Source organism: Diabrotica virgifera, chromosome 3 (genome assembly GCF_917563875.1).
Source record: "Diabrotica virgifera virgifera chromosome 3, PGI_DIABVI_V3a".
Taxonomy (NCBI): Eukaryota; Metazoa; Arthropoda; class Insecta; order Coleoptera; family Chrysomelidae; genus Diabrotica; species Diabrotica virgifera.
In genome coordinates, this window is record NC_065445.1 from 23,758,844 (window position 1) to 23,903,022 (window position 144,179).

The following is a 144,179-nucleotide window of genomic DNA, read 5'->3' on the forward strand; positions in this document are numbered from 1 at the left end:
CCTGACGCTTAATTTTACGAGATATTTGTGCACCAATTTTTATTTCTCTCTTGAGGCCAATATCTCTTAGGTTAGGCTATTGACTATAAATCGCTGACATTGCACACGCACATCATCAAAGGCTTTTCGAAATAGACAAAAGAGAATCCTTTGCTCACCAAAGCCTTAGTACCTGAAGACCGAAAAGAGATTATACCACCTCGAAATCTAAACTGTTTTGTCCTTCCTGTCTCACCTCGTGGAGCATAGGGCTGCCATGCTTCTTTTAACTTCTCAACTAGTGTCCTCTCCTGCACCTCTCATCCATGTATTAAGCAGTCACCCGACTATTCTCTTCCCGGGCATGTCAAAATTCAGAGCTTGTCTCTCTCTCTCTCTCTGATATGTTCTTTTTTGGTTTTCTGAGCTTGTGGTTGTCTTTTCATGATAGTTTCAATAAGTTTGTACCTAATTACTAATCTTGTTTCGTCAGACGATGTTGTAGATTGTAGATAATCGTAGTAATTTTACTGTTATAGATCTGTTTAACTTCATTTTGCTCTTTCGGCAAAAGGCCTTTATCACATTGATATAATGTTTTCGGTAGTTCGTATTAAAAGTGTTTGGCAAATAAAACTAAATATTTTTTAAGAGTATCAATTTTATTTTTCAAAATCATTAACAATTAGAAATCGAAAGTAAACTATATATCTTCATTTGTAATTGTAAAATATATACAAATATACAAGGTAGTATAACAAAAAAGAGTACTCTAGAAGTGTTTGTTTCAAAACCTCCTTACAAATTTAGACAAATCCAAAATGGATACTTTAAAATTTGTCAACACAACTCTAGGTATAGAAAATAGTTTTACAATGATTTTTAATATATATTTTCCACCCTGTACGTATAATTTTCAAATGTATATATAATATGCAAGTATATAAATATATATACCTATTATGATCACACAATTTGAGTCAATTTTTTTCTTTTAGAGATCACAGAAGTGGAGCTGGAAAATTCAGCTACTTTATTTGTTTTACATTTATAAAAGTTAAAACTAAGGCAATAGCCACAATTATTGGAATGTGGTTTTATTTTTACACATTTTAAAGCCCCAAGCCAGTTCGTGGACGTGGCATGTTCGTTATCATATATTTTTTTAGGTTAGATATTTCTTTGAGATTGATTCATGGTTCATAAACATTTTTTCTGTGGGTACTTTCACATTAATTTGTTGTGGGATCGTCGTTCCCATCATAAAATTATGATAACTCCTCGGACACCTGTTTCTAGGTCTACCCGTCATCAGAGAGGCTCGTAAGAAGACTGAACTGAATTAAAACACGCCGATTGGTTGGCAATTATACCTATTAAAATAATAGTAGAGGAGCCTTGGATGCTAAATTTGCAGTTACTAAAGCGTCATGGGGACCTGCTGGATTGCGAAGATTAGGTTATAAAACCAAAAAGAGTCAAGTTGTATTTTCCATTTTAGTAATGATTTCCAATTTTTAATTTAATTTTCCATTTCCAAAAATCGTTGTTTCCGATTATGGCGACATCTACCCATAATTAGAAAAAATGTCTCGAATAAAAATTCCTTATTTTTACATAAGGAATGCAAATCTGCAAATAAAAAATGGGCGTTCCCATTTAAGACTTTTAATCCCCCACCCCACCTACGTGGGGGTCAGGGGTGTCATTCGACAGATTTTTGAAAAATATTGAACACGTATTATTCAATTTTTTGATCTGATGTTCATTTCGCGAAATATTCGCTTTTTTCCTTTACACTGTTCCTCTTGTACTTAACTGAACTTTTCTTATCTGACGTTTTCGAGTTTTTCTAATATTTTTTTACGGGCTGCCCCCAACGCACGCCCCTGCATTGAAGAGTCCATATTTTATATGGTAGGGGTACATTTACAGGGTACAAGATTTCTTCCCATGTGATTTTCTGACGCTCTCGAGTAACTCGCAAAATCCCCCTTGGGGCCCCCTGCCATAATATATACCAACATGCATTTCCTCTAACGAGGAAAGATGAAGTGAGTGTCGATAGAAATTAAGGTAAACTAGGTTATGCTTGTTTTCATTAGGATTTTTCAGTGCGTCACAAATGATAGAAAAAAGGTAAGTCCGTGATAATATACATTTATAACATTTATTCTAACATGACATTTTAGTTAAATCTGACAGTTGTCACATTTTATTTGCAATTTGGCACAAAAACAAATCAATTGTGTTTATTGCATTTATAAAATAGTATTTTCCACCGACCTCTACCGAAAGTATACTTTTCCGGACCTGATTGTAGGGAGCAAAGTTGTACTTTTCCTCCCTAGGGAGGAAAAGTAAAAGTGACGTCATGGTATTTCATTCATGAAATATAACTTATTGACGTCCTGTACAATATCTATTTTCTATTACGTAAGTATCTATACATTTTAACGGTTATTTATAAAACACCCTGTATTTTGCAGAATGGTAAAAAATAGTAAATTGATATTTTGATTTAACAATGTTTACATTAATAATTTGACTTATATTTGACAGTTGACAGTTATATTGTACCTACTTGTTAGTTTTAGTTTTAATACATTTTGTTGGTTAGTTACATAAATAAAGTAAAAATAAAAAAATGACTTGTTATTTGAGGAAGGTGGAAAAACCATATGTATAACATGGGAGTAGTAAAGTGCCTTTTCCTCCCTTGAATGATTTCCTCGGGAGGAAAAGTAGCACTTTCCTCCCTTGTTATACAAATAGCTATTTCTTTGATTTGTATAGCCTTATAAATTGTACAGATTATATTCGTAGATATATTATATAATTCGTAAATATTTTTTTTTCGATTATAGCGCCATCTATTGATAACTAGAATAAATGTTATAAATGTTACCGACGAAATGTAATCACCGACGTGCGTTTTTTTTTCTGTCACATACAATTTAATGCGTTAGAAAAGAAATCGAAAAACTGTGACGCACTGAAAGGTGCTCATAAGAAAAAGAATAAAGATGTCTTCTGAGTGGTAATTTCTGAGGAAGCCACACTTTGGCTAAATATGTTATTCGTAAGTCAATATAACTCCGAATGAGACAACTGAGGCTCTGTTATGAATCAAAACGTAGAAACACTAGAACAATGGACTAAAAGTTACTGTAAGGGGTAAAAATGAACTAGAATAACTAATAAAATCTCAAACAATGCTACAAAATTGGAATACAAACGCCAATAGGTCGTTAACAAAAAAAAACCGACTAAGAATTAAGAATAAACCTTTAAACTATAGTAATACATACAGTTTTTAGGTTATGTTAGGTTAAAAATAGCTGTAGCGTTAATTATTGTTCAAAAAATAAAGTTTTCGTTATGGAGCGTAAGACACTACATACATTATGTAACATGAATCAATCTCAACAACCAGAATCCGAAATTTAACCACTATATTTTTGATTTTTTTAAACATATGCTTTGTGTTGTACATAACAGTGAACACTTCTATAAAAACCCGTCCACAAACTACCATACAAAATCAGTGATAACAATTTGAGACATTCCAGTCATATACCTTAAATTTGTACGATTTTTAAATTCCGAAAATATTGTCAACAATTATCACTTTATATTTCCTAGAATGGAAAAATTAAAGCTGCCCTTTTCTGGTGACTGAGGCACTGGTAGACTTAAACTCTAAGAAAAAAACAAAATGGACTACAAAAGTTACATGGTTGGATGGAGATATCAACATTTCCAAACAAATGAATTTCATACCAACAGATTTTATTGCAACGTTAATGTTAAATTTGTATAGTTTACACTAGTTTAGTTATTTCTTATCAAATTGAAGGTGAAAATAAATTTTATTCCTTTGTTCATCGGTTCTTGAAGTTTTGAGGAATATAATGGTTTGAAGCCAAAAACAGGAAACAGAAAATAATTATCTAAAATGTACGAAGAAAGAAAGAAAACTACTTTTTAAAAGAAATAGAGAATGGAAGGAGCGTTAGGTTGGATTATGTATTGTTCTCAACTTATTTAAAACATATTCACAATAAATGCTACAGAAAATAACAGAAGGATAAACGATGAATCTAACAGGACTCGGTCCACCCATCAAAACTATTTGACTGGACGTGGACCATTAAGTCCAGACCTAAAACTACTATGAAACTTAGCAAAACAGCTAGAAGATACAGAAGAAATCCACAGAAAAATACTGGGAACAATCTGTAAAATACTGGGAACAATCTGTAAGGGTAGTGTGACAAATATAAAGGGTAGTGGGACGAATAGGAAAAGAAGAAACTGCTGAATACTATTAAATATAGACAACTATAATATATGAGACATGTCATGAGAGACGAAGGCTTTAAATTGGTTTAAATAATAATGTATGGACAAATTCAGGGAAGCAGAAGTAACTTTTAAACAATTTGAAGACCTGGTATGAACATATTTTTTTACATTCTAGTTTACATTATTTAATATCTATTTAAACTGAAATATAATCTCAGTGTAGTATTTTTTTAATAGATGTCTTAATATGATCGACAAATTACTGAACTAGAAATTAAAAAAATGATTTTTACTTCAACAAAAAAAATTGCATGCCATTGTTTTAGCTTATCCTATTTATCCTTTTTTCTGTGCTTTAAATCATTTCTTAGAATTCTGAGACATTCGATTTGAATGATTGTAGGTAGAAAGTATGTTCAGAAATATTTTAAACACTACATTCTTATATAACATGTTAGTATGTAGTCCATTTAGCAATCCTGAATAATGAATCACAAAAGCGGTTACATTTAGAATAGTCATCAATTAAGTCATAGATTAATAAATACAATATTTATCACACTGTAGATAATTACATATTAACAAAAGGAAAGATAAAACATAAAATACATTGTCGTTAACACAAATCTTTGTCTAAATATTGCACATTCAAAGGTAAAAAGGTTAACAATAAAATTAGTGAGTTTGTTCAAAGATTATTCAAATTGTCACATGGCATTTGATTATGTAACGAAATACGTATTAGAAACATTGCCTGGTTATAAGATAGTATTCAATTCTACTCAGTCACCAAAATAATTGTAATAAAATAAAAAAAAATGTAGACATATTTCTCAGCGTAAAACATAAGTTTTCGATTAATAAAAATATCCATCTATCAACAAAGTAAAATTTCTTGTGTCCAAAGAAAATAAATTATACTTTTGGCACATATGTCGCTGTAATTAACACGAGGACTCTTAACCAACGGATCAGCTTGCTGATCCTCGTTGCGAAATCTCCGCTGAGGTGTAAGAGATCCTCCAAACAATACGAATTGCACTGCTCTACAAACTTAAGCTAAGATCTATTTACAGAGTAGAGTTCCAAAGATGAGGTAAGAAGTTCAAAGTTGATCTATTTAGCCCTAAACAATTGCATTTTGAGGTTAAGTTAGGTTAGGTTGCGTCTGAAAAGGCGCCAAAATTCAAAAGTACGTATAGAAGAAGGAATCTGATAGGACAGACTCCCCCTTAAAGATATAAATAACTTAAATAAAAGAAAAATAATTGTTTATTCTACTATTATCACTAAATTTGCAAATTATATTCAACAATTTGCTAAAAAATTAGGGTATGTCGTTCTAAGATATGTTTTATCCACATTACTTGTTAAAATACCGATTTCAACGAAGTAGAAGATTACAGTTTATAAGATAAAGAATTGAGGACAGTTTTTCCTCATGGAAATCTGTTTTTTTTTGTATAGTCACAACATGCTTCACTACATCGTGGCTTCGTCATAGGATGAGACACTAACTAAACCCTAAGATCTGAGAAAGCCTGTGCTAAAGCATGTTATGAATACTCGGAGAAAGAGATTTTATTAGTGAGGGATGGGGAAAAAATAAAACTACCTATTCTGTTAGTTTGTTCCGTCGCAAAGAAAATAAAACTAAGAATAATTCCGAACAATTAGGCCAGGAAAAAATGAGCTAAAAAACAAACAATCACAAGTCCCGCAATCTACATATATCTATAGTGCGCGCGTAAATTACGAAAACATAAAGATGACTGTTACATCCTGTATGATATAGTAACAAAATGTTGGGTATGTATATTAGATGGACTAGTGACTAGTGATTTAAAATGTTATTTTTTCTGGTCAAAAGATCATCCGCATTGGACGGTGGAAAACAAATCTATAATTTCGATCTTAACATATTTCTTATTTTCTCACAGTTTCAGCCCTCCAAAAACACCGCTCGGATTAGAAATTCTAGATTTTATACTCCCCGAAACTCTAAAAGCCGACCGAACAACCAAAAGGTTTTATTTACTCTACCCACAAAAGTTTAAAATATTGTAAAATATTCGGGTAGTCCCATTTAAAAATGCTCATATTATCCGTATATCTCGGAATTGTAAATTTGGCAACGTCGAAAATATATAATTTTAAATTGCTGGCCTACCTAATATACATAACCAACATTGTATTACTGCATCATACGGGGTGTCACAGATATCTTTTTCGTTCCATACTTTACGTGCACACTGTATAAGCAATGTACTCAAAAATGCAATTAATAAAGGCCACATTTTCCACTTTGAGACTCGTTACGCCATCTGTTTAACATAACTTAAACAGTATTTGCACATAATTATTGTAAGTCTTTTGTTATTGGCACCAGATATTTAGCTACGTAATGCACAGTTCTATTAAAAATTAAGTTAGTCGCTAGTGGTGAGGCCCCGAGAGGGGAGGGTCTGGCGAACACACTATATTGATATGTCTCGTATTACTACTGAGGTCTGTGGGACCGTCCATACTGAGATCCGTCGGTTTCTCGTCGTATTCCACAGGTCTCGATTGGGGTAGCTCCTGTTCGGAGATGTCCACGGGCTCTGATTTGATTATCGATGCAGAGAAGTCTTTCGTGGTCGTTAGTTGCGGGATTTGTGTGGCTTGAGGTGGTTTGGCTGGAGCGTTCGTTGGAGACATTTGCTGTCTAAGCAGGGATATGTTTTTGATGTTTTTCAGTTCGGTTGGGTTCCTAAGAAATCTGCAACAAAGAAAATAGCGTGCTATAGCGAATTAGTTCTACAATAAAACCTACAGAATAACACCAGCTTTTAGAACTGACAACAACTTAACACATTGGTGGACACGTCTTCATATGCAGATAGTAATTTCCCTTTGCAAGTGTCTGCATATGCAGTCGTGTCCGCGAATGGGTTAAGCAAATATATCAAGAAAAATAAGAGCCAAAAACCTTTGACAAACGTATAGCAGAAAAGGGCTTTCAACAATAGAAAGGCAGATTCTATGTACACACTTCACCTTCTAGATCATAATCATTAGACTAGGCAAATATGCAAATTGCATATTTTGCATATTTATAATGCATAAAAAATGCAAAAATTTGCAATTTTCCATATTTTTATATAAGTGTGCATAAAGTGCATATAATTTTAAATTTTGGTTGTAACTATACATATATTTTTTATATTACTGTAACAAGTAGCTTGGAAATCTCAATATTTAATTTTGTTTTATAATTCTTGGTACATATTCAAATTTTGGGTACCTGAATGTAGTAACTAATAAAAGAGTGGCTTATTATATGTACACAGTTTTGTCACGTTTTGGTTACAAAGGATCCAAAATCAGCCAGTTTATATCTCTAGGTAAAAATGCTTATTTTGACGGCCCATTTCGCTTTTGTTGTAAAATAAGCCGTGAACAGTCTTCGTAATTGTGAATAATTATAGTGCTTTGAAAATGCCGCAAATAGACAGTTCAGTGTCGTGGTGTCATTCATAAAATCAAACTATAGTTTTGTTCAGAAAACTATTACTCAATTAGAATCCTCCAAATAATTATCATTATTAGACAGTACATTTTAAATAAAATAATTTGAATCATTGTTTCAAAACGTTAAAAGTAATACATATTGGATGGGAAATTTTTCAAAAATTTAAAGCAACCATGGAAAAAAACAGTGGTTATTACCAGATTCTTTCTCAAGTGGTTCAAGTACTAGCTAGGACATTTTTCGAAGCACTTAATTTAGAACCAACTATTATCGTAAATTTGAACAATGCCCAATTACATCAGTTAGTATCGAAAGAAGTTTTTCTATGTAATCAGATAGAAGCCATAAGTATTTGTTAGAAAATTTTGAACAGGATTTGATAATTATTTATTGTTACCACAATTCGAAATAATATCAATTATTTATTTGTAAACATACTTAAATACTTAAATATTTAATTAATTAGCTTAGTAAAATATATACATGTTAATTAATACATCATGTGGAGATATTGTAAATATGTTTGTAAATAAAAAAATACTGTAAATATTCTTTTTAATTACATGCATATTTTCTAGATAAACGTGCATATTTTTGGGTAAAATACTGCATATTTAAGCGCATATTTCATACCTTTTTATTTGCATATTTGCCTAAGTCTAATAATTATTCTTTTAATGAAGAGTTTCAAATTATTCATTTTCAAAATAAAGGCCTTAAAACGTTCGGTGCCCTTCTTGAACAACCCCACTTGGCTGGTACCACATATTTAAACCGTTCATTTAGCAACACAGTATTACTGACGCCACTTATGATACCTCTACTATACATACGTCAACCTTGTCTTTAAAAGACATGACTTCTTCTTTTAAAGTTCCATCTCCTATCAGAGGTTGGGTATCATAATGGCTATGGTATGGTCACTTTGTTGGCTGCTGCTCTGAACAGTTGTAATGAACTACAGTTAAACCATTCTCTAAGGTTCCTCAGCCAGGGGATGCGTCTTCTTCCTATGCTTCTTCTTCCTTGGATCCTTCCTTGCATAATAATTCTCAGCAACTCATATAATGTAATTTTCGTGTGAAAGTCCTTTGTGCTCGTTCTTGATGTTTAACTTTTCTGGATACAAAAATAACCAACAGCAAATTGAAATTTTTTTAAACAGACAGACAAGGTTTTTTCCTACCAATAAAAACTACATAAGAAACAGAAGTATTTCATATCATAAATGGAACCCATCTCTCTTCATAGTGGTATTTTGACCTTTTTGACGTAAGTTAAACTTTGAATTCTAAGATCAATTATTCATTAGAGATCTTTTATTGTAGCATAGTTCCGAAATTGGCTTTATAAGCCGAAAGCGCTCAGCTAAGAATTATTAATTTTACTCACTTCAAAAGTACACTTCTCCCCCTTTTACCTGTTGTCATAAGTGTGTACAAAACTATTTCAGTCTTTACATTTTTAACTCATATTTTTCTCCTCCTTATGTGACCCAAATATTCCAGTTTTCTTGTTTTTATACTGTTCATAATTTCTAACTTCTTATTTAAACGTCGTAGCACTTTCACCTTGGTAATCCTTTGCACCCACTGCATTTTCAATATTCTTCTGTAACACCACATTTCGAACGCTTCTATTTTTCTTATGTGTTGTCTCTTCAATGTCCAAGCTTCCATTCCGTATAGTAATATAGAAAATATGTAGCATCTTAATAGCCCTCAATCTGAGAGGCAACTGAAGGTCTTTGTTTGTAAGCATGGTCTTAATTTTTATAAATGTTCGCCTTGCAGTTTCAATTAGGACTTTAATTTCTTTGCATTGTTCATTTTTTTTGGTCGTTTTCTATTTGGGTTTGCTCTATCATTAACCTTTAATTTCCATGTTGTGTTTTTGAGACAACCATAAATTTAGTTTTATCTTGTTTATTTTTAGTCCATTTCTAATGCAATAATCGTTAATTCTATTTACCAATTCTTGTAGCGACTCCCCAGGGTGTGTGCCATTATAACGGTGTCATCAGAGAACCTTATGTTATTTACTATTCTTCCGTTTATAGAGATTCTATCACTTAGTTCCGCTATCGCTTCCTGAAATATGGCTTCACTGTACATCATGTTAAACAGTATTGGTGACAGAACACAGCCCTGTCTTACTCCTCTCTTTATATCAATATTCTCGGACTCTTGTTCTTCTATCTTTATATTGGCCTTTTGATAAAGACAGACAGGAATTTATAAATGAAGGTAAAGAAAATGAAGACGCTGATGATAACACACTAATAAAAAATAGAACTAGAAATACTTACTGGTAACAATGCCTTTCTCCCTGGACTTTCCTTAAAATATTGACTCTATAATAATATCTTAAAGCTCTCGACATCTTGTCGTAGTTCATTGAAAGGTGGTTCTTCTGGATTCCCCACAATTTCGCAAGTCCCGAAGGATCCACGATTTTAAATACTCCCGTTTCCCGGTTCTTCCACGAGATATAACTGGTGTATCTTTGAGCTGGATCGTTTAAGAGTTGTTGGAGGAAATCCCAGAGAAGCCTTCCATCTGAAAAATAATGACAATGTTAGGATTGTGTGACTCAAATGGTAAAAAATTATTGATTTGTGATAATATATGTGAGTTAGGTTAGGATAATAACAGATAACATACCTATTGAAATAATTTGGGCCCTAGATCACGTTTAAGTGAATACAATACATCTAGCCCAGTCGGGATAGCATTTGACCTTGCATTACGAGCTGCCCCAAATTTTATTTTTCTAATCTTTAGGGGGGGGGGGTCAATAGTAGTATAAATTTAAAATCTCGAATGAATTTGACCGTTGCGTTAGCTGCCATCTTGATTTTAAACGAGAACCGTTTTTGTTCAATATCTCCCCCATTTTAAACTTTTCGACAAAAAGTGTAGAAACTGAAATTATTGAAAATGCGATTTTATATAGTTTTGTTCATTATAATTTTTTTCGTGCGGTCGATATTTTCCGAGTTATGAGGAAAAAATAGTGACAGTTAAAGCATAATTATTGATTTATTGAATTATCTCGTTTATTATTAGTTTTACAAAAAATTTGAACCTATACAAAAATGAAGAGCTTTTGCTCAATATCTCCGCCATTTTCAACATTTCAACAAAAAGTGATAGGACTAAAATTGTTGCAATTACGATTTACTACAATTTTTCGTGAGAACCAGTGGCGTGTCTACGAGGGGGGATGGGAAAATTCCCCCCAACAGGTTCCAAAATTTAAAAAAAAATGTTGAAATATTAAAATATGTTGATCCGCCAGTAAATAAAACTAAGTGAACTTAATGCATATAAGTTATTATTTATGTCTTTTATGTACTTAGTTTGGTTGGTGTTTCATTGGAAGTTTCAAAAATTGTATAAAATATAGTTCTCTTTATTTTTGTTTTTACGTATAATTATGACGTTAAGGTAATAATAAATAAGACAATTCAATAATTATGCTTCCCCTCCGCTTCCACTATTATTGATCGCAAAAAAAAAATTGTGAAAAATAAATTGTAGGAAATTGCGTCTCCAACAATTTTAGTTCCTATCATTTTTGTCGAAAAGTTGAAAATGGCGGAGATATTAAGCAACAACGGTTCTCCATTAAAATCAATATGGCGGCTAATGCAACGGCGGAATTCAGTCGAGATTTTAAATTTACACTACTATTGATCTCTCCTAAAGGACAGAATTATAAAATTTGGGGCAGCTCATAAACAATATTCAATTCAGTAATTATGTTCCCCCACCACTTTTTACTATTTTCCCACTTAACTCGGAAAATATCAACTGCATGAAAAAAATTGTTAAAAAGAAATTGTAGGAAATCATATTTGGAACAATTTTAGTTGAAAATGGCGTAGATATTGAACAAAAACAATTGCTACAAAATCAATCTGGTCTTACGCTCGCGCCATTATCGCATACATACTACCTTAAATATTAACTTTAGCAAAAAAATGAAAGACATTAAAATTGTGTAGAATTTAATTCTCTCTATTTTTGTATAAAGACATTTTTGTCGTAAAACTAATAATAAACGAGATAATTCAATAATGCTCTAACTGTCACTATTTTTAGCCATAACTCGGAAAATATCGACGGCACGAAAAAATTGTAAGAATAGAAATGATAGAAAATCACATTTTCACCAATTTTGGTTGATATACTTTTTGTTGAAAAGTTGAAAATGGCGGAGATAGTGAGCAAAAACGTTTCTCGTTTAATATCAAGATGACGGCTAACGCAACGGCGCAATTCAGTCTAGATTTTAAATTTACACTACTATTGACCCCCCTAAAGATTAGAAAACTAAAATTTGGGGCCCTAATGCAAGGTTATTCCTGTTATTCGTCTAACCTGACTGGACTAATCAAATTTATCAAAAAGTGTGGGAGACAGCTAAATGGCCTCAAGATTGGACAAAACTGTACAGAGGATAAAGGCCTTTTTATTTCCTGAAATTGCGGAGAAACAAGCAGGTTTCGTCCCCGTACGTGGTACTAGGGAACAAATTATAAATGTACGACAGATTATAGAAAAATTCAAAGAACTGAACATCGAACATATCTGTGTTTCCTAGATTATAGTATAGCTTTCGACCTAGTCAACTGGAGTAGAATGTGGCAGGTTTTGTCTGAAATGTGAGTCCCAAATCATATGATACTGCTAACTAAAAGACTATGCAACAACAATTATGCCAGAGTTAGACTAACTGGGGAACTAACCGAAAGTTTTAGGTTCACTAAAGATATGAGGCAAGGCTGCATACTAAGCCCAATTCTATTCAACCTATAGGTGAATGGTTAATGGAGAAAGCTACTGAAGCCTGATTTCTGAATGAGCAATATTTGCAACTAGAGATATCCTGATGGTACAACTATCCTCGCTAGTTCCGAGGTTAAACTGATTCATCTGCTACAACGGATTGAACAAGTTAGCTTAACGATGGGTCTTAAAATAAAATAAACAGAGACAAAAGCGAAAATAGATAAATTTGTGTATCTGGGCTCTTTAATATCTAACAGGGGGGCAATGTACTGAAAAAATAAAGCGCCGGTCAGCAATTGCAAAAAGCTCTACCTATAGCAAAATTAACAAAAATTTGGAAAATACTAGTTTTTCCAGATTTCACTTATGCATCGGAATGCCGAACCCGTATGGAGAAATATAAGAAGATTATAGATATATTTGAGATATAATGCTGGAGACGAATACTGACAATACCATGGGTGACCCGAAGAAAAAACGAATCTATACTCAACCAGTCAAACATAAAGAACATACTAAGAACACAAATATCAGAACAAATAATGGGTTATTTTGGACACGTCTTTCGAAGAAATGGTCTTGAAAAACTTACCATCCAGGGAAAGCTAGAAGGTAAGAGAAGTGGAGGTAGATCTGTGCTAGTAATGTAGAAGATAGAGAGAAATAGAGGAATATTTGAAAAATCAGCTAATAGCTTCATGATATCACCTACATCATGTTAACGACTAAGAAGAAGAAGAATATATGTAGGCATTTTGTATCGTTGATCTAAAGAAATAAATAACTTACTTGTGTTCGGTTCAGAAGGATCATTAGGGAAAAACTCCCTTCCAGTGTTCTTGAAGGCTGCCGGACTGGAGACAGGTTCCTTTGGACTCCTAGGAGGAAAATATGGCATCTGCGTCATGAAAGAATAAGCGTTAGGTGTATTAGGCGGGCTACCACTACCACTGTAACCCTTTTTATCTACACCATCTTCGTCGGAGTCTGAAGGATTCGAACCGCTTCCGTTACTCCCGTTTACATTAAATATTGAGTGACTGAATACTTGGTTATCCGCGTGCTGAGGACTACTGGCCTGACTATCTACTGAAGGAGCTGGACTAAGAGTTACTGAGTTGCTTTGTGCCATGAGATGGGCAGCCAAAGCTGCGTGAGATGAGTGCATTGATTCGTTGTTCTGTGATAAAATGTTCCAGTTGGGCGTTGGAGGATGTGAATGTGGAGATAAGGGATAAGGGTGTCTGGACGTAGGTGTTACTGGACTGCTGGGAAGGATCCTTTGAAGATTGTTGGCTTCTCTAACTAATATTTGTAGTACGTTGTGTAGGACATCGCCGGATCCAGGTGCTCTTTCTGATAGGTCGGTCCTTGTTAGAAGACACATAGCTTTACCATTCATTTGGAACATATCGTGATCTATAGGTTGGATGTCGAATTCTCTCTCGGCCCACTGCAGGAAAGTGGTGACGTCATCTCTGTTCCACACTCTCGGATCTGATGGTAAAGACGATGGTAACTGACTTTTGTAGTCCAACAAGGGGGAAGAAGGGGGGTTTTGGTGTGTGATAGATGGGAAGCCCAGTGGATATCTCCATAGAAGATCTGCGTTGAAAGGCAAGGGTAGTGGGAGACGCTCCATCGTCGTACTTGTTGGAATGGGGGGAAGGTGTCCAGGTACTAGCTTCATTGTTTGTTCTGAAATAAAAAACAGGATATCAATACTTGATTCTTTATGCTTGAAAAATTATTTTATGATTTCTCAAGATTAGTGTTCCGGTAAGTTATTATAATTCTATATAAATCACTTGAAAACCATTATTAGGATGTTTACTTTTATGTTTTACGTCACTACTATAGATTAGATAATACGTACAGGAAAGATAATAATTTTGGTTGCTAAAATAAATTTAATTATGGTTGCTTTTTAAAAGTATGAAAAAACAATGAACATAAAATAAATCTGCCGATATAGACATATACGAGAACCACCTCATCTAACATGTTATTATTATATAGAAAAGAACACCGCGTTATAAAAATAGAGTCATGATCAGCATTATCAGTGACACTCGTATTGAGCCAAAGCCTTGTTCAGAATAATCCACCATAATTGTTTTTGTTTTCTTTTCGTTGACCTTGACATCATAGCTTTCTCCTTCCAGTATGATTCTGTCCTGCAGAGTTTTTACATCTTGCTCGTTGTCAGCTATTTGTACCGTGTCATCGTCGTATCGGATATTGTTGATAATTTTTCCATTTACTTTTATACCCTCATGTGCGCCATGCCACGAAAGGCATTCGTAAAAATTTTCACTGAATATAAGTTAAATATAACAACAGAGGGTATAAAACGCAGCCCTGTCTAATTTCTCTTTGAATATTTATTATTTCTGTATCACCAGTCTCTGTTCTAACAAGGGCATATTGATTCCAATACAACAAAACATTATCCTATCTAAACGTTTTAATCTCAAATGAGTACATCTAAAGGACTTTAGATCGAGGTAAAAACAAAACCTCAAACAACGTGGTATCATCACCATCATCAATGGCGTTCGAACTCTTCGTGAGTATTTGCCGTGTTTACTACTGCCTTCCATGTTTGTCGGTCCTGTACCACTATTTTCCATTCTCTCACTGCCATTTTTTCTAGATCTTCTCTGACTGCATCTTTCCAGCTTTTTCTAGGCCTTCCTACAGACCTTCTATCATCTGGCCTTTCCCAAAACACATTGTTTATAAGACGATTGTCATACGTTCCCACACCAGCAATTTATTTACTTCTCTTTTTGTTAGTGTCCACGTTTCGCTTCCATACGCGACTGCTCGTCGTATTATGGTCTTATATATCTGGATTTTTCACCTCGTGAAAGAAGTTTTGACTTCATTAGATGTTGCACTGCAAAGAAAGATCTGTTTCCTGCCATTATTCGCGTTTCAACTTCTCGATCTATTTAAATGCTCCTGCTCCTAGATATTTAAATTCTTTAAACACTTCGAAGTTATATAATATGATCGTTTATGGTAATATTTTGCCTTATTCGCCGTCGTTCTTGTTTTAAGAGTACCATTTATTTTGTTTTGTGTTCATTTATTTTTAGACCGATATTTAATCCAGCTTCTTCAAAACTCGAAAAATTATCCCTAACTTCTTATTTGGTTCTGTCACTGCATCTACGTCATCGGCAAAGACGAGCACAATCTTTGCTCGCCGAGCAGCTATGTCTGGTTTGATTTTTGGATAAATTTTTCGCATGACATATTCTAAGCCCATGTTAAACAAGAATGGAGACAACGGATCTCTTTGTGGTTTGATGAACTAAAAATAACTGAGGAGGGAAACCAATATGAGAGGTAGCTAAGAAAGGAGCACTTTTTAAAATCAATCTGGTTATGGTAGACCAAGTATTCAAGAAAAATAAGAATTTTTTAAATAAATCTTGTTTGAAAATAGCTTCTGTTATCAAGGTCTCTTGAAATTTTTGTGAAATGTTTACAATCAAATACCGTGAAAAATATGTTTGGATATTTTTGACAAGTATACAGTGACTCAAAATCGTCTGATATTGATATTATAATTATATTATCATGATATAGAATTTTCAGCACATGTCGCTCATCCAGAAGAAAAGTGTCCCAACTCAAAAAACAACTTTTTTTCAGGGGAGACAAAAATAGATTTTTTAGATCTTAATATAACTGTAAGTTTTAAACGGTAATTGCTAAAATTTATAAATTAAAAACAAAGAACATGGATAAGTGAATGTTTTTAATTGTGTAAGAGGCAAAACCAAAAAACTATGATATCTGATTTAACCGGAAAATATCAAAATTTTGAGTTATGTCACTTTTCTTTTAAAATACTGGTCACTTTTTTTAAATTAACGAAAAATACCTAGGACACTTCTCGAAATATAAAGGTTTTTGTGATAACGATAAATTCACGTCAACTGTTAGAGCATAACACTGAAAAGTGTCATTGTTGCGGAATAAAAGCATTTTACCGCCAAAGGAATACTGACACTATCGTTATCTTTCGAATTTGGAAGTAAACATCTATGTGACATTTTTCCTGGTAAGGATATTTGGAGTCAATTTAACAAGATAACTCGATTTATGCTTTTTTAGAGTTGCTTTTCTTCCGGATGAGCGACATTCTATTTTTCAAAGCCGATACTCATTTACGATACGTTTTCGTATTCACATCGCGTTGGTCCATCAGAGTTCAAACAACATTTCCACTTCCAGGAACATAATTCATTCTCGTTGTTACCGGAAAAAACTATATGCAAACGAGTCTAAAACACTTACTTCACCTTGAAATAACACACTTCCGTGAGCGTCAAACCTACATAAACGCCAAGCCGGTGATTATCGTATTTTTTTTCTATAATTCGCACTGCATCATTGCTTCACTTCCTACTCGCTTCGCAAACGATTTCTTCATGTCATACTTATTTTAAATACATGTTTCGCCAGCTGTGGTTCGGCTATTGTCTTACATGTATGCGGAACCTTTATACCAGGTGATGTATTTCAAATTAATGCTGTAATCACAGTACATTAGTCAGAACGAGCGTTGTTTAAATTTGATTTAGACTGTGACTGACAGGAAAATGTAAATGGTATTTTTATTACCTGTTAGGTACATATATAGGGATGGCAACCATCAAGGATGACTCGATACATTAAGGGCCGGTTGTTCGAACGCTAATCAACAGTGATCACTATCAAATATTTAATTACTGTCACCAACTGTCAATGTCAACTTTGATTGGGTTGCTGAAAACATAATTGATTATAATTATGAGATTAGTTAATCAATTAACATAACAATTATTAACATAATTGATTAACTAATTTCATAATTGTAATCCATAATTATGTTTTCAGCAACCCAAACAAAGTTGATACATATTGACAATTGGTGACAGTAATTAAATACATATTTGATAATGATCATTTTTGATTAGCGTTCGAACAACCGGCCCTAGATATATCGACATATCTTCAAATTGAATCGATATTTTTTTTCGATTATTCGATTCGATTCTTCTTCGATTTTTCCGATTCAATATATCTCGCACACAACTCCACAAGAATACACCCACACAGGAAGAATATACCATATTATTGGCACGCATGTAATATAATTGAGAACATGATCCAAAAACCATGTGTGGTTGCATTTTAATAAACTAAGGGCCGGTTGTTCGAACACTAATCAAGAAGTTGATTATAATTAAGTCCCCTTAACAACCATCAAATAACAACATCCCTCATTCGTACGTCAATCAGTTGATTGTAATCAATTATGTTAATTATCATTATAATAATTAACATAATTGATTGATTAATTAATTAATAATTATTAATTAACATAACAATTATTAACATAATTGATTAATAAATCTCATAATTGTAATTAATTATGTTTTCAGCAACCCAAACAAAGTTGACATTGACAGTTGGTGACAGTAATTAAATATTTGATAATGATCAGTTGATTCCATTTTTGATTAGCGTTCCACAACCGGCCCTTAATAATGAATAATCTCGCTGCAATTACGCCTATCTCTATCATACCAACAATAGTGGATAAGAAAATGTGAGATACACGTTTTTAATCATACACAACACATATTATGCAACACACAATACACAAACACAATACGAAGACTCAGACACCAGACACACACAATCGCATGAAGCACATAGAAATAATAGGGCCAAGACTTTGACGGTTATGACACCGCTGGGAGACAAACATTGTATTTGTCTATATTTGTACCGCAGTTTTTAGTTGTAGAAGTACTTGAACAACTTCAGTTTTAAGCGTGAGTGAATAAATAAACATGAGTGAATATTTTCGGAAGTTGTTGGTAGACAATACAGAATTTTGCTACTAGGTACAAGCAAAAGATTGGCAAAATAAATAATATAGATCCATTTTCCCTCAAGCAGTGGATGCAGTTAACCTACAGTGGAGACGGTTTTCTAAGCGTAACTGACATGGACATAGTTATTTATTTAGCATTTTCATAGGACGTTTTATAGCGTTTAACCATAGTTTTCGTCTCTCAGATGATAACTCATTTAGTTCAGTTTTATAAATGTAGCACTGATGGTAACCAATCTTATTACTCCGCATTCTACACTTCAAAACAAAACAGGAATGAGATATATTAAGAAAATGTTAAATTAATCCTTGTATAAAACAAAATTATAAAGAAACGTAACTAAAATGATCTGAAACATATTAACAACTAGCAGAAAAACATTTACGTTTGCCTCCCAGCCGTCATATTTATTTAATTTCAACAGCATGTTGGAATGCCATATGCAGAAAGACATATACCTAATAATCAGAATTTGATGTGCCATAGGATACAAAACATCCACCCTCAGATCTTTTCAGTCAAAGCATGGTTGTTATTTTATATTATTCATATTAATATCATTTTATTTTATTATTTTATGTATCTAAACAGTTTCTATTGTCTGGTTTTTTTATATATAGTGGCCAATATGTATCACAGATTAAACCCCTTATTTATATAATTTGTAATTTCACATTAATCTTCATCAGAAACAAATAGTTGGAGTAATGTGGACACGTACAAAAAGGCCGTGGACAGAAATATAATTTCAAAACAGCACCTGGAATGGAAACCGGGAGCAAGAAAGAAACAGAATGAGCTGGAGGAGAAGAAGTGATACACATATGGTAAAAAACCAAGAGAAAGACTGAATTTGGCAAGTTTTGCATAAAAAAGTTCAAGGTATCAGTAGATTGTAGATTTCAATAGTTAAGGAGAAGGGCTTTTAACATTTTTGCTGTTTCAAGTTTTGTATAACAATGTTAAAAATACCAGTAGATTGTAGATTTCAATGCAGCTTGGCTATCTCACCCAATAAATAAGAGAAGCAGTAAGGTAAAAATAAAACCATTCAAAATTCGATCAAGCAATATTTCACGGGTTAATTCTCAAAAGCTAATAAATTCAAAGGAAGTTAAAATCAATTTTACTGATATGATTTTTGACACGGTAACAACGATTATTACAAAAATATCGATAAGATGCAATAAAAAATAATACAAATTTTCACGATTTGAACCATGTTTACTTTATTTTGAGCATACGCATTTAGAAATTTTATTATGTCAAGTTTAATTTTTTTATGCGGCTGGCGTCATAACGAGAAGTAAAGAATGTTTATTACATAGTACATTCATTTTCTTCTTTGAAATTCATAATGAAAGTAAAGATAATTCAGATTTGATTAGAGGACGGGGCCTCTACTATGTGCTTACATATACGTATTTCGGCTTGACCGTAGCCTCTTCGGAGCACCTGTGTAGAGGCACTGAACTGGAATCTAATAGTTTCATCTCTTCGGTGTAATTATTAAAATAATTGCCAAAGATGCTACTAATAGCACCATGTATGAATCATAAGTCAAATAAGTTGTTAGGGCAAACCACTTTGCCGGTAAAAATTTAAATTTAAACTTCAAAAACACACAGCTGACAGTTCTACGTAATGTACCGAAGAACTGTTATTTGCGCATATGCTAAAAGGAGACATTCGAAAAATGGCGAAGAACTGACATCGCACCGTCCGCTTATAACAAACTTTTCAAAAATTCAATCATCGGCGTGATATAAAATAGCGTAAAAGTTGCTGAGTTGGTGCAGTTAAGAGTGCAGAGTTGGCTGGGGCCCCCCAGGCACATAAACGAATAACACAACAAAAAACGTGAGTACTAGTACCCATTTTTGATATCAGTTGTGTGTTTAACGGAACATCATTTTATCTATTCATATTCAATTTGTATATTGAAAATATATGAAAATACATTAGCAGACCTAAAACTACAGTCCACGAAGGAAACGAAGGAAAGAAACAACAAGATCGGTTTAATAGATTTTGCAATCCAGCTTTCGCAAAAAAAAATCATTTTTTCAAAATGTTGCTGTACTGAAAATAAAGCAAACAGCAAGTTGAATTTTATTTTACATATAAAAGAATACTGTACCTTTCATTTGCAATTTGAAAAATTAAAATTGGTTAACTACCACGGGCGTCAGGACTTTTTTTAAATAAACATTAATTTTTGGTGCTACGCGCAGGACAGCGGATACGTTCGCTCTGATTGGGCATTCCCATGGCCTTCGATAATGATTGATAAATTTTAATTTTTTAGTACCTACATTTCGAAATAAATAAATAAATTTGTTTATTGCAAAATAAAAAACACATACTCTGTCCTTTGAAATAACACTTTTTTAGCAAAAATTTTCTTTGTTCATATTAGTTAGATTTTTGTGGAATTAAAATATGAACATACAACAAAACATAGAGTAAGAAAATAATATATTAGATAAAGATTGGAAGAAATTTTGGTGGAAATCAACTTGTGTGAATCGAACACCGCTGTCCTGCGCGTAGCACCAAAAATTAATGTTTATTTAAAAAAATTCCTGACACCGTGGTAGTTAACCTATTTTAATTTTGCAAATTGCAAATGAAAGGTACAGTATTCTTTGTAAAAAAATTTAACTTGCTATCTGCTTTATTTTCAGTCCTGCAACATTTTGAAAATTTTTTTTGCCAAAGCTGGATTGCAAAATTTATTTTGCAAAATCTATTGAACCGATCGTAACTTAATTTACAGTATTGTTTTATCATGTCATAAAGTTTTTCTATGTGAAATATGAAGGTCCTAAGTGTAGCAGAAATGGTTGAAAAACGTAAAATGCGAATACTTGTTTTTTATGTTTTTTTCGCAATTACCAATCTTATATTGTAGGAAATTTAATTACGAAACTTTTATTTTAGTGCAACTTTTCTCGGTGAATCAAGTGAATTATTTTAAAGTTATAATCAAAAAACGATGAAAAAATCGAATTTTTCCTTCATTTTTTGACATTTTGATTATTTAAACAATGTTCCGGACCTTTTTGAGTGGGAGGATAACTCGGTTATATGGGTTAATTCCAAGCAATTTCTGCAAAAAAATTAGAGTCTGCTCTCAACGTCCATCTCAAGACAGGTCCAACCTGGACTAGTATTATGTAACAGAGACCTTAAATTGGCATTGAGGATCCGCCTACTTCGCTGCTACGTCTTCTCGGTCTTACTTTACGGTGTCGAGTCCTGGACTGTGAATAAAATCGCCTTGAGGCTTTCGAAATGTGGTGCTATATAGAAGAATTTTAAAAGTTTCTTGGGTGGAGAAGATTTGAAACTCCACAATATTAGAACGTCTCAGCAAGACTACTGAGATAGGCAAACGCAGTTCAGAAGAACTTCGTGTTATGGTGGTATGGGGTATGGTGTTGATACAAGCATGCTATTTAGCATGGCAGAATAAAATTAATATAACTATGATGGTATTTAACCAACATTCTGAAAGGTCATGGTACATAAAGAGAAGAAGATCGGTACGTGTGTTGAATGGTACAGTATACATATTTTCAATATGAGTCACAAGATCACAAGGCCCGCACATCGCACAAATAATTCAATACTAGAAAAACTTGACATAAAAACGGGACTCACCACAACTTCCAACCAAAATATGTTAAAATATTTTGGGACCTATACATAACTAGAAAAAGGGAAGGGACGGAATGAATGCTAGTTGAGGCAACGCAGCGGGCAAAAGATCTAGAGGAAGATCTCCGGCACGTTGGTCGGACCGAATAAAGGACATGGCTGTTTACTTATTCTCTCAAGCAAAACAACATGCACAGGAGAGACATAATGGGACAGAAATAGTCAAACAAAATACATGACGCCACTACAAACATACGAAGGAGAAAAGATAGGGGAGGAGGGGTCACAAGATCTTAAATTTATAAAACTGATTGCAAAGTAAGCTACGTTAAGGTTTTGTGTAAATAAGAAAAATACATACCATTCCAACCAAACATAAGCGAAAATAAATCCATGATAGGAAGGTTTATTCAAAATTCTTGTTGAACCATTAAAACGCCAGATTAGTTCACTTTAACGTCACTACGAGTAATAATATCACATATTATGTAAAGTGGTATTAAATTATCTTCCTTAGATGAAATATCAATAGGTGATAACATGTGGAAGTGTGCAAAAAAAAGTAATTTAAAGTATTACTGCAAAGTGAGTATTTTATCATGGATATTTTAAAATTGAACTCATAAAAGTGATAAGGAGCATACACGTCCTTCATTGCTTAATTCGCAAACGAGGACATTGGTTTCATTATTTTGGGAAAATAAGCCGAGGCACCTGTGCTACTGTGAGTCTAAATAAGATAAGATTTTAATTGATAGATTCTGCGATGATATTTTGAAGAAGACGCCGCAGATTAATACTATTGGACAAAGTTAAAAATGAACGAATTAGAGAACTAATGAACGTAAAGGAAACACTAAATGACGAAATAGAAAACGAAAATTACTCTAGTATGGGCATATGAGAAAAATGAACGAGAAAAGGATATAGCTGAAAAGACGAAGAAAATGGTGATTGGGATACGATAAACAGCAAACAGAATAAGCTGCGTAAAGCCACGGATAAATAAGTAATATTAAGTAATAAAAATAGAAAAATAAGTTTCTTACACTTGTAGACTGATTGACTGTTGCAAGCTGCTTTTTCTGAGCTCTGCTCTCAATGTGACTCCGTCTTGCTCTTTTTAAAGAAACGAGACCGTTGCAATTCGTCGCCACACTAACATACTTTTTAAAATACACGGTATTTAAATTTTGTTGATAATAATCCAAAATTAGATCTATTTGTTTTTGAATACATTGTAACATATTGAATGTTTAAGCCCAGCCTAAATAAAAAACAAAAACTTCGGGATTAATTATTATTTTTGTGTAGAATTATTTTCGTTAAAAATATTTTTAATTGCTTTTCTGCACCTCCAGTGGTTGGTTTTGCGTGATGTTCTTAAGGAAATGGAAGTGTTGGTGATAAGATAATATTGTTTATTTTGACTAATGTAAGCCACGTGCTATGATTTTTTTTTAAATTGCAAATTTGCGTCAAGGAAAATCTGGAAAGGTTATTTCGCAAATTTCATGAAGTTATTGATTGTGACTTACGTAAAGCGAGAAAGCGGAGAAAGGTTTTAGTTCTGTATGTATATTGAAAAAGATAGAAAGAAATAGGCTCGACATAATAGAAAGAGGGGATTTGAGGTTGCTATTAACCAACATTGAGCCAGACATAAAGACATTACCTATGTGAGGGACGCCAAGCCCAAGGAAGTCATTATCAATTATTACCAACCATTTATCATTTTATGAAATGTAAAAATAAATAAATATTGTACTGATTAATTATTTGTTTTAATTTAATTAGGGGTGGGGGCGATTATAGTATTCGCAACTGGTGAAACCTGTCTAAGGGGGCGATCATGGGAAAAAAGTTTGGAACCACTGGTTTAATCCATGGAGAGTAACCATTGTTTCGGTATACGTCATATTTTTTGTTAAACAAGTCTAATATTATACGGTTTCAACATTTATACATCCTAAGCTTTCTACTGGGATTTGGCCTGGACATATTATTGCTTTGCCATTTTTGCTAGTCATTTGAGACGCTTCATTTAAACCTTTAAACAAGACCATTTTCTGAAGGTGACTCTGCCGAAGGTGTCAAAATCTCGACACTATAAAAAACGCTCTTTGAGGCCGAAAAATAAAAAAATTATTAGATATTTTGAAACCAAACCTTTGCACTTAGTTATATTGATTCCAAAAATTTCAACTTATTTTGGAACCATAAACTAACAAGTGAAGAAATAATATTGGTTTGATCATGAACATAGCAGCTGAGAGGATACAGGTACTTATTTGCATTTCTAAAACAATCAAATTTTATCAAATCTTATCAAATGAACGGATGAGATAAATAAATTCACACCTGAATTCAAATTAATATTTGAATACGAATTAAAAAAATATTTGTCTACTTGGCACAGTAAACGATGAGGCTGGCAGTTTTGACACGGATATATTTTAGAATACTTACAGGATAACAGTTGTTAACGGGTGAGTCAACGGAAACAAAATTATTGACTTCCAAAGGGCATTGGATCGTGTCAAGCATTCTATATTTATCGAAGTTCTAAGAGACATTGGCTTGGTAGACAATCGCATACTTGCCAATTTGTATTGAAACCAAACAAATCAATTTAGTAGACGATTTGGAATCACGGGCTCTTAATATTAATTGAGGAGTGCTGCAGAGATGCCTCTTGTCGCCCCTGCTGTTCAATGCTTACTCCGAAAGAATTTTCAGAAATTCACTTTCTGAAAAACAAGAAAGAATAATTGTGAACGGTGAAGTCATCAATAAATTGCGATATACGGACGACACTACTCCTAACTACTACTCAAGAATATCTGTAAACATTACTTGACAGTGTCGTTGAGAGCTATAAGGAAGCAGATCTGGACCTAAAGACACGGAAAACCAAAATACTCGTATTTAATAAGTAAACAACAGAATATAAATATATGTGAATAGTACCAAACTTGAGCAAGTTGATCGAATTGTTTACCTTGGATATCAGTTAAATTGTAACTCAGTCACTGTTAAACTGGATCCAGAATTAAGCAGGCAAGAGCCGGTTTTAGAAGGATGCCCAAGGTATTATGTAACAAAGATTTAAAATTAGCATTGAGGATCTCCGATGTGAGAACACGACGACGAGCATGCTGTGGATCAGACCATCTTTTACTACAAACCAAATTTAGATGCAGAGTTAACAGGGAAAGAAACGAAAGACAACAAAGAACAAACAAACTGGACCTGGAAAAACTGAAGATCCAGGAATGTAAAGAGAAGTTCGAACCAGAAGTCGTAAATGAGTTAAGGACGCTAGAACTGCACTCCATAGAGGGCAAATGGAAAAATAGCAGTACTGACAGCAGCAGCGTCCACCCTGGGAAACAAGAAAAAGGAGACAAGAGGAGCATGGTTTGATGACGAGTGCAGACAAGCAATAGAGGAAAGAAATAAAGCACACAAAATGTACATAACAAGAAGAACACGGGAAAGACGAACATTATTTGAAGTCGCAAGACGGAAAGCAGACAAGATATGTAGAAAGAAAAAGAGAGTCTATGAAAATAGACAAATAGAAAAAATGGAAGAAAATTTCAAAAACAACGAAATTAGAGGGGCATACGAATACCTAAAAAAGATAAGAAGTGGGTGTAAACCTCAAACAAGTCTATGTAAAGATGAAAGTGGGCAAATAATCAGTGACCAACAGAAAGTCACAGAAACCTGGAAGCATTATTTTCAGACCCTACTTGGAACACAAGTAGACATGGAAGATGAAATGGGTATGAACTACGTAGAAGAGAATGAAGTAGATAATGAAGTAGAAGCTCCAACGATAGAGGAAGTTCTCGAAGCTATTAAGGTTCAGAAAAACAAAGCTCCGGGAGTTGATGAAATACCAGCAGAACGGTATAAGGTAGGTGGTGGCGACCACCTAGCAAGTCACATCCACGCGCTCATCAAAGACATATGGCAAGAAGAGAAAATACCCGACGATTGGACGAAAAGTATAGTATGCCCGATCTATAAAAAGGAGACAAACTCCAGTTCAAAAACTACCGTGGAATCTTTCTACTATGTACAGCATCTAAAGTCCTCACATATATTATAAACCAGCGGTTCCAACCACTAGCAGAACATATTATTGGAGAGTATCAGACGGGCTTCCGACGGGGAAGATCGACACTGGATCAAATATTTACAGTCAAACAGATCTTGAGCAAATCATGGGAACACGATATTGATGTTCACAACGTGTTTGTAGACTTCAAACAGGCATACGACTCAGTCAAAAAGAACAAACTATACTATATATTGGCTGAATTGGCAATACCACACAAGCTAATAAGACTCATTAAAGCCACAATGGATGAAACTCAGGCATGTGTACGAATACAAAACCACCGGACAGACTTTTTCAAAATTTCGCAGGGACTAAGCAGGGAGATGGGCTGGCCCCAACATTGTTTAACCTGGCACTGGAGTATGCGGTTAGGCAAATGCAAACTGGACGAGGAAACCTACTAACCAACCGAACGGTTCAACTGGCCGCAACATACGCAGAGTTAAAAACACAAACAAAAATGCTAGGTCTGGAAATTAACACAGAAAAAACAAAAATAATGACTCAGACAAGAAGAAAAATATAGTCCACAAAACATTATACATGAAGATGACATTGAAACGGTTGGAAAGTTTACATACCTGGGAGTAGAAATATATGCCGACGGATCAGAAGATGGAGAAATACGGAAGAGAATAACGCAGGCAAACAGAGCTTATTTTGGCCTCTCCCATACATTTCGGTTTAAAAGTGTCCACCGAAATACAAAGATGAGAATCTATAAAACTTTAATTCGACAATAACATGCTATGGCAGTGAAGCCTGGGTCCTGAAAGAAACATCCAAAAACAAACTCGACACATTAGAAAGGAAAGTACTGAGAAGAATACCTGCGAGGGAAAGCGTAATCTTCAGAAGTCGATACAACAACGAACTTTATCAACTATATAAGGAAGCACCCCTGTCAGACTTCATTAGAATACAAAGATTGCAATGGGCCGGACATATGATAAGAACGGGAGAGGATAGGCTACCAAAAAGAGCACTGAATGCTAGAATGCAGGGAAAGAGACCAGTTGGAAAGCCAATAAAGCGCTGGGAAGACTCAGTAAAGAGCGACGCACAAGCTCTTTTAGGAGTCCGTGTATGGAGAAGAGCAGCCACAGACAAGCAAGGATGGAGGCAAAAAATAAAGGAGGCCGAGGCTCAATTTGGGCTGTAGTGCCGTAGAAGAAGAAGATTGAGGATCCGCCTACTTCGCTGTTACTTGTTCTCGGTTTTACTTTATGATGCCGAGTCTTGGACTGTGCGAATATAAGTGATAAATCGCTTTGAAGCTTTCGAAATGTGGTGCTATAGAAGAATTTTAAAAAGTTTCTTGGGTGGAGAAGATTCGAAACTCCACCACAATACTAGAACTTCTCAGCAAGACTACTGAGGTTATAAAGACCATCAAGAAGAAAAAGCTGGAATATTTCGGACATGTAACGAGAGGTCTCAAAGGTACACGTATAGGTTGCTACAAAATATTATGCAAGGGAAAATAGCAAGCAAACGCAGTCCAGGACGAAGAAAGACATCATGGTTGAAGAACTTGCGAGATTGGTATGATATTGATATATACAAGATGCTATTTACGATAGAAAATGATGGTAACCAACATTCTGAAAGGACACGGTACATGAAGAAGAATAATCCACAGATGAGTAAAAATGCATTAAGCTGTAAAAAGAAGAAGTAACATAGTGCACATACAAATGTCTTTTTAATTAATTATTAATGGAACAACTTACTGTATGCGTTTAAGTAATCCATAAAACTCAAAACCTTCATCTTGTTTTCTTCTATATCAATATCACTAAGTACAGTCCTGGGTACAAAGTATAGACCTCGGTATTAGTAATAACAAAGTTACTTCCGGTATTACTGGGAATTAATGACAAACGAAGCTGACACCTCCGTCGCGGTTTCTATGTAAAAAAGGATTATCACTGTGTACAAATAGAATTATAGGAAATAGCTCATCTCCTCTTATCTTATCACTTGAGATTGTATATCTTTCAAATGTCGGACGGAGAATTTGAAAATAATATGTTGTTGGAGGACGACACACACTTGTATCTGACGACAGAGGTTTAAGGGATTAAAAAAGATTTTTTTATTACGCGGATGATATTTTTTTATTGTTATTACTTAAATTGTTTACAAATGTCTATTTAGAGAACTTATAATATTCGAGAAAACATTAGCTAAGGTGATACGATAATTTTAACGCTCCTCTAGTAATTCCAAGAACTTTTTGTACCATGATTTGTCTACGTCACAATATACAGATCATTTTCTGGTAAAAACGAAGCTAAGAACAAGAATAGCGTCCTAAAAAATTCACAAGAATACGCCAACAACATTATGGAATACCGAAGTTCTGCGGGATACTGAGATAGAGCAGGAAATTTCAAAAGCTATACAAATAGCGCTAAGACAGATAGTGAATTATAAAAATATAGACACAGCTTGGAAAAATATTCTTCTTCTTTACGTGCCAGGGCCGGATTTAAGGGGGGGCAGGCTGAGCAGCTGCCGGGGCCCCCACAAAGCCCCAAACATAAGAGGTTCATTTAAATAGATATTGACAGGAGATAAAGGAACTCGACAATGTATGACAAGTATAAAATGAAGGAGCGTAGTAATATAATTGTTCATGGTTATGTTTTGCACCTTTCACCGGGTGAGTGTATTGCTTCGTTTGTAAATTGTTAGTGTTCGTACACATTTTAGTCACAGAGGATTTTGTGATTGGAAACATGTAGATAGTAGGCTTATAGATCACGAAATGGCTAAAGCACACGAAAGAATTGGCGATATTGATACTGAAATAGCAAAACAGGCCAAAGAAATAAAGAATTATTGGAAAATGGTAACTCAAAGACTAATTTTAGTGTTATAAAGTTTATTTGTGAACGAAATTTAGCATTTCGCAGCGAAAATGAGTTGTCGAGTTCATCACAAAATGAAAATTAATTGGAAATACTCCAGTTATTAGCTGAATATGATCAATTTTTGAAGCACCATATTTTAAAAAAATATTCAAATCCTGGAAGCGGGCTGTCAACTATCTTTCATCAACCATATGTGAGGAAATTGTACATCCGATGGATCAAAACGTATTAAATGAAATATAAGCCAAGAACTTCAAATGTACCAATTGCTAAAAGAAAAGAATATGAATGATGCTTCTCCAAATGTTGAGGTGACACTTTGTTTATATTTAGTTCTGATGCGAACTAACTGCAGTGGTTAGAGATCATTAAGTTAATTAAAAATCGACTTCGGTCTCTGATGCGCCAAGAGTGTCTGAATCATCTCTCTACAATGAGCATTGGTCACGATGTCTTAATGCAACTAGATATGTCCCACATAATCAAGAAATTTTCAATTAAAATATCTCGAAAAGTTCCCGGACTTTAACCATACATCTTACTATTATTTTGAATATATTACTGTAACAAGTTACAGCTCGTGTACTTTTTATGATTTAAAATTATATTTATAAAAGTAGATCAACATTTTTTTAATGGTAGGAGGTAGGGCCCCCACATCAATTTTGCCCAGGGGCCCCCACTGCCGGCCCTGTTACGTGCCATCAGCCATACCCGAAAGAGTTCAGTGCCAGCCCGAAAGAGTTCAGTTGAGCTGCATCCAAACCATTCTCTGAGATTTCTCAGCCAGGACATTTTTCTTTTACCTATGCTGCGCCTTCCTTGAATCTTTCCCTGCATAATTAATTTTAGTTCATATCTATCACCACGTGTTATATGACCCAAGTATTGAAGTTTTCTTATTTTGATGGAATCCAGTATCTCCCTGCTGTTCTATATTCTCCTTAGTACTTCCTCATTGGTTATTTTGTCTGTCCAGCCAGGAGATTCCCAGCATTCTTCGATACGTCCACATCTCAAATGCTTCTAATCTATTGAGGCATTGTTTATTGAGAGTCCATGTCTCCACACCATACAAAGGAACAGAAAATGCATAACATTTTAGTACTCGCTTGCTAAGATTTAGGCTGAGGTCTCTATTACATATTATTTGTTTCATATTAGTGAATGTACTTCTAGCCTTTTCTATTCTAATTCGGATTTCTTTGGTATAATCGTTTGTTTCACTGAACTCGTTCTATCGTCTTATTATTTACGTGTAGATTTGTTTCTAATATTTTTCTTTGATATAACCATGAATTTCGTTTTCTTGAATTTCGTTTTCTTTATGTTTAGTGACAGACCAAATTCTTCACTCATTGCAACAACCTTATCTAAAAATTTTTGTAGATCTGTAATAGTTTCTGCTATTAGTATTGTGTCACCGGCGTATCTAATTTCACATATGGGTAGGTCATTTATTTTTATGCCTGCTACTTCATCTTATAATGCTTTTTTGAATATTTCTTCTGAGTATGAATTAAACAGTGATGGCGACAAGACACAGCCCTGTCTAACGCCTCTTTTGATTTTTATTTTATTGGTGTTTAAATTATTTATTCTTATTACAGCTTCTTGTTCATAATACAGATTATTTATTATTATTACATCCCGTGTGTCGAAGTTCTTTTGTTCTCAATAGTTTTATTAACGGATTATGTTTCACCGTATCGAATGCCTTGTTATAATCTAGGAAGCAGACATAGATGTCCTGGTTTACATCTAAACATCTCTGTATTAGCACATTTACTGCAAATAATGCTTCTCTAGTTCCTTGAGCATTTCTAAATCCGAACTGAGTTTGTCCAATGTCTTGTTCTAACTTTTTGTATATTCTACGATGAATAATCTTTAGAAATATTTTGAGTATGTGGCACATTAGACTGATGGTACGGTGTTCGCAACATTGTCTGGCGTTTCTATTTTTCGGTATAGTCACGAATGTTGATAGAAGCCATTCTTTAGGTAATATACCTGTTCTGTATATGATATTAAATAATTCGACAATTACATGTATATTGCAGTCGGCTATAAGTTGCTACATTTCTGTCGGTATTTCATCCGATCCTACAGCTTTCCCAGTTTTCAGTTCTTTAAGGGTGTGTTTTACTTCACTTTCTGTTATTTCTGGTCCAGTCTCTTCAACGAAATATTCGTTATCTATTGTGTCTCTGTTGTCGTTAAACAGCTGTTCTATATAGTTTGTCCATACCATCAATTTATTTTCTGTATTCATTACTATGTAAAAAATGGAAAAATGGAAATTACTATGGAAAAATATAGATACAATTAACTTTGACAAGCGTATCAGATGACATACTTTTTTCTTTTTGTATAGACATGACTTTGTCTGTTTTTTTCAATGTGCCTCCAGTAAAGTGCCACTTCATCGTTTTCGTTGTCTTCCCACTGATCGTCTTCCTATTGAGGAATCATCTCTCGCCATCTTTACTACTCTATTTGTTTTCATTCGACTTATGTGGTCGTTCCATTCTACCCTTCTATTTTTTACCCAGTTATTAATTTTCTCCACCTTACATCTCCGTCGGTTTACCATCTCCTTACCATCGATTTTTCTAAGGGTTTTTATCTCCGCTGTTTCGAGCAATATTTTTGTCCTCTCTGTGACACTCTGTGTCGGGTCGTGTTTCTGCCGCGTATATCATTGTTGGTCTGATGACTGTTTTGTAAATTCTACCTTTCATTTTTCTTCTGATATTCCTAACTCCATCACTTGTTATTATCAGACCCTCCAGATCTAATTTACATTTTAGTAGATTTGCTGTAGAACCATGCAATTTGACTTTTGTGTGGGGAGATGAATACATCTCTCCAGACAGGTTGAAATATGTACTAGAGCACAAAAAGAAAACAACAAAAAAATGGCTCAATGACGATTTTCTTAAATCCATAAAAAAAGAAACAAGGCTAGAAGGGACCTGCCATAAAAAACCTAGCACAACAAACAGTGAAAGGCATAAACAGACAAGAATAAAGACTAATGAAAGGGAAAAATAACGAGTATCAGGAAGAATCAATCAGAGATATAGAGATATAGAAGAAATAAGAAAAAAACAAGAAAGTAAGACAATTCTTAAAAGGAGTTTCAGAGATCAAAGCCCGGTACCAAGCAAGAACAGAAAACTTACTGAAGAATTTCTCTGATGGACGCTTTAAGTTGGATTCACAATTTATTATGTTGCTTCTCCTGCTCCTGCACATATCTTCCAGACCTTGTACCATTGACCCTATCATCCGTTCACCGTCGATTTGACAATTTAAAAAAATACTAGAAATACAAACTGGGTGATGATCCAAAGAGAAAATACTCATGGCATCCTATTCAGATTACAAATCTTTCTCAAATATCACTGGTTGTGTTAGCTATTATTTCTATTTTTTTGTTGTTTTTCGTCGGTTTACAATCTCTGGTATTAAAAATCTAATATGTGTGTTTTAGCCAATATGTCCATCCTTACTAATTCTTTTGCTTATTTCATTGCATGTTCATACACCGTTAAGTCGATTGTTCAGCTATTTATATGCAGAATGTTTATGTGATGTAGAAACGATTGTATTCTGGTTTTCCTATAAATAACTCTTCATTTTCAATTATTTATTTATCGCGTCGTAAATTGTAGAACAATTTATTTTGGATAATCCCATTAAAACGTTTCTATTTCAGTGTTTTTAATGTTTCATAAATTGCAGTGCAACAGAGGAACACCTACAATATTTCATAGTTTGACAATATACAAAAATAAAACGTTAACAAATAGGTGGGCGACTATGGTGTGGTATTTATTTTTATCAGGGTGTATGAAAAAGTGACCTACTAGAACTTTGAGAATACTTGATAGTGTTTCAAAAATACGCTTCAGCAAGAAGTTTTTTGTTAATAATCATGTCCAATATTAGGGATGAACCGCATTCTATACCGCATTTTGTTGTGCGGGACTTGACGACACAACGATTTATGCTGCGGGACGGGCACACCATTTAATCAATTTCTTTCTCGAGTTCTAGGTCATTCAAAAGTGGACAGCAATTGTTTTCCCCCCAACAAGGTACTCAGAGCCGAATTTAAAGCAGTGGGGGCTCCTGGGCAGAATTGGTGTGGGGCCCTATTTCCTACCATTAAACAAATTTTTGTTATGACTATGGTATGGTTAAAGTCCGGGTACTTTTCGAGATTTTTTAACTGAAAATTCCTTGATTATGTCGAACATGTCTAGTTGCTTTAAGGCATTGTGTTCAAAACTCATTATAAAGAGATGGTTCAAACGCTCTTGGCCTATCATAGACCGAAGTCGATTTTAATTAACTTACATTTTTAGCATGATCTCTCTCCACTGCAGTTAGTTACCATCAGAACTAAATATAAACGAAGTGTCACTACAACGTTTGGAACCGCATCATTCACATTTTTTAACCGTCGCGTCGGTACATTTGAAGTTCTTTACTTATATTTGATGAGCCGATTTCCTCTTTAAATGAATTGAAAAATTCTACAAATTGTACTAGTTCGACACCTAGTATTTTATCTAAATCATTGCTATAATTGTCGGTAAGCTTCAATTTCATTGGGAGTTTAATTTTCCAAATAATGTAAAAATCCAAAATTTTAATGAATGGATTCATATGCCGAAAGCCTATGACTTATAATATATACTTATAATAGCTATAAAATTTTGAGTAATAAATTTCTCTGATGTTGTCATTTCAGTCTCTGAAATATTCCTTAAAAGAATATAAATTTTTTAATTGATTTAAGTGCCGCCACTCCTGAATTAAGGCCAATATTTGGATCTTGGAGAATACGACGTGTGCTGTTTATCCTCTCTAAGATTTCATTCCAAAATATTGCAAATATCCCTGTTTTCAATAAACACACTCGGTTATACAAACCGTTTGTATCGCTACGGGTATCAAATTGTTGCCCATCGTCTTTTGAAATTTTGGATAATACTCCTTTAATCTGATTATAACCTTTAACTAGTTCTTTTGCGGCATCACTTCTAGACGACCATCTAGTAGTATTTACTCTTTTTTAGGAACAATAATATTTCTGCCATGGTCGGCGTGTCTCTCGCTTAAAGACGTTTTTAAACATTCGATTAACAAGTTGTATCTATATAAGCCGAGGAAGTGAAAAATACATAGGGTTCATACAGTCCTTAAAAAAATCAAAGAATTCTATGGCAGCAGGACAACACTTAGCTGCAGCTTTAGCAACTAAAGGGCCTAGCCGGGTAAGATGATGAAAAGTGCCCCCAACTCGATTCGAATTCCATATAGGTCACCGTTTAGCATATATAGTGAAACTAACTTTCTGAAATTTTTAGCCCCCTAGGTGGTCATGTGACCCACCTAGAGCCTAATTAGGCTTTTTAAGTTTTTATTTTTTATCTCAGCCGCATCGAGAACTAGCGAAAAACTTTAAATAAAAAAGTTGTAAGCTTTAAAAAATTCTGTCCGAAAATTTTTTTTTTTTAATTTTTGGCGGGAAATTTAAATTTTAGAACGATTTTAAAATTTTAAATCAGTATAAAAAAATAACTAAGAAATTCGTTTTCAAGAAAAAAATATAATATAACGTGTATTTTTGCATAATATTTCACCCTGAATTTGTTCAAATTTTTAAAGTTGGTGAAACGCACCTTTAAAAATAAAAAACCGCATTTTTTCTGTTTTTTTTTTTTTCGTTTTTTGATACAATTTTATACGTATTTTTCAAAAAAGGTAACACCGTCACTGAAGCAGGTAAAAAATTTAAAAAGAATTGGGGTTTGCTTAATAAAAATTTTTTGTAACACCATCCATTTTCAAGATACAGGGCGTTGAAGAAAACAAAATTTTACACATTTTTTACGATTTTGCCGAAACTACTGGCAACATTGTAATAAAATTTGGCGAGTTTTAAGAGGTAGTTGTTGTGCATTTTTTAACATACAATTAAGAATTGTATATTTATCATTGGCGCGTATACTGGTAATAGTCTAAACTTTTTAAAGAAAAAAGATAGTACGCCACTGACATATTTCAAATTAACAATCCTTTTTGAATTCGTGTATACTCGTGTAATTTGTGACAAAAAATCTATCTTCGCCATTTTTATTCAAAAAATAAAACTTAACCCTTACAAAGTATTCGAGCTTCTATTACTTATTAGTAGTTTCTACATCTACATACGTAAACTAGTACGTCCATTATAAAAACTAATTCGAATACTTTGGAAGCGTTAAAATATTTTATTTTTTGCAGCAAAACGGCGCCTCGTATGAAAAAATGATAAGATAGTTTTTTTATCGAAAATTGAATGAGGAATTTAAAAATGACTGTTAATTTGAAATATGTCAGTGGCGTACTATCTTTTTTTCTTTGAAAAGTTCAGACCATTACCCCTAAGTGCGCCAATGATGAATATCAAATCCTTAATTGTATGTCAAAACATTCACAATAACTACCTTTTAAAACCCGCCAAGTTTTATTACAATGTTGCCAGTAGTTTCGGCAAAATCGTAAAAAATGTGTAAAATTTTGTTTTCTTCAACGCCCTGTATCTTGAAAATGGATGGTGTTACAAAAAATTTTTATTAAGCAAACCCCAATTCTTTTTAAATTTTTTACCTGCTTCAGTGACGGTGTTACCTTTTTTGAAAAATACGTATAAAATTGTATCAAAAAACGAAAAAAAAAAACCGAAAAAATGCGGTTTTTTATTTTTGAAGGTGCGTTTCACCAATTTTAAAAATTTGAAAAAATTCAGGGTGAAATATTATGCAAAAATACACGTTATATATTTTTTTCGTGAAAACGAATGTCTTAGTTATTTTTTTATACTCATTTAAAATTTTAAAATCGTTCTAAAATTTAAATTTCCCGCCAAAAATTAAAAAAGAAATTTTTTTCGCACAGAACTTTTTAAATCTTACAAATTTTTTATTTAAAGTTTTTCGCTAGTTTTCGATGCGGCTGAGATAAAAAATAAAAACATAAAAAGCCTAATTAGGCTCTAGGTGGGTCACATGACCCTAGGGGGCTAAAAATTTCAGAAAGTTAGTTTCACTATATATACTAAACGGTGACCTATATGGAATTCGAATCGAGTTGGGGGCACTTTTCATCATCTTACCCGGCTAGGCCCTTTAGAGAGTGGGCGACACATGGAATCTACAACGCCAAGATATTGTGTTATCTAAATTTTAGCTGAATACCATTGTACTTTCCACTCATAACTGACGCATTGCCGTAGGACTGTCCCCTGCAGCTTTTTAAATCGATATCATCTTCTTGTAAGAATGTCTTAAATATATCTTCTGCTTTATGACCGTAATTTGCCAAAAATACATTTATCTACTCTATGTCATATTATGTATCAGTTTTTAGTTTGTGAAAACTGTCATTATAGATCGCAGTGCGTGAAGGGTTTAAAGTTTGCGTGAAGTAACAATGTATTTTAAATGGGATTTACTTTTTCGCACACTTTCAATGAGTTTTTTGGCACACTTTCATATAATCAAATATCCTTAACTTTCGTGTTGTCATGGTGATGACAATATGAGCAATGACTTACAACAAAATTTTTGACAGTTTTGTGGTTTGAAAGTAGTTATGATTTTTAAATGTCAAAGTTCTAAAAATTGTAAAATAGAAATGAATTCCAGTGACGAAGAGTTATAGTGTTTTTATTTGTTTATCGAAGAGTAGATAAAATATTGTATGAAACTGTGCGTGAAGTACTTTTTGCGAACTTACGCGATGTATAGCACTCGCTCCGTTGTCGCTCGTGCTCTAAATATCGCGTGCGTTCGCAAAAAGCATATACTTCACGAACTGTTTCATAAATAACTATTTTAATAGAAGAGAAACCTTCCATATAACGGAATATTACAGTTAATTGATTGACAAAAATTATTCTATGTGAATAATGTGCTGATTTTTTTAAGTTTGGGGCTTTGTGGGGGCCCCCAAAAAGTGGGGGCTCTGGGCAGCTGCCTAGCCTGCCTCCCTTAAATCCGGCGCTGAAGGTACTCCAGATGAAGCAACCGCGATTCCTTAGCATTGAGGCTGTATACCGCTAGGCACAGGATTGGAGACCATACTTTCCGGGTGATCCACACAAAACCCCAGTGAGGAGAGCCAGTGATCTAGGTCACAAACCAAGGTCATTAGCTCGCTGAACATGCATACTTTTGGAGAAGAGGCAATTCTAGAGGATTCACAAAAAGAAAGGTTAATAAGATAGAAAAGCGCAAAAACGCCAACACTACAAAAGCGGCACCACCGCAGAAAGGCCTCATTTTCCAGGGCATCCAAAATTAAAAACAAGTAAATCTCCTCAACGGGTTGTGTGCTATTGGGGAGGGGACGGAGGTACCTTAGATGCCAGGAAAGTACCGTATCTATGAGGCATGACCTCTTTGCTCTCGGGGCAGGAGAATACCCTACTCCAGGAGTCTCATGTCCCCTGGAGCTGAGATTTACTTTTTGTGTGCGTGTGTGTACACCTACAGTCTCGTAGTAATCTACATCATATCAATTATTATATACCAATAATATCTTTCTACATTTGCAGATCAGTTACAAGGACGAATGAATAAATTGAATTGAATCAAAAGTAAACGGTTAATGTTCTGATACCGAGAGTATAATTAACTTTTTAATGTTGTTATTAATTAATTGGGTATGCTCTGGTCATGATGATTGCCTTTTAAAGGATCATACAAATTGACCGTTTATGCTAAAATAATATCTGTTTGTAAAATAAACATTGGTTATTCCGGATACAGTTAATATTACACAAACACAGAGACTCAGTATGGTGATTTGTATTTATCGTAAAAATGTTTCTAATATTAGCCGGATGTAGACGAGATTGTTGATTTGCAGATAAATAAAGACAAAACAAAAATGATGACTAACTTGTTGTTAGGAGGATCAATAACACTCGAAGACAATGTCATAGAAGATATAAGTCAATATCGATATCTCGGACACGACATCAAAATTTCTAGAGACAATCAGACCCAAGAGATAGATAGAAGGATTGGTCTAGGCTGGGCAGAATATGGCAGATTGAAAGACATGTTCAGTAGTGAAATTCCTTTAAGCCTCAAAAGGAAGGTATACAATCAATGTGTCCTTCCAGTCATTACGTACGGAGATGAAACACTAATTAACCAAAGCAAGGGTGTCAAAATGGAAAAGATCCATAATAGGAACTTGTGGATCTAGTGAGAAATTTAAAAATAAGGCAAAGAACGGGTGTGCAAGACATCATAGAAAGAATTACCAGATATAAATGGAGATTTGCAGGACAAAAGGACTGTTAGAATGGAGATCTCGCTTGGACAAGAGAAGCAGAGGTAGACCACCAACACGCTGGACATACGAAATAAAAAGAATAGATGGTAGATGGATGCAATTAGCACAAGATCGAACTTCCTTGAGACGTGCTGAGGACAAGAGAAGAAGCTGGATGATGATGATGATGATGATGATGATGATGATGATGAGACGAGATTGTATAGAATAGGTACGTCCCCTTGTAGGGATATCAATAGCTCAAGCAGTTCGTAAGAATTATCTTTGAAATTTTTAGATTTTTTTCGAAAATAAATTAATGTTACAACATCACTTTGATTCAGACAAACAATTCACATCAATTAATTTTCTTAACTTAATTTAAAAACAAAAGTTTGCTTCCCAACTATCTCCTCAAGACACATCCCACTTTCCTCGATGTGTGATGAAGCTGAAGACCACTAGACAGTAGACAGCACCATAACATAAAAATGGACTCTTAGTACGCGTCGACTTTACTATATTCCTTAAACCTGCATTATTTACATACCCTTTCAAACCATGCGTAATATTGGCACTATTTATGATTATTGTGACCAACTAGTCCGAAAAATCCGGGACATGGGCCGAATTACCAAGTCGTGTCCCGGCGTTCCGGACAAAGCCTCCGGGCCATCCGAATTTTCGAGGTTTTGGTAAAATTCTATTTTGAAAACGTTATTTTTCTACATCAAATTAAATTGATGAGACGAAAAAAAGTTACAATTTCTAGAGTGTACCTAATACTAATACCACATACAAAACGCATGCATTTTATATCTTCATAGGTCTATGAAAACTCAAAACAGTGAACTTTCTTACAACCAATTACAACCAATTGTGGCTTAATCCCATAAAAAATATGATAATTGTCAAAATAAAAAAAGGTCCCGATTTTCGTTTAAAAGTCCCGGATTTCAGGTATTTTTTTCAGCCTTGTCCAGAATTCGACTGAATTGGAGTTGGTCACACTATTTATGATATACTTGTTAGAACTGTTTCAGTTACAGTTTGTAATCTTTTGGCATTTTGAGTTGACCTTCCCGAAGATGGACAGTAAATTGTAGTGTCCGAAACCCGTCGTCCTTTGACTCAATAAAATAGATTGTGAGTTATTTCTACAATCTATTTGAAATAGAATCACACGCGCAACCCATTCCTAATTTTATTAACATTTCATTGATTCGTTTTATTTAGATCTATTTTTACAATCATCAATTCGAATTCTACTTACAAATTATTTATAAATAAACATTATAAGCATTAGATTGTCTTATATATGTTATAGTCAAAGCCCGAATTTCAGGCACTCCTAGGTTTGACTAGGCAATCCTCAGGTCTGACTGACGGTCTTAGTCAAAGCCCGAAATAAATTACAGTTTCGGCCTTTGACTAGTCAAACCTAGGTGAGACTAAATTGGTCAGACAAAGGTCGAAATTTAATTTTATGAAATCGGGGTTTGACTAGTCAATGTTGACTATTAAAACTATTAAAATGTTGTAATTTGTAAGGTTAGGTTTAATAAAACGTCATTTTTTAATTTTAATGTTAATTATTTTTATATTGTCGTAATTAAAATAAAAAAATTAGTGTTTATTCTCACATGTTGAGGCATTATGGCATTTAGAGAGTTACACAATACGTTAGACCTTTTACACTTAGCAGGTTAACGTCTGGAGCATCTTCGAAATTAAGAAAATTCTCTTTGCATTCTCTTATTTGATTACTTAAAAAAAGTGTGTTTATTGTTCCGTACTTCGTATCAACTCTATATAAACCGTCAATTATTTTATCTTGTATGATACCCAAAATATTTCGAGCATCTCCTTTTTCTCTATCAAAGCTGGGGATAAGCAGGTATTGTTACAGTTTTTCCGATCGAAATTGGAGGACATTTTTTTCACAAAATTATTTCATAGCATTAGTCTTGGCTAGGAAGACCTTCAATCGCCTTTCCTTTATTTATTTAGATAGAACCAAAGGACATGCTCGAAATATTTTGGGTATCATACTATCATACAAGATAAAACAATTGACGGTTTATATAGAGTTGGTACGAAATACGGAACAATACACACTTTTTCGAGAAATCAAATAAGAGAATGCAAAAGATCCTAAATTTGGAGGTCAAGGTTTTATAAAACGCTACTGCAATAAGAAATGCTCTTCAAAATTATGTAAGTGTAAAAGGTCTAATGTATTGAGCAATTCTAAATGCCATAATGCCTCAACATGTGAGAATAAACATTAATTTTTTAATTTTAATTACAACAATATAAAAATAATAAACACTAAAATGACATTTAATTAAACCTAATTTAACAAATTACGACATTTTAATAGCTAATCGGGGTTTGACTAGTCAAACACAAAATTATTTCACAAAATTAAATTTCGACCTTTGCCTGACCAACTTAGTCTTTCCTAGGTTTGACTAGTTAAAGGCCGAAACTGTAATTTATTTCGGGCTTTGACTAAGACCGTCAGTCAGACCTGAGGATTGCCTAGTCAAACCTAGAGGGCCTGAAATTCGGGCTTTGACTATAACATATACATCAATCTTTAAATCGATTCAAATTTAAAAATATTTACATTATATTTTTGGAGAATATTATTCAGGATTAAACAGTAGTTTGATTCTGAATAAAATAATAAATAAATAATAAATAATTTATTCACCTTTTGTTTCATACAAGTATGAAGGTAAGTCAATATAGAATTACATAATAAGTATTACATAATAAAGCATAAAAATTTCACAAATAACTTGCACACTTAAAATACAAAAAAAAAACAGAAATTATACAATACTCTCATATCCGCGACTACCCAGATGTCTCTTGGATGAATTCTTCCAAGGAATAAAATGCATTATTCAACAAAAACTCTTTCAGCTCTTTTTGAAATTTTCTTAAGTTATTTTGATTTTTTAAACTTAGCGGTAGTCTATTAAATAGAGAAGGGCCAGTATAGTGAGGGGATTTTTTAAAACCGGCATGGTTACATTTCATCAAACGAATTTTGTCACAGTTCCTCGTAAAGTGTGAATGAAGATCGCTATTTTTCTTAAACAGTTCAACCTTCTGGAAAATAAAAGTTAACAGTTTATATATATACACGGAAGGTACCGTAAGAATTATTTTCTTTCTGAAAACTTCCCGACAACTGTCACGGTAATTTATGTCAAAAATTCGTCTGATAATACGCTTCTGTAAGAGAAAAATGCGCAGACTTTCGGAAGCTCTGCCCCAAATAATGATGTTCTGCGTGATACGAGAATATACCTGCGCATAGTAAACAGAGATCAATGTACTTGATGGCATATCATTTTTTAATGCCGCTATCGCAAAATACGTCTTATTAAGCTGCTTACATAAATGATCTATGTGTTTATCGAAACTTAAATTAGCGTCTATAACTGTGCCTAAAAATGTTGTATGTGTTGCTGTGCTGACTACCACATCTCTGTTACTGATTTTAAGTTCAAAAACGGGTTGGGTCGTTCTTCTCTCACCGTATGAAAAGTTTACAATCTTGGTTTTTTCCAAATTTACAACCAATCCATTCCTATCACACCACTCCTTGAATCGCCCTGTTAAATATTTTACTTTTATAACTACTTGCTCCAAAGTTTCTGCGGAAACTATCATGCTGGTGTCATCGGCATACATAAATAGGTCTTTTTGTTCTCTAAAATACTCTGGTAAGTCATTAACATATAAAAGAAAAAGTAGTGGACCTAATATTCCCCCTTGAGGAGTTCCTAGGCTATTGTGAAAGATATCAGAATATATATTGTTTACTCGTAATAATATTTTCATTATTTAAATAAGGCATAATTTGGTTATAAACAGCCTTTTCAAATGTTTTTGCAAAGACACTTAAAAGTGTTATTCCTCTGTAGTTGGACAGGAGATTTTTTTCTCCTCTTTTGTAAACTGGAACTACCTTGGCCATCTTTAGTATATTTGGAAATGTTCCTGTGGATACAGAGTAGTTTATTAATTCAGTTAGAACGGGTACGATCTTATCAGAACATTCTCTCAACAAGAAAAGTGGTACATCATCAAACCCTGTAGATCTCTTATTTTTGAAAGTATTTATAATTTCCAATATATCAATTTCAATTACTGGCCTATAAAAGAATGACCCACCAGGTGTGTTTTTGCTAATTGTACATGTATTGCTGTTATTTGGTACAATTGATAACACCGAGCTAGTGAAAAAGTCTGCAAAGCCATTACTAGCATCTTTTTTGTTTTCGTATTGCCGACCGTTATGTTCAAGTTTTTCTGGAATGACGTGGTTTTTGTTTTTTCCTAATTTTGTGTTGACAAATTTCCAAATTGTTTTCGTTTTATTTTGAGAGTTGTTTATTAAGTTGGATAAATGAGTTTGTTTTTCACGTATAATTTTATTATTTATATTATTCTTTTTAATTCTATACTCTTCGTTACTTATTAAATTTGTATTCTTACGTAGCCAATTCTCATGTTTAAGGTTATCTATTTCTTGTTTTAATTCAGCTGAAATATTTGTTTTAAATAGATGATTTGCTTGATTATTTCTTTTTACTTTTTTTAATGGAAATGAAGCATTGAATGCATACATAAGATCATCCCAAAAAACTTCAAATTTGTTGTCAACAGCAATGCAATTACCTATTCCAATTTTTCCTAATAGAAACTTAAATTCTGCAATAGACAGCTGGTTGAAAACTCTACGTGTTATTACCTCACTCCGCAGTGGTGGTGCTGTGGGTACCTGATCCCATTTCAACATCTGTGCAGAGTGATCAGAGATAGCTGGGTCAAACACCGTAATATTAAGCGATTTAAAATCCATATTTGTAATTAAATGGTCAACGGATGATTTGGTTAAGATGCTACCGTATTTGGCGACACGGGTAGACACGGATATATGAGATTTTAGTTGAAAACATTCCAACAGATCAGCAAAACATTTTACCTGAATTGAATCTATAAAACCATCTATGTTTAAATCTCCACAAATGACCACCTGTGCATAGTTTTGAATTGTGTTATTTAAAATTTCGTGAAGATTATTAAAAAATACATCGATGTCTCCATCTGGCGATCTATATATAGTTAAAATGCAACAGTTGCCATTTAAGGAGATTCCAGTACATTCAAAATTTAGTTCCACATTAAACTGTGCTAAATAGTCAATTTCTTTACATACATTGAATCTATTATTTTTTATATATATTGCCACACCTCCATGGATGTGACAACTCCTCGAGTAACTAGTAATTAAAACATAATTATACAATCCAAGTGTAAGAAGTTTATCAGAGGATGCCCAAAAGCTCGATATTCTGTATAAAATGATACGGCAATAGTATAAATACATGTGATAATACATCAATCGACGCGTTATTGAAAAGTCGAGCTGGAATATTCAGTTCCGGTTTTGCTGTCATTTCCGGTTAAAAGTTATGACCGGAAGTTTGGCGAAAATGACTCGAAAATAGTGAAATCATATATCAATCGACGGAAAGTTACATGAAGATTTCAAATATCGACTTCCGGTACTACTTGACGAGGTTCCGGGACGAGGTCCCATTGCTTGTTTCTAATTATAAAGTCGTAAAAATAGCAAGTTGATGATTGAAAGTTAAATACCAGCCGATTTAGACAAACAGGACGGCTACCGGTAGATAGGATCACAGGTAATTTAGTTTGTATTTGAAAATACACAATTCAATCGACAATCTAAGTTATATTGCTGATAATCTTATGAAAAGATAATATACATATTATTATTATACATTATGTAGTCCAATCAAGGTCGATTTCCTTGAAAATTTGGATTTAGGTAGTAATTATAACCTTTGTCAAAATCTAGCCTATGCCGAAGTGCGCTTTTGCCCGGAGGGTGAAAACAACCCCATCTATGGTGAAACTATGCATTTTTCATTGAAAAAAACTCACGTTTTATAACCGTTTTTTATGAATACCTTAAAAAAATTTAATTTTATAGAAAAAAGAACAAAATTGTAGCTAATAAAAAAACATACGAGTTTTTTTGCGTCTGAAAGACCTATGTAAACCCAATCAAGACTGAGGTATTGCTCGTTTAAGGATGGTTATTTTCGAAGAACATCGAAAAGGAGAACCTTTAATTTCAAATAACTCGAAGTTCGTGCAATTTTTTGGGAAAACTTAACAGACATCTTTTAAAGTTCATTAAAAAACCTTTCAAATGAGCTGTAGCAAAAGATTTTTGCATAAGAACTGACCGACTTATGACGAAAATAAAGTCGCTCTCTGCTTCTTTCTTTTTGAAATGTAAAAATTAAACCCTCGTAATAAAAATGAATAACTTTCCACTTGAAATTATCTTTATTTAGGTATAATTGATACGATCCATGTGATTTGACCGGTTTGGAATGCTTAGTTTAGAAAAAATAGTTGATTAAATCTAAAATGATATTTTTAAAATTTAGAAAAAAGTGCATTTTTCTTAAATAAATCTGAAAGTGTTCATAATATAAAAAATGTTTCAAATATTAATTATAGAATTTCTTTTAATGAAAATTTTGATTTTTTTCTTGTTTTTGTATCATGAATAGTTTTAGATTTATTTAAGGAAAATGCACTTATTTAAAATTATAATAATGTCATTTTCAATTTAATCAACTATTTTTTCTAAACTAAGCACTCCAAACCGGTCGAATATCGTATCGTATCAATTATACCTAAATAATGGGGAGCTATTTATTTCTATTAGGATTGTAACGACGAGGGTTTAATTTTTACATTTCAAGAAGAAAAAAGCAAAAAGCGACTTTATTTTCGTCATAAGTCAGTCAGTTCTTATACAAAAAACTTGTGTCAGAGCTTATTTGAAAGATTTATTAATGAGCTTTAAAAGAGGTTTCTTAAGTTTTCCCAAAAAATTGCACCACATTTCGAGGTTCTTCGAAAATGGCCATCCTTTAAAGAGCAATAACTCAGTCGTTATTAGGTTTACCTAAGTCTTTCTGACGCAAATCTCTTTGTTTTTTTATTAGCCACAATTTTGTTCTTAATGATTTTTTCCATAAAATTAAATTTTTGTAGTTATTCATGAAAAACGGTTATAAAACGTGAGTTTTTTCAATGAAAAATGCGTAGCTTCAATCGCAAATAACTTAACTATTTTTAATGGGAAATAAGCCACAATTTTACCAAAAAAATTATTTTATTAACGTTTCGAAGACCAAATTTGGGCTTCGAAACGTTAATAAAATAATTTTTTGGTAAAATTGTGGCTTATTTCCCATTAAAAATAGTTAATTATAAAAAATGCTACAAGGAAATAGCTTCAGAACAACGCAAACAACTTGGAAAGTGTCAATTCTGCAAAAAAATTTTATAGAACAAAATTTTCTCAGAATTGGTCAATCTATCGATTTCAAGGTAGATTTTAACAAAGATTATAATTACTACCTAAATCCAAATTTTCCAGAAAATCGACCTTGGTTCTCAAAATTCCACAGTTTTACAGTTTTTTGCCACTGATGAGTGGTCTAATGTCAATAAACTAATTATCAATAATGCATGAGAATCTCCTATATTCTCCTATGTTGCTTTGCCAACACTTGAAAGGACAAAGGATCCTGTATTTTTTGTGATTTATGGTATACAGTCAGCTACAGGAATTTTATTTTTCTCGAGGATTTTTTTGAAAAAAAAAGGGGGATTGGTAGGAAGAAATATTCATTAATTCGAAACCTTCGTCAATGGACTGGCCTTATCAATAGATGAATTGTTACATGCCGCGAAAGATTGAGAACACTATCGGCAAATTTTCATGGAAGCTACTTACGCCTAAAATTTGGGCACGGTACTTAAGACTTTAAGTTGCTTGCGAAATTGTTGTTCAGTTATCAAGACATCATGATAAAGAGCTCACACAAAAAATATCACTTTGGTAAAAATGATTGATACATCTACACCAGGTATAAACCAAGTATAGAAACAAGTATGAGTATGATATACATACATTGATTATGGCTTGACGTACTATAATACTGACCCTGTTAATTTCCTCATATTTCCGCAATTTCCAATCGAATCGAAAAGATATTAAGAAGAACGATAATTCGATCGGTATCCCTTCAGGCTTTAATACCGCCAGCAAAACCTCCTGATTTAACCCCAATTGAAAATATGTAAGAATTCATTAAAATTGAAATAAAAAATGCTCAGCTTCTTAGGGACTTATGATTTACTTTTCTTCGTTGTTAACGAAAATGTCACTGTTACAAATGGTTAATAATACATCCGATATAAAATAAGTACCTTGATTATCCAAGACTTGACGTACTATACTATACTGACCCTGTTAATTTCTTCATATTCCGTACTTCCTTCTGTATACTAAGAAAGGAAGGAGATTAACGGAAGACTACTTCTGGTTTACTTAGATGTTTTATAGTTTATCGCTGAAGTTTTTCCTGAGCCATTTTTAATGCTTATTATACACACGCATTATAAATTCCCATTTCCTACTTAGTACAACATAAAAAAGCAATTCACCATTCAACGACATAAATTTTGTTGACAGATACATTTGTTAGAAGTCTTTATTGAATAAGCGGTTTTCTAAATGCCGTATTTCCAATCGAATCGAAGGAATAAATATATAGTCCAGGCTGTATCGTCACTCCCGTTAGGTAAATCATTTCGATTGTAAAACACTCACCTAATACCAACATATTGGGCTGCAAAGCTCTGACTACCGTCTACCAGAGGCCAGCTTGAGAAAAGAGTGAAGAGTAACAGTTGACACTTTTGGAGAGTTGAAATATATGTCTTAAGTCTTAACCTATTCTTTGCACACGTAACTTTTTTACGTTTTCTTGAATAAATAGTTTAAATGGTGTCTGATTTTCAGTTTTGGTGGTTTTGGTAAATTCGAACAAGGGAAAACATACCTTCCTTATACGATTCGTTTTTTTTGCACACACTTACTCAAAAAGAGATCCTTATAACAAATCAGTTATAACAAATCAAACAGTCAATTTTTTCACTTCGGACAAATTATTTTAGATTCTTTGGGTCATTCTGAGCAAAAATGGTCTTTTGTGATTTTTCTCTAAAAGGGCCTAGCCGGGTAAGATGGTGAAAAGTGCCCCCAGCTCGATTTAAATTCCATATAGGCCACTTTTTAGCACATATAGAGGAACTCACTTTCTGAAATTTTTAGCCCCCTAGGTGGTCACGTGACCCCCCTAGAGCCTAATTAGGCTTTTTATGTTTTTATTTTTTATCTCAGCCGCGTCAAGAGCTAGCCAAAAACTTTATTTAAAAAAGTTGTAAGTTTCAAAAAGATCTATATGAAAAATTTTTTTTTTATTTTTTGGCGGGAAATTCGAATTTTTAGAACAATTTTAAACTTTTAAATAACTCTAAAAAAAAAAACTAAGACACTCGTTTTTACTAAAATCAATTATAATGTGTAATTTTGCACAATCTTTCACCCTGAATTTTTTCAGATTTTTAAAATTGGTGAAACGTACCTTTACAAATAAAAAACCGCATTTTTTCGGTTTTTTTTCGTTTTTTGATACAATTTTATACATGTTTTTCAAAAAAGGTAACACTGTCACTAGAATAGGTAAAAAATTGAAAAATAATTGGGGTTTGCTTAATAAAAATTTTTTGTAACGCCATCCATTTTCAAGATACAGGGCGTTGAAGAAAACAAAATTTTACACATTTTTTACGATTTTGCTGAAACTACTGGCAACATTGTAATAAAACTTGGCGGGATTTAAGAGGTGGTTATTGTGCATGTTTTGACATACAACTAAGGATTTGATATTCATCATTGGCGCGTATAGGGGTAATGGCCTGAACTTTTTAAAGAATAAAAATAGTACGCCACTGACATATTTCAAATTAACAATCGTTTTTGAATTCCTCGTTCAATTTGTGACAAAAAATGTATCTTCTTATTTTTTCATACGACGCGCCATTTTTATTCAAAAAATAAAAGATCTTAACCCTTACAAAGTATTCGAACCTCTAGTAGTTTCTGCATCTACATAATAAATAAAACTCGTACATCCATTATCAAAATTAATTCGAATACTTTGGAAGCGTTAAGATATTTTATTTTTTTGCAGGAAAACGGCGCGTCGTATGAAAAAATGAGAAGATAGATTTTTTATTGCAAATTGAACGAGGAATTCAAATATGATTGTTAATTTGAAATATGTCAGTGTCGTACTATCTTTTTTTCTTTGAAAAGTTCAGACCATTACCCCTATGCGCGCCAATGATGAATATCAAATCCTTAATTGTATGTCAAAACATGCACAATAACTACCTCTTAAAACCCACCAAGTTTTATTACAATGTTGCCAGTAGTTTCGGCAAAATCGTAAAAAATATGTAAAATTTTGTTTTCTTCAACGCCCTGTATCTTGAAAATGGATGGCGTTACAAAAAATTTTTATTAAGCAAACCCCAATTATTTTTCAGTTTTTTACCTATTCTAGTGACGGTGTTAAATTTTTTGAAAAATATGTATAAAATTGTATCAAAAAACGAAAAAAAAACCGAAAAAATGCGGTTTTTTATTTTTAAAGGTACGTTTCACCAATTTTAAAAATCTGAAAAAATTCAGGGTGAAAGATTGTGCAAAAATACACATTATAATTGATTTTCGTAAAAACGAGTGTCTTAGTTTTTTTTTCAGAGTTATTTAAAAGTATAAAATTGTTCTAAAAATTCGAATTTCCCGCCAAAAAAAATTAAAAAAAATTTTTCATATAGATCTTGTTGAAACTTACAACTTTTTTAAATAAAGTTTTTGGCTAGCTCTTGATGCGGCTGAGATAAAAAATAAAAACATAAAAAGCCTAATTAGGCTCTAGGGGGGTCACGTGACCACCTAGGGGGCTAAAAATTTCAGAAAGTGAGTTCCTCTATATGTGCTAAAAATTGGCCTATATGGAATTTAAATTCGGTTGGGGGCACTTTTCACCATCTTACCCGGCTAGGCCCTTTATTCTTGTTGAGTTATACGCGATTTAAAATTTGAAAAACACGAAAATTTTCAAGGAAAATAAGCTATTTTCAAGGCAACTCAGGTAAAAATTTCGGAAAGTGACCAATTTATCACACACGCGTGAGTGCGGAAGATATGCACCATTGGACAACCGCCTCAGTACGCGCTTAGCGCTCATTGTTCTTTTTCTTCTTTTTAGCATGATCGATCATGCTAGTAGACTACTGCCTGTTCATTGCCATCAAGTCTTCCTCGGACGATAAGGTCCAGCATTCTCGCCATCGTTTTAGTGGTCTAAAGCGTGGTCAAGGCAAAACAGCATCGTCAGCGTAGTAAACGACTCTAAAGAATATATCACCCATCTTAAATCCAGCTTTTCTGGGAAGGTTTTCTATTATTTTGTCCATTATTAAATTAAATATGAAAGGGCTCAGTGAGTTGCTTCCAAAATGCTCCAAATACTACCTGTGACAACTAATTAGACAGAGGTCCCAGTTTACTGAAGTCAGAAGTCATAAAAGCAATATAATAAGCCAAAAACAATAAAGCACCTGGACCAGATCAAATCCCTGTTGAGCTACTTAAACTTTTAGATGAGGAAAACATTACCTACTTGACTACTTTCTTTAAAAAAATTTACAAGGAAGGAAAAATACCAGATGATTGGTTGGAGTCACTGTTTATAACATTACCAAAGAAAAGCAGGCCCACCAAATGCAGCGATTTTAGACTAATCAGTTTGATGAGTCACACACTTAAGATACTTTTACGTATTATACAAAACCGAGCATTCCTTCTGTGCGAAACTAGAATGGGTAATAAGCAATTTGGATTTAGAAATGGTCTAGGGACTAGAGAAGCACTATTTTGTATGCGCGTTCTATTACAAAAAAGTTGTGAATTCCGAAAGAACTTTTATGTTTGTTTCATCGACTTCGAGAAGGCATTCGACCGAGTACAACATGATACACTTTTCGATTGCCTGCAGACAGCAGGACTTGACCACTACGATATAAGACTGCTGAAATACTTATATTACAATCAAGTAGCCTCTATCCAAATTGGAGACAGTCTTACTGAAAAACTGCCGATAAAACGTGGAGTACGACAAGGTTGTGTTTTATCGCCCACCCTCTTTAATCTGTACTCTGAAGAAATCTTTAGGGAGGCTTTGGATGACAGACAAGAGGGAGTAAGGCTAGGCGGAGAAGTAATCAACAATATTAGATACGCTGACGATACAGCCATTCTTGCTGAAAATTTATAAGATCTTCAGCAGTGAAGCAAGTTATCGGAGAGGCCTTAAAATCAACATTTCAAAAACAAAGTAGATGGCAGTTGGAAAGATTAATATAGATCAAGGTCAGCTTTCTCTTGATGGAGAGGAGTTAGAACGGGTAAATCGTTTCAAGTACCTTGGCAGCTGGTTAAATGTAAATTGTGACTCTAATGAAGAGATAATAACTAGGATCGAAATATCACGGAAGGCTTTTATGACCTGGAAACCAGTTTTATGTAACAGAAACCTGTCGATGAATATTCGAAAGCAGGTGCTGAAATGTTATGTGTGGTCTATCCTATTGTATGGTTGTGAGACATGGACGTTAAAAACCACAATGCTAAACAAAATAGAAGCATTCGAATTGTGGTGCTATCGACGAATCCTAAAGATATCGTGGGTTTTGCACACTTCCAATGAAGATGTTCTTCAAATGCTGAATTCAGAACGTCTGCTCATAAGCATCATAAAGAGGAGAAAAACAGAATACTTCGGCCATATAATTAGAGGACCTAAATACCATCTGCTTCCCCCTATAATACAAGGAAAAGTGGAGGGAGATTGGTCGAAAGAAACTTTCATGGCTGCGTAATATTAGAGAATGGTGTGGCTGCACAGTAGAAGAATTATTTCGCGCAGCAGCCGATAGAGAGAGATTTCAGGAAATTGTAAACATGATGACGGCCAACGTCTGAATACAGACACGGCACCTAAAGAAGAAGAATCGCCTCGACGCATTCGCTTCGCCTATGGTAATGCTGGACGGATTGAGTAGCTCACAGTACCATTGTCGGTCCCAAGCCCGGGTAAAGGAGGAGGGTTCCCAGGCCAAGTTAGCCCTCTACCTGGGGAAAAATCTCAATACGACTCACAGAAATGCAAGTAAGCGCTATTGTTAATAATTAAAAATAACAGCTTTGTAATAAAATAATGACAAAAATGTCTTCAGAATCTTGTAAGGGGGGCTTTAGACTTTGATTTGGTCACTTTCTGACTTTCATAATAGTAATTTTTAACCGAGATATTAAGCCTTAAAAATGACCATTTTCGTGTTTTTTAAATTTTAAACCGTGAATAACTCGACAACCAATTTTAGAGAAAAATCACAAGGGACCTTTTTTGCTCAGAATGGCCCAAACAATCTAAAATAACTTATCCGGGGTGAAAAAATTGATTTTTGAATTTGTTTAAAAAAATTGTTTAAACAATTTTCCGACCGCGATATTACCTGGCCTGGCACCCTGTGGATTTGTTACAAGGACCTCTTCTTGAGTAAGTTTGTGCAAAAAAACGAATCGATTTACCTAACGGGGGCGAGCATACAGCCTAGTCTAATAGCTAGTATAAAACACATTCCTGCAAAGCCAGTCCTACCAGGAAATCAAGTTTCAATGTCATAGCGAACGAAAGCGTTCAGTAAAGTTTTATTTCCACTTCCTTGTTTATTTAGTTGTGTTATTTTTCTTAATCTGTCTTCGAGATACTAACGAAACAACAAAGATCCAGTATGAGCGCAAACTTCCGCGTTTAGTTAAACGGTCAAATGAATTATGTCCATTACATGATTGTTGCTTCGTCGCAAGGAAGTCGAACAATGTGTTTAAATACACAATTTAAATATACGATTATACAGATAGCATTCTGATTAATTCCAAACAAAAAGATACAGGGAGTCACAAAATATTTATTTTAGTAAATTCACACTTATCTACAGCTAGTTTAGATAGACAATATCTAGCATTATTAAATATTGTTTAATTAGAATAAAATTTATCTGAAGTTATAAAAAAATTGCTGATGATTTGAACCTTTAACCTCGAACATTTTTGAGCCTGATGGGGAATAACCACGATATCTTATTCTCAGTATTAAGAGTCGTTGGTATACTGCTGTAAGCTGGTACCTAGCTATCGCGGAAATAGGTTTGATAAGCAGGTTTTATTTCCATTTTTTTAATTCCTACATGTTTTCAATTGGACTTATGTCGGGAGAAGCTGCAGGCTGCAGGCAAAGAAATAACGGTCTTGCTATGCTATCGTTTAACTATTAGGTTTTTGTGTATCTGGCAATATGGTCTTATAACAAAGAAGAAAGTAAATCATAAGTTCCAAGGAGGTGTCTTTCAGATTTGCTGATAAGGTCAACATTTTTTATTTCGATTTTTACGAATTCTTACATATTTTCAATTGGGGTTATGTCAGGAGGTTCTGCTGGCGATATTATGGCCCAGTAGTTCCCAACCTTTTATGTATGGCCCACCTTCTGATATTTTTTCATATTCGCGACCCATCCCTCACCCATGATGATATTATCTACGTTATTCAGCTACTACTGTAAGAGCCAAGCCGCGACCCACTAGTGGGTCGCGACCCACCGGTTGGGAAACGCTGATGGCCTGAAGGAATACCAACCGTATTATCGTTCTTCTTAATACAAGTAATTCGTAAGTAATATACGCTGCTTCATCAATTAAAAAAATTGGCATTCAAAAGTTAAAAGAGGTTAAGTCACTGAATCCATAGGAGAAACAGATGTAGGTTTAGGATATATCGAATTCCTAGAACCTAATTAATTCCGTGATAATGCAGTATAATCTTCTTAAATGCAAAACAAAGAGAGCAATAGCAACAAAAAAATGACCAAATCATTTAAAGATACTCATTCAGCATCATTATATTTTCTATTTCCTGTATTTCCTAGATAAGTGGTCGTCTCCCAGTTTGTTCTCACCCAGACGAACCCTATTAGAGGTACCAGTAGGAAATAAGAGTAAAGGTAGACCATGACAGATGTAGGGACGATGTGGATGAGGACCTGAAGAAGATGGGGGCAGCAAATTGTCAACGGTTGGCGATGAACAGAAACGACTGGCAAATTAGACTGAGGAAGATCTTAACTAGGGCTCTGGGCTTAACTAGGGTTGTACCACTGATGATGATGATCCACATTGCCCATTTAAAATAGGAGTACCAAACCATCCGAATCGATGAAAAAATCCGGAAACATTAGTATACGTAAAGGAATAAGACACGACTGTGTACTGTCCCTCGTTCTGTTTAATCTGGGACTGTCTATAGTCTATTCGATACCGCTCTTCAAGAAAGCCTTGACAAACTTTTCAACATGAATTAAAAACAATGGAGTAGAATTGACTGGTTTAAGATATGCAGCTGATACCGTGCTACTAGCTGATACCGATATAGGCTCACAGAAAGTATTGGGCATCTTAATACGTGTAGCCCAACCGGTTTATAACAAAAGGCTTTCAAAACAAAAATATCTCCTAAATCTATACTATTCTGATATGTATTAGGTATTAGGTAATAGCAAAGGCAAGGTGCAGGTCTGTAGCTTTTTGTATATTATAAATGTTTTTTGGTGACCAAACGGCCGAAGGAGTATAGGAAGGCCAAGGAAGAGATGGAGTGACAACCTGGATATCGGATGAAGAGGCATCCGAAGATGGAATAGGCGCGAACCGAAGGAAGCAGGAAGAAGCAGATAAATGTTGTTTTAAATTATTCCTTATATAAAAACATATGTGCAGTAATTCTATGCAATTCTAGGGCAAACGCAAGCTACACCATAAGAATAGAGACACGTCTCAGAGGACGTGTACACAAGCAGTATTATAGACCACCGCAAAAATGTATATTCCTATACTTGGGTAACGTTTGCAATTATCTAGGTGTATAATTATAGTCACAGGAATTCCTGTTCCGTTTATGTTAGCCTCGCTAGTACCGGAACTCCGAAAAAATGCTCAAATTAATTTCAACTTGCTGTTAATTGCCGTGGTATTTAGAATAATCATCTTCTGACGTAAGTATAAACGATTATCTCCCATTTTTAGTCGACGACAGTTCAAATATACCAGAAAATGATTATTAGTAGTTTAGATTTAATTTCCGGCTGGAAAAAATTAAGTGGAAATGAGTCAATTCTAAATTTATTAAGGAAACGAACGTTTGTCGCTTCATCACTTATTCATCAGTTGCGTATTAAATTGTTTTTATTAAATTATGGTCCATTTTTTAGTTCTTTGTATGCAGATCTCGTTTTGTTAAAGTTTTATCATTTTTTCATGTAAAATTGCTTTTCATTTAATATACTGAAACTTGTAAAAATGTCAAAATAGGTAGGGTTAGGTCTGGAGCATTCAGAGGCCGTTTTGAGCTTGAAAAAAGAAATGAACGACGAGACCGACTAGATAAGTTTTCAGCAAACCTAGAAGAGTCGGGGGATTTAACTGACAAACAAGGAAAACCTCTATTAGGAGTACACGAAAGACTAGATATTTTAAAGCGATTAGTCTAGTAAAATAAAATTACACTACATGTAAATCAAAACGTAAATTCGTACAGGTTGAAACAAATTTTATATCAAAGTTTAGGTGGGTACAAAAGATATTTTCAAGAAAGTATCCAAATCATACAAGGGGATTATTGTTTAAATAATTAAAAAGGGGTCATTTTTGCAAAAAAATTACTTTTTTAACTGCTGAGGTAATTCACTTAATTAATGAAGGTCTATAGGATTATTTTCTGCAAAGTTGAAGGGTAAATATTTCACATAAGACTTACTAAATTAAATTTGACCCCCTATTTATTTAACTAATTATACATAAAACAAATTTGCAGAAAATTATTTTTAGCGTTTTAAATAAGCACTATAAAATATCTTATTTTACAGGAGAGGTTGCGCTATATTATCAGTATTAATAAAAAAAAATTGGTCCAAAAATATTTAATATTTTTTGAGATATTGAATTTGTTTATTAAATGTTACTATATTTTCAATTGCAAGAACGCGGTTGTTACCAAAGAAATATTCACCTGCTTAAAATCTCATTATTTTTATTTTTATGTATCTTTTCGATAAATGTATTGATAAATTCAAATTTCAATTAAACTCACCCTAAAATGGCATTTGAAAATTATTCAAATTTGTTTATAATTTGTTTTTTTAATAACGTCGCGGGTATTAAATATTTTGAAACGCCGTTTCGATAATTGGGTTCCTGGGAATTTTTTACTAATTAACAAAATTTTTTGTCGTTTTTTCTTCTTCTTTTTTTTTCTTGGAGTTATATTACTACGGGCCCTTTTAGAGTTAAATTTTATTAAGAATGTTGAATCTCTGAGTTGTAGATTCTAGACCTAAAAATATTAAGATTTAACTAAAATCTCTTATATCTTTTTCTAGAAAACTAATGATTTAATCGTTACCAGTAAAGAGTATATTATTTACAAAGAAAGTATGTATTGGAGAATCGAAAAATTTCGCTAAAATAGTAATTCCCTCAGTGGCGTAGAATTTGGGAAGGGTCAACCATTAACTATCCCCTGTCGTACGCCTCTGGTAGTAGCTAGAAACTTTTGTTTATCACAATTTAGTAGACTGTATAGTACCCACACTTTCTGCCAAGTATGATAAGGATACGTCAAATAGTTTGAAAGTACTTGGTAAAAATACCCTTGTATGATTTGGATACTTTCTTGAAAATATCTTTTGTACCCACCTAAACTTTGGTATAAAATTTGTTTTAACCTGTACGAATTTACATTTTGACTTTTTTTTATTTTATTAGGCTATATACTGAAGTAACTTTTGCAGATGAGCAGATTGTTGATCCATTCGTAAAGTGTGGAAACGGTCTATTATCTCATGACTTAATTATTTTCAGAGTTAAAGCTCTTACAGGTCGATTTTTATTTTAAATTATGATTTTTTGACGTGTATAGTACATAATAGTGACGTCATCGATGATTTTTTAAATGAGAATAGGGGTCGTGTGGTAGCTCACTTGAAAGGCGATTCAATTCTCTATTCAGTAATATAAACATTAACATCATTATTTATACAGGGTGGCCAAAAAATAATTTTTGAATTAAAAGAATTGACGCAAAAAGAAGAATGTATGTAATTTATGTAACTCAAAATACATTTTACTAATGCCACATATAATAAAAAAAAATGTTTATTTCATAAATAAACATTGCTTTTCGCTTAAATTAAATGTCAAACAGCCACACACCTGCCTCTTGACAGTTTGGACATTTAATTTAAGCGAAAAGCAATGTTTATTTGTCAAATAAACATTTTTCTTCTCTTTTCTGACAGCAGTAAAATGTATTTTGAGTTAAATAAATTACATGTATTCTTCTTTTTGCGGCAATTAATTTAATTCAAAAATTATTTTTTTGGCCACCCGGTATAAATAATGATATTAATGTTTATATTACTGAATAGAGAATTAAATCACCTTTCAAATTAGATACCACACGACCCCTATTCCCATTTAAAAAAAACATCGATGACGTCATCACGCCCAAGTCGATGACGTCACTATTATGTACTCTACGTCAAAAAATCATAATGGACCGTGATAGTGTGACGTCAAAACGTCAAAAGGTTTACAAACACGTTGTGTCTAGGTCTACGCTAACGTGTACGCAAATAAATAAGTTAGGTAGAATTAAACGTCATAACAAATATTTTTCTATCAAACAAACACTAAACATATCAAAATAGCGTGTATCAAAATATACAGTCACTGCCCACGCTAAATAGTCACTAGCTTGATGAAGTTTAACTTTTTTATTTGCGTACATTTTAGCGTGTACCTAGACACAACCAGTGTGCGTCTTGGAAGAGTGTTGCCATCGTATACGCTAAAAGCTGATTGGCTCCGCCATCTTTTGCTCAGATTTCCGGATTAATATGGAAGGGGTAAACACAGATGATCAGTTGTTTATTTTTCGTTTACTGTGGTTTAACCTCACTTAACTAGATAGATCGAGAAATATTAAATTACTATTACTATTATTCAGGTTGAAAAATGCCTTCCTGTAAGGTAAAAGGTTGCGAAGTCGATTGGGGAAAAATAATGTGAAAATGAATTCTTTCCCAAAAGAATCTGAACGACGGAAAGTGTGGATTAAAAATATAGGGTTAAAACAAGATCCAAACAAATATGCTGTTGTTTGTGAAGTAAGTTCTTCAAGTAAAATTAATTGAGTATTTGCATTTGATGCATTCTCTTTATAATATTTATATCATTAAAAAATATTGTATTCAATTTTTGAATGTTTAGGAACACTACTTCTGACATGTGGAAAAAAGTTAGACAAGATGGCAGCAGAAAATTAAAATGCAATGCTGTACAACAATATTTAGAGAAGAAAGCGAAAGTATTTAATTATTTATATTGGTTTTTTGTTTATTCACCAATTTAACACCTATAGATATTTGTATAACAAGAGAGCGAAGTGCACCTTTTCCTCCCAAGAATAAAGTTTACTAGTTTACTACAGTAATCATTCAAGGGAGGAAAAGACACTTCTCCCATGTTATACATTTTTCCACCTCCCTCAAATAAGTCATTTTTTCATTTTTAAAATATTTATATAACTGTTGATTGAATACATGAATCATAATTGAATACAGGAATTTGTGTATTCAATCAACAATAGAATTAACAAAATTTATTAGAGAACTAAAACTAACAAGTAGGTACAGTATAACTATCAAATTATTAATGAAAAATTTTTAAATCAAAATAACAAGTTACTGTTTTTACCATTTTGCAACATCTATAAATAAAATTTAAAATGTATGGATACTTACCTAATAAAAAATAGAGTAATAGTATAGGGTGTCAATAAGTTATTTCATCTATGCTATGACATAGTATGACGTCAACATCACTTTTACTTTTACTCCCTAGGGATTAAAAGTACTTTGTTTCCCTAGGGAGAAAAAAATATGACTATGCTCCCTACAATAAGGCCAGGAAATGTATACTTTGGATAGAGGTAGGTGGGAAAATCTGTTTTATTCAGTTATTGTGATTTGTTTCTTACAGACAATCGGTTTGTTCTAGCACGAGTTTCAAACGGTCTGAAACCATTAGCGAATAGTGGACCAGCGCGAGTAGAGGGGATAGCACTCGTAACTGTATTATGTTCTCTCACTGACCAACTGTTTGCTGACTAGTTCGACTGTTTGCTAGAACAAACCTATTATTCAAACAAAATGTCCTCTACGTCAGACTGATCAGAATTTTAAAAATGAGTCATATCAATCAAATCAAAAAATTTCAAAAATTGTTCCTGTAACCATTTTTAGTGGAAATAATAACAGTACTTATATTGGATCAGAGAGCCACCCAATTCATTGTTAAAGTATGATAAACTAAAAGTTAAACAATTAGGCATGCACTTCATATTATATTTAATGAAATATAACCCACTGGTACTCGTACAAACTTGACGGCAAGCAAATTCAACAAATTTTTCCTCATTTATTAGTTTTTCACTACCGTTAAGTTTGGAAACAAGCGCTGTTGCCAAATAAAAACATATACAGTCAGAAAAATGAAAGAATACCCATGAACGATCACATCAATCACATATTTTGTATTTGCTGTTTTTTTTTCATAAATAATAAATGAGAGAGATAGATTATTAATAATCTGAATAATATGTGATTGATGTGATCGTTCATGGGTATTCTTTCATTTTTTCGACAGTATGTATTTACCACAGCAACTACAGGTGACACTGTTTCTCTTTGTCTTTAAGAGTGTGAAACAAAGATAACTACAGTGGGAAAAATAAAGAATACCCATGAACGATCACATCGATCACTTATTTTGTGTTTCCTATCTTTTTCTATAACAAACATTTATTATTTATAGAAAAAGACAACAAACATAAATTAAGTGATTGATGTGATCGTTCATGGGTATAGGGCTTTTCATCGATTGTCATTTGTTTCGAGCTTCTGTGATGTGTCACATAATATTAATATATCTACGTCATACGTCTTTGGTTTGTATCATGGGTATATACCAATAACGTATGATGTAGATATATTAATATTATGTGACACATGACAGAAGCTCGAAACAAATGACTGTGAATGAAAAGCCCTATTCTTTCATTTTTCCAACTGTATCTGTAATATACGCTGAGCTCGTAGGTAGAGGGGATAATTAAAAAATCGCGAGAGCCAGTAGTGACAAGTCTGTAAACCTTTACTGGAAATTTGACATAAATGTCAAAGTGAATAATTTAAAATTGAAATTAAAAACATTAATTAGAAAAAATATTAGTTGGTCAAAGCTGTGGTATATATTTTTATCTTAAGTATACTTACGGTTTAAATACTGAATTAAGTTTTTTTAATATTTTGTAATACCTATCTAATTATAATTAGATATAAATCATCTAAGCGCCATCTACACGATAATTGTGAATGTATCTGAAGTAAGAAATTAATATTTCATTAAGAGAACGTTAAAACAGTTTTTTAAAAAATCGATTACAATTTAATTACTTTTTTGCATTGTAAATATTAAGCGATAACAATTAAATCATAAATTTAAAAATTACTGGTGAAAGTTGAATTAGTAATCCGCTAGGAGCGACACCAGCGAAGCTCAGAGCGTATAAGTGGGTGCGTTTGGACGACCATAGTGGCTGACTGTCAGCAGAAATCGGCTGAGTGGTTGTATCCAGCTGTGACAGGGAAAGCTTAGTAAATCTCTCAGTGGCTGACTTCCAACAGTGACGTCTGACAGCTACTGCTGGCTCAGCTGTCCAGCCGCTGTGGTCATCCGAACGCACCCAGTGTCAGTCATGTTTTCCTGTAGTATAAAAGGCTTAGATAGAAGGTTATGTAAGATTTTTGTTTGTTTATTTTTTCTTCTTCTTCTGTGGCCTTTGGAAGCTGTGCCCATTTAGCCAGCAACATTTCTTAAAATTAATGCCTAACTAAACCTACCATACAAGAAAACCATTATGAACCTAAACGACCAATCAAGGATACGGAAGGGAAAGTAAAGTTATTTAAAAAATAAACTGTTGTTAAAATATAAACTAAATAAATAAAATATAAATTGAAAACAATAATTTGACATTATAAATGTAACCTCCAATATTATGACAGACGTCAGTTACCATGACATCATATATTATACTCATCACTAATTCTAGCCAATGAAATGCTTGCTGTAATAGGAATGGCATATCAAAAAAATCTGACTATTCTCTATATATTTTTTCAAATTTAGAATATGGCAACAAGGGGAAAGTTATGTGCATTCCTCATTGTTTGACTTTTCCTATATCTTTAGTATCAGGTCATCGTACAATACAAATACTTCTTGCAATGATTGGAAGTAATGCAGAACAAGAATTGAATTTGGAATCGCCGAGAAAAAGGATTGGTGTACAAAATAAGAAAGTATATAAAGGACAACAAACATCTTCCATAAGCGATCAAAATTGTATAACTGAAATTCAGGAAATAGATTCTGCTCCACCTTTAGGTATAAAAAATATTTTGACATTTTTTTTTTATTTAATACACAATTTAATTTACCATCTGATCATGAAGCTATAAGTAAATGGTGTGAATGTTGAACACATGAGGGAGAAGCTGCCATGTGGCAACTCTCCTGTATAATATATTTTATATTAGTTCACATAAATAGTTAATTTATTAAGTCTGTTGGCCATGGTTTCTTCAGTCACCTTTCAAATCCAGGAGGGGTATTTAGCAGTCTTGATTCGTTACTTGGATGATCCGTTGTCCGTCAAGGAAGTTTCTTGTGATTATTCTAATTTATTCCTCTACCAAGGATGTGGCAGAGTCATCTTGTATAGGGTTTTGTTCAAGTGTAAACACTTTTTTGCGCCAGTCCAGAGCTGTCTGCCAGCGCTGTCTTGAATAGAAAGGTGGTCTATTTTTCATGCCACTGGCATTCCAGTGAGACTGGCACCAGTTTCTGGATACATGTAAACGTTACTTTATTTTATGTAAATATTATTTTCATTCTAGAATCAAAGGGAGACTCTTTTAACAGGTAAATGACGCTATCATTCTTTTTGTTCTAGAAAAACTGTAAATAGTAACGATTTTGAATGAGTGAGAAGTCTAATAAAGCCACGACGAGATACTGTATTAGAGCGTACGATTTGGAGGTATTTTTGATTAGATACATTTTGTAAAGTACAATATAAATTAGATTTGATAATGTGTAGTATTTCCTAATAAATTAAATACTATTAAGTGTTTATTGTTCTTGTAAGTTAGTGTGGTAAATAAATAATATGAAGTAAGTCTGTGTATTTAAATTAATATAAGTGTTCTTATTTAAAAATAAATAAAGTCAATTCAAAATAAATATTAATGCCTAAAAATCAAATTAGTAAAGTCGCTCACATGTCACTAGCAAAGAAACTTGTCAGCTTTTTGTTTCCAGTTGATTTGGACAGGTTAAGAATTTAAAGTGGTAACACTACATGTTAAATCAATCATTTTAAATTGTTTACAGTTTTACTTACAGTAGGAGATGTAACATACTTTTGTTTACCAGTATGCAAAAATTAAAAAATCTTTCATAGATATTGATTCACCACTCAAGAATTAACAAATTGTGAAGAGCACAAATATGCCTGTACTTCGTCATCTGTCCAGGGCCGATATCAATTGATTGTCACAATATTGTATAGGTATAGAATAATTCATTTTATTACAATTAACAGTTTTTAGGTTTCCATACTTCTAAAGGAAAAACGGACCCTTATAGGCTCGCTATATACTTATACTATGGCCAAAAAGCGGTAGTGAGAATAGAAGATATAACATCAGAAGAAATAGAAATGAAAAAAAAGGTGTTCGACAAGGGTGTATACTTTCACCAATATTATTTAATATATAGGTACTCGGAAGACATATTAAGTAAGACAATGGATGAAATAAACATAGGCATTAGAATTAATGGCATGATCATAAATAACCTGAGATACGCTGATGATACAGTTCTTTTAGCCGAATCACATGAAAACCTACAGATACTGCTTACTTAATAAAGTGACCGCAGTAAGTGGAGAATATGGACTATCGCTTAACATAAGCTTTATTCCAGCAATGTTCCATTAATTTTATCTGTCTCTTCCACATTAACCAAGAAGAGGTGTTGAAATTTCCGATACATTTCCAGTGGATACATTACCAGCTATTCGTGATGAATAATGAGTAATACAGACTTAAAAATTCATACAGACCTAGCAGTCATTACTTAGCTTTTGATTAAAATTGACAAATCTAAACGCACAAGTGGTCTATTACTTTTCTGTCCAAAAAAACGTTTATGTTTTTTGTCATTTTGAATTAAACACCTATAAGTTCATTTATGCTTTATGTTTCTAGCTTGTTTCTATTTTTGAAGTTATTAGGTGCGATTGGGAAAAATGTTGTGAGTTTTTTATAAAACTAACAGTATGCACTATTGTGCACACAGACAGTATAAAGTTAGTTGCTAAATCTTTCAAGTTACGTATCGGTGGAAATAAAGTGTGAACAAAATATATTGGTGTTTTTAGTAAATATATGTTTTATAATTTTTTAATTTGTGATATTCTTTTAATGAAATTTTTTGGAAAGTAGTAAGTATTAAAATTTAATTTAATATTTAAATAAATTACAAATAAACTGTTTGTTTTGAATCTATTTATTTCCTTGAAATAGTTGAAATCATATATACTGTAGACGCTCTCTTAACCGACCATGACGGGAGCTGCCCATAGGTCGGATAATCAAAAAGTTGGTTAAACCGAAAATCTTTAAAACCACCCTCAGAAAGACATTACATATGTAACTCTATTAAAAATATATATATATTTTATGATCTATAAACAAAAAAAGTAGTATGTACATATAGTCCGTCCGCTATAACTTTTCCCATGGGTCACGATTCATTTTCAAACAAATTAAGTCAAAATATAAAGTGAAACAAATGTCGATGTGTATATACATACGTAATTAACAATATCACTCACAAGACAAATTATGAAACTTGCATGACCTCTAATCTAAAAATAGTATCATCCAAAAAGGTGTAGGGTCGGTCGGTTAAGAGGGTGTCTACTGTAAGTATAACTTAAATACATAAAAGTACACACACTATTTTTTAATCCATGTTTAAACACTGGTTATGTCACTAGTATTAAAAGAGGCACCTAAACACATTTTGCAAATTATCACAAAAACTAATCTTGTAAGTAACAGACCAGTTTAGCTCCAACATCCTCATCTGATCTTACCCCTTTTCTAGCAACAGTTTATGCCTGGGAGAATCCACCTGCAGAATAACTGATAAATGCTTATACTTTTCATTAACAATAACCATACTAACTCCTTCCACGCTATGTATTCTGCTTTACTATTTTGACCAGCTTCTTATCTTATTCCCAGTATCTTCCACACATCCCAACCTAAATGACTTCAACTCATACTCTCACCTTTTCTATAGAATTATCACAATACCATTTTAGCTTTTTAAGAAGCAAATGATATTTTTACACAATCAGTGTGAAACCAATTATTGCAAGCTCCACTGCAGCCCATCCATAATGAGACCAGAATTTTGTTTACAATGATTTGGTTCAGATTCATTTAGTTTCTGTTATGAATTAACGTCTTTTTTCTCCGAATCAATATTGCACTATCTATAGGCACTTCAGACTTTCTCAAAACAAGCAGTTCTAATAAAAGAACAACATTAATTTAATCAAAATATAATTTTGCATTTTTTCATTTTTTGCAATGTTTCTATATAACCTCAATCTTCTTTTTACAACTGACAGTTATGTAAAATTTATATTTTTGTGTGCGACTAGGGCAACCAGTGATCACTGAGGGCGGCCATATTTTGCTCTGGTTTCCGGGCTTGTCTACACTCTCCCTGGACGCACTCTGGACACAACGTGTTTGGAAAACTTTTTTTGACGTTTTGACGTCACGACTATCGCGGTCCATTTAAAAATAAAAATCGACCTGTCAAAGCTTTTCTGAAATTAATTAAGTCATGAGATAATAGACCGTTTCCACACTTTACGAATGCACTGTATTACACAAAATAAAATGATAGAAAAACCCATATTAGAATATTATACTAATCATCATTACCGCAATATTAAAAAAAACTCGTGTGAAATGTCACGTCGAACTTGATGTTTTTCTAATGTACATGATTAAAAACAATGTAGAGCTAATTTGAATAATCTTCTATTATAGGTAATTCCTAAAGTAAGTACAGTGGAACTTGCTTATAGCGTCATTGAAGGGTCCAGTAAAAAAAGTAAAAAAAAAATGACGCTATATCAGAGTGACGTTATACAAGAGGTAGAAAAAAATGATATTTTAACGAGGCAACATTTTATTACAGCATTATTGCTGCATTTAGGATAAAAAAAAAATAAGAAATAAAACCTATTATGTATATAAAATTTATATTTTATGAAAAAGTTCTCTAATGTTGAAAAAAGTCAATTATTTTCTTCTGCACAACCCTTTCCAAAAAATAAAGTTTGCAAACCGGAAACCCATTGCACTTTATCCTTCAAAAAATAAAAAAATGACAACCGTCTGTAAAATTTTATGACGCTATAAACGAGGGTTACCTTATTTTTAGCCGATAAAACCGGGTTTTTAGTAATGTTATCGAATAGGTTTTGGCCGGACCTATTAAAAATTGACGTTACAACCGAGGTGACGTAACTACCGAGGCCGTAATATCCAAGTTGCACTGTATTTAAATGAATTGGGAAACACTTAAAGCTCAGTAATCTCAAGAGTGGTTCTATTGTATTCTAAAACTTTTTTGATAACACGGTTACTGAGAATATCGCTCCAAGATGCTATTGCTCCGGTCAAATCTTTGAATTTCTAGGAAGATGATAATGGCTTAAAATCCCAGTTTACAATTAACCCAACCAAAGTGTTTATTATGCCTATAAGATGAAGGTGAATGGCATAACAGGTACAAAAAACATACTACCTGTGTGAAGTGTTTTTGATAAGCTAAAAGGAGAAATGATTTCTACTAGTGTCAACTCATCAACTTTAATCCGTGTATATGTATTAGTACTGAGAAATAAGGTTTTTCTCATGACACCGACCCCTCCAGGCAAACGACAGTGTTGTTTTATGTAGTATGGACCTTTATAACAAAAACATATTAGACCAGGGTAATAAGCTAGATATAGACCATGTTCGGGACACTCAAATATCCAGGTAGCTGACTACTTTTTTAGTTATTGTATACCTATAGGATGAAAACCTACCTGTTTCCTGCCTAGAGTTCGCGTCCGTTTTTTAATTATTAACAATTTAGTGCAAAAATCAATAGTTGACATAAAATTACAAAATTTAATTTTTTAGAACATTAAAAAACCTTCAAAATGCCGATTTTTGAAAGTTAAAAATTTGTTGTTATGCAAACTGCAAAATAAGTGAAAATCGTTATTTGTTAATAACTTTTACTAAAACTACCTTAGAACTTTAGTGCTTCACCCACAGTTGGATATTGGGGTACTTAACAAACCCTCAAAATTTGAGACATATCCATTAATTATTAGTTTAAGAGTTATTCTAATTGTTTATCCCAGAGACCTTTATTTTGCAATAACATAAGACAGAAAATAATGAAGATAGGGCAATTCTGAGTATGCCAAATGAAAGTAGAAAACTGATACTATCAAAATGTACTAAAAAACGATAAAAAGATTATCTAATATACATAGTCAAAAATCCTAATGCCAAATTTGTGAAATTTTGTCGTTTATAATAACATTTATAATAACTTTAAAAATATTGTCTGTAGAAAATAGTTTTATTTATGATAGAAGTGTTAAAAGTACACGTTTAAGGCACGCATGTGAAAGTTTGCAGAATGAGCGATAGCGAGTTCTGCAATTCACATGAGTGCCTTAAAAATGTACTTTTTAACACGCATATCATACAATATTTTTTCTACAAACGTAATTACAGGACAATATCTACAAAAACTTTTACTTGAACTTGACTGACATTCCATTTTTATATTTTTTTGACATTACATCAAAATTGTCTATACGGTCAATACGAACTGCAGTGCCTTAAAAAAATTTTAGAACCTTAAATCATATTAGAGCCACAATCAGTGCACATATAATGAAAAATCAAGGCAGATACGAGCTACTCCAATGCATATTGCAAGGTAAAATTGAAGGAAAAAGGGCCCCAGGACGAAGAAAAATATCCTGGCTGGCTAACCTGAGAGCCTGGTATAGAAAGACCTCAACATCAACACAACACAACTATTCCGTATAGCAACCAACAAAATCATCATAGCCAGAATGATCGCCACCGTTCGGAACGGACAGGCTCCCTAGGAAGAACAAATTAAACTTGTTTGCAACAATATATAAGAAAATAATAAAGTTGCAGTAATTCTACGGATAGCTTATGAAAGAAGAAAGCTGATTCTATAAACATTCTTAAAAAAGGAAGTAAAACAAATTTAAATATTGCAAAATAATTTTGTAAAAACATATGACGATTTTTTTGCTTATAAACAATTAGATAACTTTTTAACTATTGCCTGGAGGAAAATAATTTTTTTTCATATATGGAAATCTTGAATTTTTTCAGTTCTAAAAAGTTCTAAAAGAAAAAAAGTTGTCCTAGGACAACTTGGGACGAAGTTATGTCCTTTTTTAATGCACAGCAGTTTTGTTTAGAACAAGTAAGAGATCTAAATAGGGTCATTTGAAAGAACATACTTTAATTTGCTTTAATTTGCCAAATTCGAGAGATTTCCTTTCAACGGAATCATCCACAAAGCTTCAAAATGTGGTTCTTAAAATCGGCCAGCTTGAAACTCATAGAACAGCGATGGATAGGGAAGACCTAACTGTATCTCTGGTTATTGTTTATGGATTTCGACATTTCTTTTTTAATTTGCATGTAATTTTTCCGTATATGTATTATGTATTACGAATATGCATTATTTTAATAAATAAATTGTTAAATAAACCATCTACACTGTAGGAAACATAGGTTCTTGTATTGGGACCGTGCAAGTTCGGCAAAGCGGCACCTATTTCTACGCTCTGCAACTTTATTCGCACTTTTAATTATATTGGCCAATTATATTAGTCCAGGTTACTGGATAATTGTCAAGGCCATAGTCCAAAAAAATAAGAAGATAAAATTAAGATTCAGGTTATGTTATTAAAACGTAAATAATTGTATGTAGTAAATAAAATTAGTTATTAAAATGCAGTACTGCAAGTAAAATACAATTAATTAATATTTATATAATAATTGCATATCATATCAATATTGTGGAGGAACATATAATTTTTCTTCTTCAATGACAGCAGATATGAAATGTACGTCAATTTGACAATTTCAATTGACAATATGAATTATTTAAGAAAGTTGCAATATTTCTCCGCTATTCGCGCACGATCGTTTCTCAATTCCCTTCCAAGTACTTGCACACCGCGAATAGGGGTCCATTCTAATAAAACCAACTATCGTTTGGCTGGAGGGGTCACCTTCACAGGGTACATTTTATGCTTATTTCCCTGAACTATATAGGTAAAACATTTTATTACATACAGTTTATTTATCGATTTCCATTGCGTGATATCCGATAATGATAAGATACGATTTGTCGAGAACTCAGTTTTACGCAATCAATCAATTTGCATTTTTTGTGTACTTAAACTTCCAAATAATGGTTCCGTTACGAGGTATTCAATATCTTATCTGTATTGTTCGAAATTTTCCTCTACTAGATGAAATAAACAAAACTACCTCAAGTGATGTGTAACACAGCAACAGACGTATATATCTTCTAAATTGATAAGTGTTGCTAATAAATGTTTTTGTATTGGAAGAACAACTTTTCGGATATTTTTGATTGGCACCATCAAAACAACATGACTATTAACAAATTGGTTTTTATTATGAGACTAGTTTAGAAAAAAGATTTAAAAACAAATCTGATATTATTTGAACTATTAGAGATGTGTTGAAATAGATTTATGCAACTTTATAAGATAAAAGCGACGGAAATTGGTCTTTGAGCAAGTGAATACTGCAATAGAAATGATAATAATATCAGACTTTGAACACAAAAATGGACAAGCAACGTGTAAGTCACCTGGAAGAAGATAGATATAAAATCTTCTGGTAGTGCCTATCCGTTTCGGATGTTGGCGACCATCATGGCAATCTGTACTTTGCACACTGCTGCTCTGAAAAGATTTGTGGTTGTTGTGTTGAACCAGATACGTAGATTTTCCAGCCAGGAATTATTGTTCTTCTTCGTCCTCGTCTCCTACTTTTGCCTGCAAAATTAGTTACAGTAATCCATATCTTCCGCTGTTGCTCATGATGTGACAGATGTATTCGATTTTTGCTTTTTATCTTTAGAGGCCTTGGATAAGAAGATTCGAGAGAGTGGTCATTAAAGAAGAGAAAGAACTGGAAAATAAAAAGATGGAAAGCGTAAGACCACTGATGAAATCCAAGTATGTATCGAGAAAAACAAAGCTAAGGATATTATAAAAAGGTAATAAGGCCCACAGTGACTTATGGTAGCGAAGTATGGACAATGAAAAAGCAAATACAAAAAATTGGAAAGATGGGAAAGAAAACTGCTCAGAGCTATACAGGGTGTCCAGAAACTCTACCGACAAACGAAGACAGGAGATCCCTCAGATAATTTTAAGATAATTTAACCCAATTCACCTAGTCCGAAAATGCTTCCTAAGGGAGCTAGAGCTCTTTGAAGATGGCGTCATGTAATTAGTTTTTCTTAAATACCTCCAGAACGCTTCTATTTAGAAAAACGAAAATTGGTATACATATTTATTTTCCAGAAATGAATCGATTCCATCCATTGCTAATTTCTAGTACAGGTCATAGGCGTCCGTTTTGGGTAGGGCAACGGTTATTTTGTCGCCTAACTTTTTTGTCTTTAATTTTTAAGCATTTTTGACTCTGAATTATTTAATTGTGAGTTATTCTAGTACTAAAAGGTACTCTTAGTTTAAGTCGATAGGACACACCGTTTTCTAGAAAAATCGATTTGAAAATTTTTCGTTCCTTGAATTAAAAAAAAAAGATTAAAAAAAAACTATTTAGAAAGATGAAAACTGGTACATTTATTTATATTCCAGAGATTAATCGATTTCATTAATGGCGAATTTCTAGTACCGGTCATAGGCGTCCGTTTTGGGTAGGTCAACAGTTATTTTATAGCATACCTTTATTGTCTTTAATTTTTAAGTATTTTTGACACGAGATTATTCAATTATGAGATATTCGAGTACTAAAAGTTACTCTTGCTTTAAGTTGGTAAAATACATCGGTTTTTTTTAAATTTTTTTTAACTTTTTTTTTCAAATTCCCAAAACTAAAAATTTTCAAATAGATTTTTCTAGAAAACGGTGTATCCTATCGACTTAAAGTAAGAGTACCTTTTAGTACTACAATACCTTACAATTTAATAATCCAGTATCAAAAATGTTTAAAAGTTGAAGACAAAAAAGTTATGCAATAAAATAACCGTTGCCCTACCCAAAACGTACGCCTATGACCGGTACTAGAAATTCGCAATGGATGGAATCGATTCATTTCGGGAAAGTAAATAAATATACCAATTTTCGTTTTTCTAAATAGAAGCGTTCTGGAGGTATTTAAGAAAAACTAATTACATGGCGCCATCTTCAAAGAGCTCTAGCTCCCTTAGGAAGCATTTTCGGACTAGGTGAATTGGGTTAAATTGTCATAAAATTATCTGAGGAATCTCCTGTCTTCGTTTGTCGGTAGAGTTTCTGGACACCCTGTATATGGAGCCAAAACACGGTGGAAGATTGGATGCGACGAACAAATAGAGAGCTAGAGGAATTGTATAACGAACCAAGCATAAGTCGTTTCTTAAAGGTACAGAAAGTGAGAGGGATGGATCACTTGATGATAATGGGAAGTAAGAGGATACAAAGATAGTTTGATGATAGCTTACAGAAAGATCTCAAAAATAAGGGAACTGATGGTTGAGAAGAAAGAGCAACAAACAGGGATAAATGGAGGAGGATAGTAAGTCAATTTAGTAGAGAAGGAGCATGATTGGACAAAAAGCCACCCCACTTGAGTAGTATACACTTGAGTAGTAAGTAATATAAGTAATATTAATTTTTGTACTTTATAATGAGCAATGGTTAGTTGAGCCTTGTAAATAAATAAATATTGTTCTTATTTATTTAAAACGAAAGCCAACTAACTATCGAAAACCAAAAGACAATTAACAATTTAACCTGAAGTTTAGTCTTTGGTTTGACTCCTACAGAAATTTAATTTATTTATCCATAGACAACAAAAATAATAGATTTCACTTAAATTTTGTATCTCATATCTTTTATTTGACATTTTCAGTTTTTGCTACGAATGCGATCTCCAGAAAAAGCTCTGTTCAATTTCTTCTCTATTGCCAAAACCTTAGAATTTTCAAAACTCATTTGATATACTATTAGTAATACTATGATTAAACTCTTTTGCATGGTTCGCTAAAAGCCCGTATACAGTAACAGTATACCCGACAACGATACAACTTAGCGGTGTGATTGTGCAGTTCGTTGGTGTCGATTTATCGAATGTGTGGACACAAATAGACGCAGATTTTTGGTTAAATTACACGTTCCATAAATCGACGCCAAGAACTGCACAGTCGCATCGCTATGTTAAATCGTTGTCGCGTATACGAGCTATTAGGGACACACGTATGAGTAATGTTTAATATCACTCCTGTGAGATACTATGCGGTATTTTACATGTCTTGAGGACTGACCAATATGGATTTTATTGCAGTCTCTACAAGGGATGCTATACATCAGACAATCAATATTTAGGTGTTTTGTCTTTTAATTTTGAAAAAATAGAGTTACATAATTATTGTTAACAGTCATTAGCTATTTTGATTTGAGGACTGGCCAATATACATTCTATTGCAGTCTCTACAAGGGATGCTACACATCAGACAATAAATCTTTAGGCGTTTTGTCTTTTAATTTTGAAAAAAAGAGAAATAATTGTTAACTCAGTCATTAGCTATTTTGATATTCGTAGATACATATTATATTATATGGTTTTAATACCCGTACCAGTTTAGGTATGAACTCCTGTATATATACATATTTATAATAAATATTTAAAGTTTTGCTAGAGGTCAGTTGTTAATATAAAATAGTTTTGACTTCTTGGAAATATAATTTCGTACATATTTAGATAACATGCAGTAAAAACACTATAGGAAATTATTGCTGATTCAACAAACAAAATATTATTACATAACGTCTACTCTAATCTATTTTCGACATACGAAAATAACTTGGAAACAGTCAAAATTTTTGCAATAACAATCGCTATCGCGACCGTAAATCTGCGAGTTGTTTGTAGGTTTCGCGTTGATAGGAACAGGAAGTGGAAGCAAGTATTCACTTCCTGCTAAGATAAATAAAAGTTGGTTGGAACAATAAGCGTGGGTGACGTAGAAAGAATCCTTGGTCGGCGACGTTGTTGTCAGTGTGCACCATATGTGGCTGGTGTGTTATTATTGTAGGCCCACTCTAGAGCGGATGGGATCTAGCCTGTTATGGTGGCTGAGAAAGGTTTCACTTGATGTTAAGGAATTTTAATGATTTAAAAGGCATGCGGTAACTTTGGGCGGTTTAAAAGATCCACTGACTTTAAAATGGAAAACATAACAGTTATGTCGGTTGGCTAAACTCAGACACAACTGAGTAGGTAACTTTTTTGTTTTTTGCCAATTTTGACAAAATTGGCAAAATTACTAATAATTTAGTAATTATTAACTATTTAGAAATTATTTTTTGCCAATTTTACCAAAATTGGCAAAATTACTTAGTAAAATCACTAGATAGTTGTGTCTGAGTTTAGCGAACCGACCGAGGAACCGACTATACCCTTAATTAACCAACTTTTAAATGTCAAGAAGTTAGTTCTTAAATATCTGTTTTGGAACTCAATAAGGACCATAAAATTAAAGCAAACCACATTTTTAATACGTTTTTATGATTTAAATGATGAATCTACAACTGGTAAATATGGAAATACCCAAAGACTGAATTTCTTTGAAAAAACAAGACGGGTTGATATGTTTTTGGTCGTTAAGAATATTGTCTACCTTTATATTCATTAGTATATTCATTGAGTTCTAAAGTTTCTAGCTATACTTCGTTTGAAAATTATTATTGATAGCACAGTTCTTTATGACAAAACTGATAGTCTCCAACGTAATTTCAGAAACCAGTGACATGAATCTCCAGTGATAGGTAGAACCTATCACTTATTAATTATGAAAACACAATGGAGTACAACTAACTAGTATTTGTGGACTACGAGAAAGCGTTTGACTCTAGTAGATCTAGACAAAATAATTGCAGACTAGCTGAAATATAAAGTTAACCTCAGATATGCAACATAATTACAAACAATAAATAAAAAATCACAACAAATGTTAACCCTTAATACATCACGATTTAGAATTGACCCTGAGTAGAGCAAGGTGATATTATTATGTCGCCAAAACTGTTAACAAAGCTGGTGGAATAAATGTGTAAGAAACTTTGTAGCCATGGGAATCAACATTGATGGTGAAAGACAAAACAACTTACATCAAGTAGTATTTTGCATTTTGACAACGACACCCGATTTGGGCGTCGAAACGTTAATAAAATTATTTTTTCAATTTAATTTTGGCTTATTTCCCATCTAAATAATTAATTATAAAAATGCCACAAGGAAATAGCTTCAGAACAACAAAACAACTTACACTTCACTGATGATATTGTGCAGATTCCAAACAATCTAAAAGAGTCATTCTTCTTCTTAATCGTCAACCTGATGCAGGTATCGTGATACCATGAAGCTATTAGCTGATTTTTCCAATTTTCTTCAATTTCTCTCTATTTTCTGCAATTCTGGCCAATTCTGACTATGGAACGTCAAGAGTAGCAACAATATTAGGGCAGTCAATGAGGGTATTTGGCTCCAAATTCCATCCTACATCGATTTACTTGATATTTTCACAGTAGGTAGGGAATAACTCATGAAACAAAGTCTACTCTATGCCGATGTGCGCTTTTATCTTGGGGGTGGTTCCCACCCCTTCTCGGGAGTGAAAAATGTTTTGGTTAAAATAGCCACGGCAGAATCTAGAGAACCTAATTTTAAGCAAAAACTGTTCTATAATTATTTTTTGAAAACTCGATACTTTTTGAGTTATTCGTGGTTGAAAATTGGCCATTTTCATTGAAAAATGACACCTTTTCGGACGGATTTTTGTGAATACCTTAAAAACTATGCATCTAACAAAAAAACTATATAAAATATTTCTGTAGGTCATAAAAAAACAAAGAGATTCGTTCCTTCATAAATCTTCTATTATAGTAAAATAAATAAAATAGAAAGAGGGATATGGTAGGTAAGAAGAGTTTGTTTTTTTTTTGCATGCTTAAATCGGTGTATTCAACTTGAAATAACAGAAAAACGGTCGATTTTAGGTGTATAATGAAACTTACAACTTTTATAGTGCTTGAAAAGACCTTTAAAATGAGCAATACTAAATGTCGATTACATTCAAACTAAGCGAGATATTCTGCAAAAAACTTGATGACTAATGTATTTTAAGAAGAAATGAGAAGTATATTTACCCCACATCCATCAGAAGTTAAATACATCGTTTTCCTTCTACAATACTTTTTATTATAGTATTATTTATATGTTCAAAAATTTGGATTGGTTTAAAATGAATGGTTTTTGAAAAAAATAAGATCAAATTATAGAGCGCATTTTTAAATTTTCATAAAAATCTTCCTTTTTCTCCACGTAACTCGAAAATGATAAGAGATACGAAAAAAAGATATCACACAAAAATGTAGGTTTTTTTTAAATAAATTTTTCATTACTGTATCTCTTATCATTTTGAAGTTACATGGAGAAAAAGGAAGATTTTTAAGAAAATTTATGTACAATTTGATCTTTTTTTTTTCAAAAACCATATATTTTAAACCCGTCCAACTTTCTGAACATAGAAATAACATTAGTAAAAGGCATTGTAGAAGGAAAACGATGCACTTACATTTTGGTGGATGGGGGTTAAAATTACACTTCTCATTTTTTCTTAAAACACATTAGTTATCAATTTTGTTTGCAGTATATCTCGCTTAGTTTTAATGTAATGGACCTTTAATATAGCTATATATAACTATATTAAAGATATATAATATAGCTATATAATAAATATATATAAAGATATATAACTATATATAACTATATTAAAGATATACACTGTGTCCGTAAAGTATGGAACAAATTCTTTTTTAGCTAAACAGAGCATTTTAAGAAATAATCCTGAAACACGTCGATTTTTGATTTTAATTTACCGTATTTTAAAACAATATTCTAATATACAGGGTGAATTACTTTCGAGTAATGACATCACCGTCATTTTTTTTAAATGGAACACCCCCATTTTGTCTCAATTTTCGGATTACTCTAGCTGAGCTGATTCCAAAAATGTATCACATGTTGATTCAAATTGGTACATGGTGGACAAAAATACAATAGATTTGTGTGTGTTCATACAGTAACGCGTTAGTTAAATTAACAATATTTTCAAAAATACTTATTTTAGTTTTGATATTTTAATTATATTTTAATTTTAATTAATTTTTGATATTGTTTAGTTGAATATTTTAATTTAATATCAAAAATTAATTAAACTTTAATAATATGAGCATACACAAAACTATTGTATTTTTGTCCACCCTGTACCAATTTGAATCAATATGTGATACATTTTTGGAATCAGCTCAGCTAGAGTAATCCGAAAATTGAGACAAAATGGGGGTGTTCCATTAAAAAAAAATGACGGTGACGTCATTACTCGAAAGTAATTCACCCTGTATATTAGAATATTATTTTAAAACACCGTAAATTAAAATCAAAAATCGACGTGTTTCAGGATTATTTCTTAAAATGCTCTGTTTAGCTAAAAAAGAATTTGTTCCATACTTTACGGACACAGATAAACGATATAGCTATATAATAAATATATTATAATAAAGACCTATAATCTAGCTTTAATATAACCAAAAAGAAAAAAAAAATAATAATAATATAGCTCATTTTAAAGGTCTTTTCAAGCACTATAAAAGATATTGGTAGCATTATACACCTAAACTCGACCATTTCTCTGTTATTTCAAATTGAATACACCAATTTGAGAATGTACCAAAAAACAAACTATTTTCACCTACCATATCTCTTTTTGTATTATAACTAGCAGAGTTATGGAGGCAAGTGTCTCTTTGTTTTTTTATAACTTACAAAAATAATGTTGAATATCGTTTTTTTAGTTAGATGCATAGTTTTTAAGGTATTCGCAAAAAATCGTTCGAAAAGGTATTATCAGTAGTAATTGCACAAGAGCTCTAAAATTATCGAATTTTTCCCGAGTGACACTTTGACAGTTTTAATTTCACGACCCGAAGGGGAGTGAAATTATGTCAAAGTGCCACGAGGGCAAAAATTCGATAATAATTTTAGAGATCGAGTGCAATTGTTGCGATTATTTCATGAATAAAACTGTTCAAAACCAAAATTTTATTGTAATTTATTTATGTAAGTACAAATTAGTACAATTAAACACACAGTTGTTATAAATATTTGACGGTTGAAAGTCATCACTTTTATAATTTTTAAAACATTAATTGTCATTAATGTCACTGAATGTATTTTTTCGCAGCAACGAAGGGCAACTGACGTAATATACTTGACGACGGGATATTATCAAAAATTATCAGTTTAATTTTTATTTCTGTAGCTTTCTATTGGTCAGAATCTCCTATGAATGAAATAATCATTGTAATGTTTCAATGAAAATGGCCAATTTTCAACCACGAATAATTAAAAAAATATTGAGTTCTCAAAAAAAAAATTAGAGAACAGTTTTTGCTTAGAATTAGGTTCTCTAGCGAATTCCGTGATAATTTTAACCAAAAAATTTTCCACTCCTGAGAAGGGTGGGAGCCACCCCCAAGATAAAAGCACACATAGGCATAGGGTAGAGTTTGAATTAGGAGATAAGTAGAGGCTAGGGCAGGGGTGGGCAAAAGCCGGCCCGCGGACCGGATCCGGCCCTTTTGCTTACTTTATCTGGCCCATTGAGAAATCTCGCAAGCGATTTTTTTAAGAGCGTAATGCATTCATTTTTTTCGAATCCTGAGAAAACTAATTAGTATTTTTGAAAAATTTAAACGCAGAATGAAAGATTGCGTTCTTACCGAGGGCAGAAAGTCCTATAAGTCCTAAAAACTTCTATAATGTTTATCACAGAGGCGAAAAAAGGAGAAAATTTAGTGTGATTTTTTAATTTCAAATTATGTCTTTCTCCTTTTAATGATGGTCAAAAGTTCTCTATTCCTTTTCCATTCTGTGCAACACCATTTCGTTCGTAATATGATCGGTCCATGGTATTTTCATAATTTCCCCCTAAAAAGCCACATCTAAAAAGCTTGCAGCTTTTTCATTAAGACAGCATTAACAATCAAATAAAGAAGAAGAGAGTGGACATAACATTTTTATTATTATCCCGGTTTTTTATAGCGTTCTCCGTCTTCCGGTTGCCAGTTTCCAGCTTCGTCCGTCGTTGCATTCGTCAGGGTGAAGCTTCCTTTCCGGCATTGCCTTCTGAATGCCGCCTAACCAGGATTGTTTCGGCGTTCCTCTCTTCCTTCTTTCCCTTGGCGTCCATTTTAAAATTTGTTTTGGCAGCCTGTCGTCGTCAATTGACGTCGTACATGACCGTACCAGACCAGATCAGTTGTCTCCTTTGAATTTCGTCTATGATGGCTGACTTGACATAACATTTTACCATCCGATATTAGATTTGCAGATTGAATCTTTGGTTACTCAGAAATTTCCTCATCTTTAAAAAGGCTGCTCTTGATTACTCTATTCTTGATCGAATTTCTGAAGTTCATTTTTTATCTGGATCCTTGTTATGGCTTAATACAGTGCGCTGGAATAAGTGTTACCCCTCCTATTAACTTATTTATTTTTAGCACATAAGCACAACCTTCGGACAGGTCGATTTTTAAAACAGTCATAGTATATTCTGGCATCAATGTTTCGAACTTTACGTGATCCCTCTTCAGGTGACAGTCATAACTTTGATTTTTTTAAATGGGAAAGTACATCTTGTGACACCTCATTTAAAAGCTTTTGAGATACTTATTACAAAAATGTATAATACTTAAACCCTTTTTGAGAGCGTAGGCGCAAAATTTCAGATCTAATTATTTTTAAATTCATTCATTTTTTGCCGATCCTGAAAAAACTAATAAGTATTTTTTAAAAATTTAAACGCGATATGAAAGATTACGGTATTACCGAGGGTTTTAAGTCCCTGGGGACTTCTTTAATGATAATTTTAATAAGTTACAGGGGTGAAAAAAATTGACAATTAAGAGTGAATATAATTCAAAAGAAACTTTGTGTTTATTTTAAGGGACTTTCAGCCCTCGGTAATAATGTAATCTTTCATTCTGCGTTTAAATCTTTCAAAAATACTTATTAGTTTTCTCAAAATCCGCAAAAAATTAATGCATTTAAAAATAATTCGATCAAAATTTTACGCTTACGCTCTTAAGAAAGATTTAAGTACATATTATACATTTTTGTAATCAGTATCTCAAAAGCTTTTAAATGAGGTGTCACATGATGTACTTTCCCATTTAAAAAAATCAAAGTTATGCCTGTCACCTGAAGAGGATTCACGTAAAGTTCGAAACATTGATGCCAGAATATACTACGACTGTTTTAAAAATCGACCTCTCCGAGAGTTTTGCTTATGTGCTAAAAATAAATAAGTTAATAGGGAGGGGTAACACTTATTCCAGCGCACTGTATAATTGACCATATTAAAAATTTCGTAATTTTACTGGGAACAAATTGTTCGCATGTACACACCAGAAAGACAATTTATTAGATATTATTAACAGTCAAATGTCTTTCTCCAAATGCTCTAAAATGATACTTAAGTATCTTTATCAAAAAAATTTCTTGGGCAGAGAAAAACCTCCACCAAAAACATTAGCGTACATACTGAGTATAGTCTTCCGGCCCGGGAGACATTTTGAAAATTTCATTTTGGCCCGCGCTTAAAAGTATTTGCCCACCCCTGGGCTAGGGGCTAGGCCCAAATTTTCATTAAAATCCATGAAGTAGGATAGAATTTGGAGGTAATATCCTATTCTTGGTTCCATTGACTGGCGTATATGGTCCGTGTATCGTGTCGGAGATATGTCTTGTAATACCTCGACTTATTTTTGCCTTCTACCTTTCCCTGGACGTTTTTCAAGACCATTTCTTCGAAGTATTTGTGCAAAATAGCCTCTTATAGGATTTATATACTATATACTTGTTCTGATATTCGTGTTCTTAGTTTTTTCTCTGTATTTAGCTGATTCAGTACATAATTCATTTGTTCTTCAGGCCACCCATGGTATTCTCAACAATCGTCTCCAACAGTGCTTCTCAAATACATACATCTAAAATCTTTGTATCTTTCTCCAAGGTTTCAGCATTCCGATGCTATGTGAAAACTGGAAAAACTATACTTCTTGCCAGTCTCATTTTTGTATAGATAGTTTGTTATTTAGTTTAATCATCGTTAGATGATTTTGATTGTTGTTCTGCTCTTTCAATTATCATGGTTCTCGTGTTGTCTCTGTTTATTTTAAGACCCATAGTGAGACCACCGTTCCAGTCCTCAGAGCTTTCCGCATTATCCATTCAGGCCTATTAGAAGTTGTTAAATATACTTGGAAGTGGATCAACCAAAATCGGTTTAAAAATTGACCTTAAAATGACACAGTATAACCGGCGCCCATACAAAAATTTTCAGGAGGGGGCCAGACGTGAAGATGTTGCACATTATATTCTGTGTACTTTGGATAACCATATATAGTTTACAGCACCCGAAAAGCTAGGGGGGCCACGGCCCCCTCCTGCCCATGGGTATGGGCGCCCATGCACAGTATACCTATATGACAAACTTAATCCACTGCCCTCTATCTATCCATGGATCATAATATGTTGTAGGTCACTAATTCTCACTTTGTTTTTACTACACCTTCTCTCCAGAGTTCTTTTTCCGTGTGATTTACTTATGTGAATATTTATTTTGGTAGGTAATCTATCTTTTACCATTTATTGCACGTGACCATACAATATGAACTATTTTATCCGTATCTCATCACCTACTGCATGTTTTATTCACGATCTCTTAGTGTTTTATTATTTGATGTTCTCAAATTCTCTTTCTTCCAACCATCAATTCCCTCTTTTCAGAGATCATCCTGTACACCATCAAACCATCTTTATCTGGCTCGTCCTTTCCTTTTTTCGTGATTGGGCTCCATTTTAGGATCATATTTGGTATCCTCTTTCTTTCCATTCTTATCACGTGCACCATTCATCTCATTATCTGTGCCTTTATGAAGCGAGTAATGCTTGGTACGTTATACAGTTTCTCTAGTTCCCTCCTTCCACCGTGTTTTGCCTCCAAAATATAGCTCTGAACATTTTTCCTTCCCATCTCTCCAATTTCTCCGTATTTGCCCTTTTCATTGTCCATACTTCCCTACCATACGTCACTGTGAATATCCTCACTTTTGTTTTTCTCGATAAATATTTGGATTTCATCAACGGTCTTAGGCTTAGGCTTCCCATCTTTTTATTTCCTTCGCCACCATGGCATTCATATAATTTATTCATAGATATACATTACAGATTTTTTGGTCTGTAAACGCCTGGAGCTGCACAAAAGAAACCTTTGAAATAATATTCCACCTCGTAGAGCATTACAAAGTGATTTATTATCGGAACCCATGAACATGACCAGACATGTAACCAAATGACAATGTTCCTTATTATGCTTACGCGATTATCTTGCTGCTGTTGGCAAATATATCGTAAGATCCGGTTGCATGTTGCAAGAAGATTGGTCCGAGATGAATCTGTATTAAATTTCAGGGTCAAAAGAGATAAACCCAGACAAAAGGTTAAATTTAAGATTTATTAACGTACAAACATCGGATTTTATTGAAAACTGATTGAGGCAATAACACAAATATTTTATAATCCGGAACCCATACTAATTGGATTAAATAACATGATTATTTTCGAACCAACAGACAGAACAAGTTTAGTCCCTTCAACAAGTGTCAAAAATCACAAAACATTAACATCGTTTTTAAATTAATAATAACGTTTGATTGTGATTACAGTAAATAATAATAAGTGAGTGAAGTGCAATAATAGTAATGTTACCTTATTTGTAAACTGATAATTCCTATAAATCCAGGTCACTGCAACATCAACACTTCAAACACTATATAAACCGGTTACGTAATTTGATAAGTCATAAACGTAAACTATACACACTTGCCGAAATATTGCTATCAAAAAAACAAATTCTTTATCCAAAAGATATTCCTACGCGGGGTAACTGTGGCTGCCTATTGAGACAGTCACCTTACCACTATCGTTTTGGAACTGTTGTGAAGTTTAGTTTACAGACATCACGTTGGCTGTTACCAGTACGTCGTGGGGGAGTGGGGGAGGTGGTCATACACACATATACACATAGTTATGTCGGCGTTGTCAGATTTACACACCGGATCTTCACTTGTAGAGCCAAATGTGGAGTGGGGAAAGAAGCCGAGACTTCCTATTTGTAACACATGATGTTGGATAATATAGGGTGGCGTCGGAAAGTAGTTAGCGGATCTAGTTTTGTGATTTATAAGGATTTTATGGATTATGGCTTTATTTTGGGCCTTAAAAAAATAAATAGGTCATAAACAGTTACATAAATGCCATGGCATATCTAATGAATTAAGATTCATTATACACTGTGGCAAAATATTAGCTTTTTGATGCATTATTTTGATGCAATTATTTTGTTGCATTTTTGTTGTTTTTTATTCTGTAAGTACAGCTGCGGCCATTGAATAGTTTACACCCCTACACATCTAGTAGACTATTTTTTTATTTTTACCTCATTTAAACGCGCGTTTTACGTCACAGTGACGTTAATTACCATCTCCTGAGCAATATTTACATACAAATTTACAGAGGATGTGAGACGAAAGGTGACTTAAGAGAATATTAGAAACTAAAAGAGTAAAGAAACGAAAGAAATGACGACCAAGACAAATTTGATAAATGAAATTATAAAAACATGAACAGAGAAATCAAAAAGAATGAAAAAAGAGAATATACACAAACACAACAAAAAAGAATATACTTCTATTATATGATTTCAACGAAATAAATATACTTAAAAGTTTATTTGTATTTTATTTAATTAATAAATTAATTTTGATATTACCACTTTCAAAAATTTTTTATTAAAACAACACCAAAAATTAAAAAAAAAGGATAACAATCGTCCGTGTCAGGATTTGAACCCGGACCTTCGCGTTAAGTTGTCGAATGCTCTACCAATAACCCATCAGAATGTGAAACAGCCGTGTATAAAGACTGCAATTTTCTACTAAAAAAACTTTCTACCATAAAGACCGTTGCAATTTTCTACCATAAATTTTTGATCAATCTTCAGAATACAATTAAGTATTTTCTATGGGAAATAAGCTACAATTTTACTAAAAAATGAATTTATTAACGTCTCGAAGCCCAAATCGGGTTTCGTTGTCAAAATACAAAATACTACAAAATAAACAAAAATATTGTTGCTAAGTAAAAAAATTCTTCTAATAATTTATTTAATCTGACTCATTTATATTGGCAATTCAGACGTATATTATACATTTTAAAGTAGAAGACTTTAAAATGATATCGCCAATATTTATGAGTTGCGTTCCTGGGACGACTTTACTAAAAGATATGTAGTTCATTCGATTACATGAAATCAATCCTAACTCAAGAATATCCGTCGCAAAAAAATCATAGCATGTGATCTGTCTTTAAAAAGACAACCAAATGCAACGATGACAGCATAATTCTCGCGTTGGAGATTCATCATCGTAAGTATTTGGTCTTACATTTAATTTACCTTCAAAAAACTAATACCAAATTCTGACTTTAATATGTTTAAATTATAAATAATATTAATAATACATAGATATACAATAAGTAATACATACTAAAATATAAAATTTGTACTAACTCGATATGTTATTGACTTACTAATCGTGGTATTTTCTTTCTATTGACTTCCTCTTTCAGTATGGGTAACCACATCCTACTGCATTCTACCGAGGAATTTGCGACACAATTGGTTTCATTTAGCATAATTAGAGCCGCTTTTTTGATTTTTCTCTTTTTACTATCTGATTCTTTCAGGACTATACTTGAATCTCTCCAGTGAACATCCATGTTCATTATCCCATGCGTGTTGACATATTTGAGATCTATCAAATTCTCTATTTTTAATATAAGACTGATGTTCACTTATTCTAACGTTTAATGGTTTTGATGTTTCATCTAAATAAAATTGTTCGCATTCACAAGGTATTTTATAAATGCAATTCTTTGTTCTTTCTTGTTCATTGTTAGGTTTAGTTTTAGATAGAATAGATCTCAATGTGTTTGTTGTTTTGAATGTTGTTGAAATGTTGAATTTATTTCCTATTGTTTTAAGTTTCTCGGATAGTCCTTTTATATATGGTATTGTTATTTTCCTCGTATTATTTCTTGTGAATGTTGTAGGATCCCGTTCCAAGTTGTTCTGTTCCATTCGATCCAATCTTGTCAATCCCTTATTTATAAACGATAAAGGATAATCATTTTTTAATAGAGATGTTAACAATTGTTTTTCTTCTAAAAATGAATTTTCGTTAGAACAAGTAATTTTGGCTCTATCATATAAGGATTTAATGATTCCCTTTTTAACGTTGATGTTGTGATTTGATTTGTAATTGAGATATCTACAATATCCTACAACATTCACAAGAAATAATACGAGGAAAATAACAATACCATATATAAAAGGACTATCCGAGAAACTTAAAACAATAGGAAATAAATTCAACATTTCAACAACATTCAAAACAACAAACACATTGAGATCTATTCTATCTAAAACTAAACCTAACAATGAACAAGAAAGAACAAAGAATTGAATTTATAAAATACCTTGTGAATGCGAACAATTTTATTTAGGTGAAACATCAAGACCATTAAACGTTAGAATAAGTGAACATCAGTCTTATATTAAAAATAGAGAATTTGATAGATCTCAAATATGTCAACACGCATGGGATAATGAACATAGAGTTCACTGGAGAGATTCAAGTATAGTCCTGAAAGAATCAGATAGTAAAAAGAGAAAAATCAAATAAGCGGCTCTAATTATGCTAAATGAAACCAATTGTGTCGCAAATTCCTCGGTAGAATGCAGTAGGATGTGGTTACCCATACTGAAAGAGGAAGTCAATAGAAAGAAAATACCACGATTAGTAAGTCAATAACATATCGAGTTAGTACAAATTTTATATTTTAGTATGTATTACTTATTGTATATCTATGTATTATTAATATTATTTATAGGTAATTTAAACATATTAAAGTCAGAATTTGGTATTAGTTTTTTGAAGGTAAATTAAATGTAAGACCAAATACTTACGATGTCGGGATAGTATCTCGAGGTTTTTTCCTGGTTTTTCCCTCGTGATTTACTATGGAATCTCTAACGCGAGAATTTTACTGTCATCGTTGCATTTGGTTGTCTTTTTAAAGACAGATCACATGCTATGATTTTTTTGCGACGGGTATTCTTGAGTTGGGATTGAGTTCATGTAATCGAATGAACTATCTTTTAGTAAAGTCGTCCCAGGAACGCAACTCATAAATATTGGCGATATCATTTTAAAGTCTTCTACTTTAAAATGTATAATATACGTCTGAATTGCCAATATAAATGAGTCAGATTAAGTAAATTATTAGAAGAATTTTTTTTACTTAGCAACAACATTTTTGTTTATTTTAATAGTATTTTGTATTTTGACAACGAAACCCGATTTGGGCTTCGAAACGTTAATAAATTCATTTTTTAGTAAAATTGTGGCTTATTTCCCATAGAAAATACTTAATTATAAAAATGCCACAAGGAAATAGCTTCAGAATAACATTCAGAATACATTAATTGTTTTTAATTCATTAAAAAGGTATAGGTAGGTGTTTTTAGGAAATATACCTAATTAATAATATTGTTAATTTGTTAATTTTTTCCCAGGTCACTGTTACAAAAACTAAATAAGTTTTTGTAATTTATCGTGATTCCGGATGTTCTATTTAAACAAAAAGATGCTATTTCTGTAAACAATTTGTGAAATTACTAATTACAGAGAAATAAATCATATTTATAAAATATACAGAGCGTTTGCATAAAATAATATACCCAGATAAGAATTTCGTGTGAATCGTTATGCATTTCATGGCTGAATAATTATTGTTATTTTAATGTTTTTTGTTTATCGATTTCTTCAGTTTTTTCGTTTATTCTCTTTCGTTTATACATCGTCTTTTCTCTTTTTTCTCCAATTTCGTTTATTCTGTCTATCCATTTTCCTTGGTCTGCCATTGACTGTGCCTTGTCTGTGTTTCCTTTTTCTCTTCTTTGTTCTCTTTGCTTCTCTTATCCTAAGCCTAATTGTACAAAGAAGAGAAAAAACCGACTCGTAAATATTAGAGATTTAGTGTAAGTTAAATTTAAAACGAACTTAACTAAGGAAAAGAGAAGGTTTATATATACAAGGATAGCCAGCTCGGGCAACTGGTTGAGAGTTGGATAGAGCTGAATTGAGTAGCAGCCAAATGCGCTAACTGTCAAGTACGGCTTAATGCAAGCTACCGTGGATGCCCAAGAATGCCACAATGGAGTAGGTAAACGGACATGTTTGAACAGGTTCCATGACATCTCGTAACGCGACAGTTCGTAACCGGACAATTGGTAACGGACTATTCGTAACAGCGACAGTTCGTAACGGCGACAGTTCGTAACGGCGACAGTTGGTAACTACACAAGTTCGTAACGTCCAAATTGAATTATGCTGTTTATTTTTGTTAACGTGGAAACTACTGTTATAGGTCTGGATCCCGCGTATGAAAAAAAAGTTGATTAATAGCAAGCTGAAAATTTGTTAATAGCTTAAAGGTGTCTAGTCGAATAAACTTTGATATATGGGAACACTGGAACAGGGGCAGTTTTAATTGTGGAACAGGTTAAAAATTTGGAACGGTCACACCACGAAAACGACACATTTATTTTGTCCGACAGAAGAGACTTAAACTCTCCGAACAGAGATTAAACTCTCATGCAAAAATCAGACTGCTATTTATAACCTGTCGTAATTCCTGTCATTTGACATATTCTACACTCGACATGTTCCACTCATTAAAACGCCCATTTGGTGATAAATAGCAGTCTGATTTTTGCATGAGAGTTTAATCTCTGTTCAGAGAGTTTAAGTCTGTTCTGTCGGACAAAATAAATGTGCCGTTTTCGTGGTCTGGCCGTTCCAAATTTTTAACCTGTTCCACAATTAAAACTGCCCATGTTCCAGTGTTCCCATATATCAAAGTTTGTCCGACTAGACACTCTTAAGCTATTAATCAACTTTTTTTAATACGCGGGATCCAGACCTATTATATTACAGTTATAAATGAAATTATGTTTATCAATTTAACGAATCAGTATAAGGATAAATATTTTAAGGCATTTCATATTTTGTGTTTCAGAATATAATAAAAGTATTTGAACACGCAAATACAAATTTTTTTAAATAAAATACTTTACTTAGAAAAATGTTTACTTAGAAAGTTAGGAATGTCTAAAGACGGTTGTCGGCTTAAAGAATTCACGAAATTACTTCATTATCCCTTTGTCAAGTAGGTATATGCAAATTTAAGGAACAATACTAGGGATAAACTATTAAAAGTATTGTTAAAAGTTTGTATGTATTTAAATATTTAAAGTTTGTATGTGTTTAAAGACTTTTAATATATTCTGAAACACGAAATATAAAATGTGTTAAACATGTTTAATCCAGGTACCTACTATTTCGTTAAATTGATAAACATAATTTCAATTGTAACTGTAATCACAGTTAGTTTCGACGTTAACAAAAATAAACAGAATAATTCAATTTGGACGTTACGAATTGTCCGTTACTTTGTATAGTTACGAACTTTCGTCGTTACGAAGCGTCGCCGTTACCGACTGTCGCTGTTACGAGTTGTCCGTTATTAATTGTCCGGTTACGAACTGTCGCGTTACGAGATGTCTGGTCACGGTTTGAACAACACCCAAAACGTCCAAAAAACTCAAAACACGAAAAACCAAACGTGTCTTATGCACAAGCAACACAAAAGAAAACTCAAGTAACAGTCCCAATCGAAATTGTACATATTGTACACGATATACTTCGTTAAAGACCAAGCATTCTAGCTGAAGACGGGAGTGATAAAATATATGCTTAGAAAACGAGAAGGGGAGTACACCAAGTGAGGCCTCACAATTAACATACAAAAAACTATTATCGGGTTGTACGGCGCTGAACTCTGGGAAATAAATCAAAGAAACAAATCAAAAATTAAGGCCATAGAAATGAGCTGTTGGAGATGATGTTGCCGGCTGACTAGACTTATTAGAGTGAGTAACGAAGATATTAGAAAAGAAATTGATCATAACAGACACAATTAATGACAATAGACTTAACTGGTATGGACACCTGCAGAGAATGCCTGAAAATAGATTACCAAAAAGGAGTCAGACCCCTAGGAGAAAACGAGGAAGAATAAGACGGTCCTGGGGAGAAGATGTCGAAGATGCAATGACCGCCAGAGATCTAAAAACTGCAGATTGTTTAGACAGAAAACGCTGGAAATTAGGATGCGAGAAACGGCGCATTTAATAGGTATAATATAATTTTTTCTTTCCAAATTGTGTAGGTATCATTTACGTTAGAAGAATAGTTTGCTACATCTGGTGGAACTTTTCATAAAACTGAAAATTACATGATAATTTTGGAAGTCATCCAAACGTTCTCAGCATGAAAACTTTCTATTTTTCGAATAATTTATTTCCTCTAGAAAAAAAAAGAATGCAGCATAAATTTTATGTTAGACGGTGCAAGATTATTTTACTTTGTCTGAATTTAATTTTAGAAGATGACTCTTACATGATAATTGCAATGGTATATAAATACTTTGGTACAGGAAACAATTTGGATAATCGTATTTTTGATCGTAATAATTATTTTTAAAACACCTACAAGATTGGCAAAAAATGAGTGGATCACACAGGAAATGCTAGACATGATGGAAATTCGACTGAAATATACAAATAAAAATATTAAGAAATACCGTGAAATCAACAAACATCTTAAAAGAAAAATTAAGCAAGTCAAAAAATCCTCGTTCGAGAACTTATGTAAAGAAATAAAAAAAAACGCCCAAAAAACCACGACAGTTTCAATCTCCAAAAGAAACTTAAATATATATTCGGAATTAGAAAACTTAAAAATGCTAACGTACTTAAAGACTCAGACGGAAAAATTTGTCATCATAAACAACAGTGCAAAGAATGGGGGAGATACATGAATGACGTTTTTGGCGATGGTTCTCGAGAAAATGCTATACATACACACTACCTGTGACAACCAGTTAGGCAAGGTCCCAGTATACTGAAATTAGATGTCAGAAAAGCAATACAGTAAGGCAAAAATAAAAAACGCATCTGGACTAGATAAAATCCCTGCTGAGCTAATTGAAATTTTGGACAAGGAAAACAATACCTACTTAACCACAAATTTACAACGAAGGAACAATACCAGACGATTGTTTGGAGGCACTGTTTATAACATTACCAATGAAAAGCAGGCCTACCAAATGCAGCGATGGTAAGACACTATGGGACAAAACAAAATGGGAGGGAGATGTAACAACATCAAGGACTGGCTAAGAAAGAGAAAAATAGAATGAAACGATCATACAAACGAAATGACAACAAAAAATATAGTAGTAAAAATGGCGACAGACGGTTCCTCAATAGAAAGACGAACAGTGGGAAGACTACGAAAACAATGGAACGACAACTTACTGGAAGCACATTGAAAAATAGACAGAATCATGTCTACACAAAAAGGAGAAGAAGAAGAAGACTATCCTCACATATACTATACTCTATACTATACCCTTCATCATCATCATACCCATCATACTATGATGGGTCATTCTGGCTGTGTCCTGCCCATCTCCAAGTCTGGCTATCCTTTCGATAACGTCAGTCATCCTGGTTCTTTTCTGATCTCTTCTCTGTTTATTCTGTTTCGCAGACTTATTCCTAACATGGATCGCTCTAGTCTTCTCTTTGTATCTCTCAGTTTGGTAGCCGAGACTATTTTAAGGTAAGTGTTTCTGCTCCGTATGTCAAGACTGGGAGGACGCACTGAACAAATACCTGTCTCTTCAGGCATGTGGGCAGTTCACTTTTAAAAGTGTCTCAGTTTACCATATGCTGCCCACCCAAGACCAATTCTTCTCTTCAGTTCATGGGTCTGATTATCCCTGCCAATCATAATTTCATGTCCCGGGTATTTATGTCTTATCTACGAGTTCTATTGCTTTTCCACCAATACTGATGTTCTGATTGAGTACCAAATTTATCATTATATTTGTTTTCGAGATGTTTATATTTAAACCTACCTTTTCTGTAGCCACAACGAGTTCCTGTACCCTTTACCATCTCTCTTGCCACTCCTAGAACCTCAGCTATTATGACCATATCATCGCCGAAACGAAGCTAGGACAAATAATCCCCGGACAAATAATCCCGGACAAAAAATCCTCACAAATTATCCCCGGACAAAAAATCCCCGGACAAATAATCACCGGACAAACAATCCCCACAAAAATCCCGGACAAATTATCCCCACAGATTTTTTTGGACAAAATATCCCCACAAAAAATCCCGGACAAAAAATTCCCAAGAAATATTTGCTGCCGACTAGTTCTCTAAAAGTTTTCCCGAAATTTTACCAAATTTCGAATTCCAATTCCATGCTGAAAACTTCAAATTTTACATGAAAAGAAGTGTAATTTTTTTCAAAAATCGTGGAAGATATGGGAAATGAGCTAAGGCCCCATTATCATGACAGGCGCTTGAAAACTCGCGTTTGGATAACGGATTTCTTGGGGATTTTTTGTCCGGGATTTTTTGTAGGGATATTTTGTCAAAAAAAAAAATGTGGGGATTATTTGTCCGGGAATTTTTTGTGGGGATTTTTTGTCCGGGGATTTTTTGTCTGAGGATTTTTTGTCCAGAGATAATTTGTGGTGGATTTTTTTTGTCCGGGATTTTTTGTAGGGATATCTTGTTCAAAAAAAAAATGTGGGGATTATTTGTCCGGAATTTTTTGTGGGGATTTTTTGTCCGGGATTATTTGTCCGGCGATTATTTGTCCGGACCCGTGTTCTACCATCGTATTAAAAAGTTTAGGTGACATTAGGTCTCCTTGTCTAACCCCCCATTCTATTTTTATGCGATTACTGTCAGCACCTATAAATAACTTATAAATTATTGTAGTAGTATGTAATTTGATAGTGGTTCTTGCCTGTAGGTATATTATACTATAACTATACCCTTCACAATCTTGCATTCGGTATAAGTCGATATTACATAAAACCAATCCATTGACCGTACTGATGAGTACGAAATCCCCATTTTAGCCAAAAATTGCTCTTGCGAAACTTAATTATATTTTAGCAATGCCTTTGGACAAAAATATCTGACATGGTATACAATTTCACAGATCTACCTAAAAACCATAATTGAGATTTCCAACGCAAACCAATCGGTTATATAAAGTTATCTTACTTCACATTTATCTATAATATATTTGCATTATATAAAATGTTGGCTAGCGAAACATTTTGCTGTTATCCAACACGCCGGTGGCCGGTATATGTGCAATTCCTGTTGAAAAAGGAACATATTATTATACCTTATAAATTACACTCAGAAAAGTTTATTATTAGCCATATCCATATATCACATGAATACATATCACAATCGAGCTACAGAAAATTGGACGAAGAACTACAAAAACAAGTGAACATGGCGAACAGAGCAGGAGGATGTTTCAACAACACAATCTTTAGAAACAAATATCTCACAACGGAAACGAAAACCAGGATATATAAATCAACAAGAAGACCGATAATGACGTACACAGCGGAAACAAGAGCAGATACGGCGAAAACACAAAAACTGCTGGAAACAGCAGAAATGAAAGTCTTACGAAACTTAGCAAACCAAACTCTAAATGACAGAGTAAGAAGTGAAGAAATACGAGCGAGATGTGGTATAGAAGAAATAAACATGTGGACCAAAAGAAGAAAGTGCAGTGCGACTGTGCAGTGAGACGGCAAATCTCACTTCCAACATGTGAACAAGTCATATATCTACATCTCAGATGTTACCTAGGGCAAATTAGATAATATTTTAAACATCCAGGTTTAAGGTAGCATTTTAAACCAATGTTTCCTTGACGGACTACTTTTACTGGGCTTTGACCCACATATTTTTGTATAATACTATCTTGGTGGTTAGCATGTACATTCCACGTAAGCACTGATGATGACTGGTAAACCAGTCGAAAACTAGTTATGTGATTGATGTGGCCTTTTTGAGCGTTTTTTAAATATACCTTTTATACAGGATTTTACTGTTTTTTTTGTATTATATGGTATACAGCCAACTACAGGAAAAATTTTCCTTGTGAATTTTTATACATAATATGTTATAACATATTTAACACAATATAACTTGAAAAATAAACACAATATTAGTTATAAATTCCAATTAACATAAACAAAATGCGCTAATGTCACGAACTAAAATAGATGATAAACGTCAAAATTTTTAGTAAGCAAGATATAAACGTAAAAAATATACTGACATTGTTACTTGTTACAGTTAAAATTACTTTAAAAATTTTTCGAAGTTAATTATTGATATAAATTACAATAATTATTATTATTGTATTAAATAAACAAGTTTAAGTAATTTAATTTGCAGTTTATATACGATTAATATTAAAAGTGGCATGCCCACTTGAATCTAACTTCAGCCCGTGAGTAATGACTCGTGAGTAACTTCAGCCCGTGAGTAATGAATTATTACTCACGGGTGCAGTAATGGGTGCTATTATCTATGAAAAAATAGCGAATAATGAGCATGTTATTAAACGGTCATAGAAAAAATTCATAACTTCTGTTGATTAGTGTAATATGACTTTATGACTACAACGACCGGTTTTCAAAAGAAAAGAAAAAATTGCACTTAGATTTTGACCGAAGAATCACTCTATTTATTAGTTAAAATAGTACAGATGTACTCGTGGTATACACTACAAAGAAAACAAGTGCCCCTCTCTCACATTGCTAGTCGCATAGAAACGTAGTGGTTTTAACAGGGAAAACCCGAATCCACCACTGGTGAATTACCAATTGCGTACTGCCGGTATTACTTCTTGAGATAAAAGCGCCGACAGAGGAGTGGTTTTACTGTCCCTCTATACTGTGATCCAGGCTTAAGGTGGCATTTTAAACCAATGTTTCCTTGACGGACTACTTTTACTGGGCTTTGACCCACATATTTTTGTATAATAATATCTTGGTGGTTAGCATGTACATTTCACGTAAGCACTGATGATGACTGGTAAACCAGTCAAAAACTAGTTATGTGATTGATGTGGCCCTTTTGAACGTTTTTTAAATATACCTTTTATACAGGATTTTACTGTTTTTTTGTATTATATGGTATACAACCAACTACAGGAAAACTTTTTCTTGTGAATTTTTATACATAATATGCTATAACATATTTAACACAATATAACTTGAAAAATAAACACAATATTAGTTATAAATTCCAATTAACATAAACAAAATGCGCTAATGTCACTGTCACTAAAATAGATGATAAACGTCAAAATTTTTAGTAAGCAAGATATAAACGTAAAAAATATACTGACATTGTTACTTGTTACAGTTAAAATTACTTTAAAAATTTTTCGAACTTAATTATTGATATAAATTACAATAATTATTATTATTGTATTAAATAAACAAGTTTAAGTAATTTAATTTGCAGTTTATATACGATTAATATTAAAAGTGGCATGCCCACTTGAATCTAACTTCAGCCCGTGAGTAATGACTCGTGAGTAACTTCAGCCCGTGAGTAATGAATTATTACTCACGGGTGCAGTAATGGGTGCTATTATCTATGAAAAAATAGCGAATAATGAGCATGTTATTAAACGGTCATAGAAAAAATTCATATAACTTCTGTTGATTAGTGTAATATGACTTTATGACTACAACAACCGGTTTTCAAAAGAAAAGAAAAAATTGCACTTAGATTTTGACCGAAGAATCACTCTATTTATTAGTTAAAATAGTATTATACAGATGTACTCGTGGTATACACTACAAAGAAAACAATTGCTTCTGACAGATACAACATACAATCTATGAATCCGCTAAAGTGGAACACAAAAGTCAAACGCGGAAACGCTAAGTTTGATAATGTAATAGGTCGGCTTCAAAAGTGTTACGCGGAATTGTCGGGCTGCATTACGTAATTTTTTCTAAGTAGATACTTCTGATTAGCGAAAGAGCTGGCGGCGTACAAGATATAAATGTACTCGGGTATATTTCGTTGGTGTATCTACACTGAAAAATATATTGATAGTCCAGGTGAAATCTGCTGAAAAGCAGACCATAATGGTCTATTTTTTGCTGGAATCATTTCAGGATGTACCTTGCATCTTCTTAGCCTTCTATCGTCCACGTTTGGACATAGGCCTCCCCCAATTCCTTTCATCGGTCTCTATCCTGAGCAACATATTTCCAATTTGTTCCGGCTACTGTTGCCGGAATATACAGGGTGATTGATTAGTAGGGTAAAGCTCAATAGCTCCGCTATAGTAATAGATAGCAATAAAAGTTAATAACAAAAATTTTAGCCACCTTTGAGCTTCACATTACAAAATTAGTTAGAATGTTACAGGGTGTTCGATAACACAGTGGCAGACCAAACTTATGTTTTTTTTAATGGAACACCCTATATTTTATTTTAAATTCGAAATCCTGTTAACTTATCCATCACAAAAATATAAAGGTTTGTTATGTTATACAGGGTATTTACAAAGTTATAACCAATTGTATATGAAAATCGTAACAAGTTCAACTCCTTGTATAAATAAAAATAAGCAAAACAACAATGGTTTATTAATGCCATATTTTTTAACGTATTGTCAAAATTTTCAAGAATGGTCGATATTGCTAATTTTCTTTATATCAAATACAGGGTGAGTCAAAACGCAAGTACATTATTTTCTCAGTAATTTTAAATGGAACACCCTGTATTTTATATCACTATTGAAAAGTACCATTACCGTACTTTAATTTTTAGATAACATTCCCTATGTCTAAATTTATTAGTTTTCGAGACATTTTCATTTTTCAATGGACCAGTGGCGTGGCCACCCAAATCATCAGAATTTAATAAACTGGACTAATTTTTTTGGGGTTACGTTAATAATGAAGTTTATAAAATACCTCCAACAACAAGGGATGAGATGAAAAATAGAATACAAAGCGTATTTCGATGTGTTAATTTACAAATCCTCCGTAAAGTAGCTCATTCAATGATCTAGAAGATAATTTTGAACACCTTATGTAATTAAATATTAAAAATATTTTATTAAAAGTAGCTTCTAATTTTTTCAAACATGTTTTTTTGCAAAATGTATTACTGATAAATTATGTTTCGTTCTTTATTTGTTACATTGTTACATTTACATACAAAAGTAGTGTTTAATTGTCTTCACAAAATATTGTATTTTGTGTTTGTGTGTTTTTTGTAAAATTTATTACTAATTTTCTTTGTTTATTTGTTGCATTTACATAAAAAGATAGTTTTTAATTGTTTCAAAAATGTTGCATATAGTGGTTGTGTTTTTGTTTGTAAAATGTATTACTAATAAATTATTTTTATTTCTTTATTTGCTACAGTGTTACATTGATTACCGGATTGATAATCGGTAATCTTCAATTGTCAATTCAGTCATGGCTTACTTGAAATTTAGGATACATTTATACACCTAAAATAATTTGCTCTGAAAAATGAAAATATCTCGAAAACTAATAAATTTGGGCATAGGGAATGTTACATAAAAATTAAAGTACGTTAATGTTACTTTTCAATAATGATATAAAATATAGGGTGTTCTATTTAACATTACTGAGAAAATAATACTGAGAAACAACTTTTGTTGTTATGTCTTCGATTTTTGTTTTTGATCTTACCTCTTCTTAGCTGACACTCGTATATCTAACATTGCCCTTTCCATTGCTCTTTTTGTTGTGGCTGGTTTATTCATATTTGCCTTGGTTAGGGTCCAGGTTTGACATCCATATGTCAAGATAGGAAGGCAAGGAAGGATGCACTGGTTGAACACTTTGGTCCTCAAATATTGAGGTATTTTGCGGTTCTTAAGTATCCAACCAAGTTTTCCAAATCCTGCCCATGCTAGTCTTGCCCTCCTAGTACTTTCCGCACTTTAGTTCTCTTTGTCAAGTTTCAGGATTCTTGGACTTTTTCTATCTTACTGCCATTTATACGTCTGGATGTCATCAGTGTTAGTTATTAATTTTGTTTTTCTCATATTTATTTTTATTCCTTTTTACCTTGCATCAATAATCACGACATGCGCCTGTCGCAAACTTGGTGCTTAATTTTTTATTTTACAAAATTTTAAACAAACCGAAGATTTTTACTTTCTGCGCTTATATTTTTCGTCTATAACTCGAGATATTGCTCCGACATAAAAATTATACAAGGTAAAAGTTTCGTTTTTCAATTTTACATTTTTGACTAGCTATGAATTGCAAATTTAATGTTTCTTGTTTGAAAAATGGCAATAATTGGGAAAAAGTGCAAAAAATGAAGTTTCTCTTTTAAATTTTTTCGACTCCTTAGACACAACTTACAGCCCACATATTCCGCCTAGAAAACGTTCGGTTGGATAGTTTTTGCATACTAATTTTGCAATCCAAGGTACCAAAAAATTTCAAATTTGAAAAAATATGCTGGGTCCAAAATAAGCAATTTATGCCTGGTTGAACCAACAAATCTTAAGCTCCAGCTTAGCCCAGCTCAGCTTATAGCTAGGGTTCACTTACGTTACACCATAATTTTCAGGACCGTAACTACCATTGTGGCAACCGGGGCAGTGCCCCGGGGCCCCGACCAAGGGGGGCATCGTGCATAGATTTTAACGAGGAAAATAAAAATATGTATCTTAAAAGCCGATCCCAACGAAATATTTTCAAATGACACACTTTTAAAAAGACCGCAACATAGTTTTAATTTTTCACTGGGGAAATTAGTATTTTAGACTAAAATGCAATTGGAACAGAACAGGGCCCCTGAGGCCTGAGCTAAGCTGGGGCCCGCGAGACCTTAAATGCAACCGGAATAGGGACCCCAGGTCCCAGCTACTTTGTCTTAATCAATTTACCCCATACCACATCTTGTTACGTGAAAGGAACCACATATTGAAAAGAAAGGTATACATAAGATAAAATGAGCACATTAGGATCAGTCCCATCAGTACACTGACCAGCTTCACTGAGTGTGCTTGGGTCACACTGCAGTAGCTTAAGGCAGGGGCACCAATTAGTTTCCCTGAGGGGTCCGTTTCGAAAACCTATGACATTTCCGGGGTCAGGATTTATGCTGCCTGTGTCCGACTGTTCTGATTCGATTTCTTTGTGGATTCTTGTTAAAAATATCCCCTATAAACAAATCAGAAGGGTACCGGGCGAAATTTTTGGGCAGAAATTGTTTAATATATTTTTTAACAAATTCAAAACAAGAGACCTTTATTGTTTATAATTACCCAAGAAACCTAAAAATACATTTTTCGAGGCAAAAAAGTTATTTTGAATTTGCTTTAAAAATTGTTTCCCCCGGCACCCTTCTGATTTGTTTAAAGCAGGGGTGGGCAAATATTTTTAAGCGCGGGCCAAAATGAAATTTTCAAAATGTCTCCCGGGCCGGAGGACTATACCCAGTATGTACGCTAATGTTTTTGGTGGAGGTTTTTCTCTGTCCAAGAAATATTTTTGACAAAAATACTATAAGTATCATTTTAAATAATTTGGAGAAAGACAGTTAACTGTTAATAATAATAAATTGTTTTTCTGGTGTACACAATGCGAACAATTTACGAACAATTTGTTCCCAGTAAAATTACGAAATTTTTAATATGGTAAATTATATTAAGCCACAACAAGGACCCAGATAAAAAATGAACTTCAAAAATTCGATCAAGAATAGAGTAATCAAGAGCAGTCTTTTTGAAGATGAGGACATTTTTGCGTAACCAAAGATTCAATCTGCAAATCTGATATCGGATGGTAAAATGTTATGTCAAGTCAACCATCATAGACGAAATTCAAAGGAGGCAACTGATCTGGTATTGTCATGTACGACGTCAATAGACAACGACAGGCTGCCAAAACAAATTTTAAAATGGACGCCAAGGAAAAGAAGGAAGAAAGGAACGCCGAAACAATCCTGGCTAGGCGGCATTCAGAAGGCAATGTCGGATAGGAATCTTCACCCTGGCGAATGCAACGACGAACGAAGCTGGAAACTGGCAACCGGAAGGCGGAGAACACTATAAAAATTCGGGATAATAATAAAAATGTTATGTCCACTCTATTCTTCTTTATTGGATTGTTAATGCTGACTTAATGAAATATGCAAGCTTTTGAGATGTGGCTTTTTAGGGGAATTTTGAAAATACCATCGATCAATCATATTATGAACGAAATGGTGTTGCACAGAATGAAAAAGGAACAGAGAACTTTTGATCATCATTTTAAAAGGAGAAAGACAGCAAGGAGAAAGGGCACATACTTAGAAATGATAACCAAAGTAAGTTGTTGCAGCAGCTGATTATGAAGGGCAAAATCGAAGAAAAAGGGGTCCTGGTAGACGACAAATACCCCGGCCGAAAAATATTCGCACCTGGACCGGGTTAAACACACAGACGCATTTTTAAGAAAAGCAGTAGATAGATATTTATTATTTATACGAACACTAATACTATTGATTTCAGTAAAATTGCATAAAAGAGATTAAGAGCGTAGGCGCAAAATTTCGGACCAATGTTTTTTAAATACATTAATTTTTTTAGAATCCTGAGAAAACTAATAAATATTTTTGAAAAATTACATTATTGCCGAGGGCCGAAAGTCCCTTAGAATATACAAAAAGTTTCTTTGAATGATATATTTGAAATTAAAAATTATACTAAATTTTCTCCTATTTTCTCACCTCTGTGATTAACATTATAGAAGTTTTCAGGGACTCAGTAATAATGTAATATTTCATTTTGCATTTAAATTTTTCAAAAATACTTATTAATTTTCTCAGGATTCAAAAAAAATGAATGCATTTAAAAAGCATTGCGCCTACGCTCTTAAAAAATTGTTTGCAGGATTTCTCAATGGGCCGGATAAAGTAATCAAAAGGGCCGGATCCGGCCCGCGGGCCGGCTTTTGCCCACCCCTGGTTTAAAGGGAACATTTTTGAACAGGAATTCGCAAAGAAATCGAGTCAAACATTTTTCATACGAAAGTGGCCTCACACATGGACTAATATGGAAAGAAACACTAATAATATCTCTATCTGATTGTTTTTTGGTTACTGTATACTTTTCTGAAGTTTTCTGGTACAATAAATAAAATATAAATTCATTGTGTATTGTTTTGATGATATTATCAGTATATTTTGAAAACAGCAGTATTGTAAATTTATATTTTGAACGCTAATGAAGTTTTTAGACATCTTCAATTTTGTAGAAAGGAAACTGAGGAATTTAAAATAAAAATCCACGAGGAAAATAAAATTCCTGTAGCTGGCTATATACCATAAATCACAAAAAATACAAGATCCTTTGTAAAAGGTATATTTAAAAGACAACAAGCCACAAGGGTTACATGACAAAACAAAACGTTTTCGGATTAATAAGTAATCCATCATCAGTGTTAAGCCAATAGCATGCATGCGTGAGCCAGCAAAAAGTTATGGGTAAGAACCCTTTAAAAGTTTCAAGATCTTAAATGATACTACATATTTTTATTAAAACATATGGATGTTGCAAATATTCCTGGATATAACCCAGGGCAACACAGGACTCTAACCCACGTGAATGTGATATGCAAGAAATGAACCTCACATATTGAAAATTGAGTGTCAACTGACAAAAAAAATTGTTGACAATTTTGTCATTTGTTATTTGTTATCAGTTGACACTCAATTTTCAACATGTGAGGTTCATTCCTTGCATATCACATTTACGTGGGTTAGAGTCCTGTGTTGCTCTGGGTTATATCCAGGAATATTTGCAACATCCATCTGTTTTAATAAAAATATGTAGTATTATTTAAGATCTTGAAACTTTTAAAGAGTTCTTACCCATAACTTTTTGGTGGCTCACGCATGCATGCTATTGGCTTAACACTGATGATGAATTACTTATTAATCTCGAAAACGTTTTGCTTTGTGATGTAGCCCTTATTGGGGTCCTTTAAATATACCTTTTACAAAGGATCTTGTATTTTTTGGAATTTAAAATAAATAATCATAGTATAAAATGCTAATTAACATGTTATCTTTTCTACATTAGTTTCAATGCAAGGTGTTTGTTGCAAATTTATTAAATCTGAAAATTATTTTAATTAAATGCACATCTGAAAAGTACTCCTACTTAAAATATAGTAGAGAGGAAATTAATATAAAAAAATGCACATGACAATTTTATATTACAGCTTACTTAATTTCAAAATTAATTATTAGTAAGTATAACAATAAGGGGGAAAACTCTTTACAAAATTAAATTATCAGAGAGAAAAATGACATTTTTTTACGTACAACCTGTCTGAAGTTTGAAGTGAGGTTAGTGCAACTGAGTCTCATTAGGGAGTTGAGATATTCATCTGTTAAGTGAGATCTCTACCGATTTTTAATAAAGTTCATTCTTGATAAAGCGGCTTCGCACACATAAGTTGAGCCAAACATAGTACACAATTTCATGGCCAAACATTTTCAAAATTGCCAAACACTAGGTATATTCTGAATTTATTGACGGTCCGCACAAAACTAGCTCACGGTGCGGATGTGGACCGCTGTCCGCTAATTGGTGACTTCTGCTCTAGAGCGTATATATAATAGCGTAAGTTTAATTGACACAAAAGCCCAATGACCATGCACAGCGAAGAAAGTTCGTTGAATGGAATATTGAATATCAAGGGGATGCTGACTTTCCGAGCAAAATCATCTTAAGCGATGAAGCACATTTTTACCTTGATGGCTTTTTTCATGATCAAAATTGCCGCATTTAGCGTTCTCAAAACAAACATGTGACTGTCAAAAAAAAAATGCATCCACAACGTGTTACTTTTTGGTGCGGATTTTGGGCTGAGGGCATCAGTGGACCATACTTCTTTGGAAGTGGGGCTGGTAAAGCAGTGACTGTTATTGGTGCTTGATATCGCAAGATGATAAGTGAGTTCTTGCTACTTAAATTGGATGATATTGATGTAGACGATATGTGGTTTTAACAAGACTATGCCACATGTCATAGTGTCCGTGAAACAATTCAATTACTGCATGAGACATGTCTTGGACATGTAATCTCTCGTTTCGGTGATCAGAATTGACCCCTAGGTCGTGTGATTTAACACTACTAGATTTTTTTATGGGGTTATCTGAAGTCAAAGGTCCACGCTTACAAGGCAATAAGCACCTGTATATTGAAGAAGGAAATTCGACGCTGCATCAACGAAATTCAGCCAGATTTACTCAAATAGAAATCTAATCAGCCCTAAACATCCATCCTTGGATATAGGCCTCCTCTTCCTTCTTCCATGCCTCTCTATCTTGGGCAATTTGCATCCATTTTGACCCAGTGTGTTTCTTCAGGTCATCTGACCATCGCATCTGTGACCTTCCCCTTTTTCGTTTGTTGTTCCACGGTCTCCAATGTTTAATCGTCGTAGTCCATTTTTCATCCTTCTGCCGTAGGGTGTGTCTGGCGAACTTCCATTTAAGCTTTGCTACTTATATATTATTCAGCATTAATTTAATATTCAGCATTTGTCTTTCCATGGATCTTTCTGTCTTTGCTATTTTTTCCATATTTTCCTTTGTAAACGTCCATGTCTGAGAGCCATATATGAGGACAGGGAGTATACATTGAGTGTCCACTGCAAATAATCATAGAAAATGTGGACAAAAGAGTGTGCATGGGCCAGCAAAGTTGTGAAGTTCATTTGCCTGATGTGCTTTACAACTTTATTCAATGTACTTTATGATTGAATAAAAAAATTACAGTCTAAAGAAAGAAAACAGTGGTTCCTACTCTATTCAAATTTTTTGTAAATCTTGGAACACCCCTTAGGTAGCGTATGTAATATTGTGTTTTGATTGTGTCGCATTTGTGGATTTCCATTCCATTGTTTTTTTTTTAGCCCGACCGCACATCAAAGAAACATGAAACGTAAATTACGTTTCATGGAAATAAACCACTGCTAAACAAATATACGTCCGGCCATTTATGAAACTCTCCGAAAATAAAAATGTGTCATGAGCATGAATCACACTCGTTTCATTGGTAGGCGGACTTTGAGATTTGTTTAGCAGTGTTTTAGTTTCATGAAACATTTTTTCATTTCATGTTTCATGTTTTTCGTCCGACCGCACATCAAAGAAACATGAAACGTAAATTACGTTTCATGGAAATAAACCACTGCTAAACAAATATACGTCCGGCCATTTATGAAACTCTCCGAAAATAAAAATGTGTCATGAGCATGAATCACACTCGTTTCATTGGTAGGCGGACTTTGAGATTTGTTTAGCAGTGTTTTAGTTTCATGAAACATTTTTTCATTTCATGTTTCATGTTTTTCGTTTCATGTTTGTTTGGTGTGTGGCTTGGCTTAGGCAGGCCGCACATCAAAGAAACATGAAACGTAAATTACGTTTCATGGAAATAAACCACTGCTAAACAAATATATGTCCGGCCATTTATGAAACTCTCCGAAAATAAAAATGTGTCATGAGCATGAATCACACTCGTTTCATTGGTAGGCGGACTTTGAGATTTGTTTAGCAGTGGTTTCTTTTCATGAAACATGTTTCATGTTTTTCGTTTCATGTTTCTTTGGTATGCGGCTTGACTTAGAAAGGGTTTCACCACATTTAATTCCTTTAATGCAACCTTTCTACATTCCCTGCCGCCTCTGGTTACTATTATTTATAATAAATTACTATAATATTCAGTTGAAAAACATTAAATAGTTATGATGTTGGTACTTTTTAAATCTGATAAGTTATATCTAAAAATCTTCGTCACTTCTAAATTATTTTTACAGTTATTTCAACACCTCATTTAAAACTTGTAAGACATTAAAATATTTTTAAAAACTTAGGAAACTGGTCATTACGCCTGACGCCACTAATCATTACCACAAATTATTTATAGAATGCTTTTCTTTAAGCATTTATCTTTATTATTATTTAATATTATATAAACGGCTTCAGAAGACAGAAGACTAATAATAAGGAATAAAACAGTTTTTGAAAAATAATGTAAAATTTGTAATCTATTGAAATATTACATTTTTTAGGCATTTCTCAGTGTTATTTTACTTTTTTGATGTGTTGGGGGCTAAGCATAAGTTTAAGTTCAAGCTTGTTGGGTCGCCATCCCTGTCCCCCGGTGGCCATCTTGGAAAATGGGGTACGAGGAGTTTTCGCACTTTATCTCATAAACTAAGAACACTACAGAAACTTTTATCAGTTTTATCAGACATTATTTCTTAGCAAATTAAATTGTCTACAACTTTATTTCTATAACTCTTTATCTTAAAATTGAAAGCAAAAAAATTATAAACAAAAATAACTAAAAATTTTTTCTTATTTTTTAGCCATTTTACAATAAAATGGCATAAGAGCAATATTATAGAGGGTTTTTCAGCAAATAATTATCAGTAGTAATTGCACAAGAGCTCTGAAATTATTGAATTTTTTCCGAGTGACACTTTGACAGTTTTAATTTCACGAGCCGAAGGCGAGTGAAATTATGTCAAAGTGTCACGAGAGCAAAAATTCTATATTAGTTTCAGAGGTCGAGTGCAATTTGTTGCGATTATTTCATGAATAAAACTGTTCAAAACCAAAATTTTATTGTAAATTATTTATGTAAGTACAAATTAGTACCATTAAACACACAGTTTTTATAAATATTTGACGATTGAAAGTCATCACTTTTATAATTTTTAAAACATTAATTGTCATTAATGTCACTGAATGTATTTTTTCGTAGCAACGAAGGGCATCTGACGTAATATACTTAACGACGGGATATTATCAAAAAGTATCACCTTAATTTGCATTTCTGTAGCTTTCTATTGGTCAGAATCTCCTATGAATGAAATAATCGGGTATAATATCACAAGAGAGTGAGAATAAATTGAAAATAATGCGACAGTTTTTCGAAAATTTGTTGTCTGGCAACGATAGTGAGAAATGATGGCTCGACTTTCTCACTGAGAAATAATGCTGTTCCTCTGTTCTAAGGAGGTTTCTTTAAAATTTTGATGAATTTAAGTTTGTCGATCTTGTAACCTGCTGATGCAGATGTTGTGTCGCATCCTGAGAAAACATGGAGAAACAGCAAATTCTCGCCATATATAAAACTTGGCCAGTAGTATAATTGATCCGATTCATGACTCATACTTTTTGAAGATTTTAAAAAATACATTGGACTGCTTCCTTTCTAATGCCTTGAGCAAGAGAAGAATGCCAATGCATCTGCTACGATAGTCACAGAATCATAGGATTAATAACATTTGTTTACTTTTTTTGTTGTGAATAAACCACAATTTTTATTCAAGATTAAGGTTATTAGGCGTTTCGATTTATATTTCGGAAATCGTTCTCAAAATACAAAACATTAATGAATTAAACAAATTTTGTTTTTGGTGCTTGGTAAAAATAAAGGCTTAAAAAATGTATTATTTCAATAGAGTAATGTCAGAGCAATAATTATAATAATAAAAATAAATTAGAAAATTTTTTTTCTAGTAATTTCTAATGGCCTCAATTTGATTGCCTAATTCGATTTGTTTTGTTTTGAGATTTATATGCAATCTAAACTGTAACATTTTCTATTTATTTTCTATGTAATCTCTATGGGTTCAAGGCTTATTATCGTTATTTTTTTCTTTGTTTATTGCGAGACCTATTTTTCGAGATTCGCGTTCTAATTCTGATAGCGCGTTTCCTTTAATATCGGAAAAATAGATAGTTTGTGGTAAATAAACAAAAATTCTATATTTCTGATAAATAATACAAGTTCTGATATCTGTACTGATTTTTAATAAGCCTTATTAAATTTAAGACATTCCCGGCATTTCTTCGTTTGTCCATATTTTTATATCTTTTGCTGCAGTATAATAGTATATCTCCTTCTACTTTTAATATGTCTAATTTTGAAAATCGGTTACCGTAAAACGGGGTTACTTTGCACTGAGCAGGGTAACTTTGCACCGAACGTGTAAAAGTATATTTTTTGTAAATATACGCTCAATTTTCTTTAGATGTTTGTACTACCTTTAGAACACATAGGCAACATCGCAATACATCAGTAAGACGCGCGCGATTGTCCCTGCGGTCGTTAGTTATTCATCAGTAACGATTCGAATATCAACCTTAAAAATTTATTATTTTCTGGCTTTGCAAAATCATACAGTACAGACAGTCACAGCGGTCAAAAATTGGTAAGTACACATCTAATGATATATACCATAACCGATTGCGATTTTTAGTTGTTAAAATAACGGTTTTAAACGAGGATAGCAATAACAAAAAAAACATTGTTAACATGTGCACTTAAGACGTGAAATTGGGTATACTTTGCACCGCCAACTTGCAAGTGGTGCAAAGTATCCCCAGGAGTAAAAGTTAAATAGAAAAATTGTTTTAGGAAATGCCCAGACATTATAAAAGGAAACTGGGATCTCGCAAATATGCAGACTACACAGAAGAAGATCTGAAGGCATGTTTGTCAGCCATAAAAGATGGCATGAGCACAAGAGTTGCAGCTGAAACCTTTAAAATCCCAAGGAGAACTATATTTTATAAATTAAAAGGAGTACACGCTGGAAAACCAGGATACCCAACAATATTCTCGTACGAAGAGGAAAAGTGCTTCGTACAATGTATTCAGCGCCTTAGTGATGTTGGTTTTCCTGTTACTGGGATGGAATTGCGGCAAATAATAAAGAGGTATTTAAATTGCCAAGGAAAAAATATTACTCGCTTTAAGGATAATACTCCAGGTATCGATTGGGTCAAATCATTTTTAAGTCGCCATAAGGACCTTACTGCAAGGATAGCCTCAAACATTAAACGAAGCAGAGCAGCACTCAATGCAGACCAAATGACTGAATACATTGAAAATTTAAGACAAACTATAACTGGTGTGGAGCCAGATGCTATTTTTAATTATGATGAGACTAACTTAACAGATGATACCGGAAAAAAAAGGTATTAACTAAACGTGGGGTTAAATATCCTGAACGAATTTGTAACTCTTCAAAAAGTAGCATTTCTCTTATGATGTGTGGAAATGCAGCTGGTGAGCTACTACCTCCTTATGTGGTGTACAAATCCAAGAATTTGTGGGACACCGGGACTGAAAATGGCCCCTCTGGTAAACGTTATGCAAATACTGCCTCTGGTTGGTTCGAATCACAGACATTTGCAAATTGGTTTAACACCATTCTATTGCCTAGGCTTAAAAAAATTCAGGGAAAGAAGGTCCTTTTTATTAGACAATTTGTCTTCTCATATTAATGTCCTGGATTTGTGTCGAAAACACAACATTCATTTTATATATTTGCCTCCGAATAGGACCCCCGTTACACAACCGTTAGATGTTGCATTATTTGCTCCAATGAAAAAGGCCTGGAGGGAAATTTTATCTCAATATAAGGAAACTCATGTAGGCAGTAGATCAAATGTACTTGAGAAACAGCATTTTCCAACGCTTTACGGTCATTAATCGAAAAAATACAAAAGAATGGCGATCAGATATTAAAGTCCGGTTAAGAAATGCGGTATCGTTCCTTGTGATGCAACACCACTCTTGGAGCGGTTAAAAACAACTAAGCGATCTAATGTGATAACTGATAGTGATTCAACAAATAATAAATCAAGTTCGTCGGATATCGAAAACACTTTCATTCAGTATTTAGAAGATAAAAGAAAGGAAGCCACAAAGTTTAAGACACAAGGGAAGAAAAAGAAAATAACTGTTCCGGCAGGACAAAGTATTGCCCATTCTGAAATTAGTTTAAAAGATCTAACTGAAGCATCTACTTCCACACCTCATAAAGCTGTTGAGCCAGAAATCGTAGATGATTCAGAGGAGAACAATGTTTTGGACGACCACTTTCCAGTAGGCAGGGATTCATCAGACGATGAAATAAATGAGGTGCAAGAGATGGAAGAAGAAAGCGAATTTAATGAAAAACTCGCCATTGGTGCCATAAAACCTCCCAAAAAAATTTCCAGACGAGGATTGTACATTGTTCCAGAATGCGACAAATTGTGGTGGGATTAGTTTCAAACTTCGTATTTTCACTATTGCCGTTATAATAAAGTTTATTCATTTAAAATGTAGCAATGTTTTTCCTTTTATGCTTCTTTCATAAATGTAGGTAGATTTAAATTTAAAAAATTGGCCACTGAATATTTTTTTGCATTTAATTGGTGCAAAGTTTAAAATCCGGTAGGATTACTATGCACCAGTAAGCATATTGTAGCCAAATATTATTAAAATATCGAGTGGTGCAAAGTATGACTCTTCTAGGGTATACTTTGCACCACTAATAAAACTAGGTTTTTCTTTTAATTATGCAATATACCTAAAAAATAGCTAAATTAAAAGCTATATTACGACCTGTTCAATAGATGTATATAATAAAAAGTTCAGATCTTCTTTCAAGTAACTTTATATCCACTCTAAGAAAAAAAAATAATAATAAATGGTGCAAAGTAACCCCGTTTTACGGTATACCATTCAAAAGTTACCAAGCTCAGAAATATGACTCAATTTTTATTTAAAAAAGGGAAAATGGTTGTCGATATGTATGTATGTGGAAAAGTTCCGATCTGAATTTTTTTTCTGTGTTTGAAGAGGGGGTCAGGGCCGATTCAGAACCGATGTAGTTTGTGACTTTTGATCACCCATAGGCCAGCTATAGGTTTGGGTAGGTACAAAACGGCATATTTTTTGGGGGTATATATCTTCGGTTCAAGAAGAGACAGGAGAACCTCAAATACACCAAATCAATAGTATTGAGTTAAGCCTTCAAATGGTGTCTAAGCCGCCAGGATCAGACATGCACATGGCTCAGTATAACCGAAAAACTAAACTTTGAAAATTTTGGTTTTTCGACAATTACTCAAAATTTCAAACTATGAATTGCGCCAATAACTGAGCGTTTGTAGAAGGACTCTAGGCGAATCTAACGGTATTTACCTCATTTCCGGGAAAATTCGAATTTTTAAGTTATAGGCTTCATAAGTATGATCAAATCTATTTCTTATGGGAAAAACGGTTTTTCAAGCTCAATATTTCCTGTAATAGCTTCAATTATCATACTTGACCTTAGATTCATCAGCTACTACTTGTTAATACGTTTCAAACTCATGTTTAGTGATCAAAATCGATTAAGCCGTTTAGAAGTTATTAAGCTACAAAAGCATAATCCTATTACCGATTATTCCCTAAATAGTTTATGTAGTTGTAGTGGTTACGACGCTAAATTTGATCTGGCAATGGGCAATTCGAGTTCATTTACCGGCCATCCCAATATTTTTTTTAAATCTATTTCGAATAGAAAAAAATCTAGTGTACATTCGATGGGCACTACATCATTTGGGAGATAATGCGACAAAGGCGACTATTTATAAAGCTTAACGTGTAATCGCGAAACATTGCATTTAACTTCATACATTTAATTTATAAATAACTTTGAAAAACTCCTGATACAAGAATAAAAAACCGCTAAACGCCGTAAAAATGAGTGGCGCATACAATATTCCAGCTACAAAAGATCTGATATGAATATTACGTGGCGCAAAAATGTATTTTCATTTTGATGCAAAACAAAATTCTAGTTTTATTTTAAAAGATTTTTCCATAATATTTGCTAAATTTGAAGTAAAACGCGCCACAAAAGAGTAACTTTGATACAGTTTGAATTTTGAAACTCTTTTGTGGCGCGGTTTACTTCAAATTTAGCAAATATTATGGAAAAATCTTTTAAAATAAAACTAGAATTTTGTTTTGCTTCAAAATAAAAATACATTTTCGCGCCACGTAATATTCATATCAGATCTTTTGGAGCTGGAATATTGTATGCGCCACTCATTTTTACGGCGTTTAGGGGTTTTTTATTCTTGTTTCAATTATAACGGAGTTTATCTGTAAGTATACCGTATTTTATTAAATTTACCATATTCTCCGGCTAACCCGGATTTTCCATAACCCGGATTGGCCGCGGTCTCGATTAATCCGAGTTATCGATGTTCCACTGTACTTAGAATGGTTTTCACGCACTCATCTCCTCTATTTTCCCTTTCTCAGAATAAATATTTTCACAACAATGGAACAATGTATTTAAAGTTTTGTAAAAGCAGTATTCATGTATGTATGTCTGTCTGCTCACACAATCAAAAATCCATCTTCGATCATTTCGAAAATGTTACTATTTTTCAAAGCTGCAGGTATATAATCTTCACATCCACATCCGAAAAGAAATGCCCTGAGCAGCTAGCGAGCAGGTAAAAGTTTCACCTACGTGGGTTTTGTATGGCCGAATATTCTTCCGAGGTATGTGAATTCTTTCATGTATTGTGATAAATGATGCCATAAATATCGTATATCACAAGAAAGTCAGTTGAATGTGAATGACGGAAGAAAATATTTGTTCTAGGAAGAATCGGAGTTGAATTTTGTCGACAAGTTGTTTTTCTTTATGTTGCATTTGATGCACGTGTAAAAATGTATTTAATGATGTAGCATGAAGGTTTAAATTAATCAGTGATAATTATTGTCATGTATAATTTTCTCTTGTAATCCCTCCGTGCTGTATTGCTAACTTGAAACTCTTTTCTTGTGTTATATCAAAGTTAAATATTGTGTTTATATATGAATTGGCCATAGTTGTTTGTAATGACAATCAAATTTTTACCTTTGTTGTCTTCAAAAAGATTATTTAGAAAAATTTTGTTTAATGTTGTTAATAATGGCAAAATTGAGGTTAATATACTTGGCCATGGTGTTTTAGGCAACAACCATGTTTTGACTGAAAAGATCTGTGTTCATTTCTACTTTGTTTTTATCATGGAATAAAGCATAAAGTAAATAAGTCCGTAGATCTTCAAATTCAAAAGAAAAAAGAGGCTGAACGGAAAGCCAGAGAGAAGCAGAACTAATTGATATTATAATAGTTTTAGTAAAAGGTGGAAACCCTCTTCGTGGTTATGATGAAAGGAAAGAAAGCAATGTTAAAGGACTGGTTCTTGAAATTGTACAACTTTTGAAACAGAAAATTCTACTTTGCATGATATGAATGTTTCGTGGGAGAATGTTGCAGCTGAATGCTTTTATGGAGCTTTAGCGACGTTAGGAAACTTTACTGGTGTAGGTACAGAAAATATTTAAAGAGAAAAATATTAAAATTTTGTATTTTAATTGCTATTATTATTGCCTTAACTTAGCCGTGGTAGCCGCTTGTGCTAGTCATATTGAAAATCCAAAGATTTTCAATTTTTTTGGTGTAACACAATTTATTTATTCCTATACCTATTGAAGGCAGTCCAAACAGTCACGGTGATTTAAATTTTAAAGACTGTGAAATCTTTGTCAGGCACTCGTTGAGCTTGTTGTGCTGAGGTCAAAGATTAGCTTAAAGCAATTATTATAAAAGCCATTGAAGAGACAGTTGATGACGCAGTAATTGATGCAAAAGCTAGAAAGGAGGGTATACTACATCAAATAAAAACCTTTTATTTTATTATGTGTTTGGAAATCATGCATCCAATTCTGCAAATGGCTATCAAAGTTAGCAAATTGTTTCAATCACCAATCAACAGTACCTATCTGTCACTTCATTTTTTCAACTAAACTATTTTATCATTTGCACCCCTTAGCTTCAAATCCCCTAAATTCATTTAAACTCCCTTTACGGATTATCAATGATTACTCACACTGTAGTTTGTAATTTACCATGATAATATTCGAGCAATTTATCAGGAACACCGTTTAATGTCTCTAATGTTAAATAACAACAATTAAATCATTTACACGTGGTTATTCTTAAACATTATTTATTGTTTACCTGAGCAATTATCCCAATTAGCACATTTATTTATATTTGTTATTATTATAATTACAATTGGAAGTATGTTATGACTAATACGTGCTCTATGATACATATTATGTGTAACAATCATTAAGAGTTAAACGTACCATGTACACAAACAGTGCCAATAAACCCATATAATCTATAAGGTACATAATTTTGTGCAAAAATGTATGTATTATGCTTTAGGAATATTGCAATAAATGAAAAGTATGTGTCATACAACTAACTAACTAACAACAAATAGCAATTAATACATTTTTTAATGTTTCTAAAGTTACAATCAGCTGAAACATTACAATAATTTTTATTTTAACAAATTTTTTTGAGTTACGGTTAGCATCTAAACATTCCGTATATGTATTTGGAACCTAGGAGTTTTCTATTGGTTCGTTGCAGCACGCGGTAATATTTTAACCAATAGGCGGCGAGGTTCCAAACGCATATACGGAATGTTATTCGGTCCCAAATTCATATACGGAATGTTAAATATTCGTACATTGAAAAAGATAAGTTTTTATTGGAGTCTGTTAAAAGGGGATTGATTCTAAAATACTTGTTACTGTATTATTAAATAATAATAAAACAATTATAGTATTTGGAATGTTATTTGGTGCGACATTCATACACGGTATGTTAAATATTCGTAGAGCAAAAAGACGATTTTTATTAAAGCCAGTTAAAATGAGACTGGTTTTTAATAGTATATTATGTAACGAGCATTTATTGATGGTCGTTATGAAGCGAGTATAAGGGATACGAAACGAGCCGCCTAGCAGCGAGTTTAGTATAGAGTGCGAGCGTCATAATGATAATTAAATGCAGGTTACATACACGATTTTTTCTATGATCATTCACAAAAAAAATATATTCAAATTTATTAATTTTGTAACGCAAACAAATTAAGTAGTTTGTCAGTCTGACAGTTTGTTTACATATTGAGCACTGTCAAAGCGTATGTATTTGACTCGCCATTAGTTACTGCGCGTGTGCCACCTATATCGCAAATGTCATATCGCGATTCTATTGGTTAAAAATCTGTATCTTAATGAAAATCTCTATCATAATGAAGTTCATTATAATACAGGTAGTGACATCATAATTGATATATTATAGTATGAGAATAGAAAAATTATTATTAATGTATTATTAAAGATCCACAAGGAAAAAGGTTTTCCTGTAGTTGGCTGTATACCATATAATACAAAAAACGAATAAAGTCCTTTATAAAAGGTATATGTTTAAAATCTCTAAAAAGGGCTACATCACAGAACTAGTTTTCGATTGGTTGACCTATCATTATCAGTGCTTTCCTAAAATGAATATAATCTGCTAAATGATGCAAAGGTTTTAAAATTTTGACTATGGTTAAAAAAGTTGTAGGTTATACGCACGTGACCTTACCATGCTAACCACCAAAATATAATATTACAAATTTTATTTACATATATTACATAATTACAAATATTTTGGTGGTTAGCATGTAAGATCACGTGAGTACCTATAACCTACAACCATTTTTGACCGTAGTCAAAATGTTAAATCCTTTGCACCATTTTATAAGGATATATTCATTTTAGGAAAGCACTGATGATGATTGGTCAAACAATCGAAAACTAGTTCTGTGATGCAGCCCTTTTTAGGGATTTTAAATATAGACCTTTTATAAAGGACTTTATTCGTTTTTTTGTATTATATGGTATACAGCCAACTACAGAAAAACTTTATTCCTTGTGGATCTTTAATAATACATTAACAATAATTTTTCTATTCTCATACTATAATATATCAATTATGATATATCACTACCTGTATCATAATGAACTAGAAAAAATCGTGTATACAACTTGCATTTAATTATCATTATGACATTCGTACTCTATACGAAACTCGCTTCATAATGACCATCATTAAATGCTCGTTGCATAATATACTATTAAAAAACAGTCTCATTTTAACTGGCTTTAATAAAAATCGTCTTTTTGTTCTACGAATATTTAACATACCGTATATGAATTTCTCACCAAATAACATTCCAAATACTATAATTGTGTAATTTTTATTTAATAATACAGTAACAAATATTTTAAAATCAATCCTCTTTTAACAGACTCTAATAAAAACTTATCTTTTTCGGTGTAAGAATATTTAACATTCCGTATATGAATTTGGGACCGAATTACATTCCGTATATGCGTTTGGAACCTCGCCGCCTATTGGTTAAAATATGACCGCGTGCTGCAAAGAGCCAATAGAAAACTCCTAGGTTCCAAATACATATACGGAATGTTTAGATGCTTACGGTTACGGTGGAACTCTAAATTACGGTGACGGTGGATAGTTCCAGGTGCTGGTTATTTATATAGGTATAGATATAGAACCTGCCAATATGATCTCCAAGTCTCTGATATATTCTTTCTATTTGATTTCAGGGTTCCCGTGGAGTCTTCGACAGCTATTTTCTGTGTGCACACCAGTTTGACACATTTCTTCTATTCTCATTTATTTGAAATGACAATGTGTTGAATGTTAGAAAACAAGTTAGGACTAAAGGTGTGTTTCTGATTCTCCAGGAGGAAAGAATTTATAAAAACGATTTATAATCAATCTTTTCAATGCTCTTATTCCTCTCATTATAACTTTTTTAGTTAATATTTTGGTTTTTCTCCACAAGGAAAAAGTTTTCCTGTAGTTGGTTGTATACCATGTAATACAAAAAACAATAAAATCCTTTATAAAAGGTATATATTTAAAATCCCTAAAAAGGGCTACATCACAGAACTATACACAGAACTATACATAGTTTTCGATTGGTTGATCAATCATCATCAGTGCTTACCTAAAATGAATATAACCTGGTAAAATAATGCAAAGATTTTGAAATTTTGACTACGATTAATCTGTTTTTGAAATTTTGACCTACAACTTTTCTTAATCGTAGTCAAAATTTCAAAATCTTTGCATTATTTTACCAGGTTATATTCATTTAGGTAAGCACTGATGATGATTGGTCAACCAATCGAAAACCAGTTCTGTGATGTAGCCCTTTTTAGGGATTTTAAATATTGTTATGATCTGCTTTTTATTAATTTTATATTAATTATTATTTATCTGATTAATTATTTAATTGTCGCAAACCATACATAAAAATGAATAAAAAATCTCAGGGTGCCTTTTTATACTATTAAAAAAAATCTAAATTATCTCACGTTATACTTATCTTCTCTCGTGGGTTCAGTATCTCTTAGTTGATCCTAATCGGGATAAAATAGGGAAAAGAAATAAAGCAAAATATTAAAATAAACATACAGAATTGTCTTTTATTTGTCAAAATCAATACTCTAAAATCTATCAAATCTAAAACCTGTGGACACAGATGTCCGAATGAAATCTTTACCACTTAAATTTATTATAGTTAAAAAAAAACAATTTATCGGTTTGTTCCCGATGACTTTGGTAAAACAAACTAAACAAAACAAATTTATGTATTCGCAAGATTAGCTATACTTCCTATTTACTTTTAGAAATATTGGAATTTTAATTCATATGCCTTTTACTCAAAATTTTAGTTTCCGAAAATAAAAATATCTTTCACATAAGTTGACTGACCTTTTGCTTCACTCACTCTGATGTCTTCTCGTGACCCAAAACAGCTCTCCCTCGTTGACTATGTTAAAGGCTACTCATCAAAGCCCTCTCCGTTCTCCAGCTTCAAAACTATCAGCATACCAGCAACAATTCTCCAACAAGCCGGGCCTCTTTTGACACATACTCGATTCAAACAAAACTCCAAAGTTTCTCTGCTCTCCTTCTCACAATAATACAGAATCAAAGAGGTATTTCGTCTCAATTTGATCTGTCTCTCGTTCCACTTTTCAACACTATTCTCCACTATCAAACAAACACTGGTATTTGCTAACTACTTATCCACCAAAACGTCGACCGCTCCTCAGCGCTGCCAAATAACATACTGACTTCTTTTTCAAACTCTCTCAATCATTCAAACTACTTTTCCCTTTCCAAGTTGCCAAGAATCAGAAACATCGGCTTTTCCATTCGACAAACAAACAGTCATTTTCAAAATTATTCCGACCATCCTAATTACTTTCGTGGAACCCTACAAAATTTACTCGGGTTGAAACAAAGATATTAACATTCCAAACTTTCTTTTAAATCACCTTTTCTAGAAATTGATAATTACCTCTACCTGTGGATTCTATAGTTCTCGTAATAAACAATCTATTTCCATTTTAAATCTAAATACATCGTCCTTTTCACTTTAATTATTCACAAAAGTCTTTAATGGTTCATCGGAAAGCTCATTAAAAGAGAAATCCACTTACATCCAAACTAAATTCTAATAAATATTTACAGCTCAATATACAGGGTGTATCAAATTTATGTGCCCGCGTTATTTAAAAAAAAATTAATTTAATTTTCATTTTGCTTTTGATTGATAAATTTGAAAACACAATAATATATACCTTTTATAAAGGATTTTATTGGTTTTTTTAATGGTGAAACGACAGTTAAAAGAAGTCTTACACTGACTTTTAAAAGAAAGTTTAAATATCTATAAATTGTGTATGGTAAAAATGGTGTATACAAAGCCTTATTTTAAAACCTAAAATCCCTATCGTGTAAAACAAAGTGTTTTACAAACTTAGATCATCCAATCAGAGAAATATAATTCTAACGCTTCCTAACGCTTAAAGATACACATGGTCGGTTGTTTTAATCTCGTGCAGATTATTGAGCTGAACTGTTCATCGGCATTCATTAGCTTGCTCCATATAACGATGTTATAAAACCCACTGAATGGAGATCACCAATTAAATGCTGCACTGTCGGCTTCCTTTACTTAATTAAATTAATCATGGCAGAATTTTCCGGATTCCTCGATGTAATTTAGAAAAAACGTTTACAGTAGCTAGAATTGCTGTAAAAGAGTTTACACATAATATATGTTAAGTAATTAAACGATATTTTCTTTAATATTTGCTTTTGGTATAATAATAACTTTTTGTATTTTAGGTAATTGAAATATTTTAATTTTTTTTTTTATTTTTTATTAAAGGAACAATCTTTAGTTCTTAACCAGTAGACTTAGAATCTAATAGTTACATATTGTTGCACACATCATTGTTGTGGCTATAGTAACGAGATCCGAACACATCAGTTACTGATGCGTTCCCTGTGGCTTACTACGGTAGGGTGGCTCTTTCGACGTCTAAATGGCTGTGCTAAAACCTATTTCGAGCGAGAATCCAGTTCGAGTTTACAATGGCGGCTCGTGACCTCAGTGTGCGGGTAGGCTACACATATACTTCGGGTAGGCGACAAAAAATATCCTACAATTTGTAATACATTTTGAGCCGTCTTGCAATACTAAATGTAATCTATGAGCGCAACAATGTGTAAAAATTGCTTTTGGAGCATCTACTTTAATTTTTGATTGTAATCCGTTTAAAGAGCCAGCCATTACACTTGCACCATCGTAAAATTGAGCAATTAATTTATTTTTGTAATCATATGGCTCAAGCACGTTTGAAATTAAACTATATAGAGCGTCTGCAGATCTATTCTCGCTAACATCAAAAAACCCTAAAAATCTTTCTGTTACCTGACCAACTTTGTTAACAAAACGGATTGTTAAAGTACACTGTGATTTTTCGGTTATATCAGTAGTATCGTCCGCTAGTATAGAAAAAAACTGACTTTCATTAATTTCTGTTGAAATTTCATTTTTTACGTAATCGGCCAAGCAATCTATTAAATAATTTTGTATTGTTTTTGACAAACCCGTGAACACCCCTTCTATTTTTTAACATGATCCTGGATTTCCTGATCGCATTTAACTACGAAATTAAAAATTTCTTTGAAATTACCCATGTTTGAAGAATTATGGCTCTCATCACGACCGCGAAATGCAAGTTCTTGTTTTACTAACAGAATTGTAACATCAATTTCTTCAACTTCTTCAATCTTTTTCAACTTCTTCATTATATTATATCTTATTAGATAGAGAAATTTGTCCAGCTAAAGCACTGTCAATAGTTTGTTTATTTTTTTCTAACCGTTTTAAACCTAAGCAGTTGTTTAAATGTTCTTTCGAAGATTCATGTTTTTTTACATTAGCTGATAAATTTTTCAAATCTGAATATCCCTGACTCACCCAAACATTTTGCTTCAAATTTGAGAGCAACAGACAAGGCCAACAGAAAAGTGAATTTTTAAAATAACTTCCGCTTAGCCATTTATGATTTTCATACCATATTGTTTTAAACGATCTCGAAAATGGTCGATTATCTTTTTTCTTATCTGTGGATAAAATTGTTAAATTTGGTAAAGGCCGGCCCATTGAAATAATTTCTGATCTTTCTTGATTTTGGCGCCTTGAAAAAGCGTCTCGATCAAACTGCATATTACATCGTTTAAAATATTCATATTCGATGACTAAAGTTTTTCCACCAATAAAACTAACACACCTACGTTTCAACAACGTCAAATATTACTTATTTTATTTATGTATCAAATAATAATTTACTCTTCGAATAAATTGATAAGTTAACAATTAACCTCGCTTTAAATTTTTAATTATCTATATAATCTAATAACACAATTCGTCAGTTTAACTTTAAATTATCCAAATTGTATTGAAACACAATAAAAATATAATGGACGACTGACAAATAACTATTCACAGATTTATTTGTCGTTAGTGAATTATTACTAAATTAATATAAAATTAAAATGCCCTTCAATAGACCGATCTCAAATTTACCTGTTTATTATTCAGTTTTCATAAACAAATTTAAATTGTCCTACCTAGTTTTATTCAATACTTAACCTACTAAAAACAGCCAAAATCAAAAAACAATTATTTAAAACAGTTTCACAAGACACAAGAGAAGCAACTGATAAAATTTTGTAGGTCCGGCTATAAGACTCTGTGCCTATCCCCCCTTTCAAAATCGTAGAATACGGTCGCTACCAGCAGACCTGCAGCAGGCCAGCTCGCGTAAACAGAGAGAGATCGCACGTCAATTCGGTGTTGGCGTCGTTCTATTTCAGGCTACGTTTTCAAGTGCCTGACCAAGGAAGAATATAGAATCTTATATAGTACTATTGATACTATAAGGAGCGTACAATAATTATAACTACGGAGAAAATTTTTTGGATATTTTTAAAAATAATTTGGATAATTTTTGCTATTTTATTGTAGGTATTGTGTCAAAATTTATAAATTACAATTTTGAAATAAGTAATTTATATTAATAATTTATATTATTGTACTACATTTGAAGAGGGTAGGCGGCGCCTACCTTGCCTACCCCGCAGGGCCGCCCCTGCGAGTTTATTGTAAGATAAGAAGAGTAACGATAACGTTCAGCGCACGTAGTCGTTGGGTAAGATAGGAATTTATCAATTTCGTTCAACGCACCAAATCAACGGGCTTTGGAACACGTTCAGCTCACCTGCTCCAATGGTTAGTTATCCGCCATTCAATGCACAGAGATTGACCTAATGGATTTCTGTTTTCGTCTTTTATATTGTCAGAGGCGGTATAAGAACATATTTTGTTGAATACATAGAGGTTCTCTAAACAATAAGAAAGAGTATATTTATTATCGCCACATCATTGTATCCTGTTAATAGTTGCATTTTTGAGATTATTACAAGAATTTTTCTTGTCACCTTCCTGTTGTTTTTATCTCTTACTATCAAATCACAGTGTCATTTTTTGGTTAGAAATAAATGTCATGCTACAACTTTTAGAGCTAAGACAGGTGTACATGTGTACTCGTAACCCAAGTGAGTTGTTTTCGTAAGAGCCGTTAATCTACGAAGAAATAAACTATTCTAAATGATTAGAACTAATCATCAACGAAATTTCCGGATTCCAGACTGACTTAGCAGCATTAGTGACTATGTACTCGCCGGCTTTTTCACACAGATATTTATTAATAGTCGTTTATTTTAGAAGCGAGATGCAGCAGGCAGCGCCTCTATCTATTCTTTTTATCTGAATTTCGTTTCGGAATGCTGTGGACTTCCGGCATATTTAACTCTCCGTTGAAAGTCTTTATCTCGTAGGTATATGACAGTGGCTTTTGCTTTATGTTCTATTTTTAGCGGCTGACAAGTCTCTTGGTGTTAGACGATGCGATGTAACGTCACATCAACTACATGTTATTGTTTTTATTGTTGTTTTCGAATTAGATTAGGAGATATAATGAATAATGACGACGTTCAAGACATTACTGCTAGGGGAACTCGAACAATGATAAAAATCATAGAAATAGCAGCTATATAGGGTGTTTACACGATTTTCGAAAAACTGATTATTTTTAAACAGCTCTATCTTTGAATATAACTAGACAAGTGGTTTCAATGTTTTTGAGACATATAGGTGTACCACAAAATTCTTTTAAAATTATTCTTGGTAGGTACCACCTAACTGAAATACCTATCGAGCTAGGTAATCTAACCATTAACTACAAATATGCTGGATTTTGGCTGTGTTTTTGTGTTTTGTATACTACCTCAAATAATGATTTGTACCACCAGACTAAGAGCCGCTATAGGTGAAATTTCTTAATCATTTTAGGCACGACGGGATATAACATTAAATAGTAGAACCTAAAAGAAAATTGAACAGTTATTGAATATTTATTATGCAATTGTGTATTCTCACTTGGCCTGTAATATAAATCTTTGGGGTAGTGCTGTGAGTGGTACAAGAGTATTTGTCTCTCAGAAAAGGATAATTAGATTAATTTTCAATTTGCCATACAGGTTTTCATGTCGAGAATATTTTTAAAAGTATAACATTTTAACAGTACCTTCTATTTATATTTTTAAATGTATACTGTATGTAAAATCTAATATAACTACGTTTCATTCAAACTCTTATTATCATCAGTACCCCACTAGACAAAATTACTTTATAAGACTACCAAAACATAATACTGGACGATACGAAAAATCCCAGTATTATATGGGTATAAGACTTTTCAATCATCTTCCCAATGGTATCAGATCTGAAATAAACCCAAATAGATTTCGAGGCAAACTAAAATCGTACCTATTGCAAAATTGTTTCTATAGTGTAAGCGAATATATGGGTGATGTAAATAATTAATTCTATGTACTGTTGGTATTTTATCTTATAATAATTTTTAAGTGATATTTTATATATGCATATATTTGTATTTTAAACTGACGTATCCTATATCATGTAAATGATCTTGCAGGACAAATAAAGTATTCTATTTTATTCTATTCTATTCTATTCTATTCTATTCTATTCTATTATATTCTATTCTATTCTATTCTATTCTATTCTATTCTATTCTATTCTATTCTATTCTATTCATTTTTATAATTAACTATTTAGATGGGAAATAAGCCACAATTGAATTTAAAAAAAATCATTTTATTAACGTTTCGACGCCCAAATCGAGTGTCGTTGTATCCTTAAAAAAATTACGAAACGGTAATAAAATTATTTTTTTCAATTTAATTGTGGCTTATTTCCCAACTAAATAGTTAGCAATAGTTATAGTTTCAGGAAAGTGTTGTTGGTGATCAATACCCATAATCTTGGTTTTTGTTGTAGTTAACCATAAGTCCATAACTTAGCACTTTCTACCTCGAGTCTTTTAAAAAGTTGTCGTATGATATTATAGCTAGTATTCTATAACTATCCCCATCACCATAACCTTTAAAATTTCCCTATGTTCTTCTAGTTGACCGAATTCAATTTTTCAAAGTGCGTTTAAAAGCATGAGCCTTTCTTTATGTGTTCACAAATTTCGACTATTTAAAGTATTTATTTTGAGACCAGCACAATTTTGAAAATTAAAATTTTTTTGCGAACCCTGTATTGCAAAATTATTATGCAAAAACTATTAAACCGATCCTAACGAATTTCGGCACACGTTTCGAACGTATTATAAAGTTTTTCTAGGCAGAATAATATGAAGACTGTCGGTTATGTTTAAGCGGTCGAAAAAATTTAAAGGAAGAACTCCATTTTTTGTACTTTTTTTTTACAAATTATCGAATACAAAATTTTTCTTTCTATAACTGTTTTTGTAGGACCGATATCTGTCGAGCTATAGGTAAAAATATGGGAATAAAAAGCAAATATTTTCGAATTTTTTTCAGATTTTAGAAAAAGATGTAGAATTATTATTGTATGATGCTCCAGATGATTGAACTTTCTTTGTGACTCACTTTTTCATGTCATCTAAAATGTATATTATTCTAATTTCTCATTTTAATATAATATGTATCTTGGAACATCACATCTTTTATTTATATGCAGTTTATATTTTCCGCTTTCATATCCTTTTTCACATTTTTAATTTTAGTTCTTTCAGAATTAAGTATAAGTGCACGTGTTGATTTATTAATTGATAACCCCTCGTAGATTTGTTTATTGTTAAAACTTTTAACCGGATGAAAGAACCGTGTGAATGGCAATAAAATTACCTGTGAATAGTAATTAAAATAACACATTATGAAACAAGAGAACTGTGTTATTAGGTCTGATAATTTAATATTTTACAACTTAAATTCTTCTCTATAAAACATTTTTTAATAATACACGACTGTTATCCACTCGTAAAAAATAGTTTAAAATTATAGGCCAGGAACCGACGCTTTTCACCTCGCAATTTTTACAGAATGGATAGATTTGCTTAAAAATAAGTAGTAGATAGACCAAGGATCAAAATCTATATGATGCGGAAAGGCGCTTTTACCATGGGGGTGGTTGTCACCCCATCTCGGGGGGTGGAAATTTTTTATTATATTTTGACCGCAAAAGTTGATGAAAACATTCATTCTATGCAAAAAATGTTCTATACATTTTTTTGATAAAATTAACAGTTTTTTATTTATTTGCCATCGAAAATGTTAGTTTTATATCGAAAAAATCAATGTTTTGATAGGTATACTCATTAACGATTCACTCAATTTTTGCCGTAGAAAAAATTTTTTCAAACCAAATTCTTGAGAATTGAATAATCACAATTTTATATTGAAACATTTTTTCGTATCTCTGATGCTAATCTTTATATTCTGAAGAAAATGGCATTTTTTACCAAGCTACAAAAATTCGTTATTCGCTTTTAACTCCTGTTTTTAAAAACTAATCAGTCTAAGCCAGTCAAACATATAGAATCTATTAATATATAATACATAAATGAATATGAATGAATAAGTATGAATAAATTATATTGATTTTTTAACCCTAACATTTTTAATATTGATCCTAGAAGTTTGGTAAAAAAAATTTGTAGCCTTTTATAGGGCCTATAAGGCTATTAATATTAATTCTTGTTAAAATCCTCAGTCGCAAAAACAGGTGACTGAAAGTGTTGGTAAAGGTGGTTTTTGCATGCTATTACAAGTTTTAATTGTCGATAACTCACTCAATTTTTGCCGTAGAAAAAATTTTTGCAAACCAGGTTTTTGGAAATTAAATCGGCTACAATTTCAAATTTAAACATTTTTTCGTATCTCTGATGCTAATCTTGCTATTCTGAAGAAAAGGCAATTTTTTCACAAGTACAAAAATTCGTTATTTGCTTTTAACTCCATTTTTTTTAAAACTATTCATTCTAAGCCGGTCAAACTTCTAGAACCTATTAATAATACATAAATAAAAAAGACCAAATAAGGTCAATGGTCAATGACTAATTTTAATTAGGGTGGTGATTAGGGAGTTGCTTCCAATCACTTTTTCGCTGAAAAAAATAGGGACTGACATTCTTTTCATTATAAGTTACTTAATTTTTGAGCTAGAAACTTTTTTATTTCTGGAGATAGATATTTTTAATACCTTAAATTAGTTTGAACAAGTTGTCCTCGAAAAATGCATAGTTTTCTCGTGTTTTGACTTTGAAACTACAATATTTAGCATTTGACGAAGAAGAGCCAACATATAATAAAGTATAGCTCGATTACTATTGGTCTTAAAGAAAATCTAAATATACATTTTTGTTTATTTTTTCAAAAGGTACATTTTTGTTAAGTAAAGTTGTTTTGATAAAACAAAAACTTTTGGAGTTATTAGCAGAAAACTTATTAAAAACATTGATTTTTTCGATATAAAACCAACACTTTCGATAGCGAATAAATCGAAAACGATCAATTTTATTAAAACAATGTATTTTTTTGCTAAGAATGAACGTTTTTACCAACTTTTGTGATTAAAATATAATATAATAAAAAATTTCCACCCCTGAGATGGGGTGGCAACCACCCCCATGGTAAAAGCGCCTTTCGGCATGATATAGCTTTTGATCCTTGGACTATCCACTACTTATTCTCAATTTTTCAAGCAAATCGATCAATTCTGTAAAAATTGCGAAGTTTTGTCCTATTTTAAGCTTCATTACTTGGACTATTACACGAGAACTTCAGAATAATTTTTTACTCACAATAAAAAACCTAACTTGAGAAATAATTAAATCTAGTATATTTTGGTTAAGCATGGCAGCGAGTGGCATCAGAACAAGCAGCGAAAGAAACCATTGGCAAAAAGGGGACCTACCCAAAACGAAAATGGTTTGACAAACAATACCAGGAAATACTAGAAATAAAAACCCACAAAGATTGAAAATGCTACAAAACAAAGTAATGAAATTCTTTAGGGAAGTGAAGAAAGTCAGACAAGATGAAACTGTTGGGGAAACACAAGATAATAATATATAAAATGAAACATGAAACAGGTGAACTAATAATGATAGAAACAAAAATCGTCGAACGATGGAAGAAATATTTTCGGAATTTATTAAATATTGAAAGTGAGATGGAGGAAGAAGATAGTACATTACATTAAGCAGATGTGAAAATATCAGCACCAACATTTCAAGAAGTAAATAATGCGATAACATCTCTTAAAGATCACAAGGGACCAGGAAAGATGGTATAAATGGAGAATTGATAAAAAAGGAGAAAACGTTTTACATAAAAAATTGTGACATTATTTTGAGAGCATGGCAACAATAAAAAATGCTTAGGGAATAGAATGGAAGCATTATAATACCATATATATAAGAAAGGAGATAAAAAAAAATTTCGAAACTATAGAGTTATAGAGGCATATCATTTATTTGCATAGGTGCATGTGCATAGCATATAAGGTTCTATATCTAATCTTGCTAAAGAGGCTCACTCTGTATTCAGAAGATATTCTAGGCAACTACCAATACGGCTTTCATGCTGGAACCTGGAACGTCATCAATAAATCAAATATTTACAATCCGACAAATATTAGACAAAAAACTGGGATTTCAAACGAGATGTACACCAAATTTTCGCAGATTTCCAGCAAGCATATGATTCAATAAAAAGAAGCTATGGCTACTAATGCTAGAAATGGGAATATCAAGAAAATTAGTGGAGCTAACTCAAATACTTGTGACAGACTTATATGCACAGATAGGAAAGAGAACATCGATGCCATTCAGTGTAACATCAGGACAGACAAGGATACCCCTTACCACTGTTGGTATTCAATTTGGCCTTAGAATATGCAATAAGTAAGAAACGTGAGAGAGGTGTTTTCACAACTCAATGAGGAATCAGGTAGTCGGGGTCTTCGAATAAATGAAGAGAAGGAGAAATTCATGCTAGTAACCAAAAATCAAAGACCAATACTTAGGCTTCTTCTTCTTGTAGTTCCTTCTCCTATAGGAGGTTGGCTATCATCACAGCTATCCGTAAATTATTGACGGCTGCTCTGAAAAGATCTACTGAACTGCAACTATACCACTCTTTTGGGTTTCTCAGCCAGGACATTCTTCTTCTGCCAATGGATATCACAGATGACAACCACATTAGAAAAAGAGGTCTCAGCAAGGATAGCTGCGGGAAATATAGCATTATACCCCCTATCATTATTATCAGTGGCGTAACAAACTCCGTCGGGCCTCCCCCCCCCGCAGAATTGGAAATGGGGCCCCCTTTAAATGGCCCCCCAATTACGAAATGCGACTTGTGTAACAAAAACTTATATGTATTATAGCCCCGTAAATGAACGTAAAATACGGCGATACCGTGTAATTTTCGGTGTCACCGCCGAAGTGGTCAAGTCGATACTTATCGACTTATTTGCAAGTGAAAATGTTCTTTGTTAAAAAAACACGTTTTCAGACGGTTTTCCGCAAATAACTCAAAAGGTAAGTATTTGATAAAAAAAAATATCTCGTGAAAATCTTCCCCTATTTAACACCCCAAATGAAACTAATCATTACCGCTTTGCAAATTACTTAAATTTTTTTATATGACTCTTATAATGACCTATGACTATGATTTATGACCTATGACTATAAAACCAAATATTTATACAAGCAAAACCTATAAGGAGTTCTTTACTCCTTGAGATTTTTCGTATTACTAATACTTTTTAAGTTATTTTGAAAAAGGGGTATTTTCCAAAAGGAAAAACTTTTTTACTATGGAAACAAAATTTTTCAAAAATAAGAACTTTGAACCGGCCAAACTTACAGATCATATAAACAATAGATATACAAAGTACAAAGTAAGCTAACAATTAATTTTATTTGAGGTGCTAAATAGTGGGAGATTCTCACGATTTTTTTTTACCAAAAAATGGACCAACTTTATTTTGAGCGTACTCGCTTAGTTTTGATGCTAGAAACTTTTACAAAAAATAAATATAAAGCTGAGTTTTAATGAGTTTTCTTCGAAAAGTGCTTCATGTTTCGGTTATTTCACGTTGAAATATTTGATTTGAAATTGGACGAATAAGAACAATTTTTCATGAGCTGCAACTTTGGTTTTACTGTGTCGATAGACTTCATGAATACACCATTTTTCTTTTTTGGATTTTTTACAAGCTACATTTTGCTAAAAATATTTGTTCGATAATTTTTTAATAATATTTTTAATTCGATAAAATACTTATTTTTGGAGATATTTGCGAAAAACCACCTAAAAACGTAGTTTTTTGTTGAAAAATAAATAATTTGACTCGCAAATAACTCAAAAAGTATTGACTTAGATAAAGAAACTCTGTAGAACAAAAGTTGCTTATAATTAGTCAATGTATCCATTTCCGGACTTATTTTAATAGTGTGTTTTCGATAGAAACCGAGACCGAGACCCCAAATAACCGAGAAACCGAGACCCCAAATAAAAACAACTTACGGTACAAGTCCAATTTTGAGGCGGAGGGTAAGTAGAACCTAAATCCAAATTGTCAAGCAAATCTATCGTGACGCTGATAATTACACTCCAAAAGTGCCATTTACTGGGCTATGAGTGTAATCATGCCCATAACAACTTATGTTTTTCGTCTTTATCGGCATAGAATAAAATAGAGCAAAAATTAATAAATGATGTCCATTATTAATACCAGTGGCGTGCGGTGACTTTTTCGAAAGGGGAAGCGATTCAATAAGGATATAAAAATATTTTCTTAAGGGTCGAGGGTCGAGCAACTTTCCACCTGATAACACTCTGATGCGCAGGGGCTCTCTATCAGCAAAGTACTTAATTATGTGAGACGTCCTGCGTACAAGGACTCACACACTAAATCCGTGACGCGTGAATGCGTGAGGCACTCTATTCCCGCTATTTCTAGTGACTAGTGACCTATCATTGATCTGTATTGCTAGCTCGGGCCTTGAGTCCTCGCGCCGGGCTTGGTTTTCTAAAGAAGAATCATATTTTAAAAAAATATATACTCCGAGGCATTTTCCACAACACACAACTTTCACTAAAATGACACATATTTATACTCGAGGTCTATTCTCCTATCAACTTCTGATAATTGTTGAATGCAGTCTTTTTTAATGGATAATAGGGCTAACTTTCAAAGTCTGTCTTCGCTTGTTGAATTTCTTTTAAACTCTTAATTTGAAACTTTTAATGCATCTTAATACTGCAAAATTTCGTTCAACTGATGCACTTGTGGCTGGGATAGTTAGTAGTACTAATTCACACAACATGACCACTTCACACAGCGACTTGTTTAAACCAGTAGTTATAAAGAAATCCCAGATTTCTGGGTATTTCTTTATCATTCATGTCAGTTGTTTCATAAATGATACTTAACTGAGAATGCAAAGCTGGGATATCAAAAAATTTTCATTATTTAATCGTAATGACATAAATTCCTCTGTGGGAAATTTTGATGAATTATAATTAGAAATATTAAGATTATATATAATTCTACAAATTTTAAATCGTTAAAATTTTGAAAGCTAGAATTCATTTGTTGTAGAATATTATCAAAAGGTCTCTTTGTTTCCTCTGTTTTCTCTGTCTCTCTGTCTCCGAAATTATCAATCTTCATTATTTTTCTTTCATGTTCAAACCCCATATGTTCAGTTTTATCCCAAATATTTTTAAACTGCTCTCGTTTTTTTAATAATCGTATTAATAAAGTCATAAATTTGTCTTATACAAAATGCAATACCATTTGATTTCTGTAAAATGTCAAATAAAAGATCAGTAAAAGGAAATATCTCTGCAAAAAATTTCAATCGAAATATTCTTTAAGCGAATGTATGTAATACCTAAGCACCCCTTAGCAGCAGTAACAGTCGGGGCATCTCACTTTCGGGAAGGGGATACGACGAGCGCTTCCATGGCATACCAAAATTCGCGCGACTAGTGGCTGCGGTCATTGAACCCTGACCAATTTTAAAAGGGACAACTGCATGACAAGCGGCGATTTTGAGATGCGCTTCTGCCAGGAGTGGACCAAATAGTTGAATTGTGTGCATATTGAGTTCGTTCGTACGCGATTAATTTTTAATATTTTTCAATGCCTATTGGCTAGGTAATATGTAGATTATTTGGATTAGGGAAAAAATTTTATTATTAAATATTAATTAATAATATTTTTTCTTATATCGACGAATAAATAGGGAAGCGGCGCTTCCCCCGCTTCCATGGACCGCACGCCTCTGTTAAGTACATAGTGTTATTCTACGAGATTAACAACTTTCTTCGTGCGCTACTATCAGCAAATAGTTATATCTAACATTTTCTTAATCCTTACTTAATAAACTTCATTTTCAATACTATACTGCTTAAAAACACGTTGAGTATATATGCGTAAAATAATATAACAATAACATATTTTTACATAAATATGTTAGACGACAAGATGGGGCCCCTGACATCTTGAGGCCCCCCCGCAAGTTTCAAGCTGCCGGGGCCTCTGTTACGCCCCTGATTATTATTATAAAATCAATCGATACACCAATTCTTCTCTGCATGAAAGTAGCAAGCTCTCTTTCTTCACTTGTCATTTATTTTCTCTCCTATACTGTATATTTACATGTTTTTTTCTGTGCGATAACCTTTTGTAATAATTACGGTAAAACGTCTAGACACTAATGTACAAGTTTGGCAGCTCTCGTGCATTATAAAAGTATACGCTGGAGCATCTTTAAGCGTTAATATAAATTACCAACTTGCGGAAATTAATGGGACATGCAACAGCACGATTGTACGTGTTTCGTGCCAAATTTGACCCTTCTATTCACCCAAATTGGTGTTTCCGTGTCTATCAGCCAACTGCAAAATCTCAGCTTATAACGTCAATTTTGTTCTTGCCATCATGTCATGGGCGCCCGGAGTATGTAACGAATTTAATGAACTATAATACATTGTTATTTTATCTGATCTTTGGAGGGTTATATAATTTAATATAGTTACAAATTACTGTACTATTATTTGCTTATTGATAGATAATCTGTATGTTTGTATATGTTGATAGAATAGTCTGGTTAAACAGTTGAAAATTTGCGGATAATTGAAATGAACAATAGAAAAAAATTCCCTTGAAAGACAATTCGGCTCAACTATTATCAGGATTAAAATAAAGATTTCATAGAAGAAGTAAAACGTAGCCACAACAGACTATCAAGAAACCCAGTAGAAATAGGTATACCTCACACTATCCCAGAAGAAGTCAAAAGAATAATTAAATACCTAAAAGCATGCACCAGGACCAGATAGGGCCACGAACTGGGAACTGAAAAATCTTCTAAGAAACGCAATGGTCTACGTCACCAAAATCATAAATGCGATGCTCAGACTAAGAAGATTTCCTAAGAAATCGAAGGAGGTTCAATTGATAATGCTTAGGAAAGCAGGAAAAAATGGAACGTTCCCTCAAAACTACAGACCAATCACCTATCTGGCTATCTGGAACTATCATCAATTAGTAAGGTTGCAGAGAGGGTAAAACTAGCTAAGTTAAGAGTCTGAAACAATATGCCTACAATGAGAAGATGCCTACAAGATACTCTAAATCAGTTGGAATATTGGTGCATTCAATGGAAAATTGCTGTAAAACCAGAAAAATCACAGGCAGTCGTGTTCCAAAAAAGATTCGGAAGAATGGTCCAACCAAGCAAAATATTTAGGAGTGGGAGCGTTCAAGTATTACGTAACGCAGTTTATGGGGAGGGGGGTCTTGTAAAACGTTACGGTGCGTTACATGGGAGGGAGGGGGGTTCGAACAGCGCGTTACGTAACATTGTTTTTTAACTTATGTAAATAAAAAAGACTACGGAATCAAAATCTCCCAACTTTGCAACTTTCGTTTATATTTTACAGAGATCCCCTAGATTGTATTATATTGCCCCTTATGATCCGCTCATGTTCCGGCCCTTCTAAAACTACAATAGGACAATCTTTATCTATTCAAGTGAAAAATCTTCAAATTTGTCACCAGATCAAGAACAGTAACATATGTTTGCCATAATTGACATTTTGGAGAACAAAAGCTGAAAAGATACAGTTACAGATGGGTTCAGACCAAAGAAATTTTAAGAGAGAGTCATAAATCGTTTGTCTATTCTTTTTATGAAGTCCATATTTATTATGCAGTCTAGTTTTCTTTCTATACGTAATACAGAGAAACATATGTATTGCTCTTGTCAGTGTTGTTTAAAGTGAATTAATTAATACTTTAATAATTAATTAAATGTCGTTTTTATCATTACCTCAAAAAGTCTAAAAAGTTTATATTATTACCGCAAATGCGGTTAAATGATTTAAAAATGTCTTTAAATAAAAAGCATTAAATACAAAACCCACTATATTGATACTTAGTTTAGAAAATTGATAGATATTTAAAAAATAATACCCTTATTTTAAGGTGTGATTCCTGAATTAATAATTTCAAAGTTTTATGTGTTGTTATGTAGTCATGTTGTGACTGGCTGATTGACATAAATAGGTCTGGATCCCGCATATGAAAAAAAAGTTGATTAATAGCAAGCTGAAAATTTGTTAATAGCTTAAGGGTGTCTAATTGGATAAACTTTGATATATGGGAATACTGGAACAGGGGCAGTTTTAATTGTGGAACAGGTTAAAAATTTGGAACGGTCACACCACGAAAACGGCACATTTATTTTGTCCGACAGAACAGACTTAAACTCTCCAAACAGAGATTAAACTCTCATGCAAAAATCAAACTGCTATTTATCACCTGTCATAATTTCTGTCATTTGACATATTCTACATGTTCCTCTCATTAAAACGCCCATTTGGTGATGAATAGCAGTCTGATTTTTGCATGAGAGTTTAATCTCTGTTCGAAGAGTTTAAGTCTGTTCTGTCGGACACAATACATGTGCCGTTTTCGTGGCCTGACCGTTCCAAATTTTTAACCTGTTCCACAATTAAAACTTCCCCTGTTCCAGTTTTCCCATATATCAAAATTTGTCCGACTAGACCCCCTTAAGCTATAAACAAATTTTCAGCTTGCTATTAATCAACTTTTTTTTCATACGCGGGATCCAGACCTAAAAGTCCATGCCAATAAAAAAAAGTTTTATGTGAAATATCTTGACGAAAATTATACATAATTTCAAAATTTCACTTGCATTATTCATAATAGACCCTACATAATACACATTTTTGAGATGAGGTTGTTAAGCAGCTTCTAAAAACAAAAATATACAGGGTGTTTAATTAAAATTAAAGATAATGGACTATGCTAGACTTAAGTGAATCACCCTGTATATTCAAATCTATGTTTAAATAGTCCATAGTTGAATTTAAAAGTTGACGTATCCTAGCGTTTTTATAATTTTCTAAAATAATGACACATGACACAAGCAATTTTATTCCTTAAGTGGTTTCCATCCATTATAATTTTAAATGATCACCCTGTATTATTCATAAAGACCATGAAATCAGATTGTTAAGCAGCTTTTAAAAATATAAAACTGTACAGGGTGTTCCATTAAAAATAAAGCTTATGGACTACGGTAGGCTTGCGTGAATCACCCTGTACATTTAAATTTATGTTTATATGATATACCTATGAAAATCTACGGGTCTCAGCGTTTTTAAAATTGTTTCAAACAAGGACAGAAATACTTTTATTCCATAAGTGCCTTCTTATAAATAGATACAGGGTGTTTCAGAAAAAGGTAACACGATCTCTAGGATAGGTGAAAAATTGAAAAATAATTGGGGTTTGCTTACTAATTCATTTTTGTAACGGCATGCTTTTTCACGATACAGGGCGTTGAAGAACAAAAAGTTTTACACATTTTTTTCACTATTTTTCCGAAACTACTGGCAACATCGTATATAATTCGTTATACAAAAATTTTTACTAAGCAAAATAAAATGTTGAAATAATAAATATGTTATTTTATTTTAAGCTTTTATTAAAAACGATAAAATAGAAAAATACATGAGAAGAACAATAAAGGATGAAGCCAAAAATGTATGTAAGGATGGGGCCAAGCAGGGAAAAAATAAATGTAAAATTAGTAATAAAAGATTATTATTATAAGTTTTGGACATATTTCATGTCATGGAACATGAAATTACGATTAGCAGTGATAAGCAGACACATGAACTGAATAGAAGAATCGTTCTTGGGTGGCAGTATTTGGAGAACTGAGAGAAACTTTTAAAAGTGAGTTGTCCACATGCCTAAAGAGAAAGGTATTTGATTTGTGCGTCCTCCCAGTCTTGACGTAAGGATCAGAAACACTTACCTTAACTAAAGCCTCGGCTACCAAACTAAGAGTAACGCAGAGAAGAATGGAGGGGTCAATGTTAGGAATAACTCTGCAAGACAAAATCAAAAACGGAGAAATCAGGAGAAGAACAAAGGTGACTGACATCATCGAAAGGATAGCCAGGTTGAAGTGGAGATGGGCAGGACACATAGCCAGAATGACAGATGGGCGATGGACAAAAAGGTTATTGGAATGGAGATTAAGAGAAGACAAGCGAAGCGTTGGTCGACCGCCTATAAGATGGATTGACGACGTAAGAAAGCTAAATAAAAACTGGATGAAAGCGGCGCAGGATAGACGTGGTTGGAAACGAGGGGAGGAGGCCTATGTTCAGCAGTGGACATGTGAGGCTGGATGATGATTGTAAGTTTTTATTATTACCTCAAATGAGATTAAAATAATAACAAAGTTCTTTTACCGAGTTTCCGGTACTTTTTTCAACCTTGTTTTCCATTTAGGTTCAAATGGTTACTTGCGTGTTACGTAACGTTTAGGTAGGGGGAGGGGGGTACATAAAAACGTTACGATGCGTTACATGGTGGGGAGGGGGGTCAAAAATCTTCAAAAATTGCGTTACTTAATACTTGAACGCTCCCAGTGCTAGTAGACCAAAGATTCACATACACATCTATCGCTAAGAGCAAGACATTAAGAAGCATGCTAAGATCTCTTATTGGAAGAAATAGCAAGTTAAGCCTGAAAACGAAGTTAAGAATGGCAAACCGAAAGGTTCTTATACATAGAAAGTAAAAAAGGTAAGGACCCTAGATAAAATCCAGATAGATTCCTGAGCATTGAAGCAACCTCACGACCATGCTTCCTCGCAGATAGATCAACAAAATATTAAGAGAGTTCCTTATTTTAAATATCTGGGATGTTACATTACAGACCAACTAGAACTAGACCCAAGTAAACAGACTGAATGGAAATTTAAAATTAGGTCAAAGAAAGATCAAATGCTATACACATTTGGTCAGTATTGTTACAAGATACGGAGACCTGGACTCCAAAGGCTGATACGATTAATCGCCTAGAGGTGTTTGAGATGTGGTGGCATAGAAGAAAGCTCCGGATAACCTGGACAGCGATACAGACCTACGAAGCTGGATTAAATAGAGCAAATGCTGTTCGTGAGTTACTGAAAACTATGAAAATAAGAAAAATTTCATACAGAACATATTGTTAGAGGAGACTGGTACAGAATCCTTTAGCTTATCATGAACATGAAAGGTAAATTCGAGGGATTAAATGCAGAATTGAAAAAGTATTAAAATAAGAAAAATTCCATAGCTAGGGCCTAGGGCAGAGGAGACCGGTACAGAGTCCTTTAGTTTATCATGAAAGGTAAAATTGGAATTGGAAGGAAGCAGATGCCATGACTCAAGAATATTCGCGAGTGGTTAGGAATACTCAGTATCGAACAACGATTCCGATTAACTGAAGACTGTACACAACTCGTCAATGTAATAATCAGGGCCGGATTTACATGTTGAACCTACTAGGCATTGATATTTCTGGCGCCCTACGGCTTGATCTCCCCTTCCCCCAACCCCCTTAAAACCAACCAACTTTTGGCTTTACCAAGCTCTACCAAAAAACCAGCCAACGACTGGTAATATCTTTTTACAAAGTTGTAGTTTCATACTGAAGTTTAGTAATGACTTTTTGTAATCGTTCTAAAACGGTACTCCAAAATATGGACAAAAATACTGTCTCTAGTGATTCAAGGTTTAATATTAGAGCAGATGCATCACTACGGCTTAAAGGTTTTTCGTTCCTGTCATTCTCTATTAGTTTCAAAGATTATGTAATTGCCGGCCAATTTTTCTTTAGAGCTCGACAAGCATCGTTTCTCGCTAACCAAGGTGTTTTAGATAGGCTTTGAAGTAACACAGAGCATTTTGGTTGAAATAAGGCTTCCATCGATGTGTTGAACTTGTGAAAAAATTGTACAGTTCTTGAAGTAGACAAAAAAAGAAACAGTAACCGCACATGAAATAACGGCCACAGATCCTACCAGATTTAAGGAATGAGCGGCACGTGGGACATACTCAGCCTGAGGACATAGTTTTTTGATTCTGGTTTGAACATCTGAGTCCCTGCCATATTACTGTCATTGTCATATGACTAACCACGGCATTTTGTGATATCCAAATCGAATTTATCACAAACATTTACAATCTCCTCAGCTTTGTGACCGACGTTAGGCAAAAAACACAAAAAGCGTTCTACGGGTATGCCATCTCTAGTTATATTCCTTAATACCAACGTTAATTGGAATATGAGATATGTCTGGAGTGGAGTTTACCATAATCCCAAAATATTTTGCTTCCTTAGCTTCATTTAATATTTGTTTTCGAACATGTTCAGATATAAGAAGGATAACTTCTTCATATTTGCAAAGGAAATGTATGAAGTTGTACCTGAACCTCCATCGCCATATACTTTCAATTGCTCTGCAAGAAAGGAGTCAAATTCGAATAAAAATTGTATTAAACCTAAAAAGATGCCTTGATCAAACAGTCCTAAATATTCATAGCTACCACGAAAAGCTAATCCTTTTGTGGATAGAAATTTTACAGCGGCAACAACACGCTTAAGAACATTCCTCCAGTTTTTAGTTTCCTTATTTAACTGATCAGCAAGACTTGAACTAAATAACATGTCTTTTTATTTGACCTCTCAATTTTAATGTTTTCTGGTGTGACTTATGACAAGGAGAATTTTCGTGATCTACCACTCTTTGTGAAGCATTTTTCCAATCATTAAAACCAGTTGTAAATGTATTTGCGTTAGCAGAGCAACTGAACAATATGCATGGTACACAAAACACAGACCCTTTTCTCTGAGAAAACGACATCCAATTTCTATTTATTATTTCTCAATTTTTAAGTTTATGAGAAAATAGCTTATCAGTTAAATAACTGTCTTTTTTATCTGATGGATAGTGCTGCTTTGATGATGTGTAATTGGTTGCCGGTTTTGTGATGCAGCGAACAAAATCTGCCTGTTACGCGCCCTAACAAATTTGGCGCTCTAGGCCAGTGTCTAGTCGGCCTAGTGGTAAATCTGGCCCTGGTAATAATCTCCAACATTAGGGGCATTAGGGGGACCTAAAACCTAATATGGCACCGAGAGAAGACGGACATTAGTTAAGGACATTATCATCAAAGATTAGTGGATATTAGTGAAGAATTTGGTTGTATTGAGTGACCACCAATTTCCCGTACTTTTTCATCGATGCTCACTCTGCAGCAAATGCCCTTATTTACAAGATCTCTATTACCAAACAATTATGAACGTTCTTTGATAACCTATAATGTCCTATAATCTAGCAGTAATATCTTTGTGGTATAGGGGAAAGTGGGAAGCTAGTATGACCTCATAAACTAAAAATATTGGCTTCGATATCGTCTCCTCCTACAAAAACACTCTGCGGGCGTCCATGCAGTCGCGATCGCGACTGTGTTTTGTTTGCTCTTTATTATATAAGACTTAAGACGAAGACGGAACATCGTCACGTTCACAGTTGTATAAGACGCTTGGGTAATCGAGAATTGGGTTACGTACAGAGAAAGTAAGTTATGCTAAATTTGTCTAATAATTTTATCTGTTTTACGCCTACAACTTGGCACATTTCATGCTAAAGCGACCGATTGTCTCGCAGCGATGTGATGAGAATTTTTTGAATTTATTGGATTCTTTTCCTGCATAACAAAAAAAAGACGAATTGGATAACGACCAGATGGATTGATAGACTAAGAGCCGAATAAGAAAAAATTTGCTAATAATTTTAATCACCGTAAGATAACATAATCCATAACCTAAAAGAAAACGTATAGGTAATCACTAATCACTACGGTGGAAAATCAAACTTTCAACTTAAATGCCAGATTTACACTCAGTCCAGTTTGGACAGGAAATTGGGCTAGCAAGTGGCAGCATGAGTCTGTAAAGAGGTCACATGTGCTACCACTGCTCATGCCGTTTCCATTGCACGGCGCTCCCTCTTCTTCTTCTTCAGATGCAAATCCACTAATGGATGTTAGCGATCACATTTTCCATTAACCCTCTGTTTCTTGCAATGTGTATCAGAAATTGTATGTCGTCTATTGCCTTATGTTTCCGAGCCAGGACATTTTCTTGCGTCCTATTCCTCTCTTGCCTTCAATTTTACCCTGGATTATAAGTTGAAGGAACTGGTATTTTTCGTTTCGCATGATGTGACCCAAATACGCCGTTTTTCTATTCTTGATGTTTTCGAAAAGCTGGCGTCTCAGTGTAAGATCGAACTCTGAACAGGTCAGTTGAGGTCAAAATGTCGCATTGAGCTTGTTCAATGCGACATTTTACTTCCCTGTCTGATGCCCAGTCTTCAAAAAGCCACGTTCCCATGTATTTAAATTTGCTCACCCTTTCAATTGACTTAGTATTCAGTGTTATGGTGGAGTTTTCAAATGCATCCAAGTTTCTGGAGATGATCATGAATTTGGTCTTTTTGGTATTAATCTCTAATCCCATTCGCTTACTGTATTTTCCGATTATAGTGACAAGTTGTTGAAGATCTGCTATGTTGTCACAAATTAAGACAGCATCATCAGCATATCGTATGTTGTTGATCAATATCCATTCACTTTGATTCCCATCTCTGCATCTTCCAAAGACTCTTGAAATATGGCTTCTGAATAAATGTTAAATAAAAGAGGGGAAAGCACACATTCCTGCCGAACACCCCTTCTTATATGTATGGGTTTGGATATAGAATTATCTATTTTTAATTGTGCTGCCTGATACGATACCAGTACAAGTTTTCAATGCATCTTATGTCTTTTTGGTCTATATTAAGCTTCTTGAGGATCTGCATTTACTCGTGATGTTGGACACGATCAAACGCTTTCTCATAATCTAAAAAGCACAGGAATACGTCCTTCCTATGATCGTAACAATTTTGGACCAACACCTGTGTTGTTACTATTGCTTCTCTTGTTCCTAAACCTTGCCTAAACCCAAGCTGAGAATCACTGATGTTCCATTCACATTTATGTGTTATGTTCTAATGCACAAGTATGTTCTTCTAATTGAAAAAAAAATTGAACTTACCAGTGTTGCCAATCGGCGGATAATTATCCGATTTGCGTACCTTTTGGAGAGTTGTCGTATCTTCTTCGTACCTTTAAATAAATCGGATATTTGCGGATATTTTTCAGTGTATCTAGCATTGACTAAAACTTTCTCATTCATATATTCCCAACACAAACAACACATTAATTTTGTTTGGTTCCACCCAAATTTTTATAAATAGCCTATAATGGATGAATGTTAGTGACATGCGATACTTTTCATCTTTTGGCAAAAGGGACATGTGCCGATTCTTTTGTTTAGAATTTAAATGCACAAGTGCGTCCACTTAAGGCATACTAATCCAATTCAAATTTCAAAAACCGTCATAGAGTGTGAAAGGCACTTTTGGAATAAAATTATTTGTGTCCTTGTTTTAAAGAATTATAAAAAGCGCTGGGACCCGTCGATTTTAATATATATAAATGTACATTTTTTAAATATAAATTTAAATCTACAGGGTGATTGACGCAAGCCTGGCAGAGTCCATGTTTTTTTTATTGGAACACCCTATATGTTTTTATATTTTTAAAAGCTGCTTAACAACCAATTTTAACGAAATATAAATAACAATAATACAGGGTGAAATTTTGAAATTAGAAAGTATGGAAACTACTTATGGAATACAATTGTTTGTGTACTTATTTTAGAAAATTATTAAAAAATGCTGTACCCGTTAACTTTTAAATTCAAATGGGCGCTTCATAAACATAGATTTAAATATACAGGGTGCGTCACGAAAGTCTAGCATAGTCCATGATCTTTAGTTTTAATGAATCACCCAGTATATTTTTGTGTTATTAGAAGCTAATGTTATACCTAATTATATTTATGATTTTTTTGAGGAATGTAATGGTATTATGCAGAAAATGACTTTGCACATTTCATGCTAAGCGACCGATTGTCTCGCAGCGATGTGATGAGAATTTTTTGAATTTATTGGATTCTTTTCCTGCATAACAAAAAAAGACGAATTGGATAACGACCAGATGGATTGATAGACTAAGAGCCGGACAAGAAAAATTCGCCAATCATTTTAGGCGTTGTAAGCAGGGCCGGTCCTAGGGCTTTGACTTTGAGCGCCCCGGGCAAAATAAAATTTGGCGCCCTTTCAAACAAGAATATACCTACCTACAAATTTACTGTAACTTGATATAAAAAATAGCAAAAAAATCAAAATTTCACTACAAAGAACTATGTAAAAATGTATTTATTTAAAAAATAGTACAGTAGTTATTATTTATAACTGCTCCAACATATGACATAGCATAAGGAAGTTCAAATGGCGAAGGAGCGACATAAAAGATAAAGATAAATGCACATTATCAACAAGCAGAAAAAAATGTGTATAATGTTGTACAATCCAAAAAAAGTGTTGATTGTGCGCAAGATATAGCTGTATCACCAATGACTAAATTGAGGGAGTGGTATCCATATGACATAAAAAAAGCAAGACGATATTCTTTGCAAAGACGAGTTTGTACAGGTTTATTTTTTCCATTCATGTTAGAGCCACTGTCGTATCGTTGGCCTTACAATCATCTAAATTCAATTAAAAATCATTCATTAATTTTTTTATTACTTATCTCATATGAGTAGGACTACGACTCGATACTTAGAACCAAACTATGGGGAGCAATGGAAGACATCGAAGTTCCACGAATATTAATAAGAGCAATAAAAGCAGTCTACAAGAACGACAAAGTAGCTATAAAAATGAATAATAGAATATGCAGTCCATTTAAGACAACAATACAGTGAAAACTGTATAAATACTTAGTAATATGCAGAGTGTTTTTAAATGAGTGAGAAAAACTTTAAGGGCTACATAAAAAAATAATGACAGTTTCTATAAACGTATGTCGGCAAATGCTTCGTTTTCGAGATACGGGCTGTTGAAATTTTTCTTACAAACTGACGATTTATTTATTGCTCTAAAACCGGTTGAGATATGCAAATGAAATTTGATAGGTATTAAGAGATAATTATTGAGCAATTTTTTGACATAAAATTAAGAATTTTGTATCTACCATTGGCGCGAATACGGGTAATGGTCTGAATTTGTTAAAGAAAAATAAGTACGCCACTGAGATATTTCAAATAAAAAATTATTTTGGAATTCCTCGTTCAATTTCTGATACAAAAATCTATCTTTCCTTTTTTTCATGCGACGCACCGTTTTTATGCAAAAATAAAGCATCTTAAACTTACAAAGTATTCGAATTAAGTTTCTATATATTTATATGAAAAAGAACTTGTCATTTCTAATTCATTCATACCCAGTTTATTTGCAGAAAAAATTGTTAAAAGAAGAAATAAATCACTTTTCAATGAAAGAATAGGTAAATTTATTTGCGGATGAGAATAATAATTTTAAAAAATCACTTCAACTGTTCAAAATTCCCGTCGTTTACTTCCTGACAATGTGCAATTTAATATTATGTTTCCTACCATAAATTTTATATTTTTTATTATAGGTCTGGATCCCGCGTATGAAAAACAAAGTTGATTAATAGCAAGCTGAAAATTTGTTAATAGCTTAAGGATGTCTAGTCGGATAAACTTTGATATATGGGAACACTGGAACAGGGGCAGTTTTAATGTGGAATAGGTTAAAAATTTGGAATGATCAGACCACGAAAATTTCAAATTTTACTGAATTAGTTATTGAAGAATTTATCTAAAAAAATAACAGGCGACTTGACTTTCGTTACAAAACTTGCTTGTAACATTTAAACATTAAATTATAATTTTAAGTCAATACAATACATTATTTATCATAATTTTTAAAAAAGTTCTTTGATTTTTACAATTTGACGACACTCAAAAAATTTTATCTAGGAAAATAGGGCCTCAAGGGTTTTTATATCTTAATATTATGTGTGCACCCCCAATACTTTACACCAGGCGCCGTCACTGGAACTAAGCTACAATTTTACAAAAAAAAATGATTTTATTAACGTTTCAATTCATTAATATTTTTTTTTATTTTGACAACGACGCCCGATTTGGGCGTCGAAACGTTAATAAAATCATTTTTTTTGTAAAATTCTGGCTTATTTCCCATCAAAACTAGTTAATCTTAAGGAGGATAAACTTTGCAAACAAAAACATTACAGATCAACTTCAACTAGTCAGAAGAATAGAATGGAATAACCCACGGTTCTTAAACATTACTACGGTTGCCCAGATCGACTAACCAATGAATATTAAGGGTGCGATTACGTCACGAGTGTACTGTAATTTTAATCATAATATGATTTTTTTCGAATCCTGAGAAAACTAATATAAATATTTTTTAAAAATTTAAACGCAGAATGAAAGCCTAAATTATTATCGAGGGCCGAAAGTCCCTTAGAGTAAATAAAAAGTTTCTTTTAAATGAAATATAAAAATCACACTTCTCTTTTATTTTCAGCCCTGTAACTTATTAAAATAAACATTATAGAAGTTTTCACGGACTTTCGGCCCTCGGTAATAATGTAGTCTTTCAGTCTGCATTTAAATTTTTCAAAAATATTTACTAGTTTTCTCAGGATTCTAAAAAAATTAATACATTTAAAAAACTAATGAGAATTTTGACGTGTGTCAAAATTTTGCATTTTGCTCCTTCCCCTTAATCGGTATTTATATGTCTTTGATGTATGGAAAATAGTCAAGATAGTTAAGAAATAAAGATGTTTAGTGTGGCAATGTTACTGTGGCAAATGTATTATATTTTTCAAAATTTTGGAATGCGTCTAAATCGTAGAACAATTTTAACTTTTGATTTAATACAGATTTCAATTCTCTACAAATATTCTCTCATGACTTTTGATGTAAAATAATTAGGGAAGCAGGAATTCAACAGTTTAAAATTTTACATTGAATTTCCTATGGCCCGTTTTACGTTTCACCACCCGGTATAAGATAAAATGTGTATTATTTGTCTTATTATTTAATAATAACACAGATACTACACATATATACACAATAACACACATTCAATGATCGAAAATCATTTAAAAATATGGGATTCTGTACTCTTGTGACGCAAAGTCAAAAATTGAAGTCTCCCCACCACCGTCGATCTGGGCAACCGTAGTATGTCTAAGAACCGTGGGAATAACCACAAAAGCCGAATGACAACAAATAAAGTAGTCAGGACAGCGAGAGACGGTTCCCCAATAGGAAGACGATCGGTGGGAAGACCACGAAAACGATGGAACGACAACTTACTAGAGGCACATTGAAAAAACAGACAGAGTCATGTCTATACAAAAAGAAGAAGAAGAAGAAGAAGAACTTCAACTAGTAGCATATGCAAATGATCTAGTCATCGTAGGAAAGCGAAGAAAATAGAGCTAGACATAAACCAGCCAGCACAAAACAAAATACATGATGATAGGGAAGGACGGCACAACAACTCAGAAATATCTAATAACTCAGAACCATAAATTTGAAACTGTATCCACTTTTAGCTACTTGGGAGTAACAATAGGGAAAACCGGAAAGAGAGAACAGAGGAAAGAATTTTGAAAGGCAAAAAACATATGGAATGAATAGAAATCTGCTGAGAAGCAAGACTCTGAGTAAGGAAGATCTTAATAAGGCATGTGGTTACATATGGGGTGGAAACAACTACGATTGACAAGAACGGGGTAGACAGGCTTCTGAAATTTAAAAGAAAAATAATGAGAACAAAGAACAAAACTGAATGAAAACAAATGCCGAAATTAAAGAAGAATTAAAGAGGGAAAATATAATCAGATACATAAAATCTCTTCCCTTAGAATGGATAGGACATAATATACAGAGAAACCCACAATCAGATATTATAATCGTTAGTTGGACGTTAGTTATAATCCCTGGGGATTGTAATGCTTAACCCATTTAGCGCCAAAGGTGCGAAAACGCACCATTTTTTTGTAGAATTTTTTTTTTGACAACTTTTTAATTTTTTTAAATATTTGTATTTTTTAAGCAACCAGAAGATGTAAGTGTAACTGAATTTAATTTTATTTAATTTCCAAACTCATGCTTTCATCATAAAAATATTTTCTAAATGTCCGACATTTTCAATCCTTCGACACAACTTTATTTTTACTGTAGTAATTTTGTTGGCATAACACTTTTGTGGTCAAATAAATTAAAACATTATTTTTTTAACCTATTTGTACACCAATTGTTATAAAAATACAAAAAAATTTTTTTCTGAGTCAGCAAATCTCGTGTTTGAAAATAATGGTTCGATAACGAACCATTGGCGGAAGTCGACATATAATAATCCTATCTGATCAGGAATAAGTTCAAGGTGATGTACAGGCAGTAATTTGTTGGGATATTTCTTTATTATGTGTAAAAACACGTATCCACTATGCTTGCGCTCCGAGCTCCTGCAACTGCTCCACATAGTGGACACGTTTGGCGCTCCCGGACTGTGCAATTGTGCGCACTCTGCCTCGGCGCTCCAATCTGTGGCGGTTTATATGTAAGGGAGCGCATACCGTATCGATTGGAGCAGTTTCAGGGAGCGCGGAGCGCAAGAAGTTTCTGAACATAGTGGATGGTTGGCGCTCTCGGACCATGCGACAGTGTGCGCTCCACCTCAACGCTCCAATGAGTGGCGGTTTATATGTAGAGGAGCGCATGCATGTAGTAGGGAGCAGTTGCAGAAAGCGCGGAGCGCAAGGGGTTTGTGAACATAGTGGATGGTTGGCGTTCCCGGACCGTGCAAAATTGCGCGCTTCGCCTCGGCGGTCCAATAGGTGGCGGTTTATATGTAGAGGAGCGCATGCTGTATCGATTGGAGCGTTGCAGGGAGCGCGGAGTGCAAGAGGTTCGTGAACATAGTGGATGGTTGGCGCTCCCGGACCGTGCAACAGTGCGCCAACGACCGTGCGGCATTGCCTCGGTGATCCAATATTACGAACGTAGTGGATACGTACCTTTAGAAAGACGGGTATTCGGGTATTCAGTTTTGTTATAATCTAGGGTGGGGAGGGGGCTACATAAGGGAGGTTGTGTAGTGTTGTAGACAATATGTCGATTTGTCGAATTTATGCAACTGGCACACTGGACTGGATAGAGGATTGGAAAGTGTAAACTGGAAATATCTAAAATAATTTCTAAAAAAGATAGAGGACCGTTCGACTTCGTTTTTGAGAAAGAAGCTGAAGAAGGTGTAGGCAATGTTCTAACCATACTATTTTTGTTTATCAAAACTTCCAGGTCCATTTACACTCTAAATGTTTTGAAACTTTTCAAAAAAATAAAATTGTGTATTTCAATTTTTATATCTCATTTCCGCCAAAGGTTCGAAAACGAACCATTTTGTTGTTGTGACACCTGCCATTATCAGAGTGTAAAACAATTTTTTTACGAATGTTTATGTTTATTTTACTCTAGTTAATCAAATATATTACATATTATTTCAGTATTTCTTTGCTTGGCGGTTAATGGGTTAATGAATGAATTAATGAATGAAAGATTCCATAACTTAAACAGTAGAACCTAAAAGAAAAACATATGAGCACTATGCCGTCACTTTTCAGTGGCACATACGTCGACAGTGGCTCATCAAACTTTCCACTTATGGATTTTCTATGTCCTACTATTTTTGTCGAAAAGCTAAAAATGGCGGAGCTCAACGGTTTTGCTTTAAAATTAAGATGGCAGCTAACGCAACGGTGCAATTCAGTCGCGATTTTAAATTTACACAGACATTTACCCCCTACGCCCTACACAAACTACTAATAGCAAAAAACATCTCCAAAGAGGCAAAATTGAGGCTATACCGAACAGTGATCCAGCCCACAGTCCTTTGTGGAAGCTAAACATGGGTTATGAACAAAAATCAAGGAAAATATGCTGAACATCTGGGAGTGGAGTATCCTAAGGAAGATATTCGAAGGAGTAAAAGACGACGAAGACGTTTGGAGGAGACAAATAAATGCAGATATCAGAGAGTTGTACCGAAAACCAGAAATTAGGCAGATCGTCACAACAAAAAGACTTACAGTGCACAGATTCTAAAAGTGGTGGCGTCTATGCGCAATATTATAGTCGGTGTATGAGAGAGAAAGTATTCGTAATAATCAAATAAGAAATAAAATAAAAGTTATTTCATTATTTCGAATACTTTCTCTCTAATACAACGACTATAATACTCCGCATAGACGCCATCCCCCACCGACACCTTTATAATATGTGCATTGTAGTAAGTTAGATCATCTTGCGATAATTTCTGATGTAATGTGGGCAAAGGACTCGCTGCTGAGAGGGAAAGGAAAAAAGAGAAGAAGACGACCACGAAGAGAGCTTCTCTCTTCGTCTCCTCCAGGAAAATTGGCTAGAAGCGTGCAAGGAAGACCTGGAAACAATCGGGATTACAAATTGGAGAACTGTGGACATCAACAGAAGAAAATGGAGGAAAATAGTGGAGAAATTTCAAGCCATGGGCCTTTAAGGCTTGTTGAGCTGTACATATTGACCTCCCTAAAGGTTAGAGTAATACAATTTCAGCTAGATCAAAAAATGCTATCCCGACTGGACTAAATTTATCCCGTTCATAAGTGGAAGGTTTGATTCTCCACCGTCGACCCATGTGCCACTGAAAATTG

General features: G+C 33.2%; 2 protein-coding genes across 6 annotated transcripts; one reads left to right on the plus strand and one right to left on the minus strand.

The window, feature by feature from the left end:
• Positions 1 to 622: 622 nt before the first annotated feature.
• LOC114349517 (ets DNA-binding protein pokkuri) lies at positions 623 to 81,365 on the minus strand. Of its 3 annotated transcripts, none has more exons than XM_028299920.2 (4): positions 81,128 to 81,365; positions 13,387 to 14,295; positions 10,110 to 10,359; positions 623 to 7,048 (listed from the first exon to the last, which is right to left on the minus strand). In XM_028299920.2, the coding sequence occupies exons 2-4, from the start codon at positions 14,285 to 14,287 to the stop codon at positions 6,724 to 6,726; spliced, it is 1,476 nt and encodes a 491-aa protein (XP_028155721.2). In that variant the 5' UTR covers positions 14,288 to 14,295; positions 81,128 to 81,365; the 3' UTR covers positions 623 to 6,723. The 3 variants fall into 3 exon arrangements, with proteins under 3 accessions (XP_028155721.2, XP_050502339.1, XP_028155720.2); XM_050646382.1 differs by lacking the exon at positions 81,128 to 81,365 and adding an exon at positions 28,029 to 28,220; XM_028299919.2 differs by lacking the exon at positions 81,128 to 81,365 and adding an exon at positions 22,525 to 22,647.
• LOC126881804 (uncharacterized) lies at positions 57,609 to 63,008 on the plus strand. Of its 3 annotated transcripts, none has more exons than XR_007697004.1 (2): positions 57,609 to 57,856; positions 61,768 to 61,993. XR_007697004.1 is itself a non-coding variant. In XM_050646383.1 (2 exons), the coding sequence occupies exons 1-2, from the start codon at positions 60,965 to 60,967 to the stop codon at positions 62,740 to 62,742; spliced, it is 552 nt and encodes a 183-aa protein (XP_050502340.1). In that variant the 5' UTR covers positions 60,182 to 60,964; the 3' UTR covers positions 62,743 to 63,008. The 3 variants fall into 3 exon arrangements, 2 of the variants coding, with proteins under 2 accessions (XP_050502340.1, XP_050502342.1); XM_050646383.1 differs by lacking the exons at positions 57,609 to 57,856; positions 61,768 to 61,993 and adding exons at positions 60,182 to 61,199; positions 62,426 to 63,008; XM_050646385.1 differs by lacking the exon at positions 57,609 to 57,856 and adding an exon at positions 60,193 to 61,199.
• Positions 81,366 to 144,179: the final 62,814 nt, after the last annotated feature.

Coding starts and splice junctions, on each gene's coding strand:
- LOC114349517 (XM_050646382.1), bottom strand. CDS start 28,068: ATGAAGGTTTTGAGTTTTATGGATTACTTAAACGCATACA. Junction 10,360..13,386: donor TCCTTCTGAACCGAACACAA/GTAAGTTATTTA, acceptor ATTATTTTTCAG/ATGGAAGGCTTCTCTGGGAT. Junction 7,049..10,109: donor GGAGAAAGGCATTGTTACCA/GTAAGTATTTCT, acceptor TCTTTGTTGCAG/ATTTCTTAGGAACCCAACCG.
- LOC126881804 (XM_050646383.1), top strand. CDS start 60,965: ATGTGCATTCCTCATTGTTTGACTTTTCCTATATCTTTAGTATCAGGT. Junction 61,200..62,425: donor AGATTCTGCTCCACCTTTAG/GTATAAAAAATA, acceptor AACAGTTTTTAG/GTTTCCATACTTCTAAAGGA.